Below are 117,258 nucleotides of genomic sequence, written 5' to 3' on the forward strand. Positions count from 1 at the left end.
AGGAACTTCTGTATACCTGACAAGCAAAACTCTAATCCTATAAAAGTTGTAACTAAATTTCTTGGATGATTTTTCTCCGGATGGTGAGAAAAGGCATATTCAGCATGTAGTCTGAAGTTGCTTTCTCCTACATTATAGCTCCTTTGTCACACCGGTCCATCCACCCTTCAGCACTGGGTGATGCTGCTATGGAGTATGAAAGGGTGGAAAAGTCAAAGGAACTGTTGGTTCTCTACTGTCCCTCTGCTGCTGCTGCCTTCAGAGAAGGAGCACATCGCATCAGGGGAACGAGGCAGTGACCACAGTGCAGCAGCAAGAGATGGAAGGAAAACTGCCAGCTGGGCAACTTAGCAGAGACAAAGGCATGACTTACTGCTTTAAGATTATACGCAGAACGAGCAAATTGACCCCTGGAAGAGAGGGAGACTAATGCTTGGGTTTCACTGACTTGGCTCCTAATAACTAGGTATCACAACTATCAGATTCTGTAGGTCATTTCAGGGTTAGACAGATTGTTGGTTTGAGTGGAGTTTTATGAGCAAGCAGACAATCAAATGTAGGGGCTAAGAATCAAGCCTGTCCTGACGGAACTTGAATTTCTTTCAGAACTACCAACAGACATCAACTGCCATTATCTACTAAGGATGCAACAGTGTCATCTAGTGGCAATTCAAAAGTATCACTTAATCACTAGAAAAGTTAGGATTGTCCTATTATAATAGACAATCTATACATTCTTTCAGAAATGTCAGAAACTTTAGTTTTGAACTCAATACTTTAATTAAGCAAAGAATCACTAAGATTTTTTAATACTAAGAGATTAACACTTTTTCCATCATATGTAATTATAATATACTCTACCTGTTCCCCACCAAAGAAATCTCAGCTAGAAACCACTGTAAATTTGACAATAAAGATTTTGGAATAGCAGTGATGAATAAATAAACTAAAATCCTCTTTTAATGCCTGATAGCTATTAGATAATTCTAGTTTACAACTATGCCAATATGCTATTTTAAACTAAGCTTTAAATACTACTTCAGTCCTCTTATCCCCTGAGATTATATTTCTTTTCCCTGGTGAACCTACATGTGATATTTGTTAGAAATCAATCAACTCAATTAAATTTAAAGTCTACGCATTTGTCACCTCAACAAGTGTACTATGTGTCCAAAGCGAGCTATGCAAATATCACCAACACAATCTATTGAAAAGACAATGGAAATCTCTGCATTGACTAACTTCCATCCTTCTGGCTGTCTGATTCTAGCCCAGTTAATTGTCTTTGAGTGATTTTGCGCTGCTTTTAAAATTATACGTAACTGATAGATATGTAGATTCTGACCTGATGGGCAAAGATTTAATTTACTCCTTCGTGCCCAAAACATAGTGTTTGCCTCCATCTGAAATTCATTTCAATATTCTCTTACCCACTATATACATTTGTGAGGTTTTGAATTTTCCTTTGAACTAATTATAACATCTTTCTGGCTCCCTCCTTCAATGAGTAAAAAGCTTGTAACTGGGGAAATGGCACATGACCGAAAAATTTCTCAAAATTTAACCATGTTTTCATGAACTAGAGAGAAAAACTTCTTTGCATACAAAGAGCAACTATACTAAAATATTCTGGCAATTAAAGAGTTAAAGAATACTTACAAATTAATTCCTAAGGATCTTGCTTCATGATCACTCTCTATGTTTCAATTTAAAAATAAGGCATTATTCAATGGAAAGTTTTGAAAAGCTAACTATAATTATTTCCTTAAGTATTAACTTATCAAATATAAAGTTAAATTTTTTAACATTCGCTTACCAAAGCAACTTATGTAAGTGGCAAGTATCGATTGACTTGCTTATTTACTTATTTACTTTGACTGCACATTCCTTTTGAGAAAAAGGAAATTCTATATTATCTTCTCCAGAAAAGATATTGGATCAGTTGGTTTCTTATTTCTTTTTCATCCCTAAAAACACTAACACCATAACATAGCGGTGGGGTCAGGGTGGCGTAGGTACAAGGTAGTGTAAAACACTGATATGACAAAAAACTTCTTATTAATTTAACCTGTCGTGCTCTTTGAAAAAAACTTTAAATCATAAAATCAACCAATTTATCAGTTTGCCATCCAGAAAAACATGATGTAACCTTTTTTTCATATTTCATAAAATATATATACAAAGCTTCCCTTTATTTTTCTTTTCTCTCTCTCTTCCAAGATGGTTACATTTGGAAATACAATTAACATAGAAGAAATCCTCTAAGGTTTAATTTTACAGCTGCTCTCAAAAAGCAGAGCCAAAGTAAGTTTGGCCATGCACTGAACAAGATATTAGGAAAGTTGAGTTTTTACTTATTATTGCTTATTATCTTAAGCATTCAAAAACAAGTGAAAAATTATCAAATGCCCTTCAACATGGTGTCACTAAAATATTAAAATCATGGATTAAAAATAAATGTTGGCAATCACCCCTAGAACCTGAAAGCTTTGTCTTAGGGGCCCAAAGTCTTCTGAGATATTTTTCAGCAAATTGCTTCATGCGGGACTCCCATTCATAGCAACAGCATCTTGTGTTATTTTCATAGCAAAATAGTCTAAGGCTTATTTTCCAGAACCAGAAGTCTAAACTTTGTTTTAGTTTGCCTGCGCTTAGTCTTTTGCATTGTGTCAGGCTATTATAGATACTTCTTCAATGCTATTTATAAGGCTTTGACAAATTTTATTTCAATACAGACAGTAAAATATATATTACACACACACACATGAATAGAATGCTCATATTGGGAAGTTTTAGATTTCAGGAGTTATAATATCTATCTCAGATAAGTTTTCTGTATCTTATGTCAAAAAATATTTCTACTTAGTTTATAATAAGCTGAACAAATATGTAAGAACATGGTAAAATTGAGGATATAAGCTCAGGTAGCTGTGTAAGTAAACAAGAATAATTTTGTTTACGTTTCTATTAACCCTCAACATTCAGTGCAAATATATGTTGAAAAAGCACCTTTTTTATTTTTTAAGAAATGCATTCACATAATTTTCCTTCAATTGAATGGGCAAACTGAATACTGTTGGGACATTTTATTTTAATTAGGGACAATTAGTTATTTGCCAAGGTCAAGCAATAATTTTTGAAATAAAATTTATATACAGTGAATGTGGCTTTGGCAAGACCCAGTGGTAGTGGATTCAGAGCATAGCAGCTGGAGCCATCAATCATTTATGTTCCCCACAGCTGGAGATGAGTGGCAAATTTTCAAGGCCATGATGCAGAAATACAGGAAGTAAAACAAACAGATGAATACAAAGACAAATAGTTTTAGAAACATCAAGATTAATAATGCACTCTTGTGTCTCATTTTTAGACACATTTAAGTACTTTCTAGTGGTGTACTAATAAATGTTTAACAACCAGCTCTCTGAAAAAAAAAAAGTATGCGTATATGTATGTACACAAGTTTATTATATATAAATTTGGCTGATATAAAGGGTGTGCTGTATGCAATTTATACATAATTATATAATATTTATTATTCTTCACTTTATGTTCCATATAGCTAATTAATTTTCACTGAATTTTTTCATTAATTTTTGCCAAACTCTTGGATTGATAGCCAACTTACAGTTAGTTGCAATTGACAAATGAATATAGTTCCAATTTTAATGCCGATTGGTATCTTCATTTATGTTAATGAGTAAGTCAAAAGCCAAACAATGAAGGCTTGTTCATCCTTAACCTTAGCAATCTCTTTGTAGCACTGAATAACAGTTTTTGAATATTAGAAGCAAATTTCTCAATTTTGTGTGCTATTTACAGTGTAAAAGCTATAGACTCTCACTCTATAGTTGAATTGCATTATTAATGTTTTCTCCATCACTTTTTTAAGTTTATATATAGCAGGGATTGGTTTATAACCTTAATTTTGCCACATTCCTCTTAAATAACAACATATTTCAGCTTATATATTTCATTTAATATATTTTTGACATGTAGGTCAAATCTAGCTTATGTCATGTTTTTGTAAATGCAGATTTTTTGGGATGCAGCTACACCCATTCATTTATGTATTATATAACTACTTTCCAGGAACAACAGCAGAATTCAGTCACTGAGATGGAAACTATATGGCTTGCAAAATCTAGAATATGCACAGAAATGGTTTTCTGACTCCCGAAATAAAATAGCACTTCCAACAGAACTTTCTGTGACAATGAAAATGATATTCATCTGTGCCGTTTAATACGATAGCCACTTAACCACATGGGACTATGGGGCACTTGAAATGTGGCTACTGTGACTGAGGAACTAAATTTTTAATTCTATTTAAATTAACTTAAATTTAAATAGCCACATTTTGCTAGTAGCTACTTTATTAGACAATGTAGATCTAGACAATCAACAAAACCATGAGTCATGCTCTGATGTGTAGCATTTGCTGATTTTCAGCGTGTAAATATACCCATCTACTGTGGCCAATTTCAAGCCACCAATGTGATGTCACTGAATGATAAGTTGAAAAATAATATGCAATATTATATAGTATTTCCACCATACAGACATAGACATAAATAGACATACTAGACATAAATAATCTCGAAAGCATAGATAAAAGTGAAATAATCATAAATAATAGGAAGTGAGTTTTGAGCATTTATTACTTTGTTTTTTGATTAAATTTAATTATAAGCTCATATAATTTCATGATAGTTGTGTTTAATAATGGGTTGCAAAAATCCTGAAAAATATAACAGTCATTTCTTTCAGGTCAGTACAGTCTGGCTTCAGCAGCCTACTGAGTGATAACATCATGTTCTTTATTACTATGTGTAAAATAAATTGAACTAAGAAGAAATATTAAGGAACTAAGGTGAGTAGAAGAGAACATAAAAAGGGTGTGTTATTCTGAAACCCAATTTGTGAAAGTGGATATATTGTCAAAGGAATGGCATTTCTGGTAGTGCAAAGAGAAACGTGTTAGAGAAACATGGAATCAATAGAATAGGGATTTGTAATCTAGAATCAGTTGATCCTTGATGAGATTTTAGAAGGTGAACCATCTGAATGTATATGAAAATTTTGTGTGAATAGATAAAAAAAAAGTTTCCTCCAAATAAGTCAAAATTTCAGAGGGTTTAGGGACCCATAATTTTGGGAATTTGAATATTATAGTCGTTAGCCTCACTTAGAAATTTGATAAGCACATTTGAGGATGAAATATGATGATCTGGGACTGAAACCATAACATGAAGCCAAAGATTTCGAGTCTGAAGTAGGGAAAAGCAAATGAGAGTTGGCTCCATCTGAGAAATGGACCCTCAGAGTGCCCTTTGAGTCTCGGCAGGAACCAGACTCACTACTTTGAAATGACTTGAAGAAAGAATTAATAAATTAAAATCTAGTACTAAGTGATTCATATAGAATTCAGTATAGAGAGATAGAGAGATTAAAAATATGAAAAGAAAGTGATAAAGACATGAGAGGTGAATTTAATGACTCTACTATAGGTCCACTTGAAATTTTGGAAGAGAAAGATAGAATAAATATTTGAACGAATAATGATTGAGAATTTTTCACAACTGAAAATTTGGAGAGATATTTGCAATGCAGATATCTAACAAAGATGAACACCCTGAGTACTTAAAGAACCACAAATCAACAAGGCAAAGTGAATCAAATAAAGATAAATAATCAAAGGAAATAAATGGTCAATTTATAAACATAAAAATAGTTACATTTCAATGAATTCAGAAAATACATATTTAAATCATAAGATGATGCCATTTTACTCAGATTGGGAAAAACTATGAAAATATGATGTTAGTGAGGATGTGGGGCAGGAAACACATTTATATATTGCTAGCTAGAGTATAAATGGAGAGGCATTTGGAAATATTATACTTGAAGATGCCCATGTATCATGACCCAGCAAATCCCACTTTGTGGTCTGAGAAACTCATAAATAAGTGTACGTACAAGGAGATTCATTGCATTTTGCAATAGGGAAAAGTTCACATAAATGCTCATCAATAGGTAAATAAGTAAATTGTAGTGATTTATTTGTATAGCAAGATCCATATCAATCAAAATGAATAAACTATAACTAGACATACCAATATGTATAAAATTTTAAAAGTAATAACAGGAATAAAGAAAATTTAGAATATAGATTTATCTGTTAGTTATGTCTGAGTGAAATGAGAGGGTATGACAGGAGAAAAATAGACGATTTCACTTTACCTACAAAGTGTTTTTTTTAAAAAAAGATGACAAATATTTATATTTAAAATTTATTAAATATAAATGGTATTCTCTGTACTTTCTTGTTTAAATATTTTATAATTAAAAATGTTTTAAAGAATTTAATCAATATTATTCTAGTGATAACATCTCAAATTTTATGCAATTATTGTTTAATTAATTTTAAGCCCTTTCAGTACCTATGCAGTCCAAAGAGTAATGTTAGCTAAGTAATATATTTTATAATAACTGAAATGTTAATTTTTCAATACATGTAATATATACACCATAATAGCTAATATTTTGGAAATAGATTGTATTTTTAAAAAATGATTTCAAGTTTTAAAAGTATATTTATATACAATATGTTTTTAAATATTTAGTTCTCTATATATTTAGTGCACATCGGTTTGATTTGTTTTTATGGCACAATTGTTTCTGTTCTCTTACTATTTTTACTTTAAAAATAGTGTGAGAGGGCTTTCCATTTAGGTGCATCTAAAGCACTTTTGGCTAAATTTTCCTAAAATTTAAGTTTAAAATGTTCTTCCTGGTTAGTTTCTTTTTTTTTTGAATATCCACTGAAAAGGGCACATTAAGTAGCATTCAGCACCTTTTCAAAGCCACTGCTCTCATAGGACATGCCTAGCCTTGAAGACGAATTGACTAGAGCCGTTTGATTCCCCTAATCACTCTGCTTTTAAATTTAATCGTGAAGACTCTGTGCACTCTAAATATGAAGAACTCTAATGATTTCCTTGAAACTTTCAGCCTGAGCAACTGACAATTTTTTTTCGTTGTGAGATGAAAGCACTACATTAATACTTTCATAAAAGGTTGAAAATTAGAGCAGAGATCTTTTCCTCAGAAATTAGATTCTATTGTTTCTCTGGGTTCTAGATCTAACTATATCTGTGATTGTTTAAATCTCGCTTTCAAAACGAATGAACCACAAAGGGAGAAGAGTACTGAATCGGGAGTCTGGGATCATGATACCAATTCTTCTACTAATATGGCTGCATGATCGTGATGAATTTATAACTTTCCAAGTGTCAATACCTTCATTTTAAAATTGAGAATGCATAAACAGATGATTTCTAATGTTTCATTTGGTTATACAATTCTTAACTGGAAAGTTTGAGCAATTATGAGCCAATTAGACTTAAAAGACTTTTCTATCCAACTGATGGACCAAACTAGACATTTTGTCTTTGACTACTTGTTCTCTTCATATGTATTATCAACTGTTTAGCACTGTACCTAGCAAATATCAATCATAAAAGGAAAATCTATTTTCTCAGAAATGTTTCTTGTGATCTTCCCTCTTCATCATTCTTATTTTCATTGTTTAAATTCAGGCTATTGGCATCTTTTCCATTAACTAGTGCATTCTTCTCCTAATTAATCATGCTTTTCACTTCTTTGCACCCTTATGTACCTCCACCATTTCCAAGGTATCTTTCCTCAAGAAAACACCCTTGTTTTAGAGGGTAAAGTGAAACCTTAATAGGGAATCCAATGTCCTCCTCCATCTGGTTTCTTATTTTTCCATTTTAATCTTTGGCCAATTTCTACCTCCTCTCATATCTTTAGATACCCATGCTTGCCTCCTCCAGAGAAAGTGAACAAGTCAAAATTAGTTAAATCAGCCATGCATTTCCCCTATTTTGTGCTTCGGGCTATGCTGTTCTTGCTGCCTGATATGTCCTGTCCCCTTTTCCATCAGGTGAAATCTATGCATTTAATAAGTTCCTGTTCAAATAGCACTCTTATTGAAAGTTTCTCTGAATATACTGGAAGAAAACTTTCTCATGTAAGATCATCTCACAGAACTTTTCTAAAAGTTCTAAGTAGAACTTAACACATTGAATTATATTTAGTTGTTGCCCTCTATACTTTCTCTGGTAGACTGTGTGCTAATTTATTATTTTATGCATCCATCCATCCACCCATTCACCCATCCAACATGTATTGGAGGTCTGCCATTCATCAGGCACTTTTTTAGACGTAGGGAACAATTGTAAGAACTGATTCTAACTTTTAACAAGTTTATTGTTAGGCAACATAAGTAAATTTTAATTTGCAAAATAGAATATATGCTGTGGTAGGAAACAGCCTGCAGAGAATACTTAGGAAGAAAAGAAAAGCCAATGACATTGGAGGATAGAAATTATGTCCAAGGAATTTCCCTGGTTGGGGTAGACCATTCATTGACTAGTCTCAGTCTGACATATAATTAAAGTTCAATAAATGTTATTAAATACGATTTATTCCAAGTACATGAAGGATTATTTTCTCCCGTGTTTGATAAAGGCCATAGGTAGTGAAGATATTTCAGAGATATGAAGAAAATAGAAATGACAGTACCAAGCATTTCCATTCAATCAGATTCCACAAGGGAAAAGTCAGTGTTGAACACTTTGAAGTCCCCGTATATTAACTATATACGACTCCACTAGTATAAATAGTCGCACCCAAAAGGGTTTCCCACAGACCGGCTTGAGTAAAATAAGACCATAGTGAAGTGCAGGAGACTTAGCATTCTGCATTCACTCACATTCCAGGTGATAGTTCAAGACTAGTGCAGCCTAGCTCCCGAATGAGGCTCATCTCCCTCCTCCAGGTCTCTCAAGGAGATGGATGATTTATTTATTGTATATTTGACTCATTTACCTAGAAAGTGCATACTCGGTATGTGGAATGTATTAGCTAGTGAGAACGCTTATGGTTCACTGTTTGCCTCCACTTTCAGCCTCACTATAAACTCAGCTGAAGCCTCACTCAAAGCCTGGGAACCACGTCTTCCCTTCAGACTACCCGTTGCCGGGTAACCGCTCTTCTGGCACTCAGTCTCCTGGGGTAACGAGCCGCTTCCGCCTCTCCCCGACTCTCCAATCAGCGACCAACGTGGCCGTCACGTGTACCTCGGGGCGGGACCAAGAGAGCGGGGCGCCGCGGTTGCCTGGTGGAGTCGGCCTCCCTGCCCCTCAGAACCCGCGGCCCAGCAGCCCCGCCCGGGAGCCGGCGGCGTGCAGGAGCGGAGGGCGGGGCGGCGCGCCAGCAGAGCTCGCGCTGCCGCTGCGCCTACTTCAGCACCTTCTCCTGTCCGCTGCTGCGCTCGCATCCTCTAGGTAAGGAGCCGGAGGGCGGCGGGGTGAGATACCTGGGCAGGAGCAGACTGGGAGAGACAAATCTTTGGACTGATGTGGCATCGTGCGAGTCGGCCTCTGACCGCCCTGCGAAGACCGCAGATTGGGGTTTCGTGCATCCTCCAGGGCTTTGCCTAGTTGCCTGAGTATCAGAGTCACACACCTAGTTAGGAGAAGGCGCAGCAAGCCGCCAACATTTATGAATCTCAGCTACCGCTGGAGCGTAAACTATGATTATTATGAGCGACATGGTTTATTTTTATTTTTTTAAGATTAAGTGTATGTATGTCTGGTGTCTAGATTGTAATTCTCATCACTGTGCCCTCGAGGCACTTCTGTATTGATTACGTACCCTTTTGAAGATGGTCTTAATATTCGGGTCGTACAAAAAAAGCTGTGAGTAAAAAGGAAACGTTCCAGAAAAAAAGACGGTATTAAATGTGAGAGGCATAGTATATGTTAAGGAAATCATAAAAGATACAGACTTTCTTGTTTTTTTTTTTTCCAAAAAAAAAGACTTTTTTTTTGCATGCAAATACTAAAAGGAGCAAAAATGTAAGCTTTTTTACTATAATAATTAAAAACAATTGATTTGAATGAAATTTAGTGATAACTTTGATCATGTATCAAAAATAAGTCATATTTGTGTTTGTAATTTCAATATACATATTTATGGTAGTCTTTAACAAGAGTTTGAAGAGAAACACTACATTTATGAATCTTTCATTGTCTGAGTATTTCAAGAATACTCTTCAGAGAAACTCATTTCTCTACCAATTTTTATATCCAAAGGTGTAAATCCTAACATTTAAGTAACCTCAAGTGAGGAAAAAGTTTTCTTTAGGTTTTATTTCTCTACAGAATAAATTCTTTGGGGGAATTTCTACAGTTCTCTTCGGGTGTTCCTATCTAATTTCTTGCTCACAGATTGCTAAGGAAGAGTCTCATCAACAGTGAGAGAATAATCTCCATGAGATTATCATGGACCACAGAATGGCCTTGGGTGTTGTCTTGTCACTGCACTGCTATGCTGGGCTTGTGAAGATTATAGCTCTAATGGAAAATGCACTCACTTATGTCCTTTTGAGATTCTGCCTCACTGGTCTAAGTGTGCAGGAAAATGGGCATAGTTATATCTAACTTGTGTGAAGGCAGAGATCTGAGACAAGTGGTCTATCTTTCCTGTTCCGTGATCTAAAATAAATATAGAAATTAGTAAATATGAAAAAAGTTGTCAGTTAATTCAATATAATTTTAGGAAACATCCTTTAGTGCATTGTTTAGAGATTAATGTTACAATGCTAGTTTTAGGTCCTTGCATTAAAGATTCCTGGGAAGTTTTTTAAACCAAGGGCCTATTTCAAAGGGCCTGCATATAAAAAAAAAAATCATGTATTTCTTAAGTGAGCTCCACAAACTTACTATATAAAATGGATAGTTGCATTTTATTATTTATATTGATCTGATTTTCCTGTGTTGATATCAATAGAAATACTTAAAATGTGGGTTATCTCTGAAAACAATTATATTTACTCAAAACTTTAAAAATTCTTCATTCTTTTTATTTTTACTAATTAAATACTGGTATACTGAAAATTTTTGTTACCCATTAGTCACATAATAACTCTATATATTAGCCACACATTAATTTAGCTTAGAAAAAAATGTTTTTAAATTCTTGTACTCTCAGTCAAGGGACTACTAGGGGTAGAGAGTTTTTGTTGTTGTTTTCTGTAGACTCTACCTATAGCCTTTGGCCAAGACATAGATAAGCCAGTGGCAGTTTATAAATTAGAAAAGAATAGGAATAGTTTTATTTTTGTTGTTCATTTGTTTATTTTGCCCTAATAGAAACTAGAAGTCCAACATGAATGAGTAGGTTGTCACTTTCAATAAAATATGTGCAAATTCTCCAGGCTACGTAATTTTATTACATTATGTAACTGTACATTATGTAACTGTAAGGCTACAAGGAAATTCAAACAATTTTGAAAGATTCACATTTCTTTCCTATATTCCAGAATTTATTTGAAATCTGATACATGCAAGGAAGATAACCATTTATCAGATTACTAAATAGCCACTTCACCCAGCCATTCATGGTATTTACATATATATACATATATATATGTATATATATGGGTTACTTCTACTTTCTGCAATTGTAGAATTATCTCATTTTATATTTTGTTAATCTATTCCATTTAGCAGATTAAAATATTAAAGTGAAGTTATGTAGCTTCCAGTGTGTCTTCAGAACAGGGATTTCATTGAGAGTATTTTAATCCACAGAAATCATGTTAGAAGATTAGGAGAGATTCCTTTTACTCTGACTCCTCCTTCTTTTCTTTTGTATCAGAAACATATATTAAACTAAGAGTTGGTTGGCATTTTTCAGTATCCAAAACCATGCTGTGTTCTATGGTAATAACATGGAGATTATTTTCTCACTGTAGATGAGACTCTTCCTTGGAGATTTGTGTACAAGAAATTAGAGATACCTGAAGAGAATTGTAGAAATTCCCTAAAGAATTTACTCTGTAGAGAAACAAAACCTGAAGGAAAACTTTTTTCTTACTTGAGGTTACTTAACATGTTCAAAAAGGGCTTGTAACTTTGGTTATAAAACTTGTTAGGGAAATAACTAAAATGACCAGTTTGGACCTATACCTTTGTATATCGAAGGGAAAAATTCCCAGCATAATTGATTGGAAAGATTTCAAAAGTTCTCATGGTACAACAGGACTGTCACATTAGGAGACAAGGTTTAAGTTGTTTTCACTTGATTTCAATGACTAGACAAATATAACTGAAGATAAATTCAAACATTTAAAATAGACTAGGCTTTGTAAAAAAGGCAAACTGTAGTTGGAACCACAGGTGGCACTTGTCATACTAATTCCACAATATCAGCTACTTGAGTGAGATAATATTTTAAAATATAAGCATAAAGTCTTGCTTTTTATTACTTTACATGTACTACAAAGTGTGACTCAGTTTACTATCTCCTAAAACTCTGGAATTCTACATTGTAATTTAAGAAATATAATATATGTATATATCATAGAAACAAACAGTAAAATAAATCTACAGTAAGGGTGTATAGGAGACAATTTATCAGTGCTTTTTGGTATTATAGAGATGATATATAATTGTCATATTTAGGAAAACCTCTATCAAAAGATGTAAGAAATAATTTTCCATGCTTTGGTGAGGATGTTACCACATTTCAATACCTGGTTTATAGATTTGAATGCTCAGACATAGAGAACTCACAGTAGAGTTTGTTAAATAATTTTCCTTATGCTTAGATTCATTGTTTTCTTCTACATTGTTGGCACTTTAAGTTGTGAGCATATACCAATATCTCAGGCAGGCTCATTTGCAATTATTTAAAATAAGCGGAATTTCATGTAACATATGCAAAAGAACTCACTTTCAGATTGGAAAGTAGAAAGTAATTCTCATTGCACAGATCCTGTTTGATATGCTGTAGAAAAACCTTTATTTTCTAACATAAAACAGCTCCACATGGAGTCTTGAAAATTGAAGCGTTGGTTAATAAGAAATAGGTAATATTTAGTTAAGTTTGGTCGTTTAAGATAGAACATTATGAATGAGTCTTAATGAAAAGAGTTATGTAACATTTTATTTTTAAGGTAAACATGATAACAGGTTTGAAAGAGTCACTTCAGGATTTAAGCTGGAAGGATGTTTAGAGACCAGTTACTCTAACACCATTATTTCATCATCATTAAATTTTGAGGTCACTAAATACATAAAGATTATGCTGCTCAAAATTCGTCAGTGTGAAAACTGGTCTAGAACTTCAACCTCTGACACTCAGCATTGTGTGGCTCCCTAAAGAAGTCAAAATATGTCATCAGCATCATCTTCCCTTTTATTATATTTCTTCGAGGGATTAATTTAAAAGTTTGAGTAATTAAGATTTAGATCTCTTTTGTAATGTTAAAATAATTATGTATGTAATGAACAATGTGCATATGTTTGGTCTCATCACACAGAAAGTTTACTTAAAATATTAGTTAAAAAAGTGTTTTCCCACAATTTTTATGATTTTTTGATTTACTCATTAATATAACTTAAGTTTTGCTGCAAAGTCTTTTCTGACTTTTTGGGATCCAGTTACCTTAGAAATTCTTTATCCCAATGCACCCCAATGGTACGTAAGTATACATAGCCATCACATTTATAACAGAATGTCAAGAATACTACAAATAGGAAATTTTTGGAAGTTATATCTAAAACCTAGATTATGGTTGCTGTCAGGTAACATTTTGAAGGTGGATGTGTTTATTTTCTAGACTTTCTGCCGCTTTTGCACCAGATCCCAGCTAGCACAGAATTATTCAAAGTGTAACTGGACCAGTAGCATCAGCATCTCCTGAGAGCTTATTAGAAATGCAAATTCTCAGGCCCAACCCCGACCAAATTGGAATCTCTGAGAAATCTGTGTTTTAATAAGCCTCAAGTGAATCTTCTGAAGGTAGAGTTTGAGAAGTATTGATATAAAGTACATTATTGCATGGGACCTGGTTACCTCTTGAGCTGGTAATATCAATGTCCAATTCCACTTTTGAAGCTTTACATGGGAGTACCATGAACTACTAAATAAATGAGCTCATTCCTGATAATATAATAGTGGATACATCTATATTTCAATAACTTTTTGGACATAAGTCTCACTTTCATTATTGTATTAGTTCATCTTTAGGGGGAATTTTATGTTGGCTAAGGGCATAATTTTTGATGAGTGGGCTATCAAATAGAGTAGCGACCTATCTGATCTGTGCATTGGCCTTGCCTTGCTGATACAACCTTTGACTTCTCAAACTTTAGGATTTTTTTCAGGCCTTCTATCAATGTATGTGTACATATTTCAAAGAAATTTTCGGATTTATTGACTTTATGTGGGCTATTTCTTTTCATTTTAAAGCTTACAAGCTTTAAATCCATTTGATTTCCTTTGCTGGTTTTTCTCAATTGATTTGCCAAAATAATTTTTAATACCGTTTGGCCAGAACAGGAAAATGCCAGTCTCAGTCACATGCCAAATGGGAGTCCCGATTTCCACAGACAGATAGGCATAAAGGCCCAGACTATTTGAAAAACTTATATACAAAATCTAACTCACAAAACAGATTAATTAGAAGGGGAAGGGCTTCCTCAGGTTTACAGAACAATTGACTTCTCAAGTATTCCTTGATGAGGAATAATCCTATTTATAAAAGTAAGGCTACATATGTTTGCCATGCTCTGTCATAGAAATAACCTTATATCTTTTTATGACAAATATTTACATCTTTATATCATAATGTTTCTCTTAATGAAATATTTACTTCTAACTTCTTAGTTTATAAGTGAAAATATGTAATTTCACTCCTCTATATTTTCTGGCTCTCAGAACAGTCATACTGAAGGTATGTGAATGAATGATCCCATTATTCAAGGAAAGTGGATTACTTTCTTTGATTAAATTAAAAATCATTTCCGTATTACAACTCAAGAGGTTCTGTAATCCTCCAAGCACCTAGAAAAATCTAATTCTATAATTCAAATCTATATAACTTTCATTTTGTTAGTTAAAATGTAAGAAAGTATAAAAATAAATATTCAGGTAGATAATGAAATAAATGCATTCACTGTGCCACATCTTTGAATCTGTGTTTTGGTCTTACATATAATGCCTGCATTTTGCTGATCAGGTATCATACTGGTATAAGTGGTCATTTTATGAGTCCAAACTAGAACTACCATAATGACCTTATTCTTTTCTATTTGCTCCATAATCCGGGATTTCAACGAGCTTAATACTGTATTTGCTGTGACCTATTTTATCACCTAAGCTTTTAAGAACATCATGATTTAACATATGTTGAAAATGCTTAGATAAAACCCACTGCCAGGCACATTAAAGGTACACTTAGAAATGGTAGACATTTAAGAGATTAATCTTGGTTAGTAGAAGATAGTAGAGGAAGTTTTTCTGCTAAATTATCTTTACTATTATTGAACTAAGGAAGTAGTTCTGAAGCTTTACTGAGCATATTAATCACCTGGGAATGATTTTAAAAACCAGGTTTCCAGATCCCAAGATTCCGATCCACTAGTGTTAGGGCACGATCCCGGAATCTGCATTTTTAGCCAGTTTCTTAGTTAATTCCGATGCAAGAAACCTGAGAGCCACACTTTGAAAGACACTGATTTAGAGATCTTTAACATTTTATTCATCTTTGGTAACTGTGGTTCTGCATATCACAGCGAGAAGAGTGGTTATTTAGGATTAGGAACATGAGACGGAGGAAGATACGGGCTAATGGCTAATTAAAAAAAAATCCTTCCAATTTTTTTGCATTTTCCAAAGTTTTCTAATAAGCACATATTAATTATATAATTATATATTTTTTGCAAGCTCACATACAGTGTATTCAAATTTTAAACACTAATTTTCAACATGTTATTAAGGTTTTGTTTTTTTATTTTTTATTAATACAGGCAATAGAGTTCTATTAAGAAAATTTACAAAATTCCGAAGAGTGTAAAGATGAGTTCAACATAACCACCTTTAATCTGCATCCTGACAAATCTCTGACTTTTGGATATGTATTTTATATACTTTTATTGATTTTTCTTATTATTTCTCAAATCTGCCAGGAAGTTTCCATCTCAGTCTTTGCTGTTGCTGCTCCTTTTGCTTAACACACTTGCTGGCCAAATACCTTTATATTTTGCCTCTCATCTCCTTCAAATCTCTGCTTAGTATCAACCCAGTGAAGCCTCTCAATACTCTTAAAAAATTGGAATGTCAGCTCTATCTCCAGAACTCCTTATCCTCTTTCCCTGCATTATTTTCTCCATACCACAAATTTTTTTCTAACATACATCAATTACTTGTTTGTTTTTCTCATTTCCTGACTGCTTCCCACAAGAATGAAAACTATGGAAGGGCAGGATTTTTATGTTTTTCACAGTGCTTTATCTTCAGTGCCTGATTGGCACGTAGTTGCTGCTCGATAAATATTTATTGAATGAATGAATTAATTGAGGAGTGATTATTAAAATTTTAGAAAATATAAATAAGTCAAAGGAATAATAAATTTTCGCTATTAAATAGCCAACTCTTTACCTTATGGTGTGTATTCTTTTAGTTTTTAATGTGTATGTGTCTTTGTGTCTGTATATATATATATATGTGTGTGTTATATATATATATACACACATTTTAAAATATAAAAGCATAATTGTTTACAATATGCCTTTTAGTTTAATTACAGATTTTTTCAAGTCACTGATTTGTAATTGCTCTTTATACATTGATATTTTATTTATATGTTCATATATTTTTATCTACTTTAAAAAATTTTGACCTCATTTAAGGTATATAACATAAAACTTGAAAATTAAAAAATATATGATGATTATTTTTATTTTTTATTTTTAATTAAATTTATTGGGGTGACATAGATTAATAAAATTATATAGGTTTCAAGTGTACAATTCAATAATATGTTACTTGTATATTGCATTGTGTTCACTATCCAAAGTCAAGTTTTCTTATATTTACCTCCTTTACCCTTATCTACCTCCGACACCCACCTTTCCCTCTGGTAACCACCAAACTGTTGTCTGTGTCCATGAATCTCTGTTAATTGGTCTTGTTCGTTTATTGCTTTCAGTTTTATATCACATATATCAGTGAATCATTTAGTTCTCAACTTTTTCTGACTTATTTCACTTAGCATGATAATCTCAAGATCCATCCATGTTGTCATAAATGGCAGTATTTCATTTCTTCTTATGGCTGAGGAGTATTCCATTGTATATATGTACCACTTCTTATTTATCCAATCATCTATCGATGGTTTCCAATACTTCAGTTGTTTCCATGTCTTGGCCACTGTGAGTAATGCTGCAATGAACATTGGGTTTCATATATTTTAACAGATAAATGTTTTTAAATATTTGGGTAGATACCCAGAAGAGGAATTGCTGGGCCATATGGTAATTTTATTCTTAGTTTTTTGAGGAACCTCCATACTGTTTCCATAGTGGTTGTACTAATTTATATTCCACCAGCAGGATACGAGGGTTCCTTTTTTCCTACAACCTCTCCCAATACTTGTTTTTACTTGTCCTGTTGATGATAGCCATTCTGAGGTGGTATCTTATTGTGGTTTTGATTTGCATTTCCCTAATAGCTAGTGAAGTTGAGCATCTTTTCATATGTTTGTTGGCCATTTGTATGTCTTCTTGGGAGAAGTGTCTGTTTATACTCTCTGCCCTTTTTTAAATTGGTTTGTTTGTTTTTTAATTGTTGAGTTGTATGAGTTCTTTGTATACTTTAGATATTAGCCCCTTATTGTAGGTGTTGTTTGCAAATATCTTTTCCTATTCAGTTGGTTGCCTCTGTTTTGTTGATGGTTTCTTTTGCCATGCAGAAGCTTCCTAGTTTGATATAGCCCCGTTCATTTATTTTTGCTTTTACTTACCTTGACTTGGAGATCAAATTAATAAAATCCTCTCTAAATTTAAAGTCCATGAGTTAATTACCTATGTTTTCTTCTATGCAGTTTATTGTTTTGGTCTTATATTTAGGTCTTTAACCCATTTTGAGTTAATTTTGGTGTATGATGACAGATAGCAGTTTAGTTTCATTCTTCTGCGTGTGACTTTCCAGTTTTCCCAACACCATTTATTTGAAGAGGCTTTCTTTTCTCCATTGTATGATTTTGGCTCCTTTGTCGAAAATTATTTGCCCATGTATATAGGAGTTCAGTTCTCAGTTCTGTTCTATTTGTCTGTGTGTCTCTTTTTCTACCAATACCACGCTCTTTTGATTATTGCCACTTTGTAGTTTAAGTTGGAATCAGGCAGAGTGATACCTCCAGCTGTGTTCTTTTTTCTCGGGATTGCTTTGCTATTCGGGGTCTTTTGTGATTTCATACAAATCCGATGACATTTTGTTCTTATTCTTTAAAAAATACCATTGGGATTTTGATGAGGATTGCATTGAATCTATGTATTGCTTTGGGTAATATGGCCATTTTAACTATGTTGATTCTTCCAATCCATGAAATCGGAATATATTTCCATTTCTTTAACTCTTCTTTGATTTCTTTTAATGTCTTATAGTTTTCAACGTATAGGTCCTTCACATGATTCATTAAGTTTATTCCTAAGTATTTTATTCTTTTTGTTGCAATTGCAAAAGGAATTCTTTTTTTCATTTCTTTTTCTGAAATTTCATTGTTACGGTATAGTAATGCTATGGATTTTTGTTCATTGATTCTGCAACTTTCCGTATTTGTTTATTGTTTCTAATAGTTTTTTTGGTGGAGTCTTTAGGGTTTTCTATATAAGGAATCTTGTCATCTGCAAAAGGTGACAGTTTGATTTCTTCATTCCCATTTTGGATGCCTTTTATTTCTTTCTCTTGTCTGATTGCTCTAGCTAGAACTTCCAACACTGTTTTGAATAAGAGTGGTGATAGCTGACAGCCTTGACTTGTTCCTGATCTTAGAGGGAAGATTTTCATGTTTTCACCATTAAGTATATTAGCTGAGGGTTATGGCATTTATAATTTGAGGTATTTTCCTTCTATACCCATTTTATTAAGTGTTTTAATCATAAATGGATGCAGTATCAAATGCTTTTTCTGCATCTATTGATATGACCATATAATTTTTATGCTTTATTTTGTTTATGTGGTATATCACATAAATCAATTTGTGTATGTTGAACCATCCTTGTGCCCCTGGAATGAACCCCACTTGATTATTATGTATAATCTTTTTAATATATTGGTTATATTTGATTTGCTAGTACAAAATTTAGGATTTTTGTATCTGTATTCATTAGAGATATTGATATCAGCATAATGTCCATTCGTGATAACATGGCTGGATCTTTAGATTATCATGCTAGGCGAAATAAGTCAGAAAAAGTTGAGAACCACATGAATTCATTAGAATCCAGGAATTTGATTGTGGCTGCATTGAATTTATAGATTAATTTAGAGAGAATTTATGTCCTTACAGTATTAAATCTTGTAACCCATTAACTTTTGTTTAGGATTTTCACATTTAATTTATGAGAGAGATTGCTCTGTAATTTTCTTTTTTATAGTCTTTTTCAGGTTTTGGCAGGATATGAGTAATTTCTAATTGATTCTATTTTTTTTTTTTTTTTGTATTCCTGAAGAGTTTGTGTAAAACTTCTTTAAATATTTGCAAAATTTCACCAATGAAACTATCTGGGCCTGGGAGATTATCTGTGGAAAAGTTTTAAATGTAGAATCATATTCATATTTAGGCTACTAAGATTTTCTCATTCTTTTATCAACATTTTTAACATATATTTTGAGAAATTTATCCATTCATCCAAGTTATCTATTATATTGCTTCAAATTAGTTCATAATATTCTATTCTATTTTGATGTCAGTATGTTCTGTAGTGATGTCTTTTTCATCTGTGATTTTGATATTTGTACTTTTTCTATTTTTTTGATAATAAATCTTCTAAAAGTTGATCTAAAGGAACCAGCATTTGGTTTAGTTGATTTTCTCTGTTGTATGTTTATAAACATAAAATGTTTTCCCTCTATTCAGAATGATTTCCTTTTTCTACATTTTTTTAGATTTTATTTGCTTTTCTCTTCTAGCTTTTTGAGATAGAAATATAATCTTTGATTTTCTCCCTTCTTTTCTATTAGAATATATATACATATATGTATGTGTATATGTATATATATGTGTGTGTATATATATATGTATATATATACACACAGATATATATATATATATAATTAAGGCTGTGACTCTCTACCTTCAAGCAGTGCTTTAGCTGTAAGCCACAGATTTCTATTTGTTGCAGCTTGCCATTTAGTGCTGAATATTTTCTACCTTCTATTTTTACTTCTTCTTGATCCAAGGATCATTTAGAAATGCTTTGTTTAATTTCCAGACAGTTGTGGATTTTCTAGTTATCTTTCTTTTATTGATCTCAGCTTTAATTCCACTGTGACCAGAAAATATACTCTAAACGAGTCCAATATTTTGGAGATTGGTGAGGTTTTCTTTATGGCTTAGCACATGATTTATTTTTGTAATTACTCTGGGTTTACTTGAGAAGAATATGAATTCTATCATTATTGGGTACAGTATTCTGTATGTCAGTTGGGTCAATTTTGTTGAATATGTTGTCCAGATCTTTTATACCCCTATGTAGTTTTCTCTATCAGATATTAAGATTTGTTAAAGTCTTCCATTATGTTATGGATTTGTATATTTCTCCTTTAATTCTGTCATTTGTGCTTTATATTTTAAAGTTATGTCATTTGTTACAATGATAGGACTGTCATACCATTCAGTTGAATTCACCACTTTATCCTTTAGTAATATCACTCTATCTCTCTAGTACTATTTGTTGCCTTGACATTTATTTTATCTTTTATTTATATAACACCTTTCTTCTGTTTAAAAATTATATAGTATTAATTTTCTGTTCTTGGACTTTCAACTATTTTGTAACTTTATATTAAAGTGTGACTCCTGTAAAGAGTATATGGTTGAGATTTTTAATAGTCTGCCAATTATGCTTTTAATTTTAATCCACTCTTTTAATATATAATTTATAATTTGATTTACATATACAATCAAGCTATTTATTTTCTTGGTCACAGTTTTTTTATTAATTACATTTTCCTTTGATTAACTTCTTAATAATGTTTATTTAAATTTAGTTACCTAGAAATTCTATCATGTACCTTTGACCCATTACAGTTAAAACAAACGATTACTTTTACCTCTTCATTCATACTAACTCCATTTATCTTGATCTCACCTTTTATATATAATTTAGTGCTAAAAATGTTTTAAACTATACCATTACAATCATTGTTTGGTATAGTTAAATTTAGTTATACTTAACCACATATTTTCTTCTTCTGGTGATATTTATTATCCCTAACATTTTCATGTTTCTGTCTAGGATCATTTTTTCTGTCTGAAGAACTTCTTTAATACTTTTTTTCTAGTTCAGACCAACAAAAATTCCCTAGTTTTTGTTGTATGAGAACATCGTTATTTTTGTCTTCAGTTATATTTTCACTGTGTATAGCATTCTAGATATATAGTTATTTTTCATAACTTTTAAAATGTCATTTTGTTGTCTTTTGACTTCTATTATTCCTATTGATCTCTGACTGTACTGTAGCCACTAAAAATTTTTTTTGTAATTTTCAGCATTTTACTATGATGTGCAACTTAACCTGCTTGGGATTTGTTGAGCTTTAGGAACTTCATTTTTTAAAATCAATTTAGGAAATTTCTTCCTCTTTATTTCTTTGAATATTGATTCAGCTATATTTTCTCTCGTTTTTAGACTCCCATTACATCTGTGTTTAACTTTCCAGCATATTTTATGTTTCTTATGCTCTGTTCTATTTCACTTTTTTTCTCTATGCATTAGTTTTTGTATATACTACTTATTTATATTCCAGTGTACTAATGCTGACTTCTGCTGTATCCAGCATTCTAATAAACTCATTCAATATAAATATATATATATATCTTACTGTTAAACATACAATATAAATATATATATCTTACTCTTAAAGTGTACAGCTGAAACTTATTAGATTTCATTAACCAATGTCACCATAAAAAATAAATTGATTTTAAAAAATAAAATAAACTCATCCACTGAGATATAAATTTTAGATACAGTGTTTTTCAGTTTTAGAGTGTTCATTTGATTTTTGCTGTTTATATATTCCAACTCTAGTAAAAAAAAATACTTCAATTCTCAACTCTTTTGTTTGTAACTTCACATTAAAAATAGTATGTGAACCAAATGTAGAGGATAATCTGGTGATGGCCAGAGGAGAGGGGGATTGGGGGTTGGAAGAATGAGGTGAAGGGTTAAAGAAGTACAAATTAGTAGTCGATAGATGATCACAGGGATGGGGAGCATGGTATAGGGAAAGTAGTTAGCATTAATGTAATGGTTAGGTGGAGAGCCAGAGGAGAGAAAGAGCAATTGGGGGGATAGTTTTATAAACTATATAAATATCTAACCAATGTATTATATTCTTGAAACTAATAATAATAATAATGATAATAATAATAATAATAAAGCTTCTATGACCAAAAAAAAAGAAATAGTACATGACCTAAGCTAAAGAGAGGTATACTGTATACTTTATGACTTTGTTGCTAGAGATTAGACTCATCAATAAGTGGAGAGTGTTGTCAGCTTTATTCATTTTTTGTTCAAAAATTGTTCTTAGGATGTAGCTATTTAATACTTTGAAAGGTCTGGTCAATGCATGCAGTGATGGGAGGGGAACTATTTATATAGTTCTCTTCAGGCGTCTGGAAACGTGCTCATGGAAATCTGCTCCTGTGCTCAGTCCCTGTGGAATAGTAGGAACTAAGGAGTTAGAGGATCTATTGTGGATGTGGCATTAACAGGCATCCATGTGGATGATCATTGCAGTCATTAAATTCCATGTTGGTGTCCTTTGGATCCCCCCACGCATATCCTTAATCTAGTCCATCTCAGTCCTCTTCAGCTTGTTTCAGTAGATTTCAGTTTTTGCTTATTTCCTATTATGGGATTATTTATTCTTTGTGTCCATCTTCCTCATCTGCTTGTCTCTGACATTGCTTCTAAAAATACTTCCGGATTAAAGAAGTATTGGTGCTATATCTGAGAGTCTTCAAGAAAGACTTAAGTTAATGTGTTCTAAAATATGATGGCTAGGGGTGGTAAGTAGGTCAGAAAACTTCAAGGGGAAAATACAAAGATAAATAAAAGTATCCAAGTGAAATTATAAAATATAATCCAATTATACAATATACATGCACAAGTTAATTTGGGGTTTCCCCCCTCTAGTTTTGTTAGTGTTAGGAAGCACTGCTGTGTATTCTTAGTGTAAAATTTCTTTTTATTTAGATTATATGCCTGACAGCAGAAATGTGCAATTTAGCATTTTGTAGCAGCTAAATTTTCTTATTAGAATAATTAGCATAAAAGAAACATTGTAAGCTTCCTAGAAATCCCCCTCATGATACTTTCCTGTTACTACTTCCTTTTCTCCAAGGAAAACTCTCTCATAATGTTTAATAGTGTACATTAATTTTACTTATTTTTAAATTTCTCTAAATGGAATCTTGGGATATGCATCCTTTTATATTTGACTTTCAATCATCATTACATTATAGAGTTCATCCATTTTGTGTGGATAGCTCATTTTAATTATTGCATAGTATCCCGATGTATGATTGTATTACAATTTTTGTCTCCCAGATTATGGGAATCTGGTTTTTACAGGAGATTTGTGTATCTCCCCTTCCTTAGCCCTGCTCTATGGCAGCCAAATTTGACTGTATCTGTGGTGGTGTTGAGTAGAAGAGAATTTTTTTGCATCTCCTCAAACAGTGGCAGATCTGTGCTAATGCTTTGGTACAGGATGGGAGCCTAATTATCTTCCTGCTCATCCCCCAGGGGTGGACATCTTTTGCTTCTTCCCTTCTCCCAGAGGTAGTGGATCTTTGCCTAGTACCTGAGGTCAAGAAGGAGGGTTCTCTTTCCATTCCTAGAAGCAGATTAGGTTCTATTTTACTCTTCCCCATTGTCCCTGGGAGTAAGGCTGTTTTTTTCTCTCTTCCTAGTAGGGATGTTGCTTCATATGGTAGAAGGATTCAGGGAAGTATACAGCGTTTCATGCCTGTCCACTATCAGTAGCCATTTGTTTCCTACACCTCTGAGCCACAGAAGCAGACTGCCTCTAATTCCCCCAGTCTTTCTCTTAAGCACCCAGTTGAAGTCTGTGGAGATCTTACAAATGAGTGCTAACTCAGCTTGCCTCTGGGACCTCCAGTTATTATAAACTGATGCTCTAGCTCACATTGGCCTTAAGGAATGAATTGCAATTTTATCTGACTTTTTTTCTTTCCCTCTTCTATGGCAGTCACCTTTTCTCTCATACCTTGTCAAAGGTGACACCATAAATGTGACCTCTCTCTTCATAGAGGGGCTTCTTACTCATTGGAATTCCCTTGATTGCTTTGTAACCTGACAATTTAATCACATCTTCCTCTATAGAGAATTTACTTTTGCTTTGGAAAAGCATTAGGGTAGGGAAGATCACTTAATCTAGTCATTGAATGAAGTTGAGTCTTAGTCTATTTCTATTTCATTCTTAGTCTTAAGGTATAGACCCAGATGGTTCTTACTGAAAAGACTCCATTAATAGATCATTTTTCCTTGTCAGCATCTGAACTCCAATTTTTTTCCTTCCAGCCTTATGAGATTACCAAAATTCTCTAGCTTCTCAGTATTTCAGCCACTACTTTTATTTAGGCAAATCCTATTGGGAAAAATGTTCCCCCACCCCATAACCACCACCAAAAAAAAAAAAAGTGCCTGGCCAGCCTCTTTGGACTTCTCTTAGGATTCCCCTTCTTAGTCAGAGATTTTACATATTTTTATCTACCTTTTCTAATTTTTTTCAGTGGGAGAAGTAGAATATATACTTGTCTGCCATCACCGGAAGCCATTTTCTTATAAATAATAATCTTTTAAAAATTGTGACTGTTTAAAGCACACTTAGTCAACTGTCTGTCTACTACTGTCTAACTCAGACTTCGTTCTGACATTTTTATGTAGGATTTTAATATAGTTAGGATGGACAACTCCCCCCGAATTGTAGTTTTATAAAGCTTTTGACAGCCACCTTCCACTAATTTTGTTTCTTTCAGAGGAGTACCTATTCATAGTAAGAGTAGACACATAGGTGATCCCAGATCTATATCAGCTTGTGTGACATTGTCAGCGCTGAGCTGATCGAGAAGGGAAGGTTTTGGTGGTGAGATGCCCAATTGGAAAAATGCATAAGGGGCCGACGTGAGAATGAAGCAGCAGGCACCAATTTTATTGTGGGGAGCGCGCTTCTGTTGCAGGGGGTACAGTTCTATTGCAGGGAGTGCGCTTCTGCTCTTCTCCTTCCTAGGGGTTTGCATGGCTCCACATATATCAGAGTACAGTGGTAGCATTCTGACACACGTGTGATATAATAAGCTGAATTATGTTTACACATTTTAGGCGCAAGCGCCCTACTACACTAATGTAACATTCTAAATTTGAGGTCTTATTCCTAGCCGCGAGCCTGGATCACACCCAGACCTGGGACCTGCCAGGCCTGATACCCACAGACACCATGAGCATGAGGAGCATTTACACTTCCTCAGTCTCTTTCACAACCTCATCTTCTTCTCTAACCCACCCAAACACAGTTCTAGACAGGTCAGATACAGATATATGAAAAAGAATGATCTTGAGCAATGCCAAATATTTTATACTTGATTTTACTCTGTTTGAACAAGCAATGATGACCTGTGCTTATTTTGCATGTTCACTCTAGTTTGTTGGGAAGTTTAATAAATATCACTGCTATTTCAAAATAATGGAGACAAGGGCAGACTAAGAGTGTACAACTACGGATAGTACAATAGGTAAGAAAACATAACTTGGAAGGGATGAATTTAGTAGAGAAAAGGATATGCTGCAAATGCCCAAATTTCAGAGAATTAAACCAATATCTTGGTCAGAGATGTCAGGTAAAACTGGATGGAAAATCTAAATGTAGAATCAAAGCAGATATAACTGAGACCAAGATTTAGCTAATAGGCAAAACATGTCATTTTACTCGGTTTAGGATTTTAAACAGGCATAAGTCAATAGAAACATTATCAAATTTAGGCAGAAGAGAGCAGAATGAACATTTCAAGATCTGGTACAAATAGATTCACATAAAATTACAACCAGAGAATTTTTAGTATCTTGATTTTAATCTCATATTTATAGTAGGATGTTGATCACTGGCAGATATGACCATCTTAAGAGCAGGGATCTACTTTATTTGCTTCAGAATGCTGTATCTCTAGGTAATCCTAACCATCTTAATACAGAGAATGAGAAAGCATTTCTAAAATGGGAGAGGGATAACAAAATGGAAACACCACACTAATACGAATGGATCACTTGAATTATGTGCATATATTTTCCTCTTGTGAAAAGAAAGACAACTATTTTTCAATGATTAATTGTTAGAGATTGAAAAAAATGAGATTCTTTATATAAGATTCTTTATATAAATAAATATCTCTTGCTATATTTAGTTAATTTAAAAAATATCCTGTCTTCTAAAACTTCTGCTGTGGGACATAGATTGTCATAACACTGTACACCTTAAAAATCTTGCTTATTTCCTACAGTCATTTGACCTCGATTTCCTAATGTAGATAAGGTGAGAATATTGATTTGATTAATCTCCATTGAGTGTGCATGTCTTCCTGACTCAGGAATGTTGGTTCTCAGTATTACAAGGGGCAATGTACCAGTTAGCTATTGCCACAAAAATATTTTATTTACAAACCACTCCAGAACTCAGCAAAATATAGCAAAAAGCATTTATTATCAGCACAAGTTTAATACTGGGTTTTAAACAGGTTTGACTTGGCCAAGTGGTTCTGCTTCTCATTGGAGGTCTGTGATTTGTCTACGACAGCTCCATTCCTTGTGTCTGTCATCCTTCTTGGGCCGATGAGGTAGCCATAGAATGTTCTTATGTCAATGGCAGAGGCACAAGGGTGGGAATGCAAACAAGCTCTATAGCCAGAGAGCTTGGACCTGGGATACTCCGACTTCTGCCCACATGTCACTAGGCAAAACAAGTTATTCGGCAAGTCCAAAGGCAACAGGCAAGGACATAGAGTCTGCCCCTGATGAGGTCATGGCAAAGGTGTAGATGGAGAGAGACATATGAAAAGGTCAAGACCAACAATCAGACAATGTTTAGATGTTAATGCCTATGGTAAGCTTTCTGACATTGCAAACATTTTTTTTTTCATTATCTTTATTTTCTTTATCATGATGACATTTAGCCTAAGATTAGTATCATTTCTTTCCATCATTAATTTTAATAGGTAGTGAGAATATTCTGACTATGAATTAAGTTAAATTTGTGATTTTAACAAGATATTAGTCAACAAGACCATTGGCTAGTACACAGATGTAAAGATGTGGAATAAGTGCCACCATGACTCCTTCCTTTCTGTCTCAGTTACTGCTAAGTGATCATGACACACTTCCCTGAGGTCAGCTCAAGGTTTCAACTCTCACTTCAGACAGTCCTAACCAATCAAGGAGACGTGGGAGTTGAAAACTATTTGCCATTATTAAAATAAATGAACCAGCTTCTGTTTACTCTCAGATCATCAGAATACCTGGAGTAAAATCAGTAAATATGTATTTCTATGTAAGATAATATTTCACCTGAGATTACATGACATACAGTGTTTTGCTTTTTTAATTCTTACAAATATGGTAACTAGTGCTCATGGGAAAATACCAGGGAATAAGACATAAGAACTGTTGTGTGCCCTATAAACCAGATATTAATGTTAACTACATTGGATTTACAATGGTATAATAAATACACATTTGGTGCTTGGAATGATTATAAAATAATTTTACAATTTCAAATTTGCATTTTATTTTACATTTTTAAAAACAATTTAAAAAAACCAATTTCTTAAATGATTTGATTAGCCAATTCCTTACAAGGAATTGAATAGTGCTCCCATTTTACTTGTTGATGAATATATTACCTCTCACTTGGATGCTTCTTTAGAACTTTTCCAAGTTTTAGTAACACGTGCCTTCAGGTCATGTGTTGCCACTAGTTGACAAACTCTTCTAGCACTGCTGGTGTCAATTTATTCAACAAACACTTTGTATCTTCTGTACAAATATGAATAAGGCATAACCCTTTGCCATGGGGAACTCACAATTTATATATATGCAAATAATCATCATCCAGTGCATACAGCTATAAATTTAAAGGCACATGGGTGAAGGGCTTGGTGCATTTGAGAAGGTTTCAAAGAAGAGGGATATTTAAGTTGGATCTTGAAAGCCCCTAAATGTGAAAGAGCTCATTATTCACAGAAAAAGGGAAGGAGAACATCTCAGGCAAAAGCCCTGATAGCATAGAACATGTTTAAGAATTGCAATGAAAGCAGGGAGATTAGTAAGTAAATTATTTTATAGTTTGTTCAAGACATGGTGAGAGATTTCACTAAAACAGTGGCTTTAGGGATGGAGAGTAGGGCCTTTTGAGAAGACCTGTTAAAGGTAGTTTGATAACACGTGGTAACCAACTATAGTGGGAGGGACAGAGGTGGAGCGGGTGGTGGTGATGAAAGAATCAAAGATAGCTTGATGCTTTTAATCTTAGGTTACTGAATATAACATTCCCTGAAATGGGGAATGCGGGAGAAAGTAAAGAATGTTTGGGAGTGGAAGAAAAGGGTAAACCTTGCTTGAAAGAGATAAGCTAGGCTTTACACTTTTCATATTGAGATTACTAGGTAAAAGGCTAACTAATCTAGGGTCAGCAGGTAATTTGAAATGGAGTTTAGGAGCTTGGGTAGAAGTAGGTCAAGTGTATTAGAAGAGAGACTGGAAACTCTGCAATAGTGGCACAGTAGTTGGAGTTATTGGGCAAGTGCTAGATACAGGTTCAAGGCGGGGTAAAACGCTGAATGCAGGACAGACACATTATTACTCAAAATAGGATAAGCAATAGACAAGAGACAACAATGTGCGTGTGTCCGGGGTTGGGGCAGCAAATCCCAAGGGTAGGGCAATGCATGAGATTCGAATTCTGAGCAGTTAAATGGGAACAAAAGGCTCTGTGGGAACTCCAAAGGCAGGACGGAAAGCAAGGTCCAGATTCAGGGACATCATTGAGAAGTAAACAAATGAAGCAAGAGGTTGTACCAGCGATGGAACTTCCCAGGGAAGTGAGAGCCTTTTCCCAAGCAGATATTATTAAAGCTATTCCTAGAGGAAATGAAAGAAGAATTCTGAAGAAGAGTGCCATGTTGCATTTGATAAATTTTTAGAGTAGTAATGTTCTCAATCAGCTACAGTGACATATGTCATACAAGTGTGTCTTTCTATGACAGAATAAAGGCTATGTTCCTTATGGGGTATGAAAAATGAAACACTCAAATTACTCAAATTGTTTTCTTTATCATTCCGCCTTCCACCTTCCTCCCTCCTCCCATCCCTCCCCCTTTTTTTTCTTCCTTTTTTCTTCACTGAGGCGTAAGGGTTTGATGAGTTTGGTCAGGAAAAGGTCACTCGGAACCTGTTACATGTTGAATGATGAATCTAAACTTTAGAGAGGATATTTTGAAGCCCAGATATTCTCCAGTTTACCAAGATATCTCTTATTTAGCATGACTAGTAAATAATTTTTTCTAGAAGTGAGTAAAGCTAAAATGAAATCAAATTCATGTGATTGTGATTCTCTGTCGAACATATTAGCACTCTATTCAGTCATGTGTTTTTTCTAAACTTTTTGAGGCATTTATAGGTTAGCAATCAGCTGAGCTGGAAGCGAATAGAAATATAGGATTAGCTTTGTCATTATACAACTTTTAACTTAGAGGCTTTCTTCTAGCTTTATGTCCAACTCCTAAGGCTGAAAATGGAACTAATTTTCTGCTTCCTGTTGTTTCGTGGTTTTTCTGGATTCCTTAATACTACCTTGGTAACTTTTAGAAATAATTTGCCTATTTCTTGCAAAAGTTAAATCTAAAATGTTTTTTAGAATAAAAACTGAAAGCCTAATATTTGCTACAACATTCTCTGGTACTGAACGGTAACATAATTATTGTTTAATTTATTTTTTCTTAGTTGGATATAGGCTTCCATCTTCTGGTTTAGCATTATTTTTACAGATACTATTATTCGTAAATCATTAGAACTGTTTCAGGTGAAATGCGTGTACATGTCTAGGTCTTGTCCTGAACATTTCTCAAGGTAGGTTCAGTAAAGCTCCTTGGTTGAAACACATTGTTGTTGCTTTAGGTGCTGACTGTTGTGAGGCCAAGTTTCCAACTGCCTTGATTAAAGTAGAAACATCCTATGGCTTGGATGACTTACATTTCAAATTGGTTTGAGCAAGATGATTGGTATGAAGGACTGCAAAGAGTAAGCTATATTTATGATTTAATTATAACTTTCCATGCTTTTTTCTGCTTTACTTCTCATTCAGCTGTATTACTGTGTCATTTATCTTTTAGTTATTTTTGCATTACAGAATTCTGAGTGTAAATAAGGTACTTATTTGGTAGATTTAAAAGCAGAGGTAAGAAAATAGAACATAAAGATAGTCATAATTATACATTGAAGAAAGGACTTTTTTTCCTATCCTGGTTTCAGATGAATCTTAGCATTTTCAGATTGTCTTTAGGCTTTAAATATAAAATAAGAATTTTTTCTAATGAGATTAATGTATGAAAATAGCAATAATTTCAACTGTCGTTTTACATAAAGAAAATCATTTAATGACATAGATGTGTGTAATAATGCTGTGTATTATAATAATGTAAAAGAAAATGCAAAAATTTTCTGATGAACAGTGCCATGTTCCTTTGATAAATTTTAAGGCAATTAATTATGTTTCTAAAGGATTTCCATTGTTACTATGGCAACTTCTGCATAGTATTTCAAAGATAGCTATTCTAATCTCATTGCAATAGTACAAAACTGCTATTTAAAAATGCGCCTTATCAAAATGGATTTAGTTTAGAATAATATATGATTTCTCTCTGGCTACTTTTACCCTTTTAATTGACAATTTCTTAATTATTCAAATGAAGGCAATTTGTGGATTTTTTTTTATTAATGTGTGGAACAAAAGAGCCGGAATGTCTTTGTGTCTCACCAGCTTTTCCCCTGTTGTTTGAAGTCATATGCTAATAAAGATATGCAGTACTGAATTTTTCTTCCTCCTTACTTCTTCAGGTTCCTATTCAAATCACATCAGAGATATTTTCTCAGTATTTTAGTTCTTTTTAATTATCTCTTTAATCGTTAATCCTCAGCAGTTTAAAGCCTCTGGTCTCTTAGGATCTTTTTCAAATTTTTTTTTCTTCAGCTATGAATCAAGATGGTAAATATCTCTGGAGCCAGTTAATATTTGACTCTGGAGGAAAACCCTCATATTGTGAATCCAAAAACATTCTGCAAAAAAGAGTTGGAGGATTAGCAGGTAGCTTTTTATCCTGAATTCTAACCTTATCCGTAAATGATAAAGTATTTCAGTTTATGAGTTTAATATTGGCTCTCTAGTCCCACTGGAAGCACATGCACACTGAAATGCCAGCATCCTTTGTATTGTGTGTGAATTTTGAATATAATAATAAGTGCATTTCTGATGTTGAAACAGAAAGCTGTTTCAAGTGCAGGCCATATATTTCAGTGGGAGGGAGTAGGGATGATAGTCTAATTTAGGGAAGAAAGATGACTGATTCTAAGAAAAATGCTGTGTGTTCCTTTATAATGACTTTGGGGCAGCTCATGGAGATTATGCCGATTCAACATCCTTCCCTCCATCATAACTCCAGTCTGCCTTTTAATACTGCCATTGGCCTCTACAAATGAATTCCTGGTTCTGAGACAGTTTAAAATAGTAGCTGTTCTTGATACAGTTGACCATCAAATTACCATATTGTCTTCAGGCGTTTGAGCTGCCTTTTTTTATAATGAATTTTTTTTATTAAAAATTATTGGGATGACATTGATTAACAAAATCAAATAAGTTTCAGGTGTATCATTCAACAGTAAGTTGTATATATATTGCATTGTGTGTTCACCACCAAGATTTAGATTTCCTTCTGTCACCAAATATTTGACACTTTTTATTCCTGTCTACCTCTACCCACCCCCTGAAAAAGAGTTTGAGCTTCTTTTGGCTCAAGTTTTGATCAGTTCTTATATAGACATAGATGAGAAAGAAAAATTCTATTCAAAATAATGAGAATTGGCATATGAATATTTACTTTAAAGAGATAAGTTGGAGTTTTTGAGTTAAAATTGTAACTTAGAAATGTGGTATTTGGAAAAATTGCAAGGTATGAGTTTGAACTTTAGAACACTAAATCAGCCTTTAAATGTTGATATAATTAATATTTATAGTATATACATATATATAATTATAAGATACCAACACACATATATATATGAACTTGATTTTAACTTAGTTTTGTCATTTTATTTTTGGCAGTATTATAACTATATAGCTATATTTTAAATTTCATTATGATTATTTCATATGATACTCTTGTATATTTAAAAATAAGCTCTAATATACAAATCTAGTGTAAATATATTCTTATCACTTGTTTTTTTATATTTCATACACTTACTATGCAAATCATCTTCACTGTAAATGTAAATGTGAGCGTGTGTGTGCTTGCATGCACTTGTGCATGAGATTGAAACTAAAAATTGTATTTAGACTAGAAAAATAAAAGTAATATCTCGCTAGGACTGTAGTTGCAAGGTTACTGACACTGCCAGTTGCATGTGGAGTAAAACAGTGCTCAGGCTGTTTTCCTGAATCCTTTATAAATCTGCATTATTCAGTGAACTACAAGGTTTAGTACTTCAGCTTAAAAGTGTATATGTTGTTTCTGGGCCCAAAAGATTATATCTTCTAAAGCAACACATCTTTAGAATGGACATGGATTTTCTTAAGTTTTTCACATAAAAATGAAACATAAAGATAAAAACGGGTACATAATATTTATCTGATATATGTAATTTCCTGTCATATGCAGTTAAAATCTATTTACCTGTATATGTGACATTTTATAGGATTATTATTTAAAATATAAATGTATATTTTGAAATGGACCTTCATTTGAACATTTTCTATTTTCAGTAATGCAGAATCATTAATTTTGTAACCATTCATGCTGATAACAAAGATAACAAAAGCTCCTGGACTCAGCAACTGTAGATATCATTTAATAAAGACTATATAATATTATGTATATACATGTATCTTATAATATTTTTGAAAAATAATCTAGAAGTTTCAAATACTTTGAGTACATAATTCAGATTTATAAATGCAATAGTATTTATATATTTAATGATTTTTTAATATTTTATTCAAAATCATAGTTTTTTAAAAATAAGCTGCCATTTCATTTTGTCCTGTTATTATTTTAATGGCTGGTCTGGACAAGTTATTCAACTCTGAATTTAAAAAGGATTTAAATTGTTGGACTATAAGACTTATAAAAGCTGGTTAGGAACAAGGGCATACCAAATTGTATGACAAAATTGAAATGTTTATATAATTTAAATTTGGAAAATAGAAACCAGTAAATCAAGATATACAAAGTAAAAATGTATTGACATGGTTTCAGGTAATTTATTCGTTTTTAATAAATGAAAGTTAGCAGAGAGGAACTTCTTGTTTTCAGTCTGGCATGTAAGGAGCTTAGAAGTCTTCACTCTGACCTAAAACAATAAAAAGCTGAACGAACTGAAAAATCAACAATTTTTCTTAGATCCATGAGAGAAGTGAGGTCACGAGGCAGACTGCTGCCCCTCAAACTGGAGATGCAGACGGGCATATACTAGAATCACAACGTACTAGAGCCAAAACCCACCAGCAGAAACCTCTGTGGGAACCAGAGCAAAATAGGAAAACCTGAACTATAGTTCATGAATTGCCAGAGACTCATGTAGCAAGTCCGCGAGACTTACCTCCAGGATCTCTAGCAGGCCCTCAGTATTAATACTGGAGAAAATCCTTTTATGCTTCTGGTAGGGAGAAAGGAAAAGGAACCATTTTGAAATATGCCAGAGCATTCTCTTCTCCTTAGCAAGACTGTCCTCAGGAAAAACTATTTTACAGAGCCTAACCTGCTAGGGTTATATCAGAGCCTAACCTATCCAGGAGAAGTGAAATACCCATCTGCAGTCCCCTCTAGCCATCGTATCCCACCTAAAAGGGAAAAACACCAAGAATCATTGGTGAGGTTCACATTCCATAGGCACAGGCTCATCAGAAGACAAGAGACCTAATCGTAGGACTAAGAATGATTCCCTTCCTCCCAGACCTCATCACTGCCTTACTAAGGGTCTCATTACCCAGTCATCATGTCCTTCTTTCGACAAAAAGATACAGGGCATACTAAAAGGCACAAAACACAATTTAAAGAGATTAATCAAGCATCAGAACCAGAGTCAGATATGGCAGGAATGTTGGAATTATTAGACCAGGAATTTTAAGAAACTATGACTAATGTGCTAAGGGCTTTAATGGAAAAAAGTGGACAACATGCAAAACAGATGCATGATTTAAGCAGAAGATGGAAACTCTAAGAAAGAATCAAAAAGAAATGTTAAAGACCAGAAACATTGTAACAGAAATGAAGAATGTTTTAGCAAGCTGTTAGTAGACTAGATGGCTGAGGAAAGAATCTTTGAATTTGAGACTATGACAATACAAAACAAAAGCAAAGGAAAACAACAACAACAACAAAAGAAACCCAGAACAGTGAAGAATTGTGGAGAGAAAGGGATAGAAGCAATAACTGAAGCAATAATAACTTAAAATTTCCTCAAATTGCCTGACACCAAACTACAGAGCCAGGAAAGTTAGAAAACACTGAAGTAGGATAAATGCCAAAAAACTATACCTAGACAAATCATATTTAAACTGCAGAAAATCAAAGAGAGAAAATCTTAAAGAAGCCAAAGGAAATAAATTTACCTATTGAGGAGCAAAGAGAAGACTTACACTGGACTTCTCAGAAACCATGCAACCAAACAAGAGGAGAGTGGAGCAAAATATTTAGTGTTGAGAGAAATAAAACACAAACCTAGAAATCTGTACTCTATGAAATGATCTTTCTAAAGTGAAGGAGAAATAAAGACTTTCCCAGACAAACAAAAATTGGGGAATGTTTTGCCAGTAGACCTGCCTTGTAAGAAATGTTAAAAGTTCTCCAGAGAGAAAGAAAATGATATAGGTCAGAAACACAGGTCTACATAAACAAAGGAAGAATTTCAGAGAATGAACAAGTGATGAGAAAATAAAAACTTTTTTCTTATTTTTAATCTAACAAATAACAGTTTTTTTCAAAATAAAAATAACAATGTATATGATTATGTATGCTTTGTATATATATATTCAGACACATACGTATATATGTGCTATGTATACTTAAGGATAAGTGAAATGAATGACAGTAATGATATAAGGGATAGGAAGGAGGAATTAGGGGTATTTTGTTATTTTAAGATACTGACACTACTCAAGAAGTGGTATAGTTTTTTTGAAAGTAGGCTTGAATTAGTTGTAAATGAATATAGCAAATTCTAGATCAACCACTAAAAAATTTTTTAAATGAGATGTAATTAATTGATATGCTAAGAAAGAAGAAAAATTGAATAATATAAACTCAATTCAAACCACAAAAGAAAGAAAAAGTGGGGCAGGCAAAAATAAGAACAAAGAACAAGGGCAACAAGTTAAAAATAGTAAAAATATGGTAGATATTCATCCAACTGTATCAGTAATGACCTTGAATGTCAGTGGTCTAAATGTACTAATTACAAGACATATTGTCAGAGTGAATCAAAAAACAAGACCCAACTATATGTTGTCGACAAGAAACGTATTAAATGTAAAGACACATATAGATTAAGATAAAAGGTTGAAGAAAGATATACCATACTAACACTAATCAAAAAACGGGTACAGCTGTATTAATTTCAGACAGAGCAAACCTCAGAGCAAGGAAGGTTGTCAGGAATAACTGCATGTCTGGGCTTGTTTACATAAACAGTTTACATTCAGTAGTTTCCAGCTTCCTCTTGTCACAATGAACAATATTGATAACCCAGTTTGTATACCTGCCTGAATACCTCAAATAGTTCTTGTGAGACTATAGAGTCAGTGTAAAAACTAAGTTCTATGACAGACATCACAGTCCTCCTAATATTGGCTCAGTGTTTTACATTTGAATTTGCTGCCTTGAACGAATTGCCAATATTTAAAAATTAGTACATCTTACATAAAAATGTATTTTTATTTTACATAAAAATCTGGACATTTTTGTTTGTCTGGGAAGTTCCATAAATCTGGCAACATGGCATGGCCTTCTCAGGTGGTACCAGAGCCCTTTAAATAGGCTGTGCACTTTCTCTTTTACTCTAGTCCCTGTCACTCCTTATGCAGTTCCCAACCCTTGGCCAAGTGTCAGTTGTCATTTATCATTTTATAATCTCTTGCTTCCCTAATGTAAATTACCTGCCTCGATGTCTATAGACATTCGACTCTTGTTCTCTGAAAGTGTAAACTGAGATTAATAGTACTAGTAGAAAATATTTTCAAGGCATAAGCGTAAGGATTGGGGAAGATAGATGTAGAACAATGAAGAAATAGTTTTTTGAATAATGAAAATAATTGATGTTTCTCCAAATTTGTTTTTCAAGGCAAACATGTCCCAGGTCAGGCAAGTGGGACTGCTGGCTGCTGGATGTCAGCCATGGAACAAAGATGTGTGTGCTGCCAACGGAGACAGGTTTGCCTATTGTGCTACCCTGGCTATCTATATTTATCAGGTAAAATAATTCTGGTGCTTTTTGATTTTTAACTTTATTAGGTAAAGTTAATATTTAATTAACAATTATTTTTAAATCTGTCACATGAAAAACTTAATGCTATAATTTTATTGATATTTATATTTAATATTTTGTTGCTATTTCTATATTATATTAGTTTTACAAGTCGAACTTTTAGAAAATACTTATATCATAGTATTAAATTATTAGCAAAATCTTAATTGATTTCATAATCCTTTTTGTGCTGTTTATAAAAAAGTTTCTTTAAGAATTAAAAGATTCCATTTTATGAATGAAGAGCAAGTACTTTTAATTCTTCTTAACTATATATTCTCATGTAAATAGATGGAATTCATTTATTCATTTGTTTCAAACCATGCTCAGTAACATTCAATATGAGAAAATTATCTTATCAGTTGAATAATATGGGTAGTCTATTAGAGATCATTATATTAAAAATAGTGAAGATATTATATATTTTGAGATGTTCTTGGGATAAAAAAATTTATAACTATATTTTTTCATGTCCTAGCTCCACCCCATCTCTTATCAGTTCCCAATATATAGAGCCAATGGCCTTCTGAATTTCTCTGTATAGAGGTGCCATAAGCATCTTAAATCTAAGTCCAGTCTTTCTCCTTAAACCTGGAGTCAGTATTTCAGTGCCACTAGCTAACCATTCATCTAAACCACAAATGTGATAGTTATCTTTGATTCCCCTTCTACTTAATATGCTATACCCTTGGTAATCAGGAGTGATTCTCGTATTTTATATCTTTCCCCATCTTCTTTAGATCCTTCCCACCTAACTTATTGTAATGGTCTCTTAATATTCTCTTTGTCTCTACTTTGACTCCCTTTAATTTATAGCTCAGTGTAATCAATCATCAGTAATACGAATCTAAAATTTTAAATCTTCAATTGTTCCTCATTTCCTAATATTAACACCCAAACATTATTGTATGACATTGTTTTGCAATCTTCATGTCTCTGTCTCCCTCTCACCTTGTTTTCCTGACATAGCAAGACAATTTCATTTTCTAAAATATCTCAAACTCTTTTATATCTTGTCTTTGCTTACATTACTTTTGCAGTTTGCCGACATTGCCTGTCTAAAGAACATTGTCTCATCTTTCAAATCCCAGCTGAAATGTATAAGCTCTTCCGTATTCTGCTTTTTCCTCCTTCTTAGTGAATAGTCTTAAAAAATGGATTGCCTTTCTCCATGCTTCCATTTACCAGCATGAGTCTTCCTCATCTTTCAATCCTCAAGTTATTGTATACTCTCTGACATTTAATAGATATTTACTAAATGTTTCTTGAGTGATTTTCTTTTTATTTTGAAACACTAACTCTTTTCAGTTAAGAGTGAAAAAAATATTACTAAGTTTATTCTGGAGTAAAATTTCTTTTAATTACTGATAGTATTATAGTTTATTGAAATTTTAAGAAATAATAGCATTACTCTATAAACTAATTATTTTTTCTACAATATAGAGTAAGATTTTATGTAGTTCTTTCCTCAAGCTTGTGGAAATATCCAAATCACGATGGAAGTCCAGTATAACTCAAATTTTCTTCACCCCCTCATATCGAAGACAGCAGCAAATGCTCTAAGTGCCTTCTTTTTTTTTCATCTACTTTCCTTATACTCTGTTTATATTCTCAAACTCCCCACTTCCAAATTCCTCCTACAAAATTTCTCCTTCAGTCTTAAGTCCCTATCTTCTTGTCTCTATTCTCCCTTAAAGAAGAACTTATTAGGCAGGGCAAACTATTTTCCAAAGGAGTAAGGAAGGTCAGAAAGTGGATGAAGGCATAACTTAATTTTTTTTTCTTTTTTTAAAAGAAAAAGTAAGATTTATTGAGAAGACAGGCCAGGATAGGGAAAGCTGCAGCCCTATGAAATTTGGGAGGTGAAGAGATAAGACAGTACGTCCCAAAGAGAGGGGTGGGTAAAGCACTGTAACCAGATCTTGATTTTTTTCATGTTAACTTCTGACATTTTATGACTCGAATATTTAGGGAGATTAAGCTGAAATTATTAATATAAGAAAACCTAACAAGAAAATTTTCATGTCTTAAAGACTAAAACAGTCTAAAAATTACCCTGATTTAGAAGTGAATACAAATAAATTCAGGTGACAGTTTACGGAGTCCACTATAAAAGCTTGTTTCAAAGTACACAAATAGAAAATTACATTATTAAATGGTGAAGCTCACAATTAAACTTATATAAATAAGTATTGTTTTAAATGTAATCATTAAAGTAATTTGAAAATTATTTTATATAAATATAAAATATTACAATTATTTTTCGAGGGAATATCAGATGACACATAGAGCCAGTGTACAATGTCTGATGGTCTGTCACAACTTTGTATAATGACACTGATGTATTACTAGATTTTTATGAACTATTAAATGATACTCATAAATGTCATAAGAATTTTTCTTTAGTCATTGAATTGTAATGCACTAATATATTGTATTAACTACTCTAAAATCAGAGAAATTTCTGGTCCAAGTCAATATAATAGCACAGTCTCATAATACTGAGTTGAAAATATAGTCAGAATGTAATAATAAATTCCTACAAGTAGTTCAGTATTTTATATTGTGCTTAAGATACAATTTGGATAATTTAAATAGTAGAGTCAGTGAAAATCATTGATGTGCACCATACCTTTTTCATACATTTATTGTTTTTATAGACCTTTCACTGAATTTCTAACTTATAGAGCAGTTTTTTTCTAACAGATACTTTAGACGCATTCACAATATCTACCATAGGTAACTTAAATTACTAAATGATTTAAAACTTACAAACCTATTTATTTCTAAATGTACAGAAAATGCATTTATATATTTAAACATGCTGACTTAAAATGATTGTAGCTGCAATATTAATCAGATGAAAACTCCATTGGTACTGTGTTATCTTTAGTAATATTTTCATCCAGACGTGTTTCAGAAATAGCTGAAATTCAAGTAGTAAGAGATAACAGAAATCGTAGAAGATAAAGCCTTAGGAAATAGATCATTAGTCAAAATTTTATGCAGAGATGTTCACTGCAGCATTATTTGGGATAGCAAAAGTTAAAAGTTGCTTAAATTATAAGGAGTAGCATAATGAGTCAATCATTCAGTAATATTAACTGAATCTCTTCTTTTGGCCAAGTATTTCTAGGTACTAGGAATGCAACTATGAACAAGCCAGGCAAATTCTTCTCATGGAATTCATATTCTTAGAAAGACAGGGGGCAGAGAGGTCATGAAATAAATAAGTAAACAAAAAATAAATGTTTCAGGAAGAAAAGTGTTCTACCTGGGATGTAAAAATAGGTAATAAGATAGTCATTGATACCAAAAGCAAAGGCAACAAAAACAAAACTAAACTAGTGGGACTATATCCAACTAAAAAGCTTCTGCACAGCAAAGGAAATCATCAACAAAATAAAAAAGCAACTTATGAATGAGAGAAAATATCTGCAAATCATTTATCTGATAAAGGGGAAATATCCAAAATTTAGAACTCATACAACTCAATAGCAAAAAAGCAAACAATCTGATTTAAAAAAGGGCAGAGAATCTGAATAGATTTTTTCCAAAGAAGACCTACAAATAGCCAACAGGTATATGAAAATGTGCCCAATATCACTCATCGTCAGGGAAATGAAAATCAAAACCACAATGAGGTGTCACATCTGTTAGAATAGCTATTATCCAAAAGACAAGAAATAACAAATGTTGGAGAGGTTGCAGAGAAAAAGGAACCTTTGTGCACTGTTGGTAGGAATGTAAATTAGTGCAACCACTGTGGAAAACAGTATGGAGGTTTCTCAAAAGATTAAATATATAAATATGATCCAGCAATTATACTTCTGGGTATTTATTTGAAGGAAATGAAAACAGTAACTTGAAAAGATGTATGCACCCACATGTTCATTGAAGTGTTATTTACAATAGCCAAGACATGGAAGCAACCTAAGTGTCCCTGGATAGATGAATGAATAACAAAAATGTGGTGTACATGCATACAATGGAATATTATTGAGCCATAAATAGAAGGAATTATTGCCATTCATGACAACATGGAGGGAACTTGAGGGCATTATGCTAAGTGGAATAAGTCAAATAGAGAAAGACAAATACGGTATGATCTCACTTATATGTAGACTATAAAACAAAAACAAACAAAAACCCCTCAAACTCATGGAAACAGAGAACAGATTGGTGGTGCCAGAGGTGGGAGGTGAAGATGAGGTTGCAAAATGGATGAAGGTGGTACAAACTTCCAGTTACGAAATTAAGTAACTGGATAGCATAGTGACTTTAGTTACAATATTGTATATATATTTAAATGTTGCTAAGAGAGTAGATCTTGAAAGTTCTCATCATAAGGAAAAAAGGTGTAACTGTGTAGTGATGAATGTTAATGAAACTTACTGTGGTGAACATTTCACAATATATACAAATATTGGATCATGTTGTATGCCTGAAACTAATATAATGTTATACATCAAATATATCTCAATTTAAAAAAGATAAAGAAAACATAGGACAGTTTCTGAGGAGGGGTATGAATTTATTTAGACACCGTGGTCAGAAAACGCCTCTCTAAAGAGATGTTTTTGAAGTGAGACCTGAACAGGAGAATGACTAACCATCAGCAAATCCGTGGGGAGAGCATTTATGGCCAAGGGAAAGCAGAAAATGATTTTGCTATATTAGGGAAATGAGAAGGTCAGCGTGAACAAGGAAGAACATGAGACCAAATGATACTAACCAGATAGAAGAGATTCATGATGTACAATGTGGAAGACCATGTTAGCAGTTAGAATTTTACTGCAAGTATATAGTTAAAGATATTGGTGTAATAAATGATTAATATAATAATGAAAAACTCTTCAATAACACTGTGAAAGGTTTGTTATGTGTTAAAGGGAAAAACCAGGTATAACAAAATGACATACAGTATAATCTCACACATGTTTAAAATGATAGAAAGATTAATTACAAAGAAATAGGAAAATTAGGCTATTCCTTTTGTGTTATGTATAAGAACACAATAGAATGCCCGATCCAAAAAGCAATAACATAAAACAAATCCAATGACACCATTGCTCTGCAAACTTTGGATCTCTTAATAATGTAATAATGAGCAGTTGGTTTATTTAACCTAAATTTTTTTGATTCAAATATAAGTGAAAATTTACAGAAAAAAATTTCAAGACCAAGTTTTTTTCATAAATAGATATAGTATAGAAAATATTATTAAACTGTGAATTATTATGCATATTTAAATGTACCTCTATTTTTACCTTTTTTAAAATTGATATTTTTAAATTCAATTCTCTCATATTTTTTTAAAAAGTTTTTCAGCTGATTGAATACCCCCGAAAATAGACCAAATCTTGAAATGTGTTCCTATCTTGTTCTTAGGTGTACTAATTTTCATGTGTGTAGCTTTTTAAAAATAATATGATTATTAATTGAAAATGTGTAATCTAAAAAGAAGCACTGAAATGTTTTATTTATGTATTTTTTTTAGTTGGATCACCGTTATAATGAATTCAAACTCCACGCAATTATGTCTGAACATAAAAAAACAATCACAGCTATCTCTTGGTGTCCACACAACCCTGATCTGTTTGCAAGTGGCAGTACCGATAACTTAGTGATCATTTGGAATGTTGCAGAACAAAAAGTCATTGCTAAACTCGACAACACAAAAGGTATTCTTGTGACCGGGACTTATTTTATTGAATGAAATATTTTAATTTCAATAAGCAAAATATTTTATTTCAATTAGCTCAGGTTTTAAAGTAGTGTTTTTCAAACTATCTAATGATAATCTATTTAAGAAATCCATTTCACATAACTAATTATTGTGTGTGTGCATGTGCACAAAACTGAAACAGAATTTCATGAAATAATCATACTTGGTATACTGATCAATTAAAAACAGGAAATATCAAATAATTTCATTAGTATTTAATATAATATAAAATTTTCTAAAATAAATATAAAAATAATAGATAATATTTTCTTAATGAGACAATTGGCCTTGCCCATTCATTACTCTATTCCAGTCTGAAACATACATGGACAATATCATGCCTGTCTTCAGTGCCTTGCTGAGCTGGTTTCTTTCCTTTATTTCTCATTTGGTCAAGGTAGAAGAAAGTCCTAGTTCCCACAAATAGGTCTTAATGTATTGAATAATATCACTACATTCTTTCTTCCTAGCATCGTAACCCATAATAATGATGAAGCTAAGTAATCATTTTTCTGTGTTAAATATCACAATAATTCAGTCTCTTTTTGAGCACCAAGTGTAGCCCAATTATTGATTCTGGTTTTGAAAGCTGCTGCTGGATACATTTTTCATATTCATTTTCTTCTTTAAAAATTATTGATTATAACTTTGAGGTGGAAAACTGAGATGTGACAATCTCACTAACTTTATTTTATTCAAAGTTTCTTTATAATATTCTCTTTAGTATGTACAACAATATTGAGAATTCATAGGCAATTTTATTTAAATCTTGCTTCCAAAATAATAACAATGCCTTTTAGAACCTTTGGATGTGTTCGACACATTTAGTATGTTGCTTTTTTCTTTTCAAATTTAGGTCATTAGGAATGCTGAAAATACCAGTAAAATATACCAATTTTGTTATGTAAATTTTATTTTTAAAAAATATTTGCTAAACAAGGTTAATTTTTTATCTAGAAAAATGTAAATCTCATTCCCAAGTTTATACATTCTAGTTTTTCCCTTACTACAACCAGTAAACTGGTATTAATGAGAAAAATATGTTTAAAAGTCATTCAGTGAGCTTTTATTAATGTAATGGTTTTCCTTAAGGTTTTCAGTACTTCAGTGAGAAAAATATTAATTGCTGTTTATACATCACAAAGCTTTGTGACAACATATTATTGTATTTCATCTAGTTTATCTACTGATTTGTCATCTAAGCTTTGTGATGTATAAACTGCAATTGATAGTCTCGATTAATATTTTTTATGTTTTTCTGGTCATATCTGTTTTTCCACTAACCCCAGGATTTTCCAGTGTTGTTTATATTGATCGACAGTGCATTTTCCCAGTACTTTAAATCCAGCTTTGTGTGAGATTAATTTTAAATAGCACAATAAATACTTCTTAAAATTCTTCTATATTTTATGTCACATAAACTAAAAATGTTACACAATGTCATTGTTCTCTTAACGTTGTCACACAAAATCTCTACTAGACTATAACTACATGTTATCTAAGTTTTATGCGAAAGTACAGATTAGACAACATATTATTGTATTATCACCGAGTTTAGCTACTGATTTGTCATCAAACATCATATATATCACATCCATTCATGGTGGAAAAGTTTTTTATTTATCATCTGTGTGCACTATAGCGACCTTTGCAAGTGAATATGCATTTAAATAAGACCTTTCTAATTAACATTATTAACATTTGTTTAAATGTTAGGTAATAATTTTAATGAATATTACATATTTCTTCTTTCTCTGAAAAATTTTAAAGACCTATCAATAAATTCCTTGTATTATTTCCAAATATCTTCTTAATTTGCAATTTTATTTGCAAAAAATATGAATATTTTTGGCCTTTTTCATTTTAAATAATTGGCTTTGAAATGTCTTAGCTTTGTTTTTTTCTTTTCAGAAACCAGCTTAAGGAAAGTAGGAGTTCGCATGTCAGTTTTCTTAGTATTAGAACTTTCGTATCCAGCAGTTGAATTTGAACCTGCCTCTGTATTTTTTAATTCATCATTGTTTTCTAAAAGTCAAAAGTTACATTTAAAGGAAAATGAGTATAAATTTGTTTAAATGTAAAATGTTAAAATTGTCAGCAGCTTGAAAAATGTCACAGTTAATTTTTTTTCTGAAAAAACAACATGAGTAGTAATCTGACCTACTTATCTCAGAATCTTGATGAGACAATTAAATGAATTAATATTTATAGACCTCTTAGAAGTGCTTGCATGTAATAAGCCTCTCTATATTAATTTTTTCTGTTATAACTTAGGACATTTTTCTGGTCCATTCTCTTCCTTGCTGCCTTCCTTGAAATACGTGTTCAGAGAGCCAGCATTCTAATGGCTTTCTTCGAATGTACTCTGGTGGTCTGATCCATACAGAGTATCTTATCCCTTATTGGGGAAATTCCACTTCTGTTAATGTATCCTAAGACTACATCAGCTTTTTTATTGACCTTATTCATATATTCATTCATTCATTCAAAACGTTTTATGGAGTTCCCATTATGTATCAGATCCTGAACTAGGTATGAGGTTTCTAGTTTCTCCCTCTTGGCACACGATGGACGATTGACACAAATTGAATTTAATAAACAACTTTTGACTCTGTGTCTTTGTTTATATCATTTTCTCTTTTTGAGAAATATTTCTCATCCATATTTATTTAAACTCTGTTGTTCCTTCAAGATACAATTCAAATCCAGTTTACTTTCCAGGACAGTAGCCCAATGGTCACAAGCCTTCTACACATCAAAATCATTTGGAAAACCTTGTTAAAACAAGATTTCTGGGCCCTATTCCATATGATGTCATACACATATTCAGTTTGGTGACTCTGATGCAGTTGATTAATGTATCTGTGTTGGGAGATTCATAATCTCTCTCTTGACTCATGAATTTACCATAACATTTATTTTATAAAAGATTTATTTGATTATTTTAATAGTGGAGAGATTAACAGTTAACTTTTGTGTTTTGTCTTATAGTTTAAAAAGGATTTTTATATACATTATTACATTTCCTTTTCTTAACATTCATGTGAAATAAGTGGTCAGATATTTTAATTATATCTGTTTTATAGTTGAAACAGCTTTAGAAAGATAAAGTGACTAATGTAGTTCATCTGAGGCAAAGCTAAGATTTGAATCTAAACTGATAAGACATAAATTATATCATTAATTTTATTGTTATTAAACCCTTATAGTAGCATTTAATTTTTTATACATTTAATCCTTAGCTCCCCAATTTATATATAAGATTCTTTCAAGTATGAATCGTATCCCATATTAACTTGTATACCAAGAATTCCTAAAGCAAGTCTTCTACATAAAAACTCAATAAGAATTTATTGCTTTAATGTGCATACAGTTTTCTGAAAGAAATAACAAAAAATTTCTTTGAATATATGAAGCATATGATCACATTAGTAGTTTTAAACCTAACTGGGTACTTTTCTTTTATCATAGAAGTACCTTCAGATCTTCCCTTGTTAGTCTTTGGGGTTACTTTTCAAAATTCAATCCCCAAGGAAGAAGATAACATTTTAAAATAATGAACATATTCTTATATTTTAAGTTGTTTTAGAAACGTACAACACAAATAGTATTTAATGCTACAATCTTCTGCCAGATCTATTATGTATCTATATTTAATTTATTCTAGGGATGCCTGCCTCTCTTAGCTGGTGCTGGAATGCACATGATGCTGTAGCCTTTGTTGCCCACAGAGGCCCACTGTTCATTTGGACCATCTCGGGACCAGATAGTGGAGTGACTGTACACAAAGACGCTCATAACTTCTTGTCTGATATCAGTATATTCAGATGGCATACCCAAAAAAAGGGGAAAGTTGTATTTGGTCATATTGATGGAAGTCTGTCAATTTTTCAACCAGGTAAGAATTTAATTAGATCTCTTAAATTTGATTTTTCTTAGCATACATAATTTATTTATACAACATAAGCCAAATTAAAAAGTTTTTAAATGTTAGCTGTAAAAATATTATCCATCATTGCATGGATTTCAATCATTTGAAGTAAATTTATTTGTGAGGCATAATAAAACATTTAACTTATCTGTGCATATTTTACTTTAACCCAAATCAGTCATTTGTCCCATATTTTTACTTTTTGAAATCAGTTCTTTATTTTACACATTTACTAAGAAAATGGACGGAATGAACAATGACATAGAGCCAGAATACATGATTACTTACTAATACTATTCAAAAATATTTTCCTACCTTTGTGTAAAATACCATTATAATGCCACAGCTCTGCAAAGACTTTGAACCTGGGATAGAAAGGAACAATAACTCTTTGGACTCATATTAGTTCATTAATCTGGATGAATGAAAGGGTCTGAGAAATTAGTTTGTTTATTTTTAAAATTTAAACAATAACAAAATGTATAATGAAAAAATTGAAAAATTACCTGAATATCACCTCACTGATGAAAAAGTCCTGCTAACATTCAAGAAACATGCTGTTAGCCATCTGGCATCTAGTTGATGTATGCAACTCCTGGTTTGCTAGATAGGGAGAGGAAAATGCTTTTTCAAGATTAGGATAACTACCTTTCACAAAACACATTACATTCAATTTCTCTGCAATTAATAGAAGAAAAAAGGAATTAAAATGGAACAGAAGAAATTGTGAAAATTCGAATCTTCAGGGAATGATCTTTCTAAAGTTAAAAAAAAAGATTTGTAAAACATTAATAGAGTAGGGTCATTTTATCTTAAATACATTTTAAATAGAATCTATTATTTGCCTTTTTTAGAAAGATAAATTATGTGTGCGAGTGTGTGTGTGTGTATACTTATTTACCATCTACCTTCTCTTCTCTTTTTTTCCCATAGCCTCGTGTTCTTTCTGGTTGTACTAATTTCACATGACGACATTTTTATTCATTTGATTTAGATTAGAATGGGGAGGAGTCACTGATTGTGTTTTGCAGTATTTGCATTTGTCTTCTCAAACATCTCCACCCAATCTGTTCCTTCCTCTGCATTGGGAGCAGGTTCTGTTTTATAGTTGGTCACTAAGGTGCACAGCTCAGTGATGTAATTTATAGACTTTCTCTGTTTTGATCTGGTGACTACCACTTCTCACGCCTGCATCTTCATCTGTGGTGGTCTTCACTAGTACCAGGGAAATAATTTAGGGACAATAAAGATGGTTGTGTGCCGTGTGGTTCTTTCTCTTGTATCTCTGCTCTCTGGGGTGTATTTCCCCATTTCTGTCCCCAAGCTAGCCCATACCCAGAGGTTTCATGAGGATCATGATACTTTCTTTTTGAGGAATCTGTTTTGCAGAGCTCTGAAGGAGGATGATGAGGGGTGTGCTCTTATTTTGGTCAATATTTCATTCTAGATATTTTTCGTATTTTGTAATTCATCATTGTATCCATCTCCTTTTTCACTGGCTAGGGCTTTCTTTTCCTTCTTTATTATTATTATTAGGCATTTTTGAAGGTTTTAATCCATAAGACATTGAGCTATGATGTTATGTCTCTAAGTTATAAAATATTGAGACATTTATGCTTATTTTAGCATAGAAAAGGTAGGGAGAAATGAAGGACTCCTTTGCTTTTCTTTTTCCTATGTTTACATCTAGATGAGAAGTATAAAATTTCAACAGGCTAACTTATATGACTTCCAGAGAGGTCACTGTTTTTTTTTGTGTATCTGTACCCACATCATCCAGTATTATTTCTTTGGATCCACCCATGTATTAGTTTGCTAGGGTTGCCCTAAGGAAGTACCACAAACTGGATGGCTTAGAACAACAGAATTTTTTTTCAGTTTTATTGAGATGCAATTGACATACATAAGTTTAAAGTGAACAGCATAATGGTTCAAGTTACATATGTTGTGAAATAATTACCATAATAAGTTTAGTTAGCATCTATTATTTCATATAGATACAATAAAAAGAAAAAGTAAATAGAGAAAGGGTTTTTTTTCCTTGTGATGAGAACTCTTAGGATTTTCATTTCACAATTTTAGAGGCCAGAAGTATGAAATCAAGTTGTCAGCCAGAGCCTCTAAAGGCACTAAGGAAGGATCTGTTCCAGGCCTCTCTTTTAGCTTCTGGCAGTTCCTTACTTTATGGCAACATAATGCCAGTCTTCACATGGTGTCCCCCTGTGTGCAAAAATGTCTCTGTGTCCCAATTTCCCCTATTTCTAAGGACACAGTGATATTGGATTAGCATCCATCCTAATGACCTCATCTTAACTTGATCATGTGCAAATAATTTATTTCCAAATAAAGTCACATTCACAGATACTGAGGTTAGGACTTCAATATCCTTTTGGGGAACACAAGTCAACCCATAAGGACTCAATACAGACTTCTTAATCTTATTTATTCTATAGTATTTTTAGCAATTCATGCACAAAACATTATGAAAGATATAATCTAGTTATGTATTTTCCTTTTGCATATAGAAAAGCTAATGGGTCATGAAGGAAACACTAATTTTTGATTCTGACACTACATTCTGATGTGAGTTTGAAATTTTGAGTCTGTTAGCGTTAATACTGGCATTGTTATGTTTAAGTTTCCCAAAGAGATCACCTGTACCTTGTTAATGACTTAATTGGCACCACTGGTTGGTCAATCTCTCTGTAAGGAGATGGAGTTTCTGTCCTGTAGGTTCTTGCAGGAGACTATGACCTCAAGCTCTGTGGAAGGAAAAATAAAATATTCACACAGGACTGCCCACAATAGTTCATCCATCATTTTAAATCAGTGATTTTTAAACTGTGCTTATTTGTAAATTTGTATATTTATGTGTGTGTGTTGGGTGGGGGGAATAGGAAAACTTGGTAGTTGATTCAACTTGCTTTATGCCTTCTGCTCCCTTTTAGTCTGAAAAATACTTTAATCTGTGTTATGTAGAATTTTCATGTAAAAATTCTCATGTGAACAGAGGGTTTCAGGGCCAAAAACATTGGAAAATTACTGCTTTAACTATTTCACCTTATGTTCTTAGTCAAAGCCAGATCATCAGAGAATTTTTTAATCTTCACCATAGAATGTTTTAATTGAATTAACTTTGGTATTATCCAAGGATGTGCATTAATCAAATCTGCATTGTTTTACTTTAGAAATGTTGGTGGTGACATTGTCCCTGTGTAATACTGTGTCTCATTTTAAAAACACACTGGAGACATTTATTTCTGGCCTCAGTTCTAGGAAAAACTGTGCTTCTCCTAAGCACATTTTTTTGTTTGTCATTTTGTTTTATTTTTATCTTGTGGACAGTATCTATTGTGTAACCTTTCACAAGAGGAATTTCTTTCCTCTTTGCTTTAGCCATCAGATCTCAAAATCAAAATTTGAACAGCTGTGTGGATTATATGTTACCCTCATTATTTTATATTTTAACCCCAATTTTCCCTTGTCCCAGTTTTTGTTTTTCATACAGAATTGTCAGCCTCATCTTCTTATCGACTTATTCATATCATATTCTTCTGTGCTAATCTGACAACATAAATTGCCTGATATTTGTTATAATAAAATAGAACACAAATAAAATAAACAACATATAAATAAAAAATATTATCAGCTGTTATTCTAATGATTGCTTTAAATGTTATGGATTCCATTTTTTATCTTTTATAATAAAAATGTTGAAACCAGGTAGACCAGAAAATGGTGACTGTAATTCATTATCATTTGATTGTAAGCATGGGGCTTTAAAGCTACATGATTTAGTTATAGCATCTGCATTGCAGATTTTCCCATGTTTTGTGTTGTTTTTCTTATTTCTTCACATGCTGGAATATTTTTAATAAATCATAGATCCTAACTGGCACATGCAAATACTTAAAAATTACTTAAGAAATAGCTAGTACAACTTAATAAATCGTTTTTCTGTCTCTCTCTGCCTTGTAATGATCAGCGACATTAATATTCATTACTCTGTTATATCAAATAGCAATTTAGCAGATACTGATTTTGAGAAAGAAGAAGCAAACAAACTTTTCTTGATGGCTATTGCAAAAACTTGATAAACCCATATAATAGAAATCTGACAAATACCTTCTATGATTATATATGCAAAAACTGTAAATAAAATACTATCTATTTAATATCAAGGTTATATTTAAAGAATAATACACTGATGACTTTAATCCCAACAGAAGCTGCAAGGTTTTCAGTTCAGTTCACAAATATCTTATTGAGCTAAGGAAATCTATTTTCTCTGCTTTTATAATCTGATATGTTCAGAAACTGTTTAATGATGAGATTACAGAAAGAGTTCTGGTATCTTTCAGTTGCATTATTTTTTTTAATAAACAATTCTTTTAACCTTTATAATACTTAGGAATAATTGGTACTTTCTATTAACAATATAGTCTCTAAACTTAGTTGTTTCACTGCCTTTCTTTTGAGAATGAGAGGACTGGCTTGTTGGAGTCCCATGACATTCATCTACAAAAGCATAATTTTCCATACCGCCAGTCGTGTATATAATTTGGAAGGAACAAGAGGATTATCTGATGACCCATTGCTTCTTTTAATTTCACTTGTTTTATCTTTCTATTTTTCTGGCTGCCTTATTTGTACCGGTAGTCAGAAATGAATTATGATTATGACAAATATTATGATGAATAAGAAAGAAGTGACAGTAAATATTGATATGCTGTTTATAACATGTCCTGTTCTAAGCACTTTAAGCCACTAATTTATTTAATCTTTTTAAAAATTCTACAAGGTATTGTTGTGTTCTCCATTATAAAAATAAAAACTGAGCACACAGATTAAGATTCTTGTCCAAGAACACAAAGCTAGTAAGTAGTAAAACTAGGATTAGGACCCAGGCAATCTGCTCCAAAGTCTATGCTTTTCATCAAACACAATGTTCTTCTTTTTGTTAAGCCCTTTCCTATCCCTATACTACTGTAATTCAGTGAAATTTTAGTTGATGACAGGATCATGTGTATTTTTTATCTGCATCATTTTCTTACAGCTTTTAAGTAACAAATAGGAAAAATATTCAGGGTACTAGAGTTGCCAAAGCAAAGCAGTTCGATATGACTTCATCATTAGGACAAACTCTAATTCCCCTGCATTCACATGTCAACTATGAGTTCTGCAGGAAATGCCAGATTTGTGTTCCCAATTCTCCCAGAGAGCAGTGGTGTACAAGGAGAAAGTATCGTCTCAATTATTGGTGTTTTTTGATAATTTTGTTTAAAATCATTTTCTTAATATTTTAATAGGTAATAAAAGTCAGAAACATGTTCTCAGACCTGAATCTCTTGAAGGGACAGATGAAGAGGATCCAATTACAGCCCTGGAATGGGACCCTCTATCTACCGATTATCTTCTTGTGGCTAATTCACATCATGGAATTCGCCTAGTAGATACAGAATCACTTTTTTGCATAACAACATTTAATTTTCCCAGTGCAGCAGCTTCTGTACAATGTTTGGCCTGGGTTCCTAGTGCCCCTGGGATGTTTATAACTGGAGGTAAGTGTACCTTATTTCTCAAAGTTTTGAATATGTGTGTATTCTTTAATTCAGTCAGGGAAATTACACTCTTATTGGTTAATTTTGTGTCAAACTTACTAAATCTCAAATATTATTTGTTATAGTAAATGGCTAGTTTACTATTATTTATACTATGTATCATTAACATAACGACAGATACAAATGAAATTAAGGCCCAGTTTTCTGATAATACGTTGGAATATATTCTATATGTGCATGCTTGTGTTTGTATGTATAAAAAAGACACAGTTCAATTTCAGGAGTGTCATCATGATGGTTAAAGTACTCACTAGAAAAACAACTTATCTGGATAGACAGTCAGTTACCATGTATGGCTAGATAGGCAAAGACATTTTCAAACTAGGTTGAAAATGAAAGTGAAATTTATTACCATGGGTTGAAAGGATGCTCCTTCTTGTTTCCTATTATGAGAGAATTAGCAAAGCTAACAAGTGACAAGGGATGAGAAGATGGAATTTAAAATGGTAATTAGAAATTAAATGACTCTACTTTTATCATTTACTTAGTTTCACAGAAAGAGGTCTCTAAAAAGAGTACTCTCAGCTATGATAGAAATAAGTCCTATATTTCTTTAGTGTAAAATAAGAGACAGAGAGTCTTTATCTCTCAACATTTTAAAGAAATTCTTTAAGCACTGATATGAGACATGGAAGTAGCTGGATTCTTATTTATATATCTTAATTGCCTTTAATTTCGTAGGATATAATTGACATGGGAATTTTTTATGTATCTGTTACTATTATTGAGATAAAATTCACATACCATGAAATTCACCATTTTAAAGTATATAGCTCAGTAGTTTCTGTATTCACAGTTTTACAACCATTACAACTATTTCTGTAATTATCTAATTCCAGAAAATGTCATCAGCCCCCCTGTAAGTCCTGTAGCCATTTAGCAGTCACTCTCTATTACACCCTCCTCACAGCCCCTAGTACACACATGTGTTGACATAAACTGTTAATCTGCTCTCTTTCTGTGGATCTGCCTATTCCAGACATTTTATAGAAATGAAATAATTCAATAAGTGGCCTTTTCTGTCTAGCTTCTTTGAGTTAGCATAAAGTTTTCAAGGTTATAGGGTATATGAATAACATTCCATTTTATGGGTGAATCATATTTTATTGCATGGATATGCCAGATTTTGTTCCTCTACCAGTAGATAGACATTTAATTTGTTTCCACTCTTTTGTTGTTATGAATAATGCTGCTATGAACATCTGTGTACAGGTTTTTGTGGGAACATATGTTTATAATTCTGTTGGGTATGTACATAGGAGTGTAATTGATGGATCATATGGTAACTCTCCATTTAATCGTTTGAAAAACTGCCAGACCGTTTTCCAAAGTAGCTTATTACAGTTGGATTTTTGGAAGAGAGGGAGCTTTCTATTTGGTATAGAAAGGTATATTAGGCAGTCCTTGTTTGCTGCAAGTGAGCAAGGGAGCAGTTTACAAACACTTTAACCATGTTAGGATTTTTTAATTTTGGAGTGGAAAGTTTTCAGTGACTGGCTTTTCTAGAACTTGTTTGTCAATAGGGTGCTTTTTGTCATCAAACTGTGATAATGATCTTTGTGGGGGTAAGCTGCAAGGCAAGCAGTTTCTTACCCTAGAAAAGGATTTGGAACAGAAAAAAAATAATAAAATATGCCAAAAATTTAAAGTTTGAATAGCATTTTTTCCTGTTTCTTTAATTGTACAATCTCATTGTTTGAAAAATGTCAATGAATAGTGCTAAAAATCTTGAAAGTTGAAGCTTTTTTATTTTTTTTGTCTGGGCATTTTGCTTCAAATAAAATTTGTTAATATAAAGCTTTATCCTGATCTGACTAGATTCTCAAGTGGGTGTGTTACGCATTTGGAATGTTTCAAGAACAACGCCTATTGATAATTTTAAATTAAAGAAAACAGGATTTCACTGCTTACATGTGCTTAATTCTCCCCCAAGAAAAAAATGTAAGTAAAAATGTCACGAAAATTTAATATTTTAAAATATCATATTTGCCGCTCTCAAATAAAATGGCTGACTTAATGATATAAACATATGTGAGAGAAAAGAAATTGACTCCCAACTAACTAAATCATGATTATTCTGCATGGTTGTCAGTGTTTTCATTTTGTGTGGGTCATCAAAAACATGAGGTAGAGAATTTAGTGATTGAACAATCTAGAGTTATTGCTTCCTCTGTACTACTGCTTATCTTTATAATATACTAAATAATTAGCAAGGGCTATTCAAAGTAGTGTTATTTGATTAGCAAATGTAGTATATAATTTAGTGGACAAGGCACGACATAGTAGAGAATCTCTATATTTGAATCTCTAGCCTTTTCACAAATTTAAGCCTTTCCGTAGAGTCTGAATACTTCTAAATCCTGGAAACTGGAGGGGTTAAAAATATTAGGACTGGAGATGTAATATGCTAGAGGCTGGCATATTGTTTATTATCTTGCATTTTTGGAATTATTTGTTTCTTTGTTTAGTTGCTATGAACATTCTTATCATGGGATGACAAATATCACAGATTCTCCTTTCCTATTTTTTTCCTTATTACAATAGTACTCCATGCCCATTCTAGAAAAATCAGAAAATATAAAGAAACGTATACCAATCTTGTCATTTTTAATTAACTTTTTCCAGGTAAACTATTGTGAGATATCTTGTTTTTTCTTCCAATTTTTTTAATGTAACAGAAAGAATAGAGTAAGGAAAATTATGTGAAAATGAAAAATTTTAAATGTAGACATACTAAATTCTAAAAAAAAATGAATTATAGATAGGTGCATATGGGTGTCAAAACCACCCATAATATCAGCAAAGTAAAATATTTTTAAAAATCAGTCATGGATCATATTAAATTTAACCAAATTGTCAACAAAATTTCACTGAACCAAATGCCTCTTTTGTTATTAGTAGTTCATTCTAGTTTGGACTTCCTGTCATTACCAGATTCTAAGAAATGAGTGTTATCTAAATTAATGCAATATTTGTGTTAAAAAGTGAATATACTGGGAAATGTCTATATTCCAGTATGTAATTAATATAGATTGGTCTGATAATTTACAGTGGTATCATTATTTTGAATTATGTTTGCAAGAGAATATTCATGTTCTAAGGAAAAACTTGAAAGAAGATAAAATATGAGATATAGAATATACAGAAAACAATTAAACAAAGGGACATTTATATAATTGAAAGTTGGAGAAATGGAAGTGTGTAAACAGTAAAAATAAACCCAAGGAAGAATAAAGAAAAATTGAGAGGGAAATGTATGTCACATATTTTTGATTCTTAATTTGGCAGCTAAATTACAGTGAATTATAAACAATTTCAAAAATAATTATTTTCATTGGATTGACAACTAGCAGAAGAGAGTTATGAGCTTTAAAAGAAAGAAATTTAAATGCATGTATGTTTGTGTGTATGGAGGAAATAAACTATTATATGGAAATTTTAAAAGAAGAGTTTAATTAAAAAATAATCATGTTATGCTTCAATTTATGGGGAAATAAGAAACCAAATATTCACAACATGTTATGATTCTTCACATACTAATTTTCATCCATTTTGCTCCACCTGCATTTTTATATACCTGTTTTAAAAATAATATCCAATTTTGTGTATATGTATATGTGTGTATATATGTGTGTGTGTATATATATACATATATATATGTATATAACATTATAACAATTCCATATATGTATATATGGTGAAGCTGCAAAACTATGCCTGTGGCTGAGAGAATATGATTACTGCCTAATGGTTTACTGATATAAATTCTGGATAAAAGAAAACAAAGGAGCATCTTTATAAATTAAGCCCTGTGGTTTTATTCCAGTATATGAGAAGCTATTGGTGTAAATGTTTACTTTTTTGTTTTTTTCTTTTTTAAGTTTCCATCCAGTCTCCAATCAAAAATCATTATACATCCTCCACTAGTGAAGCAGTTCCACCCCCAGTGTTGACACAGAATCAAGCATTTTCACTTCCTCCTGGTCATGCAGTGTGCTGCTTCTTGGATGGTGGAGTTGGACTTTATGATATGGGAGCCAAGAAATGGGATTTTCTTAGGGACATGGTATGTTTATGGTCATTCCTTCTTTTATACACAACACTTGTTTTGTGAAGCTTGCTCATGATTACTTTTCTTTACGTATTAATATTGTTAAAAATTATTTTGTAAAGAACCATATGTCAGGACCTTATTTTGGTTGGCTAAAACATTTTAGAAGAATGTGTAGAATGATGACAAAACTATTAAAATTCTTTAAATTATAAACATTTAACTTCTTTAAAATGTCTGCTTAGCTTATTGTGATTACTCTGTAAGGTTGGTAGTTTTCCCATTTTTGTATGGATCACAGTAATCCTTTAATATTGGAAAATTACATTAGTGTACTGTATTTTGAAAGCAAAATGAGAAATAGAATATTCTTTTAGGAGGAAGGACAAGTCTCTCTCTGCCAGTTACTCCAAGCTTCGTTATTATCTGTGAAACGAGCAAGATTGGAATGAGTGTTTTTAAGATTTATTTCTGTTATCGAATCATTATAATAATTCCATGATTCTGTCAACTTCAATTCTTATGATTGTTAAGCCTCTGTATATGAGAGAATACAACCTCACTGAGGACTCACATTTTCACTTGGTTTCCTTCTGTGCTTTATCTCCACTACCTAAAACAGTGCCTGGCACATAGCAAGACTTTGTTAAGTTTTGCTGAATAAATGAATGAATGCATGCATCCAATAATGTATATTCCCTTGTAATTAATATTTGTCAAGAATCATCCTCATTAATTCTCCCTAGTTCAGAGTTTATAAAAATGCCCCTTATTTCTACAGGTTTGAATTAGACTAACCTAGACATTTAAGAAACTTTAAAATGTTAATTGTGTTCCATTGAAAAACTTAGTAAAGAGCCTAAAGCTATCATTGCTCTTGTAAAAAAGAAGAGAGAAAAATAATCAATAATACTATCATTTCAGTATAAATTTAATTTTATCCTCAGATAAAAATATTGAACTTTAGCAAAACTGTTTAACAATGTATAGTTGTTATTTAAAATTATGCCTTTTTTTAGATTTTTTTAGATTATTTAATTTTCTATCCCTGTAAACTTTTCTTTCCATGAAAATGCTTTCCCAGTGTAGCAAACTTTTTCTAAATTCCAAATTACCATTTACTTTAAAAAGAATTATGAAAGAGAAGGGAGAAAAATATAAGACAACAGTTAAGTGTATTAAAATTTAAATTAGTAATAAAGTTATATAATCTAAGTTCAATAGATTTTCTATTGAGCATAAATCCTCATATTAAAATGTTTTATTTTAAAAGCTGTTAAATTTATAATTCTAATAAAAACTAAAATATTCCTTGATTATAAATTATTTCAGTGGCTCTTCTCACTTTAAAAGTATCTGCCAGGCAGAAGAGATGGTGAATTTCTTTTTCATAATTTCTGGACTCTGACGTTATATGTGTGAAGCATCTCCAAATTCCAAACTACATAGGATAAGAAAAATCTTATTCATATACTTTCTAAAAAGTGTACTTCCAAGTGAATGTTTGCTTGATTAAAATTAAGAAAAATGCTTCAAAATTTTCCTTCATCCCTATGTTCCTCTTGATAAGACAAAGAAGAAATGTTTACAAATTAATCCTTGCTATATGTTTTAAAATTTCAAAAATAAAATTCGAAGGCATAGCCATGAACTAACATTGAAAATGCGCAGATAGGCAGTCCCTGCCTTAAGTATTTTTTTTTTAAAGTTTGTCAGTTTATTTTCTCGAGGTTCTACATACTGATATAATCTACAAATAATGATAAATTTTACTTTTCCATATATATAATTGTTTATTTTGTTTTGTGGCGCTGGCTCTGACTGCAGGTCTACATTGACTATCAGTTGTAGCAGCTCATCTGATTTGAATAGGAGCACTTCTGTATTTCCCCACTCATGTCTGCTATATACTTCTGGCAGATAGCCTTTATCTTTCTCTACTTGTTGGTTTTTTTTTTTGTCTTTATTGAAATATAATAGACAATTAGTTGCTTCCGTTTACATTATGCAATTCAATGAGTTTTTTTTTTCAGTTATAGTTGGATACAATAATATACCAGTTGCAGTTGTATAGCATAGTGATCAGAGATCCACATAACTTGCAAAGCGATCACCCCACTAAATCTAGTCCCCTTCTTCCCCCTTACATATTTATTACATTATTAACCATCTTCCCTATGCTATACCCTACATCTCCATGTCTATTCTGCAACTATCCATTTGTACCTCTTAATCCCTTAGCCTTTTTTGTCATCCCCCAACTCCTCCCATCTAATAGCCCTCAAAATATTCTCTGTATCTATGAGTTTATTTCTGCTTTTGTTGTTGTTGTTGTTGATTTTGTTCTTTAGATTCCACATGTACGTGAAATCATACGATATTTGTCTTTCTTTATCCAACCCATTTTTTCAGCACAATACCCTCTAGGTCCGTCAAGGCAATATCTTTTTCCATTCCCTTTCCTTTTAGTCTATGTGTGTTTTTTAATCTGAAGTGAGTCTCTTATAGGCAGCATATGTAGGAGTCTTGTTTTCTTATTCATTCAACCACTCTATCTTTTGGTTGGAGCACTTAATTCTTTTCCATTTGAGGTACTTGTTGATAGGAACACAGTCATTACCATTCTTTATTTCTGTTTTCGATACATATTTTTCCTTCTTAAAGAAGTCTCTCCAACATTTTTTGTAGTACTGGCTTGGTGCTGATAAATTCCTTTAGCTTATTTTTGTCTGGGAAGCTCTTTATCTGTCCTTAAACTCTAAATGCTACCTTTGCTGGATAATGTATTCCTGATTGTAGATCCTGGATTTTCTTCACGTCGAATATTTTGTGCCAAGCTCTTCTGTCCTGCATAACTATGAGAAATCAGCTGCCAGTCTTATGGGTGCTCCCTTGTAGGTAACTAACTGCTTTTCTCTTTCTGCTTTTAAGATTCTCTCTTTATTTTTAACCTTTAGCATTTAAATTATAATGTGTCTTAGTATGGACCTCTTTGCATTCCTGGTTTTTGGGACCCTCTGAGCTTCCTGGAGTTTTATGTATATTTCTTTCACCAGGTTAGGGAAGTTTTCCATCATTATTTCTTCAAATAGCTGTTCAACATCTTGTTTTCCTTCAGGTACCACTATGACATGGATATTTTGACCTTTAATAGTGTCCCTTAGACTCCTTAAATTATTATTATAGTCTTGGCTTCTTCTTTTCTCGCCATTTTGATTGAAAGCCATCTTTGGCTTTCTCATCCTCTATATAGGTCATTTGATCCTCTTCTTTATTCACTTTATTTTTTCCATTTAATGTACTTGTCATCTCAAATAACGTGTTCTTTATTTCTGACTGGCACCCTTTTATAATTTCCATTTCCATTTTTGTGTTTTTTATCTCTTTATTAAAATTCTCACTGAATTTATCTACACTTACCATAAGTTCATTGAACATCTTTATAATCAGTGTTTTGAATTCTGCATCTATTAGATTACTTGACTCCATTATTTCTGGATCTCTGTTCTGTTCTCTCATATAGTTTCTGCTACTTTATCTTCCCATTTTGGCTGCCTTTCTGTGTCTGTTTCTATGTACTAAGCAAAGCTCCTGAGTCTCCCGGTCTTATTAGTGTGAATTTGTGAAGTAGATGTCCAGTGGCACAGTCCTGAGAGGGGTTCAGCTGCAGGCCAAATTTAGCCCCAGTCTGTGCCCCTCTGGGGCCACCTGTTAAGATTCAGCAAGCAATCCACAGAAGCTGTACTTATAGTTGCCTCAAAAGGCCACACCAGAAACCGAGGCCAGCTGCCCTCAGTGTGAGTCTAGGTGCTGCTCAGCAAGGGGCACCTGACTAAGTGAGGATATACCTGGATACAGCTTGGGTAGGGCTGCGAGTTGGGAGAGGTGGGGTTTCAGGGACTCTTTTGGGTGGAGCGGCCTCTGTTATCTGGTTTGATGATAACTCAGCTGTGGCAGCGCTGGTGGGTGCACTGAGAGGGGAGAACAATGGATACTGCCAGCACTTCTGTACGAAGCAAGTCTTGCCTGGGTCCTCACTCCGACAGCTCAGTGTTCTCCTTAAGTCCCTGCACAGCGGAACCTGCACTGGTGCTCAGAGTGAGCAAGTCCCATCACCGTGAAAATCTGCTCGCAGATGTGGCCCTTTAAGAGGCATCTGTGACTGCCGCAGCCTCCATCTCACTCAGCTGTTAGGGACTGGGCAGCCCCGTGTCCTCGCCCGGTCCTACCTTCTGCCGTTGCAGGATGCTTTCTTAGATTTCTCCCCATTTGTATGGCTTGTTCATCTATTTTTCATCGGTTTTTCCTTGCTGCTGCTCCTTGTTTCTGTCACAACTTTGATTTGGTTGCCAGAGGGATGAACAGAGCCTCTATCATCTACGCTATTTTTTTTTTCATAATTATGTTCTTAATGTTGGCAATGACAACCAGAACAACTCCAGTCAATGAAACTATGGCTGATCCAACCTTTCTTCCCTCTCGCTAACCGTTGAAATTTTTCTCTCCTCTCCCTAAAGGAGAGCCATGCAGCCCTGTGTGGTTTCATGTGGGTAGTGGTTTTTGGTGTCAGTGGAACCATGAGTTTCAAGGGTGCCCTCTGTACTTTTTTATTGCAGTATCTGGGACTAGAGAGCCCTGTCCCTATACTTATTTGTCTCTCAGATCCCAGCACTGCTGCTTGAAGAAGTTTCAGTTCCCATTCTCTAATGTTGCAGAGAAGGCAAATGGTTACTCTGGATATTTACATTACATTCTTAACAGATTTTCCCACAGACACACAGTAATTAAGCTCCACGTTAGAAATATGTGTTTACATATATCTGTGTATTCCACTTTACAGTTTTGCAGGATGTTTGGGATCCAAATCACCGTGTAACAGAGACAAGCGTTCCAAGTTCCAAAGAATAAACTTGCTAGAAAATTTTGGAACAAGACTCTAAAAATTGAGATTATGCTGGCTTCTTCTCTCTACTAAAATTGTGAAGTTCTTTTGCAATATGTTATTGATATATATGTATATATATATGTATATATAAAGAATATTTGCATTAAAGGACTTTTAGTTTCATTTTTATCTTAGTGTTTTATTATACTACCAAAATGACATAATAACTGTTAATAGTTCATTGCTCTGTAAATTTCTAGCATAGTATTCTGTAGATGATAAATAATCAGGAAAGATATGCTTTTGCACTTAATTGAAGTTGAAAATGAGACTTTTGAACATCTTTGTGTTTAGTGGCTGATTTGAGGAACTGAGGTTGAATAAAATCTAGGTCTATACAGATTTGCACAGAAAATATTCAACAGCAGTAGTTCCAATTTTGTATATTTTCACTTGCCTATATATGTTTGCATTAATATTTGGAAACGACAGTTCATGGTTCAACTTGATTACACATTGTGGTTTGTGCTGTATTGTGTTTCCTAGGGACATGTGGAAACTATCTTTGACTGCAAATTCAAACCTGATGATCCCAATCTCTTAGCAACAGCTTCATTTGATGGCACTATAAAAGTCTGGGATATAAACACACTAACAGCAGTGTATATTTCCCCGGGTAATGAAGGAGTTATTTATTCCCTTTCATGGGCTCCAGGTAAGAAGTATTTTATTAAAAGCAGGAAAACATTTGAATGGCTTTCCTAACTTTTATTTTCATTTGAATTATCTTCTTCCTCTCAAAGCTGTCTTGCTCCAAATGCTTGTAGAGGCAAATTAGTAACAATATATTTGTTGGTTCATTTTTTGTGGGGTTTTAGAATGGACTTCCTACACAGGTACTTTGCTTTCTGGGACTTTATATATGACATAGTTATATAAAAAAGCCACAGTAAATCCAGGTGATCATGACCTATCTAATTTTAGCTGAATTTGTATAACTATGCTACTAAGTGTATAATACATTCTACATGAAAGAAGTTCTCCTTAATATTTTCATGTGAATCAAATATGTGAAAATTAAAAATTTATTTTCTAAAAATTATAATACATATGGTAGATCGATTCTTAGTGTTTTGAGAAACCTCCATACTGTTGTCCATAGTGGCTGTACCAATTTGCAGTCCCACCAGCAGTGTATGAGGGTTCCTTTTTCTCCCCATCCACTTGTGTTGCTACTTGTCCTATTGATAATAGCCATTCTAACAGGTGTTACGGTATCTCATTGTGGTTTTGGTTTGCATTTCCCTAATTGCTAGTGAAGTTAAGCATTGTTTCATATGTGTGTTGGCCATTTGTATGTCTTCTTGAGAGAAATATCTGTTCCATAGACTAGTGGTTATCAGAGGGAATTGAGGAAGGGGGTAGTAGATAGGGGTAAAAGGGATCAAATATGTGGTGACAGAAAACTAACTAAGGGCGGTGAACACACAATGCACTATATATATGACTTACTGTTGAATTGTACTATTGAAACTTACTGGATTTTGCTAATGTCACTCCCCCCTAAAAATAAATAAATTTTAAAAAACTAAAAATAACAAAAAATTTCTTTACAATTAAAAAAATGAAATTATAATACATATAAAACAGCTATATCATGTAAATATGAATGATTAAATGACATCACAGTTCACTTGTGACCATGTGATTAATTCTATATACATTCCACCTTTGTAATATAGAAGAACCTTTATGACATAATAGAGTCTTTTCTTTGATTTCTGAAAGATGCTACCTTTACACCTTCCTGTACATAAAGGAGAGATGTCCTCTGAAACCTCTGACACTGTCTCTCAAAACACTATTTCCCTATAATAAATAATTGTACACACCTAAGTGAATTTCACTTTATAAAGTATGTAGAATGCTTTACTTATTTGTCCTACTAGTAACATATTAATCTAAAACACATATAACCAGAATATAGCTCATTTTTTGGCTTATCTCTTCATGCACAGGGATTTTTAACTATGAATTTATGGGCTCTCAGGGGTTTAGATGTCTTTGGAAAATCTGGGTATCTCTTAGAATTTTATGAATAATTTTTAGCACATGTGTGTACGTTCCTATGTCTGTCAAAAATTATCATAGTAATCAGATTTTCAGAGAAGTCCATGATACAAAACGTTGAGAACCAACCACTATTGAAGGCTTTACTTCCACCTCTTAAAGACAGTAGTTGTTCCTTTAAGCAGAACGTACTTTGTGCTAATATAAACCTAACTGAAAAAAATGTTACTTCACTAATAAAGAAGTGAAGCACAAAAAGAACGAAGTAGTTCTCTTACCTGCTGCTCCCTTTTTCACCTCCATCACTATTTTACTTTTTGCTGTGATGGTCAATATTTATTAAAAAGGATCTGAAGTCAAAGAGGTTGAGTAACTTACCCAGGGTTAAGTAGTGAGTAGTTGTGGAATCAAGATTTGAACAATTGTCAATTTGACTTTTAAGCCTATGCTCTCAATCAATACAATATGCATCTTCACAGCAGGTTCTCCTGGCTAGTGATGTAAGTATTGGATCAGCCAGTGTAGACGTAGCACTATAGCAGCTATTAGTTGAACATTCTTTCTCCTACAAAGTGTATATAAGTCTCAAACCCGAAACTTGAATGGAAATTGTGACTGTAAAACCATTGTTTCAAATCAGAACACAAAAGGCCTTAATCTTACTTAAAGTATTATTTTACTCTCTACATTGAAAATTTGTCTCAAGAAAGTAAAAGGGCTGAAAAAAGGAAATTCTGTGATTTTTTGAAATATGATTACTGATGAATCACTATTTTTAGGTAAGTATGGATGAAATTGAAAAGATTAACAAAGATTGATATAGATAAGAGGTTATAGATGATTGTGTAATTTTCTCTATTTTTAGAGTACATACCACAGGAGAAGAAAAAATAGTGCAAATAAATATGGAAACTCTCTCCAGTAATTTAAGAACCCAAAAAAGTGAGGACAGAATGAAAATACTAGAAATATAGTGAAGACTTACTTTATTTTTAGTGCTTATAATCATTAGTCACAAAGTAGTCCCTCCATATTTTCACTCCTAGGTAGCAGATGACAACTGTTCCTTTCTTTTAGTGGCGAAAACCTCTTCTTTACCTTGCAAAAAATACTGAAGTCCTTGAACATCTGCAAACTTAGCAGCAGTTTGATTTTCAGATTTTTTTTTTTATTTCTTAAAAATAAAGGGCATTGTTTAATGTTTTTGATAGAGAAACTGAATTTTTTTTCACGTGTTTTGCTTACCTAAATGCTTTCCTAACCATTAAAAAAATTACTAGATGGTCAGAAAAATGTAAATACTGACTGGATATGTGGAAATATTAAGGAATCGCTAATAATTTTTTGTAGTTTGGTCCTGTTAATAAGAGAGTCCCTGTCTTTTAGCTATCCATACTGAAGTGTTTATTGATGAAATGATAAAATGTCAGAGGTTTGCTCCAAAGAAATCTGGTAGGGGCTGTAGACAAAGCAAAACTGACCATATTTTGACAATTTTTGAAGCTATATGATGGAACCATTTATACTACTTTCTCTATATTTGCATACATGTAATAATTTTTTAAAGAAATTTTGCAAATCACAAGTCTTATTTAAAAAATGACATTTTTGAAAAGAATAACATTTGTGGCAAACATTTTATATAATGTTTAATGAATTGTTTCCTAAGGTGATTTGAATTGTATTGCTGGAGCAACTTCCCAAAATGGTGCTTTTATTTGGGATGTTAAAAAGGGCAAAATGGTACAGCGATTTAATGAGGTAAGATGTATTTATTACTAGCTGAATAACCTAATATCTTCTACTGCTTCATATTTTTAAATGCTTTTCTCTCCTAATTTAATAGTCAATCACAAGACGGTATTATGTTCTCTCAATTATAAAAAAATCCAGGAGGCCAGTCACATGCTAAAATGAATCCTGAAAAATGTAGATGAATCTAAGATATAAAGATCCACCTAAAGTTGCATTGGAGATTCAAAGGAATATTGAGTCATCCTCCACAAAATTATCTAGGCAAATATTAAGTAGTTACAAGAAAACTAAACTCAGAACAAGTCCCAAATTACAGTCCTTATTCTGTTACTAATTAGCTCTTGAAAGGACACTCGCTTTATTGCCTTGAACCTGATTCTTCACCTATAAGATGGTGATGCTGGATTCTATAATTTCTTAGATTTCCTTCCAGTTCTCCAATTCTGTTATTCCAGGACAAGCCCTAAAACCTCCCCTCTTCCTATTTGTAATGTCACAGATTGTACTTTTATATCTGCTTGGAGTCAAATTGTCATGTATAGTTTATCGAGCTACATTAATATTTGGAAAATACATATTATCTCATTACAGTATGTTAGATATGAGTTGAGGGAATTATGACAGGATCTCAGATTGTCTTTCACTGTCTTGAAATTTTATTCATATCAAATGACTATTGTTAAAGTTTATTAAATATGTAACATGAAAATTGTTTATGTATTTAAGGCTTTAAAATCGTTTATACAAAAGACTTATTCCTCTGAGGATCAAGAAGCCATGATCTTCTGGAGGTTACTGAAGTAATGTGGCAGGTGCAGAGTATTAGGGAAACTACCAACCACCAATAAGCAATTTTGCTCTTGGAGGAGGACAAAGAACTGCATGGTTACATCTTCTCCTTTCTCTACATAATAATACCTGTTCAGTTCAGCAATGCCTTCAACCTGTGCTCTGTCCTCCCCTTCACCAGAACAACACTTATCCCATAACAAATAATGATATGAGAAGAAATGAACCTGAAAAAGAAACTTCTGACTTAATTAGGTGTCAGATCTGTTGATCTCTTCTTATGGCATCTTGGCCACTTGTGACTAAAAATATCTGCCTGATTCCAGCAGCCTAGCATCTTAGCATCAAGAACATCTCTTATGAGCATTCATGTCTTTGCAGCTTTCAATAGGATAGTTAAGACCAATGTCAAAATTGCTTAAATCTAGAAGAATAAATGTGGAAATAATCAATAATGCCAGCTTCAATTAACTAAGTTACATATGCCTCAGAAAAGGAAATGCAGGATATAAGAGGGCCATAAGTGAGCTCTACATGGGGATAAACAAAGCAGGCGGAAGGTCTCCACTCCTCCTACTGATTGAATATAGAGACTACCTCCATTTTTGTATCCATCTTTATAAACCTACCTACCTTGACCCCCAAAGAGGTAAAAACAGCAAATTAGAGACCTTAGTAAAACAACCTTAAAACTCAGGATAAAATGTTACTTTAGTCTCCCCTTAACAGCAGCCACAATTTAAGATTGAAATCTTTTCAATAAAATTTGGAAATGGATTGATTGCAATCTTCATACACCCATGACCCAGTTGTTGAATGACATTCCTATGTATAATATATTCCTTGTGGTTTAAAAAATTATCATCATAACAGCTATGACTATGTTCCTTTACCTACTCCCAGTCCAAGAATGCGGAGGAACAGATAAATATAGAGTGATTTGATATAAGAATAATCTTAAATCTGTTCTCTTTTGTTTTTATAAAAATAAAATTTGAAATTGAGAAAAGCAATAACAATTACTTTAAATATATTTCTTACACTATAGTTGTAATTGTACTGGGTAGGGTAGCAGATAACTATCTTCACCTCCAAACTGGTGTTTACAGAAAAGGCATTAAGCTGAGCTTAATTCTACAGATGGCCCAACAAATAGATTCTGGTTCTTTACCAGGGTCCACAAAAAAGAACTAGAAGACATACAATTTATGTTTTGAAACAATGATTTTGTTTAAGTGTGGCTACTTTTCACATTCTTAAAGTATGTATTCAGCTTTCTATTATTGGCAGTAATGCCTCTGTTAGCATCACTTAGGGCAAGTTCCTAATAGAAAAATAATACCCAGAAGAAGTAAATAAATAAGAAAAAAAAGGGGTGAATTATTTCTTATTGATAGGTATTTTGCATTTTTTGAAGCATGGAAAAAATGGAATATTCTGCATTGCCTGGAGTCATAAAGATTCCAAAAGAATAGCAACCTGCAGTGGTGATGGTTTCTGGTAAGTACTGGGTATGGAATTATACTGTTTACAAAAGATACATTCGATAATGCGAATTGTATCCTAATAGCACATACATTAAAATTTTTGATGAGGTCACTTTATATAGCTCTGCCAACTCTCATAAATATTTATAAGCCCATATAGGTACATTATATATTGCTGTGATATATCAGTAATAAATAATAATGCAATAATGTTCAATAAATAAGTAAACCAGTAATTGCTTTCTAAATGAAAATGCTACCTGAATTATAACTGAAAGACTGTGAATTGCTTCAAAGAGTCTAAATGATTCTCATCATATTTTTGAGGGTGTGGTACTTCAGTTTTACAAGTGATTCAAAAGATATCAAGTGCTCTAGAAACTTCTTCACAGTTTTGTAGATGCTATTATTTATAAAAGAATAAAAAGCCTTTGCAAAGAGGAATAAGGTAATTCATGTGGGAAATGCCTTTTTTTAGAAACTAACTTCTCTGACTCTGTTTCAGAAATATGTGCTTTTTAAAATTCTGTTAAGTCCTAGGAAAAAGTAGCTTTCTAAAAAATATATGTGAAAGAATTGGCTTTGGGCTGAAAAAAAGTTTTTAGTCAGATGATGTTACCCTGTAGCTATAGGTATTGTCATCTTTGACAGGTGATGCACTCACACATGGTTGTTAAGAATATAGTCATTTGTCTTGTCTTACGATACCCAGCCCAATTTTCTTATCCTCACTTTTTAATTTCAATGGAAAAAAAATACTATGGAAACCAAAATTCTTGACCAGAAAATTAAAATTTTCACAAATAACAATTTTAGTGATTTTTCTTCCTTGAAAAGAACTATTTGCTAATTGATACATGCCAAACTAAAAAAGATATACCTGCGTGTTTTTTGATTAGGTGATACGTAATTAGCTTTACCATGTACTCTCAGGGCTCGACTTATTGGATAAATACTGCAGTCAATGACTAAAGTCTTGTAAGCATAGGTCATCACCACCCCTTAGTAACCTCAAAAGTTTGGTGGACCTAATGATGGTTTACAGAGCCTTTTCTAAAAACTTTTAAAACCCTATAACACGTTAATTTATATACATATTATTTTTTTTCTTTCTAAAGGAATCAATAGCCCTTGCATTATGGAAATAATATAGTGGGGTATTAGAGCTTCGTTAAAATATATAGTATCCTTTTAGGGAGAAGGGGTCCTCTGAATTTCTAGTTATATCACTTAGAATATACTACAAAAATGTTACAACTTATACACCTTGGACTTGCCATAATAATAGTTCATGTAACCGGCATTATAAATGAGTTGTTTTAAATATAAATTTTGAATTGGGAAATTTTGAAGCTGAACACCTAATATATATGTTAGTTATATCATTATGTTTTTCCTCAATCAAAAATATTCTATAAGAAATAGTTTCTAAATCAAAATTTATCACCTTTAAATTGATTTAAATGGATTACCATACTTAGTACTATGTTATGTAAATACACTTGCTTATGATTGGTTATATCATTTACACAGTGCTTTTGAATGTTCCCTGGGCTTTCCAGATGAGGTCTCTATTCTAAAATACTTATATTTGAATTGTACAATTCTGTCTTTGTTCCCTTGAATTAACTATTTAGAATGTTTTTTTTCCCTATTAACTTATTACATTTAATTTCAGTATTATTCGAACAATCGATGGTAAAGTGCTACACAAGTACAAACATCCTGCTGCTGTATTTGGTTGCGATTGGAGCCAAAACAATAAGTAAGTATCTTTCCTAAATAAATAATAATCACATTTCAGAGATTTTTAAGGAATCATAAAATATGATTCCCATATGTAATACTCATTACTCGTTTTAGGTGATATTCCCCTTGCCTAGCCTTGTAATTATTTTTTCTAGCTGGCCATTTTTATTTTATGAGGTTTTTACATGATGTAGAAATATCAGTTTCCTGCTTCAAGACAACCTCTGATGCTTTAGGATAAAGCATATGGCTAAGTAATGAAAAATGGAAATCAGTCCAATCGGTGAGTGTCTTCTATCAGAGAAGTATGGCACTTTCTCTAACCCTTTTAGGAATCTATGCAATGGTCTCATTCTGCCACGACTTTCCATTGCCCCTGATATAAGGCTAGGGCTTCAGCACTGAATGATTCCCAATGTGTGAAACTTACGTGGATGGTTTTGAAAAGTCAGCCTTGCTTAAGAGCCTAGTATTTATCAGGTAAAAATCAGCTTAGATTTAAAAACTAGTCCATGTCAAACTTCCATTAAAATTGACCTTTTAAGTCACTGTACTTCCAAAAATTGTGTGCTTCAAACTTCTCTTTGACAGGATATAAGTTATATTTAAAAACAAACATTCTTTAGATATTGCATAAACAATGTGAATTATCTTATGGTTTCCATATTATAGGTGGAAAAATATATATATTAAAATATTAAAACCTTATACTTGTGTTCTGAGTCAAATCGCATATACAAAATGATGGATCTATATATTTCTTCCAGTAAATATAGAATAATTCATAACACACTGTTAGAGGTTATATGCAAAATGAGCTCTTGACCAGCTTCTCCCCCAGTATTATACCTTATCATCTCTCGATTTCCATTTCCAGTCAGCCATCAATTCTTGTCACATCCTCCATCTAAATAGTCTTCTTTTTTCCAACCATCCCTCCTGTAACTAAACCAATAATATTTGTTTGTTTTTGGACTTCTGCAAAAGCCTTCTAAATCAACTCCAGAGTTCACACTCTGTCACCACTTCTTTTCTCCCTGCCTTGTCTGTGTGCAATCAGAATGAGCATTTAAAAATGCAGATCTGAGCACACCATCCTACTGCTTAAATCCTTCAATAGGTTTCCACTGATCATAGGATAAAATGCAAAATCTTAGGAAGCCATACAAGGAAATCCCTACATAATCTGGTTCCTGTGTACTTTACTAATCTCATTTCAAGCTGTTCCCCTGTTCTTTGCATCCAGCCACACTTTCAGTTTCTTGAACTAGCCAGCTCATTTTCACCCCAAAGCTTTCCCTTATGCTGACCCCTTTATCTGATTCCTCTCCCTCCCACACTGCAGAGCCCATCTGAGTTGGATATAGATAATTTCTACCTATCTGAGCTCTCGGCTCAAAACCACTTTCAGAGAAAAGCATTCTCTGACCCCATATTAGGTAAACTTTCTCTATAATATGCCTTTGGTGCACTTAACATAATAAAATTGTGAAATTGACTGTCTCGTCCTTTAAAATGTAAGCTACATGAGATTAGCAACTGTGATATATTTTTGTAGTGATATATTCTAGCCAAACATTGTGTTCAATATACAAATCACCTTGTATCTGATTAATGGAACAATTCCATATTCTTATTTCTTGGTTTCATAGGATTCATAAGCATTTGGCTAGTTGAAATAAAAACTAGTTATTAATGCAATATGCTTTGTTGGTTAAGAAGGCATTTTTTAAAAAAAAAAAACAAAACAGTCCTTTATACTTAACTATTATGCTTACTACCAAACCTACCTAATAAATTTCATTTTTATTTTTAAAAATCTTTTTAAAATGTTCTAATTGCTATATTTATATTCCACTTAACATCTTAGGAAATAAGTGAAAAATACCCTGAACTTATAAAAATTGATTAATAAGATATCTCTGAATATATAATTTAGATGTCCATATACACATTCTTTGAATGTTTATTATTTTATTTCTAAGGTTTTATACTTAGGTATCTGCATATATGTGTGTATACACACACACACACACACACACACTATACAAATAAATATATTTCCCATGTATGGAAACCATTTTATTTACCAGTGGACCTTGGGCAGGTGTAACCTGCACATTTACAGATTGGCATGCCAACTTGAAAACTATTTCTTCAAGTAAGATTAAATAAATACATTTAATAACCCACATGACAAAAATCAACCATTTGAAGTTTGAGGAAGGTGTTCTGTGACAGTGGGTCCAATATATGTAACTATTGTTTATCGAACATATAAACAGTCCTCTTTACCTTTAAAGGATGGGTACTGGATATGTGATTGATAACATTCTTCAGGGAGACGGTTGGTACATGATTTCTACAGGTCTGCCAAGGACTCATAATTTCTTTGGGAATAGTATTCCAAGTATGACCATCAGAGTAAGCTTAGCTTACTCTTACTCTTTTGAGAATAATGAGATACGATCATTTAAAGATTAGATCTATATATTATATTTCTAGAGGATCCTTAAATCAAAAAAATTAAAGCATCTCAAGTTCAGAAAGCAGCCAAAGAGAATTGGCAAACGAGCACTGTGGCTCACTGTCAGATGAGACAACCCTGATCTGTGGGGAGCCTCCCAGCACCCTTCCAAAAAGAAACATTATTTGTCCCCAGACCACAAAAAAATTGATCAGTGGTCAGGACGTGTAGTAATTAATTTCCTTATCAGCAAGTAAGCAAATCTCACTCATCATTGGAAACCCTTCTTAAGACCCAATCGTTGTAAAATATAAAGTTCTGAGAAATAGAAATAGTCAAGAAGTTATAAATCTGGACAATTTGAGAAAGAATTTATAAAAATATAAATACCATTATCTCTGCTCTAACACAAATAAAATAAAAAGCCAACTGATTAAAAGGGAACATTGGCAGAGAAACTCTTTCCATACTAGGGCAGTTTCTGCAAATGATATTTTTATTTATCTAAGTTCTTTGTCTAACTTCATGAAGGAAGCAAAAAAATTCTAGCTTTAGAAATTAGAACTATGTACATTTTAAAATGATCAGTAACAAATAATATCAAATTTTTTATATTTTAATGTGCCATTGACGATTCTTCAGAGACATGATAGCCACTGGCTGTGAAGACAAAAATGTTCGTGTCTATTATGTGGCCACCAGCTCTGATCAGCCGTTGAAAGTATTTAGTGGGCATACAGCCAAAGTGTTCCATGTTAGATGGTCTCCTCTCAGGGAAGGGATTCTCTGCAGTGGCTCTGATGACAGGTATGTGTTTTTGAACTCTAATTTTCTAGTTCTTTAAATCATAAGCTTTTCTACAAATGTATTTATTTATGCGTCCAACTTACATGTGGAAATATTTTAAATATGTACTTAAAATATAAGCAGTTAACGAATATCTACTTGTATTCAAGAAAAAGTAAATTAAATTTTGCCATCACAGATTTCTGTTTCCTTACTTTGCTTACTCTGGATGCCCACTTCTATCTTATTAGCAATAAAGTTAACAGAAACAAAAATTATAAAAGGTTATATTGGGAAAGGGAAGATCTGAAACAAGTAAATCACTGTAAAATATAGAGAATTTACTTTTAATAATGGTCACATTTTAATGGGAAAACAGCTATACTCTTTTTTCTTTAAGAAGGGGCTAAAAGATGTTCATGTATTTTAGTATGAAGAGAAGATATTTTAGAAATTAGAGTGATTTAACATTTTTTTCAGTCTTTATGGAAATTTCTGAAATCTTGTCTATATTTTATATTTAAACATGATAGATATGCATAATAAATTTGGTCACTATTTGAGTATGAGATAAATTTAGGTATAAGAAATCTTATTTTACACAAATAAAAGTTGTAGCAGATAGTAACCACAGATTTAATATTGAAAATTAAGAATTTTTATCTTGAAATTTTGGCATAAAATCAAATTTAGTAATAAAACAATTGTTAGATTTCTGTCGGTTATCACTTGAAATATTACTTATAATAAGGTCATTGATATGAGTTCATTTTCAGATTGTTCTAGTCTCTTATTATAGACTCTAATATAGTCTTATATATGAAAGTATGCTATCAAAGTAATTTAAATCCTAACATATTTAGCACCAGAAAAAAAAATAAGTTGTGATATACATGGGACATTGTCCTGCACTAGGATAAAGGGAAAACTCTTTTTATATAAAGCAGAAAAAGCTATGCCTTAAAGAAATAAAAATATATGTTTCTTTTATCATATTATATAACCTTTGAACTATTATAATCTTGGTATGGTCAGTTTGATATAAGTTCATGACTAAAAATTAATATGAATTGTCCAAGCAAAGTTGGCACTGAAGGTCTTAAGTTTATTTTGAGTTCAAATTTTATTTCAGTAACATTCGTACTTGTACAATTAGTAGATTCAATTAATTTCATGAATCCAGTTATATTTAAATTTTGTACTTGATTGAGAGTGATTCCACACTCACTAAGCAACTTATTTTACTAACAAAAATATGAAAGGACGATTTACTATATTAATATAAGCATAATTATGAATTGATTTTTCAAATAATATTCATTGTTATAATACTATATTTTCATTGTTTATAAATAATTTGAGTGCTCTTGAATTATTGTATTCATTTATTAATCATATTTTCTTTGGCTTTCTCTGTTCTGCATATTTTATTTTAAGAAATCAATTTTTTAAACATATAAACTGTAAAATAGTATATTTAATATACTATTTAATAGTATATTTAATTCATTAGTAAATGACCAGTAAAAGTAAGGTAAAAAATACTGTATATTGGGATAAGGTAGGTCTGGCATAGTTAATTACTTATTTCCATCTGCTGTAAAGAAGAGAATCTTCACTTATCTTGAAATAGAAAATGCTATTTTTAATATACTGAGAAATAATTGTGTGCTCCATTAAGAATATGTTAATATTTTAAGTAAATTATAACTTGAATGGTATTATGTCCATAATATTCTGTTTCAGTTCTGTTCGAATCTGGGATTATACTCAGGATGCTTGCATAAATATTCTTAGCGGACACACTGCACCTGTGAGAGGATTAATGTGGAATACTGAGATCCCATATCTACTAATATCTGGCAGCTGGGACTATACTATAAAAGTGTGGGACACTCGGGAAGGAACTTGTTTGGATACTGTGTACGATCATGGTGCAGATGTTTATGGTAAAATGTTTTTCATGTACTTTTAAATTTTGCTATGTTGATATTGATTATGATTTTTGAGCAATATGATATTTTTTGAAGAAGTCTTGCAGTGTTTCATTTAAAAATAACATTATTCTCATTAGAAACTATAGTCTATTATTGAACTATGAGAATACACAGAATAGAAAACATCATCAGAAATTATCAGAAGGTAATTATTGTTAGCATTGTAGTATCTTCCTCTCTCTCTAAGGGTATATTTGTGTTTCTACACACACACACACACACACACACGCACACATGCACATATATATCCATGCACATATTTACATGTATGGCTTGGATTTTTCTCCCTCTCTTACCATCACTCCAGAGATAAGTTGTAAAACAGGAAATCATTAATAAAGTAGATAAAGCTTATTTAGTCATTCTTCTACCTCTGTTCTTAGATATTTAGTGTAATGTTTTGTTTTTTAATATTATTGAGCTGGGTATGGAAAATCAAATTTCTTATCTTTTGCACAACACTTTACTCTCATTTGTAGCACCCAAACCTTGATGGGAGTAAGGAGGTGAATTAAGGATGCAAATTTAATTCCTTAAAGAAAGTAAATCTAATCTAGCCATTTGTATCCACGTGCTTTACCACAATGGCCTTTTAATTGAGGCAGTGTGGGACTGAGTGTGAGAGAAAACCCCATTTCTGAACATTTTAAATTGAAAGGTCCTCAACTTTTTCTTGTAGCTAGAACTTCCATCCATCCATCCATCCATCCATCCATCCATCCATCCGTCCATCCAACTGTCCATCCATCCATCTATCCATCTATCCATCCTTCCATCCATCAAGTCACCAATTACTGTGCACTCTATTGGTCTTAACAAACTGAAATATAATTTCAACATTTTCTTCCAGGACCATTTGCTTTCTAATAATTATTCAGTTTGTATTCATTTTTTACAGAATATGCTAAATAATTTATTATATTCTCATATTATTTTTAGCCAAGAAAGAAATGTTATTTGAAACATTTCTTCAAAATTTCAATTTTGTATAAGTTTTATGAAGTGCATATAGATCAAAAATATTTTTCAACGTTTATTTTTATTAAAATAGGTTTATTTTTTCCATCAGGCTTAACATGCCATCCAAGCCGCCCCTTCACTATGGCCTCCTGCTCCCGGGACTCTACAGTGAGACTGTGGTCATTAACACCTTTAATTGCTCCTTTACAAATAAATATTCTGGCAGACAGATCTTGGGAAGAAATTATCGGGAATTCTGGTATTGAAAATATGCATGTATTAGATTTTATTTTTAAATAATATTTTATAGCAATTTTTTCTCATTGAATTATGTCTGTTCTCCAGATTATGTTATACAACAAGGCACTCCTCCTCTGTTGTGTGGTAAAATGTCAAGAGATATTAAACAGGAAATAGAGAAACTAACTGGTAATCCTCAAGTAAAAAGACTAAGATGGTTTTCAGAATGTTTATCAGTAAGTATAATAGGAATTAAATGTGAACATTTTCCTTTTCACCACAATGAATCATTGTGGCTATTGTTATGAAGTTATCACATATTTACACGTATCATCCAAATTCAGTGGGTCCCTCTGAACAAAATTTATGCAGCATAAGAAAGCAAATGGAAACTAGAAATAATAAATGAGATAAATCATAGTTATTATTTTGTTAATTTTCAATTTTCACATGCCTGCGTTATATTTTTGAAGATGCAAAATAGTTTGGTTTCTAATTCATTGTTATATCTTTGGGTATTCTATATCAACTTTTTAGCCTCCAGGTGGCAGTGACAATTTATGGAACTTAGTTGCCGTGATAAGAGGGCAAGATGATAGCTTACTTCCTCAGAACTACTGTAAAGGAATAATGCATTTGAAACATCTGATTAAATTCAGAACAGTAAGTAAAGTATGCAAATGTTATATGCTCAAGCACAAATAATTTTTGCCTTGTCACTGTTAAAATATAAAGATTATTTTAAAAATTTATGCAGCTTGTAGACTGAAATAAGCAAACATGGAGGAAATAAATCTTTAATAAAAACCAATCATGATAACAGTTGAAGGCAGCCATGCATAGTTGAACCTCATGAAATTTTTCAAAGATCACTTGGAACTACATGAAACACCTTATATTTACCCTACAACCAGATGACCGTGACATATGCACTATTCTGACTCTAGTCTCAGAGGCCCAATAGGCTGTATTCTGAATACGTTTTATTAAAACTGATTATATTATAGCTCTTAATACATTTTAATACAAAATTATTAGTTACCTTAAACCTGAAGCAACATACAGTACCAACAGCAAACCAGTCCTAGAACCAGAAAGAAGAAATAGCAATGAAATGTCAATGGTGAGCTTAACTGTTAGAGCACGGAGAGAACTGTGAAAGGGATATGGATTTGATGGTCATAAGAACAGTTATTTTCATAAAGAAGAAGCACTTTTTTAATCACAAACTAAACACATGATATCTATAACAGTTACCTATTGACAAATAGGAGCCAATTAGAGTAAGCCAGTTATTTTAATTTTCATAAAAGGCCTATATATATTTTTTCAGCAGTTATATATCATTTTATCACTCACTACGTTTTGGTCTCTGAACCCATGTGTACACACAACACCTGGTGAGTTTTAAGGACAGTGAGATTTAGCCTATCCACACCCACACCAGGAGTCTCTGCTCCCCACCCACACAAAAACACTGAGTTTAAAATGGTATCATATTTTGTAGAGTTAAAGTATTGATTTTTTAAAATATTTCATTTCCAGTGCTATGTGTTTTTAAAATATGTATCTATATAATGCTTTCACAGTTATCTGTTATCACCAGCTCTTGTGTAATGAAATTTAGAAAATTTTATTTTTTTTATGACCAGTCTGAAGCCCAAGAACTAACAACAGTCAAGATGTCTAAATTCGGTGGTGGTATTGGTGTTCCTACTAAAGAGGAAAGACTGAAGGAAGCTGCTGAAATCCACTTGAGATTAGGGCAAATTCAGAGATATTGTGAACTTATGGTTGAACTTGGAGAGGTAATGTGCTATTAAAGCAAAATTAATGAGTTTGACAAAGTATTCTAAGTATTAGTTGAATACTAAATGTTAAGCTTATACTTTTTTTTTTTTTAGATCTAACTGGCTCTCTGCCATAATCAGGTGTATGCCTTAGAACAGTAGTCATTAAAGTAAGAATCAAGGCTAACAGCATCAGCATTACTTGACAACCTATTATATGTGCATTTCCCATCCAAACCTACAGAATCAGAAACTCTGGGGATGGAGCCCAACAAACTGTGCTTTTATAAGCCCTCCTGGTTATTCTCATGCATGTTAAATTTTGAGAACCATTGTCTCAGGCTGGAATCTTTGATTCCTAAAATATATCTATGTTGCCCACGGTAAATCCCCTTCTTAATACTATTTGTCATAACTAAATTCCACACTGGCCAGAAAGAGGGTTTCCACTGAGGATCATCTGGTGACACATCCTGATTTTTATAGAGGACTGGATTGATAAAACAAAGTTCTCAAAAAGGTTAGGATTAATCTATCCTGTTAAAATTTGGCATAGTGCTTACCTTTGGAAAGTGGGTGGTAACTAAAATAAAGCAAGGAAGGTGAAGGCTTCTGTTTCTTGATCTGGGTGCTGGTTACATGACTATATTCAGTTTGTGAAAACCTATTGAACTTTTCATTTTTCTCCATATGTATTTTAGTTCAACAAAATTCTCCAGCCCCTCCAAAAAAAAAGATTAGAGTAGCATGGACTCATCTTATACTTGATCATTTTTGGAAAGCTCTAAGTTAATTAATTTTATAATTACAAACTATGATATTAATACTTGTAAATGATATAAAGTAAAACAGCAATAAAGTTATAATAAAAGATATCAAAATTATTATTTTAGGCTAATTAACAATTTTCTAGCCTTAATTGAAATAGGACTCTACTGTTTTAGAGCTCTAATTAAAATGAAATTATGATTCATGTAGTGATGTTTGAGAATATTTTTTCCTCAGTTCTAGACTTGAAATCAGTGAAATCCATATTTTTAAGTAACAATCACAATCAGCCTTGATTGAGCAACGAACTCCTTTAATAGTAGTCTAACTTTTAAAATAGGAAGATAGGTATTATTAACTGTAAAGAAGGAATTTACAATAAATGAAATTTATAAAAATGAGTAGGGACAGAATGAAAATAGAAATAAATGTCATATTTGTTAAATATAATTAACAGTGAAATAAAAATTTTAGTATATATTATTTTGAACAGAGAATGTGGAGTACCATGGAGTACCACAGAACAAATTATTCTGGTGTTGTGTTGGAAGATGAGTTAATATATTTTTCAAACCACATACTTAGTTATTATCCTTCCCCCATCCTTACCTTCTTTCTCTCTCCCTCTCCCTCCTCTCTCCTCTGGTTCTCTCTCTCCAGGTTTGAGATTTTTCTCAGCTAAATAATACAATTTATATATCGCTTTATTTTAAAATATAGTAATATTTATAATATATAGAATTTATGAGATAGAATATAAAATAATCCTAGAAATCCAAACACTCTAAAAACACTCTAAAAACTTGTATTATAAATATGAGTTCATTTTAAAAAGTCTGTTGAGAATTGAACAGTGCAATTACAATGGCTGTTTCGGCCCTTCTTCTCTTCTAGTGGGACAAGGCCTTGTCAGTTGCACCAGGGGTCTCTGTGAAATACTGGAAGAAATTAATGCAGAGGTGAGGCAGAGAGTCTGTGTCCTAATAAATGTTTTTAAATATGTTAAAATAGAAACAACATATAAATACGATGGCAACTTTTGAGATTTTTACTTTTATGCTCTTTTAAATAATAACTGGATTTTATATCTACTGATACAATTAATTAATCAGTTACAAGACATTTTTGTGTTCTTATATTTGACCTAACAGCTGATAAAGACAATGGAAGACAAATTTCCCCATGTCAATGGAAGAAATGACAGATTAGTAAACATAGTCACTAGTTACTGTATTGCTTTTGAAAAGTAAGTGATAAAATTTTCTGAAGGTTACCAAATGTTTGTAGAATACTTACTCTATAAATAATCTCAGAAATTCTCTCTGTAGACACTAATTCCTGCCGTTTCTTCTCCATGGATATAATGGAGGTATCGATGATAAAGAAGAGTTTGACCACCGAGCAAACTTAACCAGATGTCCTTATTCTAAAATGTAATAAACAAGATTTTTTCTAAGATATATTAGTTTCCTAGGTCTACCATAATAAACAACCATAAACTGTGTGGCTCAAAACAATGGAAATGTATTCCCTCACAGTTCTGTAGGCTGCAAGTGTGATATCAAGTTGTCTGTAGGATTGGTTCCTACCAAAGGCTCTGAGAAAGATCAGGACCATGCTCCTCCCCAATTCCTGGTTGTTACTGGCAGTCCTTGGCATTCACTGGCTTGTAGACACATGGCTTCAAACGCTGCCTTGTCTTCACATAGCATAATCCCATGTGTCTCTGTGTGTAAATTTCCCTCTTTTAATAAGGACACCAGTCAGGTGGGGTTTAGGGTCTACCCTAATACAGTATAACCCTGTCTTAATTAATTACATCGACAAAGACCCTATTTACAAATAAGGTTGAATTTACAAATACCATGAGTTAGGACTTTAACATATATTTTGTGGGGACACGTTTGAATCCACATCATAAGATTATTCTCTATTCTATTCATTCATTCAACAAATATTTATTTAATACTCCCTATGTGTCAATATTGTGCCAGGACTGTAGAGTAATATTTAATGAGCGTTCACCTTATATCTGGCATTAAAAATGGAAAGTTTTGATTTTTATTCCATGGTACATGGTTTAGGAAAAAATTCAAATGCAACTCACACGTACAAATAAAAGTCAACCACAGGCAAAGCACGAAATTTCAAAGGATTCAGACATTTGCTATGAGAAAGGAGAGTGTTCCCTACCAGCTGCTTTCCCAACTATAAATTAAGAAGCAGGACGACTCCAGCCCTCAGGCCGACTCCTACTCAAACTCTAAGATTCCAAATAATCCCATTCCTGTGCCCTCACTGCACAATTGTAAATGTTATTGCTTCCACTGAAATCTTAATAAAGTCAACAGAGGATGTTTATATCACAAAACAATTTCGTATCAACTTCAGCAAAAACTATTTCATTTATCTTTGAAAACCATCACCTGATTTTCTCTTGTCCATCGTTCACATTGTGGCCATAAAATGGCCTCCCCACAACTCTAAAAGTTTATATTTTATAGATCTCGCCATTTAGAGGATTGATTGGCGGTCTCTCAGTCCTAGTTCCAAATGCCTGGGAGAATATTGTTCCTAAACAGCTATAACAAGGAAATCACGGTCACATGTTAAAAACATAGCAGTTGGGGAAAATCACAATGACCCTCTGAATTGGAGACTGTTTACAGCGAGCTGGGCAAACAACATTGAAATGTCCACTATACCTACCCAAAGATTGGCAATTGAAATGTAGTTTAATTCAAATGCCAGTATAAATTAACTATACCAAATTTGTGTTCAACAAAACTGAGGTTAAACATTAATAGTGGAATTAACTAGGTTGGTCATTGAGAAAGTGGGACTTAGATAGGAAAAGAGAAAAAGAGAAGCAGAAGGTGATAGATAAAGAGACACACACACACATAAACTGTTCATAATCTCCAAGACGAGGATCCCTTTTCCCCCTTACATATCTGGAATATTATTTTTCTTTAAACCACCTTGCTTGGGGTACTTAACAATATTCTGCATTTTATTATCAGTATTATGTTCTTATATTATACTTTTTAATGATTTCTAAAGCTAGCTGCACTTAGAGGCTCACTGTTCATCAATGTGCTAAGGTACACACCCACATATTTATTAGTCCAGTTGAGAGCGATCTTCCCATCACACATATCAAGTTTACGACTTATTCAGAAAAACATATTGTTCATATTAATAGGTAAGCTACATTAATTTTAAGATCTGAAGTGTTCAGTACCTTTAAATATGAAAATATGTAGTGTTCTAAGGGAAAACAAGTACGTATAATATTATTTCAGAAAACTTTTGTCTTCCATGTTATGATCTGATCATAAAATCTCTTTTTAAAAATGATATGCAAAAGGGCTTTATAAATCTTCCAATTTTAGAAATTTCAGATATGTCAGAAAAATTTCAGTCCAACTGAGAACCTTGAAATGAGTATTTAAAAAAAAATTCTTATTTTATTAGGAGAGCTGATCAATTAATCCAGGAAGATAAGGATGATGTCATTCCATACTGCATAGCCATTGGTGATGTGAAAAAATTAGTTAATTTTTTCATGTCCAGAGGTCAACTTAAAGAAGCTCTGCTTATTGCACAGGTACATGCACATAATTACACAGGCTGCATATGTTGGTGGGTGGATGTGGAAGGGAGAAAGTTTGGTTGACTGACTCGCTTTCACATGAATGACAAAGTTATAGATGGCTTGGCTTATGCCCACCTCCCGGCCTTCTATCTCAACATTTCAGTCGCACTATCTTTGCTCTGATCACTAAACTTATTTTAGATCCTTACACATATAAACATCTCTGAACTCTGAACCTTTGTATGCTGCTGAACGTTATATATGCTTGAACAGCATTTTCTCGTAACTATTTACTTGAAGCTTCATGTTGATACAATGAAGTTCATTTCTTTTTTAAAATTCTAAGGGTATCTCCAAAATGTAGTATAAATTTCAAACATGATTTAAGTATACCTTGCTCAAAATAATATTCTGAAATTGGCCAATTCCTAACAATTAGCTAAAGATTAATTGAAATGTTTGTTAAATTTTAGGCTGCTTGTGAGGGAAATATGCAAACCTCACATGTTTCTGCACCTAAAGGATCTTCCTACTCTGATGATATCTGCAAGGAAGACTTTAATGAGTAAGTGATTAGGGTCAATATTTTTATGATTGGTTTCCCTTTAGGAGTTTTTGAGGGACCTGTAGTTCATCCTTATCTGTCTACAGAGGACTTGTGCATTTCTCACCATAATCTAATTCCATTGCAGCATCCATCCCTGATAAATGAGGAAATGGCAGGAATGTAGACATGGCCTGGACACACTCTATGTAGCTTTCAGAGAAACAAAATGCATTTTAGTAAAGAGATTGCAGATAAAGCACCTAAACACTTAAAAACTGAGCAAACCTGTTGGGAATGAGGAGCAGTGAAAATAAAGTGTGTCGCTTATTAATGTTTCGCTATAAAGTCAGTGTGGGTGATATCATGATAATTGTGTTCATAGCCCCATGACCCCAATATTAGTATCTGGAATAACAGTTAATCCTCCTCCAAAGAAGAAATCCAAATAGTTATGTTTTTAAGAGAAATGGATTTCTTCAGCCTTTTGACTTTTTTCAAATCAGGCAATCTACCTTCCCTTGCTTCTTCACTTGGCTCCTATTTTTACCCTAAAAATAGGATATTTGAACTTTTAGGACACCTATCAAGTAAAAAGGGATCATAAAATGTTAAGCAAATAATGTATTGAGACCAACAATGGTGTTTTGCCGACACTCTACCATTTCTCAACTTGGCATTTTAAAGATCTGACATATACTATCCATATTCCAGTCACCATCTAAATTTTAAAAATTAGGCTTTTTTTCCACCAATTGGGTGGGCTTATTAGCTCATTCTACTAAGAAAGACTGCTTTCTTGATATTTTTCTCCAAACCAGGTTTTATACCTAAATCAAAGATGTCAAATTAAATTCTGTTCGATGCCTTAATCAGCTTTTTATAAAAAGGTATTAGTTCACTTTTATGATAGAATGCTTGTGTTTATCTAGAATATATACTTTTTTTTTCTAGACTCCTGCACACAGTCAGTAAGGAACTGGCAGAATGGTATTTTCAGGACGGTCGAGCAGTACTAGCTGCATGTTGCCACCTTGCTGTAGATGATATTGAGGTACAGCGTTTCAGACTGGTTTATGTGAATGAAAAGCTCTTAAGGTGTCATGTTAATTGAAGGGAAAAAACATGATGACTTCCTGTGTAAGATCTGGTTTTGCGTGCTTTCCAAGCCAGAATAATTACATGTCTAAAAAGCAGTAACTCTACAGACTCTGAGATGTTTTTAAAAATTTATATTTTTATCACAGATACGTATTTGTAACAACCTTACCTTAAGTATTTCAGCATATATGAGAAGCAGTAGTTTTGTAAAGGGAAAATCACTGCACTTGGGCTCAGAATTTCCAACTTTCGAAAGCACTTATTTTTAAGTATACTTTAGTATATTCTTCACAAGTTATATTTTTAAGGTATTTTTCTTTTGACCCAATAATGTACTAAGGAAAATATTAAGTAAAGATATAGATTCTGTTTTCATGTATCTTTAGACATATTGGCTTTAGGACATAATTGATAATCATTATACACCATTGGAGAAGCTTTTAAGAATTTATTTTTTTTGGATAGACCAAAAACATGTTGACGATATTGCAGAGAGACTGTTTTTAATTACAAAAATATGAGCAAGGATTCTAAACTCTTAAATTCTGACCTTATAAAATTTAATTTATGTCCCTTCGACTTTTCCATTTGAAAATTGCAGTTACACTGACATACTTTATAGAAATATTATATTCAACGTTTTATAGGAATAACTGATTATTGGTTAATACAATCTTATCTACTTTATGAGCTTGATGGGAATGGTCATCCTACCCAGCGTCTACGAAACTGAAGACATTGTTTTCTTCTCGAGAAAGCTTGCTATGACAGACCTGATTCGTGGAAATGAACTGGAGTTGGCGGTCTCTGTGGGCACAGTCCTAGGAGAGTCTGCAGCACCAGCAACCCACTATGCCCTAGAATTATTGGCGAGAAAATGCATGATGATACCAATATGGTAAGAATTTATAAATTAAAAAATAATTTCATGGTGATGGAATGCACTTTTTAAATATTGTAAGTTGCATTTGATAACGTGTTGGGAGATTATAGGGTCTCCTTTTTTAATAAAAGATAAGATTGCAGGAGGAAATGGTGATATGAGAATGTAGTTGTATACTACGGTGATTGTATAATGAAATCTACCATGACCCATTCTGAAGTAGCCCAGCTGTAATTTCAAGCACTTGAAGCATCATGAGACAATAAAGTGTACTTAAGGTTATCAAGACCACACATTCCCACATGTCCACTACAGTCAATCTTATCAAATCTTATGTCTTGATTTAAGATTTGAAAAATGAAGTCACTTTTCTAAAGGAGAAGAATAACAAAGATGGTTTAGCTGGAGACTTGGAATAGGGCATTTTCCCAAACTCAGGCAGTACTTTAAGAGACAGACCCTGGAAAGCCCCTTGGGTAACCTGGAAATCCCAGTCAAGTCAATTCTTGCTCTTATCTGCAGAGCTTGTTCTTAGGGCAGACAGTCCTTCATTATGGAGGCACTTTTAGGAAAGATATGGTGCTGTCATTCAATACATATGTGTGGAATAAAGATGATTTTAGACTTTTATCTTCTCTTTTCCCAAAATACATAGATTCTCAAGAAGTTTCTAAATAAACTTGTTTATCAGGACTTTGACCTCTCCCCATTGTACACCCCATGCACACACATACCATAACACTCTTAAGATGGAGCAATACACTATTGAACACTACAGATAATAATAATAAAATAATAATAATAATAATAATAATAATAATAATAATAACTCACTACACTTCTATACTGCTTACTGTGTACCTAGCACTGATTTAAGCACTTTGCATGTAATACCTCAGCAGATACTATACAGTAGATATTGATTAGCCTCAGGTCTCAGTAAATGGTAAGAGCTAATGTTCAAAGCTACATGAACTGGCTCTAGAGTTTGTGCTCTTAGCTACTGCCTTAGTCAGTTCAGGCTGCTATCACAAAATACCACAGACTTGGTGGCTTATAAACAATACCAATCTATTTCACACAGTTCTAAAAACAGAACTCCAAGGTCAAGGCGCAGGCAGATTTGGTGTCTCATGGGAGCTGGCTTCCTGATTAATAATTGCCTGTCTTTTGTTGTGCTCCTACGTGGAAGCGGTTAGGGAGCTCTCTGTGGCCTCTTTTGTAAGGATGATAGTCCCTCCTCACCTAATCACCTTCCTAAGACCCCATCTCCAAATACACTGGAGATTAGGTTTCAACATATGAATTTGAGGAGAACACAAACATTTAGTCTCTGGCAGCTCTCACGCTATACCACCTTCTTATCTGGGGGCGTGTCAAGAACTATAGTAGTCAATTGCAGTTATCCTGACTTGCCTTAGAACCATCCCAAAGCATGAGGTCTAACTATTTATTTATTCACAATTATTTATTCAAATTATTTATTCACAAAGGTGATTGCATGCTAAAAATCATCTAATCTAAATAAGATGTGATTCCTTTTTTAAAAAAAGTAAAGGTAAAAAGGAGAACCAAAATAGATATTAAATTTAAAAGTGTTCTAAAAATATTTCAACTGATTATATGTCTTAGTTGTTTTTCATATAAAACAAACTTCTGTTTCCCTGTAACCCCCCGCCTAAGAGTTCTTTTATATGTCTATTATTTCAGGTTTATTTCCAAGGCAAATTTGTAATAGAGCTCCATAAATTTTAAAAAATAATAATTCGGATAGCAGCATAATTTCAAGAGAATGTCATAATTTTATAAACCAAAAATTCAAATTTTATATTTACTGGTTAAAGTTTGCTGCTTCTTGGTTCTCACTGCATATTTATAGTATTCATATACAAAATTATTTTCTTTTTAGCTTTCCATCTTTTGGATACAGGTATTATCTAGTTTTATAAAAAATGTTTAATTAAAATTTTATATTTTATTTTATTAGAATACCAATTCTATATTAAGAAATTATCATTAATTGTTTTTACTTTATTGTTTTACAGAATACCAATTCATTTATATAATTTATAGCATATAAAACTACAAAGTAATGAGAACAATTCCTATAACCTAGATACAAAAGCACTCATGATTACATATTTAAAACTGACATAATAAATGAACTGTGGCTTTCTACAATATAAAATATTAGCTAATTCAATTAAGCAAATTAAAATGCTTGTTCTGATAGTGAAATTAAAGAGTTTTAGATCGTTTAGTTGGTCCATATCACTGCATATATATATATATATATATATATATATATACACACACACACACACACACACACACACACACACACACACACACACATTTTCCCCAATTGATATACTGAATTTTCAATAAATAGTGATTTCAACTAAAGAGTGAATAAAATTAACTAGCATTGCTGTAAATTTCACTGTACAGCATAGAATTTGACAGTAAGAAAGTCAAATTTTAGTCTGTAGTTCATAAAATAGCTATGGAGTAGAATTTTAGCACAGCTGTTGTTACATATTATAAAAGAAAGTAATCTCTGTATTCTCTTAGATATTATTGAAAACTGCTATTAAATATCAGTATCAGAAAACATAAAATCATTTATATTTTTAGCAAGAACAGATGAGTTACTCAAATTTGGAACTTGTAAAAACACTAAAGACTTACCAGCCCAGTGATAACAGAAAATTTGACACATAACAAATTATCTCTATTCTTGTTCTATATTCACTATATTCTTGCTTAAATATCTCTTAATGTTTTTAAAAATAATTTATTCACATAAATGACCAATGTGGATTTTACTAAATAGTTCACAAAGAAGGTGAAGGTGGGTTTTACTCTCACAGTCCACAGCACACCCTTCATAAATGCATATTTGAAGCATTTCCTATTTATGCAGAATGTACATATATCAATTTCTTGAAAATTGAATATTAACATCTCGAACTATCAAGTTAATGTTTTCTCAGTTATGATGCATGCAACCAAAAACTACCTAGTGATTTAAAAAAAGAATTTTATAAAAAATATTTTAATATAACGTAGTCATATGTTCATACGATTTTAATATGCCTTATTATTAAATTATTTATTCCATGGATTGAATATTTAAAAAGTAAATCAGAAAACTGCATTTCTATTTTTGATTTTCACCTAAAGTTTAAGAAATATGAAGAATACCCAAAATTCTAAACTTAAAATATCTAATTAATGAGCTGACTAATACTAATGTTACATTGTTGATGAGAATTCACAAGTTTGCTTTATAATTCATTCCAAAGAACATATCTAATACTACTTAGTTTGGCTAGAGAATTATTCTATAATAACAGAATTAATTGTAAATATGTAAAGACTCAGTTTAGATTTTTAAAAACTATTTAGGAATATAATAATAATACATTTTTCCTTCATACCCTTTGGTTTATAATCTACATTTAGAGGAGTTTCATAATAAAGTAGGAAATTAGTACTGTTTATGTAATAGAAAAGCAAGGAAGGTATACTAAGAGTCTTCTTCCTTTAACATAGTTCTAAATGTTATTGTTAGATTTTTTTTTCCCTCATTGAAGTTTCCCCTTTTGTTATGTGACTAGGAATTTGGCAGCCGATCTCCTCCTGATGATTCCTGATAATGAACTACACTTAATAAAACTCTGTGCTTTCTACCCAGAGTGTACGGAAGAGATCAACAATCTTCATGAGAAGGTATGCTGATGATAGTCAGTATTCTAGCTTGGAAAGCGGTGCTATGATTCAACTAATTTTAGGTTCAGGAAAATGGATACATGCAGAGAAACAAATATATGGTCCCTTTAGGACCCTTTAATAAGTACAACAAAAAATGATAATGATATAAGAAATAACATTCATTGAGCTTCTACTATATCCTTGGAACTATTCTAAATGTTTACATATATTTGTATTTTACTTATTTCTCATGAAACCCTGGAAAGCGGGAGATATTGTTCATATTTTATAAAGAAAGTGAATTCAGAAAAGGTAAAGAACTTGCCTAAATAGTTAATGGTGGGGGAGAACATCATCTTCAACACGTTTAACTTCAAATCCCACACCCTTTCCACTATCCCACTTTACCTGTAAAGTACATGTATGCTAACTTTCAAAAATAAACAATTTAGGATTTTTAAAAGAATTGATGAAGTGTAATGAAATTCACATGCATTATTCTAAAGTGCTTTAAAAAATACTCCTTTGCAGAATATAGGAATTTATATACCAGGATTATATATAAAACAACCAAAATGTTCAACAATAGGGAGATTGTTTATATAAATTACAGTACATATCTATATTTTAATGTTATTAATCCATTAAAAAAGATCATTAAGTTCTATTTTTATTGATATCAGTAGATGGTTCTAAAACAAAAAACAGATTGTGAGACTGTGCACTTGCTATGTGATTTTCATTTTGAAAAAAAACTGGATACATATTTATTTTATAGCATATTTAAGAAGATACATAGTTATTTTAAGAGAAAATATACAAGTAAAGCATTGTCTGTTTAATTCTCAAAATAACAAAGGTTTGATTCACTTATATGAACCTTGATTTTCCTCCAGTACGTGTCTCTAATTCATTGAACAATGAATACTTAATGAGTATTGTGCTAATACAAGTAGACCAAAAGTGTGTGTAAGTGTGTTGAGTGTGTGTGTGTGTGTGTGTGTGTGTGTGTGTGTGTGCATAGAAAACAAGTTTGTGAAGATAACGGTCAGTTACCAATGGGTTGTGAGATAACAGGTGTTTTAACTTCTTTATACACTTTGTATTCTGTTAATTTTTTAAATGAGCTATGCTTTGCTTTTAAAAACATGACAAATAAAAGCTATTTTTATAATTATAATGCATATGGAAGGAAGCAGGAGTAATTCTTTGAATTACACTTTATATTTACCAAGTAGAGTTTAATGTACACTACCATATCCTCTGAGGCAAGCGATACAGGTGTTAAGGTTTGGGGAGGTTAAGTAGTTGGCTGCATTTATACAACTGTTAATAATAAGGATGAGAGTAGTATTCAGAGTCTTTTCATCACACATTCTAAAAGGATATAATTAGACTCTGGTCAGACTTCATTAATAACTCTTTTGAAAGATTAGTTAGTATGTGTAAAGGTGTTAATACCTCTGAACAATTTCACAAGTAACGCTAAAAATTATGTGCTCAAATATTATAGATTTGTGTGGTGACATATAACTTTTAGAATTTTAAGACAGGACAAGAATTACAGGGATGATTATCTTACTCTTCTTATTGTATTCCATTTGAGAATGAAATTTCAAAAGGAACCATTTTATTTTCCTTCTTCTCCATGAGTATATATCAAAATGAAGAAACTTTTTTCTATATAGCCAGGCACAGTACCAAACACATAGTATTTGTAAATAAAGGGCATTTAGTGAATAAAGATGGGGGGAAAATATGAACTGTCATATACATGAGAGATCCTTTGATGTAGTTTGTTGTATTTTTTTTTTGAGAAAGATCGAGTGATCTAAAATGTTCAATTCACCTCTATTTTTTAAACAAAAGAAAATATGAAACAATTGAATAACTACGTAAATAAATAAGTAAGTTGAATAAACCATCTTAGTAACTTAAGGGGATGTAAAAGAAAAGTGAGAGGGGAAGAGAGTGACAAATCTCAAAGGAGAAGAGATGAATGACCTTCTGTGGATGAACCACATCATCTGGAGTCAAACGCAAAACGTTTTTTGCAGTGGAAGCTCAACCTCAGTGGTTGCCAAAGACTGGTGAGATAGACAAAGCCTGAAGCTATTTATAGTGTTGCTTAGAAGCAAACCAACAAACTTTAACACTTAAACTTCAAAAATCATGAACATATCAGAATTTAATGTGAAAGATAACTTACTTGATTCTTACAACATTATGGAAGCAGAACTTACCTGAGGGAGGAATGTACTCTCAGTTTTAACAGAAAAAAAAAGATGATTTGAGGAAATGAAGAGTATTCATTTTACAGTAAAGAACTTCCTAGGCCCAAAATATCTACTTTGTGGCATTACAGATTGTCAAAGCTGAAAACTTTTAGAGCTTGTACATTTTTTTTTTCTTTCTGCTTGAAATGAAGTGGCTTTGTCTCAAAGGCCAAGTGAAATTAATTTACAGTGTAGAGGACATGTAAGTGTGTACCTTTTATATTTTCTACATTCAATGTGGTTCTTTACTCTGGTCAGCATATTTGTTCTAATATAACTAATCTCAACATTTTTTGCTAAATTGCATTTGTAGGCACTAATCCCAATATCACAACTAAGACAATTCTACCTCTTTTATGATAGAAAACTACTGACTCATTAGTTATTATTCTACTTATTATTATTACATCTTAAAGATATTTCCATAAATGTGTGCTCTTAATACAAATTATTTCATTTACTATTTTGAACAGCTTTAATAAGAAAAACATACTAGATGAATTGGACATATTTAATACGTACATTGTTGCTTTTATTCCTATAAATTTTTGTAATATTGTGATCAAACCAATTATTTTCTAGTGCAAGCTACCCACAATAGAAGAATGTATGCAGTTAGCTGAGACAGCCCATGCAGATGGTAATATATTTGAAACTATAAAGTATTACTTGTTAAGTCAAGAACCTGAAAAAGCCCTTCCTATTGGTATTCACTTCGTCAAAGGTAAGTTTTTAGTTGGTAATTTAATTTAAAATCTATTCATTTATTTGATATTTTTATTCGTATTATATTTTTTTTTAAAAAAAAAGCCTTAAAATTAAGTACTAGCCATTCTAACTTTAAAAAGGAAAGAGATTGCTGATTGTATAGTATGGGGACTAGAGAGAGGGTCAATAGACAAATTCTTGTGAACTAGAAAATGAGGTAGATAGGATTGACCGAACGAGAATTACATAGTTTAAAAATTGGATGAACAAGTCTTAATATTATTATTGAGAGAATTTTTTATTTGGTTTTATTTTGCCAGAATACATCAGTAGTTCAGATTGGACTTTGGATACCATTTATCCCATTCTTGACCTACTGAGTTATATTCGTACTGAAAAATTACTCTTGCATACATGTACTGAGTGAGTACTTTTTCTCCAGAATACATAATTGAACCCATGTAATGTTTCAAAATGGCTACACTGTTTTTGGTATTTAGATCAAGAAATAAGATCATCTTGGACAGGTAGATGCACATGTAGAAAATTTGTTACAATCTTAAGAAAAAATACAGAGATCAGTTTGAAACAGAAATAATAAATCTTAGTGATCCCATTACTAATATCTAGTGTGTGTGTTTATATATGTGTACGTACACACATACACACTTGGTTCAAATAGGACTAATATACAAAACTTTTAGGTGATTTTGGACCTCAGGTCCTCAAGAAACCAGTAGTTATCTCTATTAAATATCCACTGTGTGCAAAGCATACTAGGTTGGGGGAAAACAAGTGAAAGTGCTAGAAAGTAAAAAATTGACACCATTCCTGAAAGCAAGTATCATTTAAGGACATTGTTATCCATGTAACTAAAGTCCCCAGAAACTATATAAAATACGTAATAGAGGCTTTGGGCTATTTTTGTTTTAATGCCCATGTGAAAGAGATGATGCCTCAACCTGTGAAACTTTGGCAAATTTGCCCAGCAGGAATGTAGTGGACACTTCTAGAGTCTACACAGAATGCCAGGAATTCCAAAATCTGACCAAATTAGTTACTATACATGAAGAAACAGTGAAGTAGTAGGAAAAAACAAGAAGGCAAGAGTTAAATATTATTTAAAGACTTTTATTTTAAATTAAAATAATGTTATAGCATAAACGTCTGAATAAGAGTTAACTGATGAATAAAACATCTTCAAGTTTATAAAATTTTCTTAACATTTTAAACTATAAATGTCACCCATTAAAATATAGAGATACAAGTATATTTACTATATGAGAGTAATGTTCTATCTCAAATTATGAAATTAAAAAAATATATTCTCTTTTAGAGCTCGAAATGAGTTGCTCATATTGTGTGGTTATACTGGAGCATTACTAGCTATCAGAAGACAGTACCAAAGCATTGTTCCAGCACTTTATGAGTACACAAGGTAAAAAAAAAAAAAATTTCTCTATTATGAAATTAGAGAAATTATTTTCACTGAGTCTCTATTTGTATCGTAGGAGGCACCAAATATTTGCATGAATCCATTTATTTACTCAGCATGTACTTTCTAACAAAGCATCAATACACTATAGTAATTAGAAGCGACCTAGGCTATAAATAATAGAAATCCTAATTCTAGCTTAAACATGTAGGGTGCAGTGGTCTTGTGTCAAGACACTTGCGGTAGGCGTTGCAGGGCTGTTAGCTCCTCGCAGATTTTGTCAGGTACCTGGATTCTTCCCTTCTTTGGATTCTGCCATTCATGGCTTCCTCCCTCTCGCTTGAGTTTCCCGTGGTTACCAGATAGATCCTAGTCCTCTGTAAACTGTGTCTACCTCCTAAGCTTTAGGGAAAGAGAGGCGAGAGTGAAAGCATAGCCGCTCCAGAGGCAAGACCGTCAGAGTCAGGAAGGAAAGTGCTCCTCAGGGCGGTGTGCTTACTGCCCAGGTCCAGAACTGTGGAACCCTGCTCTTTAAAAGATGAGAAACTGGATATTTTAGCTTTTCAATCTCTACAGTAGAAAAAAAAATAGTAAAGTGGATTTGTGAGTAGCAGGTAACGTACTATTTCATACTCAGGCATAACCTATCTGCTCAGCTCCTCTATTTTCTAACAGCTTGCTGACCTTCAGCCATTATGCTTAAAACTTGTTATACTCAGAAATAAAATCCATAGTGCCTTCCCTAAAATCTATTTCCAAATCTACTAGTTTGCTAAGTGGCAGAGTAGGTACCTCCTAAAAATGCCGAGAGTCTGTGAGTAAGCAGTTCTTCTGGGTGCCCTTCATGGGGGGCACGAGATGCTAAGAAAAACAAAGCTTTCTTGTTCCTGACTCCTCACCTTGTGTAGGGAAAGGTCTTGTGTAGGTCTGTCACCTGGAGCAGACTGAGGAATAGCAAGAATTAATACTATCGGGGCACGCAAGGAAAAATCTGTTTCTTCACAGGCAGCATAACCACAATTCAAAAGCTACTTTTGACTATTAAAATATAGGAACAATGGGTTGTATCACATGGAATTAAAATATTATTTAGTGAAATATTTCTAACTATCTATGACTTTGGTAGTGATGAAATTAAAGAGGGAGAAAATGTCACTTGAAATAATATCAAGAATAAAAGGAAGGCTTTTTATTTGTAAGGGAGGAGAGACTTGAGAGAATGAGTTTAGTTAAAGAAAACAGTTTAGAAAGAGAAACTTAAGAACTTCTTATTTCTCTGAAAATTGTATTTTTGTTGTCTGGCTTGCCACTTTTATTGATTTCCCCAACTCACTAACATCCGCTTTTCCAGTTTTGTTCCCTCCCATTCCTTCTTGTTCCTCCTCTTCTTCCTTTTTCCTGCTAGCCCAGCTTACTCTCCTCCCACGACTCCACTCCTCTCTTCTTTCCTCTCTAGACTCTGTCCTCAAAAACCTCACCATTTCCATAGCTTCACCTGTCCCCTCTATGGAGATAACTCACTTTAGGTTAAGGCATAGCCTCCTCTCCAAGCTCCTCTGTGCCTACGCAGCAGCTCACCAAACTCCAACCTTAAACTCAGTATGCTCAAAGTTAAAATCATCTTCGTTCTCAAATCTACTCCTTCTCCTGTGTCCTCTTTTTCTTTTGATGGTGTCATTATATTCCTGTCAACCACAATTAAATGATCGGGGTCATGATTAAGTGCCAACATCAAATGATTTAGTAAAGTCCCACATCTGCATTTTACTTGTTTCCTGCTCCAGCGCAGTTATTGTCTTCATTACTCTCATCACCAGGAGCCCTTCATCTAGTCACCCTATCTCTGTCTTTCTCCTTCTGTCAACCCACCCTCTGCACTACTGTTCCTGAAGCACCCATCTCCCTTAGTACCTCCCAAGACTTCCCACTATCTATACATAATGTTCTAGATCCTTAGTCCTACATCGAAAGTCCACAAAAATTGGATTCCAACCTCGTCACCCATTGTATCCTTTTATATGCTCCTTACTCCAGCCAGACTGAATCCCTATATATATGTAAGTGTTTCTCTGATATTTTTTCATAGTATTTCCTCCACTTATACCTTGGTTTTCCTCCTTACTCTTTAACAGTGCTTTACATATAGTAAGTAGATCATCGAACACTACTGGGGAGATAAAATACTGTCAAGTGCAAAATTGTAGACAGGAGGGCTGTATTTTTTAAGGAATTCATTTGGGAACTAGCCACATTATCAATAATTTGGGGTTAAAAAATGATGATACTAATTGATTTAAGATAACATTACTGAAATGTTAGATGTGTGTGTAGTGGGGGATGATATTGGTATTTATACCTTTTTTATCTTACCAATACTTATCATGTCCCAGCAGAATGATAACTGGCATGAGTAACCATAAAATGTAAATTATAAGAAGTCTTACTTTTGCTCTTCATCTCTAAGGTCTTATGTTCTTTTTCTTTTTATTTCCAAGACAGATTTTACTTTTAAATTTTGGTTAACTAGATCCTTGAGAATTGTAATGAGTTTGTAACTTATTATAGAAGCTAGATAAATAATTCCTTCTATAAAGCCTCATAATGAATAATAATATTTGTTTTCTAAACAGAGATGTGATGGATCAGTGCAGCCTGTTTCCCTGCTTCTTTTTTTTTTAAACACATCTCTGTCTTTCTGCTTGTTGACATTGTTCTCTTACTCTTCTCCCACTTGCTTTCTTAATCTTAATATTCATTTTAATACAGATATGTACTGTACCATACAGTAGTTATAAGTGGCTATTATTCAGCTTTGCTTGGCTTATCTAACCATTCTCCATACATTATGCAGTTCATTTATTCATCCACTCACTCAGACTGTCATCCAGCCAACATTTATTGAACATCTTTGACTTTTCAGGGACTGAAAGGCTAAATATGCAAGTTGTCATGCACACATATTCACACACATATCTATATAGATGATTGATAGATAGATAGATAGAGACATATATATATATAGGCATATATACTCATGTATACACATATTTTAAACAGTAGTTTTTGAATCTAAAATTTCAGTTATTTAAAGTTAATTTGCTTTTTTGATATCTTAGTCTTCTATATCAGATGTTAATTTTTTTCATGTGTTTCAGTCAGCTATTAAAACGTCGGAAGGTGTCGGTGCCTTTAAAAATTGAACAGCTTTCTGAAGAATTGGATGCATGGAGAGCATGTACACAATCTATCAACCAGTGAGTGAAAATGTTATAAAAATTGGAAACAGAGAGTATTAATATCACATCAAACTTGTTGAAATGTCATTATTATTCTTAGCAAAATTATGAATCTTGGTTTGTTTAGCATATATTCACTAATATTTTACAATGCTGATCTTTTCTGCCTTTTTAAGTCAGAAAAGGCTTTTTAAGCCTTTGTTTTACTATAAATTAAGTCTAAAGTTGATTTGACGTCATCTATAAAGGAGAACTAAATAATCATCAGGGACTGTTTCTAATCTAAACCTTCATAATTCTATGATTCTACAAAAATGAAAATGTAATGTCTGTTGAAAATATAGATCATCAGAAGACTCTCCATATACACCCCCTTCTGAGTCACAAAGAATGGTTTATGCAACTTTACTAAAGAGGCTAAAAGACGAATCACTCAAAGGAATTATTGGACATGATTATGTGACTGGATCAAATCTTCCCAGTCATTCTGATATTCACATCTCTTGTCTCACGGGATTAAAAATCCAGGTACAACCTAATGACACATATCAATTGTGCATTTCTATCATTTTTATTTTTTCATTATTTTTTAAAATGTGATCTTAAAAATAAGCATAATCTGGATTAGGTACCTCTAAGGAGTCCTGAGACCCAGTGAGAAGATAGTCCCCTAATGCTTTCATAGTTAGTGTAAATGGTCCCTCTCCTTAAAATAAATTCAGATATTCATTGTGCTATTATCATAAAAGCAATTCATGTAAATAGGTATACTTAGAAACAAATGCCATGTGTACTCAGGAACAAATGTTTAAAATACAGATCATATCCTTAGGGAAATTAAATAAGGGAGACAAAGCAACAATCAACACAGCTACAAATGATTATATCTCTAGATTAAATTTAACTTTATAGTCCTTATTTGTATTTTATACACACAAAGAAAGCCATTAAAAACTGATACACATATAATATATTATTGATATAGATGTTCTTGCACTGATTTACTAAACTTTTCAGCAATTAAAAATTATTGGAATCAATCATGAGAGATAGCTAATCCCAAAGAATGGTCGCTAACATACAATCAAAGTAATGATGGTGAGTGATGCCAGAGCCTTCCAGTGTGCCCTGAGAGGTATGGGGGCATTATCTCCATCATCTCACAGCTCTGACCAGTTATAAGTGCACCCATGAAGTAAAGGTGAATCCCCATCAAATGCTAATTGAGACTATAGATTGTATGGAAAGAACTCTACTTTCCAGTAATAGTCACATTTTATAAGTGGCTAATTAATTACATCTCTAATACTGACATGCCAGAACAACAGAAAAAGGTATTTTGGAGGATATCCACTCAAAATAAATAGCTTGCTACCAGTATAAACCCAAACTAGTGTAAACTTGACACTGCAAAGTAAGTCTTCAGAACACACCAATATATTTCAAGAAACAGACAGGACATACAATTGTATATATGCTTATTATCCACTTATGTTCAGAGATTAAAAACAAGAACAAAGCATTAAATTCAGAAAGTCATAATTCAGAGCAAAAGACATAATGCAGTTTTGAGAATATATGTTTAGTGCCACGCACTGCCCTCTGGGTACCATTTCTAGTACTTGATACCTTCACATTCCTTTCTTCTGGTTCTTTTTCTCCATCTAAGAGAGCCAAGAGACCTAATAGATGTGCTGTCTAACCTCTTTACCCAGACCACATTCAGAAAGGATCTATTAATTATCTTATATATACTAAGGAGCAAATAACAGATCTAGATGGAGTGCTACTCTCCCAGGATATTTCTGTCTCAACAAAAAATTAATGTGTTCTAGTTATAACTGAAATTTCAAGTACCTATGACTAGGAAGTTGTCTACTTTATATGATGGATTTTCCAATACCTAGAAATAATTTGTTAACAAGCTGTATCATTTGAAATCATAATAAAAAACCGAGTAACTTTAGAACATAATTAAGAAAATAAGTTTTTATTTTGCATTTTTTAAATCATGTTTTTCCTTCTAAGAGCTGGGAAATATAGTTTGAAAAGTTTTTTGGTTTTTGGTTTTCTTTTTGCATTAGGTTCTTCAAAACTACCCTTGACATACAAAATAACTGATGAAACTAAATTATAAATATAACAGTAAATCACATGCTTGCTGTGATTTTAAATTACATAGACACATATACAGCAGTGTCTTTTTTATCTTTTGGAGAGTAGATTCAGTTTCTTAAATAATTTTCCCCAGTGAATGATAAAAATAGTAAAGTATATTTAAGTCTATTACTAAACATATATGAATTTATGCACTATTAACTTTGTAGTAATCAATAGATTAACAATACCTGTTATCATTGATAGCACTACTGTATTTAAGAATTCAACTTATAAAATTAAATTATATTTTGAAAGACATCAGAGTGTAACATTAAGATATTTTAAAATGTGGCAGTTCAAAAAAATCTAATTTTTCTCATATTTTCAAATTTTCTATCAGCATTGGTTTTTTATTACAGTGATTGTTTCTGGAAGTTTAAAAACATGATGCAAATTTATAATATCATCTTCTCTTTCCTCAACTCTCACTGTGTGCAGGGCCCTGTATATTTCCTTGAAGATGGGAAATCCACTATCTCATTGAATGATGCTTTGATGTGGGCAAAGGTGAATCCATTCTCACCTTTAGGGACTGGAATACGACTCAACCCATTTTGATAGAGGTTTTTCTCCATGCTTAATTGTTTTTTTAAAAATACCTTTTGTGGGTTAGTATTAACTTTAGCTTGGTTGTCCAAGAGCCAAAGGTTGGGAGGAGGAGGGGGTGGGGAATGACGGTTGGCTTTGTTCATTAACTTCAAAAAATAAAATATTTATATATTTTTCAGGAAAAATAGATGTCTCCTTTATAAAATAGTCGTATTTGGAAAGATGGTAATATTTAAATTATAAAGGAGTAAATAATGTAAAATAACATATAAAACTTTTACAAAGCATAAAAGATACCCAAATATTATATTGTTGAAACATTGAAACGTATAAATAGTACAACGCTTAGAAAAGTACTTGACATACAGTAAGTACTTAATATTTGAATGACCGAATATCTCAAAATGTTGAACTGGAAGGTATATACGACTGATCGAGTTAACACTTATATTGTCCTCTATTTAATGTATAGTAAACCACTAGTATTAACTCATATTTAATGAAAATTTTCAGTTATAAGTTTAATATATATCAATAAATGGATACATAGTCAAAATACTTTTGAGTTTTATTTTTTAAAAATAAAACATTACTAAGGTTTCTATCTGAAATTCAAACATCCAATTATAAAGAAATAGGTTAAAATGAGCATAAATACATTGGGGTTGAAAATGCAAAATGCAGTCAAATCTGTATGAGAATTTGTATCTGATAATAATTGACTATTTTAAATGATATTTGTTATGTAAAGACATTTGATTAATGCACTTAATATTTTCATAATCTCTAATCAGTTTTTATTAACTCTAACTCATCATTTATTTGATAAAAACTGTTTGAAATAAATTTCTGTAAGTAGATATTAGTTGAAATTTTGGGTATATTATGCAAATTCAAGTTTTTAAAATATTTATTAAAAGAGTAAAGCTATTAAAAAAGCCTGAGGCATGACTACAAGTATTTTAATTATCCTAGAATTCTGACTTTGAAATTTATGAAATTAATGCATACTAGGAAGAATAGTACTTTGATACTCAAGTTGTTTTATAGGATTTATAATATAGATGTTTTTGTCTAACTAAAGAGTAAGCTCATATAACTAGAATAATTATGGTTTTTATTACCTTTAAACTTGTATGTAAAATATTTTAAAATTTTTCTTAAACAGGCTTCTTTAAACAGAAACCAATATACATTATGTACCTATCTATCACATTCACCACTTCTAACTCCTCAAGAAGATATAGGCTTAAATTCCATTTTATAAAATAATAATTAATATTATAGGAGAGAATATATGTAACTCAGAGATGCAGTGGGTCATATAAAATGTGTCTAAGAATTTTTTTAACCCTTAGTGATATGTGTAACCCAAATACTTTTAGGTGGGGAGGATTATTAATTGGCATATATGTACTAAAATTTTCTTACTTAAAAATGGCAGTCTAAATACTACTGTCATTCTCTTTATTTTGTCTTAAATAGATTAAGAAGTCTGTCTTATGTGCTTTAAATAATTCAAAAAATATGAGTTTAAATTATATATAAATAATTGTTACCTTCTGTATTTTTAATGGATGCAGGAAAATAAAATATTTTTATGTATAAAATGTGAAAAAAATCATGACTCTAGCACATGAAGACAACAGAGAGTAACCCAGTTGTTGTCTGAAATCTAAATCTGATTGATTCAAGTGCAACTCTGTTATTCTTTGCCATCTATGATATCGTATATCTTAATTTTAAATGTTAATTTTTTGTAGAATTATGTCATTCGACTATGCCAATCTGTATATATTGTGCCTTAATATGAAAAATGAAGCATTTTTTAAAATGTATAAAAGCATTTTTCATTATTAGATTTCATATGCATGAAATAATATGAAGTTATTTTATTAACTGAAGATGTCCATATAACCAGGAATGCAGACAAATTATATTTTGCAAGTTTAAATCTGCCTTTATGAAAGAGGTCTCATTAGACAATGATTTACAAGCATTGGAAAAATATTTTGCCATAAAAATTACCAGCTGGTGAACAAAATTGCAATATCAAAATCAGCTACATCTCGTAAAAATTTATGATGATTATGTCAATCAAAATTAATGAAATATATATATGTATTTCCACAAAGTCATCCAGATGTGTTCAGGAACATGGTTGCATTAGAGCAATGACTCCATTTTGTCCTTATAATAGGAAAATTAACACTTTTTGGTTTTAAGTTAAAAGGTATTCTGAACATAGTAAAAAGCCTCACAAATTACTTGTAAAATTTGGGATTTCATATTAGTATACTAGTAATACAGAAGATATATTTATAGTCGATTCTTAGTAAATGTTTACTGTACCATATCTTTGAAACATTTGTACCTAAGTAATTGAAAAAAGTACTTTCATGCTGAATTTAAATACTGTATGACTGTGCTATAATATGGCATGTAGTTGTCTAGATTTTCATGTATTTTTGTACGTCAGATCCCCTAAATTTTAATAAATACCGCAATTAAAGCCAGATATGACATAGCAGATATTACTTAGCAGTTAACTGCTAAGATAAGTGTCTGTCTTGTCCTTAAAACTACCATTGAGAGAACACTATTTCCCCATAAATGCTGGGTCAGTGTCATCAAAGGTGTGAAGTGCTGAGCTGCCCATCTGGATTATTACCCTACTTGGAAACCTAGAAAAGTCACTTCATTGGGTGGTTCAGGGGGAAGATTCTCCATTTGTGAGAAACAATGACTACAATAAACCCCAAAATTATAGAAGAGAAATAAGGCTTACTAGTGAATAAAAACAGTATCACAGAGGCTTCCATTCCCATGATAAGCATTCTGCCAACTGATTGAAAAGGTTTTTCTTCCTATAGGGGCTGCTGTAGCTCCTAGAAAAGTTCATTGCTTCCTCCTGGCAGAGATCCTTGGTGAAGAGAATGGCCTTCATGTGGTTTGCCTGTAGTGCTAGCTTCTGTTGACACAACTCATCCTCTGGGAAGTTCTTGAAATTACCTACTTTGACCAGACATGCTACCTTCATTTATTTATTTACTATGGAATGAAGCTTATAGACCATTTCATATTTTTCACAGCTCTCCATAGATCCCACAGGAGTCTAGGAAATTTAACATAGTCCAAGAGGGATTAGCTTTTTCAGGAGATTGAACACAGAGTCAAGAGAATAAACATATTATTTGACTGTCTACTCAAATCTAATCCTTTTCTCAGGATCTTTTCCCAAGCTGAGCTTCAGAAGACTTGTTTCTAAAAGATGCTTTCCTAAGGAACTGTATTTTATGGGTTAAAAATTATTCCCATAATTTTATATTTGTTTGTCCTATTAGAATGCAAGGCAGCAGGTCAATAACCGATAGCTGGTTAAGATATTCATTTGAAATAAATTCTTAACCTCAGATAAAACCAGATTCTAAATACATTTCTAAGAAGTCATCTATTTCACCAGGGCTCTCTTTAATTTCGTTTACTATATGAGCTACGCAAAATTTAAACAAGAATGTCTCTGGATGTAGAAATTCTAATAAAACTGCCTAAGCCTTCAAAGATGCAGAAAAACTGATAATTTAGCTGGAAATTGACAAATATGTCATAGGATTCACTGTTAGCAATAGTCATCTTGGAATTCAAAGGAAACAGTAAGATGGCATAAAAACATGAGTTATTCTAGTTGAAGAAAATTTTCTAAATATGAATATAAAATTACCGAAAATATATGAAAGATAAGCAGTCTTTCAGGATATCAACCTGCTTTTGTTTCCTTTCAATAAAAATATGGGGCATGACAGCAACCAGTAGGAATTTTTTAATTGAATTAAATGGATTGCTAAACACTAAAACCAATTTCCAAGTAAAGCATGATTTTCCTTCTCCACAACTCAATATCAATGGGAAGGACACCTATTTTTAAAAACTGGTTTAAATAAGGCTATTTATGATGGTGGGCAAGATTTTCTATGGGCCAATGTATAATAATAATCATTCAGAATAAATTTGTATTAATTAGTGTGATATGTAAATATGTAGTATCAGGCAAATTAGTAGCTCTTTTCATTACTAATGAGGAAAACATTACAAAGTAGATTCACCACTCCTACAAATTTTATGAGAAAGAACTCATCATTGTGAAATAACTATACCTTTAAAATTATTTTTGCTCCTCCTGTACTAATTAATTTGATTTCGTAGTTTCAACATTACCTGGCACAGGTGTTTTAAATAAATAGTTGTTGACTGGAAATGAAAAAAACATGTTCTTCAATGCAATTATGGATAAGAAACCACTTTAATTTACTTATTATTGAAATATATCCCAAACTAGGTGATTCTATCCCTTTAGTATAAGGCAAGAGATGGTGGCATCACTTCTTCAAAGCCTGGTGCTTTTCAAGGTCACTTTTCCATCTTTGAGAGGTTTTGTAGCAGATTCAAAAGGTGTTCCAGCTTGCTTCACAGGAATTGTTTTAAGTGAATTGCCACCATTACCTGTATTTGCTGGAATATTTAAATAAAATTAAAATCAATGTGTGGTTATTAAATGTTTATACAACCATCAATGTTTCCAGTACATCAAACAAATGCACAATGATTGGCAACAGGTTGAGCACAGGTTAATCGAAAGCCTGGTAAACAGAATATTTAAAGCACACATTATAGTAGTCATAAATAAATCCGAATGTCACCCACCTACAAGTCATCAGCAGTGACTAAAAATAACCAGGGCTTATTTTGGAGCATCTGATACTGAATATGACTCAACTATTTTTAAATGTTGCTTCAGAAAGCAGCTGAGGCAACCGTGCTACAATTTTAATAGTGCTTAGATTTGGCACATACACATAATTCATACGTCAGTTTCTGGAACTCTGATGTACTGAAGCATGCATGCTGGCCATCCAGGCCCGTTAAGTCACTCATTTCTAAAGTGAGGGGCTAGTGGCAACTAAGAAATCTATATTCTCTTGGCCTGCTATTTTGCTAACACTAGATTTAGGTAAACTGAGGAATTTAAGTGTAAAAAAAAGAAAAAAAACAAAGATAACCTGTATTACAACTAATTTTCACCACCTCATTTGATAATTAGAAGCTTTTCAGATGAACAGCCTGTGTTTCCGTGCTATTAAGTGCAATCTTAGATGGTAAAACAGGGTTCATTTCCTACTGTCTGATGCCTTTGGCTCTTTCCCTTCTGTTAACTCTGATGTTCACTTACCTTAACTAATTACTCTTTTATCGGGAATAACTGAAATGGAATCCCATTAACAAATTTGGGAGGGAAAGTAACTTAAAGCTTAGCAAAAAAGTCCTCATCTGTGTAATTGCCAAAGTCAAATTCACAGCATTTATTCCTGTTATGCACAGATTGAGAGAATCCAAGTGTCTGGAACAGGATCGAGAGAAGTAAAAAGATAAAAGCATGTTCTTTCCCATCCTGATCCAGCGAAGACCCCCATAAGCTTGTCATCCATCTTGAAAAGGAGAGAAAAAGACCACTAAAGTTGAGATGGAATCGTAAAAGAGAATAGAGAACAAAATGGGAGATGTTATTTATAATAGCTGCATTATTAAAATTGTAAAAGCATAATCCATTCTACGTGGTTTGATCTGGAATGATGACAGCATATAGTTTTTCTAAAACATAAGTAAACCTTGAAAGTTTTTCGAAAAGATAACAAATGATAACAAATGAGGAATTCAAATATCAGTAGGCATCATTTTTATATATGGTGCTTTGCATCTGTTCCTCGCATAGGAAGGAAGCTCTGCTATCAGTTAGTCTTAAGGTCTAGTTAGCCATAAAGGGAAAGAGGCAAGAAGGACCTGCAGTCTCTTCCCCAGGCCTCTCTGCCCATCACAACCCCCTATTCCCCTGCCTCAGCCTTCTGCCTTGGCTTCAGCTCACCCCTGCTGGAACTTTCACTGCAGGTTGAAGGAGAGGAGATGTTCCAGGAATCTGAAGGTGAACCAATGGATACATTTTTTTTTTTAAAGAGAAACACTGTTATTTGTTTCTGTTGGGTTCTATAATGCTGAATACTATGCCTCAGGCACATGATGAGTTCAAGAGGTTTTAATGGACTGGCTGAATGTCTAGATATTAAAAAGTGTGCTCTGAGGAACAGTAGTTCTACCAGTTCATTAGCAAAACAAAACTAAAATAATAGTGATGTGCGATCAAAGAGAGTTTGGAAAACACTTCATTCTGTGCCTCTCCTCTTTAATATTTATAATGCATATTAGCATATTAAAGGCTCTCTGAGAAGTCATAAGTTTTAAAAAAGGAATCTCTTGACATTGCTTTCTCAGACCTTATATAAACAAGGACCTTTTTTCCCCCCACAAAATCCCCGAACACATTAGGAAACATAGTCTGTAGCACAGGTCCACAAATATCTTTCATCAAGGGCCTGACAGTAAATACTTCAGGCTTTGTAGTAGGGTTTTTAGATTAAAAAAAAAAAAAAAAGACATTCAGTTAAACTGAATTTCAGATACATAATGAAGAATGTTTAGTAAAAGTATGTCCTCAACATGTTCCTAAAGTTATCAGTTGTATTATGCTGTATTTTTATTCGCTAAATCTGGAACCCCACTTTGAGGGCTGTACAGTCTGTTTGGCAACTACTGGACCCTGCTGTTGGAGCTCAGAAGCAGCCACAGACAAGGCGTAAAACAAACAGGCATGGCTACATTCCAATACAACTTTATTTATGAACATGGAAACTTGAATTTCATCGTTTAAATGTGTCAGGAAATATTTTTCTTTTGACATGTTTTTTCAACCATTTAAAACTGTAATAACCATTCTTAATTTGTAGGCTACACAAAAACAAGTAGTAGAGACTGGCCCTGTTGTTTGCCATGGTACAAATGCTTTCTGAATTAAGAGTATTTAAACAAGTGGCTTCTTGTAATACAACTGATTGGGAAGTTCAGGTATACAGTATCTGTATCTACTTTAGGATTGATTTATCATCCAACTGCTAGAGAATTGAGTTTTGAGCTGTCAGTGATATTAACCTATTTCACACTCACCTATTTAAGGATAAATTAGAACTGAAATGGCTCCTATAGTAGCAGGCAGGGACACCCCGGCTTGGGAATGTCCTCTGCTGTGACTGATAGTTAGCAGACCACATGTCCCCTCCACCTGTCAAAAAGCACAACATGCCAACCTGCCACACCATTTTAGACTAAATGCCTAGGCCAACATTTTAACTATTTTTCAAAATTTAGATGAACAAAGTAGAAAAAAAAATCCATTTTAACAGGTAAAAAAGTTAAAAATAAAATAACGAAAACACTTACATAAAACAGGAGCAAGTTTTTGCCTTGAAATCATTGATTTATATTTATACCCAGAGGCTTGGGCAGGATGATGATCAAGAGTAAATTCTCCCACTGTGGGTTTGACATCAAACCATTCTATAAAATATAAACACAAAAATTGTGTCTTAAAAATTTACTGTGGCCATTGACAAAGCACCATAATTTAGAAATTAAGCAAATTATTTAGACATTCATTTCATCATATTCCTAAGAGCGGTATGAACACAAAGGTTAACATCCCTCTCCCCACATTGTTCACATCTTTAATGCATGAAATAGTTGCTTTATAAAGAACTCAGTTGAGTATACCCAAGGAAAACTTACTTGGATTTAATTTTCTGCTTAATTTTCTTTGTAACATTTGTAAAAGGAAGAGGAAATCGATTTTAAGTTCATTGCTGAGCAAGTTGGGATTACTTAATAATTCTGATAACCTAATGTTATCTTTAATAAACTTTGAAGCTGTAGACCTGGGAACCAGGGGCAAACGCATCTGGTAACTATAGTCTGTGAAATTCACGAGGTCATCCTGGATACTTTTAATTCTGGAAGTAAAAAATAAAATAATGTTGACAAGCCGCGTTTTAGGAGTGAGGTTTATATTATCAAAAGTTTCATGTTGTATTACTAGAAGATTCCAAATAACTCACTCTCGATGTGTTAATAAGGTGTAAACCTCTTGTATCAGTATTTCAGGTACTCCGGTTTTACAGTGAATCGTTCCATGGATTAGTTCTTTAGGTAGTTTAATTTTTTTTTTGGCCAGGAACTTTAATAGTAGGAAAAAAGAAATAGTTTCATCATAAGTTCTATAAAAATCTCCAATTACTATGAATTCATTTTAATCTCTTTTATCTCTCAACTATTTTTCTGATTTTTAACATGTTAATTTTTAAAAGATATTATTCAGCAAGAAAACCACTATACCCCACTCCAATTTGAAATGAGTATGCTCAGTTTTAATAGCTTACTCATGACATAACCTTTAATAACCTTTTCAATACAAGGAAACAAGCTGCCAACTCAGTAGCATTGTATCCTAGCACACAGTGACACACAGATATGTATAAAAATCAAAACATCAGGAGCGCACCTTTCAAAACCCAAACTTCTTAACAATTAAAAATGTCAATGACTGCTAATTTACCTTTTCCAACTGTGCCCAGTTATCCAACTTGACTTTTAAAGAAGTTCCATTTTCAAAGGATAACAAATTAAGGTCTCCGGGGTAATATATAGTAAATATTTCTGCTATCAGGAAGCCATTTGAAAAATCCCTGATCCATACAATAAGGGAATGAAATAAAATGTAGTTACTTATACAATTGATATTATTTTATAGTTAACACCAATCTAATACTCAATACCGACAGCAAGTAACTTGTCCAGTGTCCCTGAAAAGGCTTTGACTATCTTAATATTTTAATGATAATTTAATAATAATAATTTAATAATAATAATAATAATGTAGTCATCAAAGCATTCCAGATTAGCTTAAGTATTGATTGAATGAGTGAATGAAATGTTTCAGCATATTGTTTTCAGGCTCAATCCCTAAAAGGGCAGATGTGTTTGTGGGTGTGGTGAATGGGAGGGAAAGGCCATCAGAGGCGTGAAGCGCCTGCGGGGCTGCGAAGAGGCTGCTGGAAAGAGGCAGGCACGGGTCAGGGTAGCTCAGTCCCCGCGCCCGCCAAAGCGGCCTTGACCAGCTTCTCCGGCACCTGTTGATGTTCCTGGGGAAGAAGCTGAGATCCAGGCCTTGGAGCCAGCGCAGGACAGACCGGGACAGGCGGGAGCTCTTCGGCGGATGCGGATAGACCAGACACTTCTTAGGCCTCCCTCTGACGGGAGCTGATGGCTGTGGCAAAATTGACGAAGACTTGGGTAGGGCTGCCGCCGGCACTGTCAGACAGTTTTCTTCTGGGCCGGCGGCAGCCATGGCGCTTTCTGGGTTTCTATGGCAGCACCAGTGGGGGAAGGGACCGGGGTCCGCGTTGGGGCGGGGCCTCGTGGGGGCGGGGCGTCAGCGCGGGCGCCGGCTTCGCGAGTCCCACAGTTTGGGGAACGAACGCTCCAGGATTGGGGACGCGATTCCTGGCCCCGCTGGGCGTGGTTTGGGGAGCCTAAACACTGGACGGAGCTTTCAACCTCAGCGTCAGTTGGCCTCACTAATTTAGAGTTCCCCCTATCCCCGCACCCCTTTGGAATTGTGATGTATGCCCAAATGAAGGCTTATCTTCAGTAAGGCATTTTTGAGGAGGGTGTGAAGCGGCTCCAGAGGACAAGGACAATTTTTGCTTGGAAATTGGAAATTGGTTTTTCCTCCTAAATGCCAATGAAAAATATCTTTAAAATTAAAATGAATATTTAATATCTATAAAATTTAACATATTTTAAAACAATTTGTACGTTAGATTTTCACACTTCACAATCATGCCTAGTGTGCATGATGATTCATTCATTCAAAACATCTTTATCAAGTGTGCTATGTATCAGGTACTGATCTAGTCACTCGGGATTTATCGATGAACGACGTAGAGAAAAAAAAGATTTCAGAGCAGGCTTAGACAATTACAAATTAAATATTTACAAAACAAAGTTATTAACATTCTTTTAAAACTAATACAGCAAAAAATCACTTAAGGTGGCATGTAGATACATATTCAAGATAAAATATGGGATAGATCTTGAGAGTGAAGCCATATAATATTGAATGTTTATTCATATACATGTTTATTAAGAAAGTAAACCAATGTAAGTCTTTATATGGTTAAAAAGGAAAACAAAAACGATGCTATACAAGTGCTTTCTCTTTGCCCAAGGAAGTTTTTCATGAATGATACATTCATTCAATGGACTTTCTTTGAGGAATTTTTATTCTGTGCCGTGCTGTGCACTCGATCTTACTATCCAGTATGGTAGCCCGTAACTACATGTGGCTATGTAGATTTAAACTTAAACTAATTTAAATAAAATAAAATAACTCTGGCTACATTTCAGTTGCTCAACAGCCATGTGTGGCTAGTGGCTCCCATATTATACAGCAAAGAGACAACACTATCATTGCAGGAAGTTCTACTGGAATGCTATGCACTAGAGTATTTACAGAAGATACAGAGATATAAATATCTGTAAAAAGAACACCTACCCTAAAAAGCTCCTCCATCGTAAAAATATATTAATATAGGGAGGAAGCGAGTAATTCGGCCTTTGTCTAGGATTCCTCTCAAAGGAGGTGATCTTTGATTTGGATCTTATAAGGCAGTATTTTGAATTGGTGAAGACAGATTTTGGAGGACCAGCTCTACTTTTTATGTTATGTGACTTTGGGCAACCTGTTTAATTTTTATTTGTAAAAGGTGGAAATAAATAGGATATACCTCATAGGGTTATGTTGAGGATTAAGTAAACGAGTTAAGGATGCAAAGAGCCTAGAACAATATGTAGCACATAGTAAGTGCTCAGTAAATATAAATTGTTTCTAAAACGATCATGCAACTCTGTGGAGTGAATGGGGGAGGGGACAATTCCACACAGACTGGCTAATGTGAGAAAAAGCATAGATGACATATATGGTCTATGATATGATAGTTTTAAATGAGTTTTAGGACATAGCAAATAACTCATTCAGGCTCTAGCATAAGGGCTAAAGAGGTATATTAGGGCTATAAATCAAGGCTTAATTGAGAACAGTCTTGCTAAGAAGTCAGGATTTTTCCTGCAAGGAATGTGTCCATTGGTAAGCAAATAGTTCTCTGTTTCAAACACGCCCTTCTGTATTCCTGGGGAGTTGGAACTCTGCAACATAGTTTCTCCTTTGCTAAGTGTTTTATTAAATTTTGCCAATAGGGGGAACTAGAGAGAGACCAGGAGGAGAGGGGAGGGGATTAGCTGTTTCCCCTTGGCTTGCTGCTCCTCTGGATGTCACCACAGCAACAAAGCTTCACCTGGCAGTGGCAGCTGCTTCCTGCCTCCAACTTTTTTTTAGCACTTCTGGAACAGGTTTCATCATACTCCCTCAGAGGTTTAGCAACCACCAAGAAGTGGCTCTCAGAATCCAAGTCCTAGATTTTACTCTAGGATGGCTGCTTTGAGCTCCAGAAGAATCAGCACCAGCTGTGTCCTCAATCCTTTCAAGTCAGCCTACAGAGCTTTTCTTCCAACTTCTAGGTTCTAAGAACCCCAGCTTCTTCCCTTTGTTCTCTAGCACTAAAAGTGGCAATTGCTTCCTGAATCATCTATGTTAATTTGATGCTCTTTTTAGTTTTTCAGTTCTTCGGAATCTGTTTAACAATTTTTATATATGAAATTCTTGTTGTTGAATTGGATGCTGAGTGATTCGTTGCTTAGTATTTGGAGTGAGGTTACCATCTCCCATGAGCTCATCTACATCTTACTCAGGCATCTGAGGAACTTGCTACTTCCCGTGCATCAGATTCAGTCAGCATGATGTCATGGAAAGAGTAGACCAGCATGATGTTCTGTGGAGGTTATGATAGTCAAAAAGGCACTCATTGGCCTTGTGTCAGGGAACAAGGAAATTGATTTGACCTAAGGCAAGATCATGAATGTGCTATATTGGGCCTGCTAGATTGGAGCAAACTGCTTTGGTGGGTCTTTCAGATTGTTCTGGAGAAGAGTGATTTCCGGATCTATAGCAGAGTAACAGTTGCTAGGGACTGTGGCAGTTTATTCCAGTGCACAAATGGAAAAGCAACTATAAGTGGAGTTGCCTCCTGATTAATTTACAGTAGTTGTATATAGAGCCAAAGGGGTGATAGAGTAATTGGGAGGATCATAAATTGTAAACTATATAAATGTCTAACCATTGTACTGTATACCTGAAACTATTATAAAATAATAAAGAAAAAATAATAAAGCAATAATAAAGCATAAAAATAATAAAGCTATATTTTATATCCTAAATAAAATACTAATAAATAAAAATAAATTAATTAAAAATAAATTTACAATAATCCATAGTCACCCTCTAAGATTCATCTACTTCTGCATCAGCCAAATAGCCATCAAAGTCAATTCTTGTTATTGACCTATAACCTATCAAAAGAAAATACAGAGCCTTACTTGATATATTTTGATGAGTAAGAAACTGTTCTCAAACAGGGAGCCCTCTAACTGAAGGTGGTGAAAAGCTGGCTTCAGTGGCTATAGTGTAGTTTATAAACCATTGTGAATGGTCACTGGAGACTTACATTTTTTCATCACATAAGCTCCCTTGTTTATAGCCAGTTAGCTAGGAAGCTGTGAGATCCTGCTGATGTGAGAAAAGCTTAGACTTTTGTATAAAGTCAGAGTTGGCATTTTGGGAAAGTCAGAACAGTTTAAGTTTTAGTTGTATGACTATGGGTATTTGGGCTGGGGGTATATTTAAACTGTGGTTTCAGTTTTGATTTCTTTAGAGCACACCTCAGCACCACCTTTTTAACTTTGCAGCTTGCTGGATGCAGACAGCAGGCATATAGTGTGTTCTGCTCTAGCACAGCACAGCTAGTGCTAGAGGCAACCTACCCCAGTCCACTTCTGCCCTTGGGGAAGAGGAAGCCTTTCTAATTCTGGAGTTTGAATAGAAGTTACACCTGGCCCTCCTCCTGAGCCATGTCCTCCAACTTAGATTATATCCATACCGAGGTGATAGTATGGATTCTATCTACATGCTTTTATTGTTTAATTTGGTTAGAATGTAGGCAAAAAGGAGAAGTACTATTAATTGGGTCCCTCCAAGATCCCACTATTTCAAAAGATGAAAAAGAATATATAAAACAAGGAAAGGATTAAGAAAATGCAGAATAGTTCCAGTCAAGATGGAGGAGTAAATAAACTGTACTGGCCTCCTCTCATGACCACATCAAAATTACAACTAAACTACAGAACAACCATCACTGAGAATCTCCTGAAGTCTAGCTGAACAGAAGTTCCATAACTAAGGATATACAGAAGAAGCCACATTGGGATCGATAGGAGGGTTGGAGTTTGTGGAACGACCTGGTCCCACACCCGTGTATGGTGGTTAAAAACAGGAAGGGATAGATTAGCTTTGGAGGGCCCTCCTGTGAAGCCAGGGGTCTCAGCCTCACACCAGGTTCCTCAGCTCAGGATTCCAGTGCCAGAAAGAGAAGTCCCCATAATTTTTGGTTGTGAAAACCAGAAGAGATGGTGGCTGAGTGAGACAGAGGGCTGTGGGAATCATAGGCATTCCTCATAAAGAGCCAGGAGTAGACTTACTCACTGATAGATTCACTCCCTCTGAATTCGTGCTGGAACATCAGCTCAAAAGGTGCTGGGGACAATCGGAGAGGAACTGAGTTATGTGGTTTCAGGGTGAGGGCTGGAGGGGCAGCTTTCTCCCAGTCAGAAGTGCTGGCAGAATCTGTTGTTAAGCTCTCCCCCCTTGCAGCATGCAGGCACAGGTGTCACCATATTTGTCACCACCACCCTGGCTAACACTAGTCACCTCACCCTGGTGATTCCATGGAACCTCCACCTACCCACCCAACTGTGGGCCCACTGAAGCCTCTTCCAGTAGCTTTTTCATACAAACGACCTGTCTTGGTTCATGCTGTGGAGTTTCCTAAAATCTTTCAAAGGTTCACAAAACCTAAATAAGCAGCATCTGGCTTAGGCATGCCTTATATCTCTTACGGAGCAGCTTCAAGCCTGGCACTACCAGCAGGTAGCCTTAGTTTGCAAGTTGGCCTCTAGAGGCACAACCAAGCCCAGTGTGGGTGGTGGCTATCTCAGATTCCTTGCTGGCTCATGCCAGGTGGCCCAGGGCAGGGCACAGGCTGCTGCTAAACTTCATGTATGGCGGACTCCTCCTGGGAGGCCCCAGCCTGCACTCTTGGGGCCAAATTCAAGGACGACACACCCAAAGGGCAGGTTCAGCAGACACCAGAGCATTGCTAAACTGAATCCAGCTAGATAGGGTCAGCTCCCACACAACAGCTCCTCCACTACATTCACCAACTAGTCCTCACAACCAGTCAGCCTGAGGGTTAATCCCTCCCATTGACATATAAACAGCAATCAAGGCTCAACTACAATGGAAGGGCATACACAACTCACAAGGACACACCTGGAACAGCTCAGGTGACCAGAGAGACTGTGCCACTGAGCCCCACAGGACACTTACTACATAAGGCCATTCTACTAAGACTGGGAGACATAGAAGCCCTACCCAATACCTAGAAACAAACACAGATGCAACTAAAATGTAAAGACAAAGAAACATATCTCAAATGAAAGAACAAGACAAAGCTCCAGAAAAAAGAACTAAACAAAATGGAGACAAGCAATCTACAGATGCAGCATTCAAAACATTGGTTATAAGGATGCTCATTGACTTAGGGAAAGAGTAGATGAACTCAGTGAGAACTTTAACACAGAGATAGAAAACATAAACATGGAGCTTAAAAATATAAAAAAGAACCACTCAGAAATAATGAACACGATAACTGAAATAAAGAATACCTTAGGAGGAATCGATAGTAGATTAGGTGAAGCAGAAGATCAAATCAGTGATTTAGAAGATAAGGTAGCAGAAAACACCCCATCAGAACAACAAAAAGGAAAAAGAATCTCCCCCACCCCCACTAAAAAAATGAGGATAGTTTAATGAGCTTCTGGGACAACATCCTATACAACATTTGCATCATAGGGTACCAGAAGAAGAGAGCAAGGAATTGAAAACTTACTTGAAGAAATAATGACAGAAAACTTCACTAATCTGACAAGGGAAATAGACATATAAGTCCAGGAAGTGCAGAGAGTTCCAAACAAGATGAACTCAAAGAGGCCCACACCAAGACACATCATCATTAAAATGCCAAAGTTTAAAGACAAAGAGAGAATCTTAAGAGCAGCAAGACAAAGGCAGTCTGTTACCTATAAGGAGCTCCCATAAGACTGTCAGCTGATTTTTCAACTGAAGTTTTGCCAGAGGAATTGTGGGAAATATTCAGTGATGAAAAGATAGGACAATCAAGATTACTCTATCCAGCAAAACTATTATTAGAATTGAAGATAGAGAGCTTCCCAGACAAGAAAAAGCTAAAGGAGTTCATCCCAAGCCAGTATTACAGGAAATGTTGGAGGGACTTCTTTAAGAAGAAAAAAGGAAAAAAAGATTTTAAAAAATATGAATAAAATGGCAATAACTACATATCTATCAATAATTACTTTAAATGTAAATGAATTAAATACTCCAATCAAAATATTGGGTGGCTGAATGGATAAGAAAACAAGACCCTTCCGTATACTGCCTACAAGTGACTCACTTCAGATTGAAAAACACACATAACCTGAATGTAAATGGATGGAAAAGATGTTCCATGTAAATGGAAAGAAATAAAAAAAAGCTGGAGTAGCAATATTTACATCATTTAAAATATACTTAAAAACAAAAGCTGTAACGAGAGACAAAGGAAGACCCGGTTATCCCACTTCTGGGTATTTATCCAAAGAAACCCAAAACATTACTTTTTTTTTTTTTTTCTTGCTACATGAATTTGATCAATTCTAAGAGTTTTATTTATTTATTATTTATTTATTATTTTTAATTTATTTATTTAAATTAGTTTCAAGTATACAGTACATTGGTTAGACATCTTTATAATTCATAAAATGATACCCCCAATTGCTCCCTCCCTCTCCTGGCCCTCCACCTAGCCATATTAATGCTAACTGCATTCCCTCTGTCATGCTCTCAACTACTCATTTGTACCTCTTTAATCCTTCACCCCATTCTCCCAGCCTCCCAGCTCCCCTCCCCTCTGTCCATCACCAAATTGTCCACTATATTTGTGAGTCTGTTTTTAATTCATTTCTTTTTGTACCTTAGATTCTGCATATAAGTGAAATCATATGGTATTTATCTTTCTCTGTCTGACTTATTTCACTAGGCATAATCTCTAGGTCCATCCATGTCGTTGTAAATGGTAGGATTTCATTTTTTTTAATGGCTGAGTAATATTCCATTGTATATATGAACCATAACTTCTTTATCCAATCGTCTGTTGATGGGCATTTAGATTGCTTTCATATCTTGGCTATTGTAAATTGTGCTGCCATGGAGTGCATAGATCTTTAGGAATTATTGTTTTGATTTTCTTTGGATAAATACCCAGAAGTGCAATTGCTGGGTCAAAAGATATATCCATTTTTAATTTTTTGAGAGCCCTCCATGCTGTTTTCCATAGTGGCTGTACCAATTTGCAATTCCACCAACAATGTATGAGGGTTCCCTTTTCTCTGTATCCTCACCAACACTTGCTGTTTTGGGATTTATTGATGATAGCCATTCTGACAGGTGTGAGGTGATATCTAATTTGGGTTTTAATTTGCATTTTCTGATGGTTAGTGACCTTGAGCATCTTTTCATATGTCTATTAGCCATCTATATTTCCTCTTTGGAGAAGTATCTGTACAGGTCTTCTGCCCATTTTTTAATTGGATTGTTTGTTTTTTGTTGTTGAGTTGTATAAGTTTTTTATATATTTTGGATATTAACCCCTTATCAGATGTCTCATTAGCGAATATCTTCTCCCAAATGGTTGGTTGTCTTTTTGTTTTGTTGATGGTTTCCTTTGCCGTACAAAAGCTTTTTAGTTTGATGTAGTCTCATTTGTTTATTTTTTCTTTTGTTTCCCTTGACTGAGGAGATATATCTGAAAAGAAATTCCTGTTAGTAATATCAGAGTGTTTACTGCTTATGTTTTCTTCTAGAAGTTTTATGGTTTCAGGTCTTACATTTAAGTCTTCAATCTATTTCAAGTCTATTCTTGTATACAGTATAAGAAGGTGGTCCAGGTTTTTGTTTTGTTTTGTTTTGTTTTTTTGCATTTATCTGTCCAATTTTCCCAGCACCATTTATTGAAGAGACTATCTTTACCCCATTGTATATTCTTACCTCCTTTGTCGTATATTAAGTAAACGTATAGGCGTGGATTTATTTCTGTTTCATTGATCAATGTATCAGTTTTTATGCCAGTACCATGCTGTTTTGATTATTGTAGTCTTGTAGTATAGTTTGATATCAGATAATGTGATACCTCCAACTTTATTCTTCTTTCTCAAGATTGCCGTGGCTATTCGGGGATTTTTAGGGCTCCATATAAATGTAAGGATTATATGTTCTAGCTCTCTGAAAAATGCCATTGGTATTTTGATAGGAATTGCATTGAATCTATAGATTGCTTTGGGTAATATGGCCATTTTAACGATGTCGATTCTTCCTACACGTGAACACGGTATATGCTTCCATTTAATTGTATCTTCTTCAATTTCTTTTTTCACTGACTTATAATTTTCTGAAAACAGGCCTTTTACCTTCTTGGTTAATTTGATTCCCAGGTATTTTATAGTTTTTGACACAATTGTAAACAGGATTGTTTTCTTAATTTCTCTTTCTGAAAGTTCATCATTGGTATATAAAAATGCCACTGACTTCTGAATATTTAATTTGCAACCTGCTACTTTATTGAATTCACTGATCCATTTTAACAGTTTTTTGGTGGAATCTTTAGGGTTCTCTCTATATAGTATCATGTCATTGGCAAACTACGAGAGTTTTACTTCTTCCATTCCAATTTGGATGCCTTTTATTTCTTTCTTTTCTTATTGCTGTGGCTAAAAGTTCCAATACAATGTTGAAGAGGAGTGGTGAAAGTGGGCATCCTTGTCTTGTGCCTGATCTTAAGGAAAATGCTTTCAGCCTTTCCCCATTGAGTATGATGTTAGCTGTAGGTTTTTCATATATGGACTTTATTATGTTGCAGTTCCCTCTATTCCCACTTTGCTGAGAGTTTTTATCATAAATGGATGCTAAATTTTGTCGAACATTTTTTCTGCATTTATTGATATGATCATATGGTTTTATCTTTCAACTTGTTAATGTGATATATCACATTAATTGATGTACCAACCTTGCATCCCAGGAATAAATGTAACTTGATCACGGTGTATGCTACTTTTAATGTATTGCTGAATTCAGTTTGCTAATATTTTATTGAGGATTTTTGCATCAATGTTCATAAGAGATATCAGCCTATATATATATTTTTTTTTTGTAATGTCTTTGTCTGTCAAAACACTACTTTGAAGGGACATGGGAATCCACACTTTTATTGTAGCATTATTTACAATAGTCAAGATATGGTGGCTGCCTGGGTGTTAATCAATGCTTGAATGAAGAAAGAAGAGGCAGTACATATATATAATGGAATTTTACTCAGCTATACGAAAGAATTAAATCTTGCCTTCTGCAACAATATGGATGGACTTAGAGAGTATTGAGCTGAATGGAGTAAGTCAGATAGAGAAAGACAAATGCCATATGATTTCACTTACATGTGACATCTAAAGAACAAAATAAACAAAAAGAAACAAGCTCATAGATACAGAGAACATTTTGATGGTTGCCAAATGGCAGGGGATTTGGAGGGATGAGTGAAAAAGGGTAAGGGATTAAGAAGTACAAACTGGTAGTTACAACATAGCTATGGGGATGTTAAGTATAAAATAAGAAATCTAGTCAATAATATTATAATAACTATGTATGGTGTCAGATGGTATTAGATTTATCAGGACAATCATTTTGTAAGTTATATAAGTTAATTACTATGTTATATATCTGAAACTA

At 33.1% G+C, this 117,258-nt stretch overlaps 2 protein-coding genes across 5 annotated transcripts; one reads left to right on the forward strand and one right to left on the reverse strand.

Moving 5' to 3' along the window:
* Positions 1-9,211: 9,211 nt before the first annotated feature.
* WDR17 (WD repeat domain 17) lies at positions 9,212-98,817 on the forward strand. Of its 4 annotated transcripts, none has more exons than XM_039882585.1 (30): positions 9,212-9,374; positions 30,360-30,482; positions 36,795-36,923; positions 42,478-42,661; positions 46,373-46,603; positions 51,991-52,197; positions 54,076-54,198; positions 56,139-56,323; positions 61,740-61,908; positions 64,933-65,024; positions 67,225-67,307; positions 68,973-69,059; positions 72,153-72,317; positions 74,043-74,245; positions 75,363-75,512; positions 75,599-75,729; positions 76,031-76,156; positions 77,146-77,301; positions 78,946-79,010; positions 81,529-81,661; positions 82,123-82,214; positions 83,148-83,247; positions 84,053-84,192; positions 87,801-87,912; positions 90,753-90,894; positions 91,199-91,301; positions 92,215-92,316; positions 95,469-95,567; positions 95,894-96,077; positions 98,148-98,578. In XM_039882585.1, the coding sequence occupies exons 2-30, from the start codon at positions 30,417-30,419 to the stop codon at positions 98,265-98,267; spliced, it is 3,879 nt and encodes a 1,292-aa protein (XP_039738519.1). In that variant the 5' UTR covers positions 9,212-9,374; positions 30,360-30,416; the 3' UTR covers positions 98,268-98,578. The 4 variants fall into 4 exon arrangements, with proteins under 4 accessions (XP_039738519.1, XP_039738518.1, XP_039738520.1 ...); XM_039882584.1 differs by having other exon boundaries at positions 9,213-9,374; positions 51,946-52,197; positions 98,148-98,817; XM_039882586.1 differs by lacking the exon at positions 30,360-30,482 and having other exon boundaries at positions 9,213-9,374; positions 51,946-52,197.
* Positions 98,818-102,531: 3,714 nt separating this feature from the next.
* On the reverse strand, positions 102,532-107,546 carry SPATA4 (spermatogenesis associated 4). Its single transcript, XM_039882845.1, has 6 exons — positions 107,324-107,546; positions 106,750-106,879; positions 106,253-106,371; positions 105,927-106,147; positions 105,582-105,698; positions 102,532-102,767 (listed from the first exon to the last, which is right to left on the reverse strand). Exons 1-6 carry the CDS (start codon positions 107,539-107,541, stop codon positions 102,643-102,645), a joined length of 930 nt encoding a protein of 309 aa, XP_039738779.1. The 5' UTR covers positions 107,542-107,546; the 3' UTR covers positions 102,532-102,642.
* Positions 107,547-117,258: the final 9,712 nt, after the last annotated feature.

Source organism: Pteropus medius, unplaced genomic scaffold (assembly GCF_902729225.1).
Source record: "Pteropus medius unplaced genomic scaffold, Ma_sr-lr_union100, whole genome shotgun sequence".
NCBI classification, from domain to species: Eukaryota; Metazoa; Chordata; class Mammalia; order Chiroptera; family Pteropodidae; genus Pteropus; species Pteropus medius.

Excerpts from the sequence above, each read along its gene's own strand:
- WDR17 (XM_039882584.1), top strand. The coding sequence starts at position 30,417 with ATGGCTTGGATGACTTACATTTCAAATTGGTTTGAGCAAGATGATTGG. Across the intron at positions 76,157-77,145 it reads ATCTGATTAAATTCAGAACA|TCTGAAGCCCAAGAACTAAC; the intron begins GTAAGTAAAGTA and ends TTTTATGACCAG. Across the intron at positions 95,568-95,893 it reads TGTACACAATCTATCAACCA|ATCATCAGAAGACTCTCCAT; the intron begins GTGAGTGAAAAT and ends TTGAAAATATAG.
- SPATA4 (XM_039882845.1), bottom strand. The coding sequence starts at position 107,541 with ATGGCTGCCGCCGGCCCAGAAGAAAACTGTCTGACAGTGCCGGCGGCA. Across the intron at positions 106,880-107,323 it reads TTCCCCAGGAACATCAACAG|GGATTTTTCAAATGGCTTCC; the intron begins GTGCCGGAGAAG and ends TGTATGGATCAG. Across the intron at positions 106,148-106,252 it reads ACCTTATTAACACATCGAGA|AATTAAAAGTATCCAGGATG; the intron begins GTGAGTTATTTG and ends TTTTACTTCCAG.